This window comes from Beta vulgaris, chromosome 5, assembly GCF_026745355.1.
Source record: "Beta vulgaris subsp. vulgaris cultivar EL10 chromosome 5, EL10.2, whole genome shotgun sequence".
NCBI classification, from domain to species: domain Eukaryota; kingdom Viridiplantae; phylum Streptophyta; class Magnoliopsida; order Caryophyllales; family Amaranthaceae; genus Beta; species Beta vulgaris.
The window spans coordinates 9,884,516-10,024,774 of record NC_079206.1 but is presented as its reverse complement, the minus strand read 5'-3'; the positions used below and the strand labels follow the sequence as shown (position 1 = coordinate 10,024,774).

Below are 140,259 nucleotides of genomic sequence, written 5' to 3'. Positions count from 1 at the left end.
GGCAATGTTGGAGTTAAGGCTTGGAAAAGCCTTGGCTCATTTTGTTGTTTGTCCCACATTGCTTGTGGGAGGGAATCTCTTCATGCTTTTATATTCCCTCCCTCCTTCCATCTATTGAGTTGTTCTAAAGATGCTTTGTGGTTGGATGATATGTTTGGTTTGGGCTTGCTATCACACACGCGCGTCGCCCGCCCGGACCGGGCCACGGGCCTTGGGCTTTGGGGAATTGACTTAACTACAGTTGTGGACCCGGGAGCTATGCGTGTGTGGCTGTTGGAATTCTGTAACGTTTTTAGCGTTACAGTATTCATGGCAATCCCTAATTATCCGCCCATTGATTTTTGTCTTGATTGTTGCCCGTTTTTGGCTTGATTTTTCCCTATAAAATCAGTGCCTTCTGTTCAGTCAAAGATACACAAAAACAAACACTCTCTTCTTCCTTCTCTTCTCTTCTCTCTTCCTGGGTTTTCGTGCTTATCTCAAAGCTCAGTTTGCTAGTGGTGGCATACTTAGCTCTGTGTTAACCTTGGGAGCATTCCGGCCAGTTCGATAACCACCAGTGTCGGGCCATAATTGCTTTCAAGTAAGTCAGTGGTCTCCTACCACGGCACAGTTTTGAAAGCTCTATTTCTGCCTTTGCGAATCTCTTGTTCTAACAATTTGAAAGCAATTACTATTATTTGCAATGGCAGAATGTTCAACCAAATCAATGGCTCATCTGTCCAAACTTGAGTCCCTTGATGGAAATAACTACAAACGCTGGGCTCAGAAACTTCTTATGTTTTTCGAGCAATTGGATGTTGACTACGTCCTGTTCAATGATTGTCCCACTGCCATTACGGCTTCTGCTGATTCATCTTCTCCTTTTGCTGCTGTTATTAAGCAGAATGAGGATCAGATTTTAAAATATGAAAGAGAATAATAAAACAGTTCGTTTCCATCTCCTTAATCTGATGACTAATAATTTGTTTGATTTTTTATGGTTCATAAGTCATCTAAACTATTTGGGAGGCCCTTGAGAAAAAATATGGGGCTGATGATGCTGGGAAACAGAAATATGTTGTAGGAAAGTGGCTGTCTTTCCAAATGGTTGATGACAACCTGTCATGGACCAAGTTCATGTCTACGAGAATTTATGTGCTGATGTTCTAAATGAGGACATGAAAATCTGTGAGGTTTTCCAGGCTAATGTTCTGCTGGAAAATTTCCTCCTTCCTGGAGGGATTCCGTAACAATCTGAAGCATAGGAAAGAGTTCTTTCTTCTTAGGAACTGATCAGCCATATGAGGATTGAAGAGGCCAACCGATCAAAGATAATCAGGACTCGGCTCTTGTCAATGTTTCCAAAGCTAATCTGGTGGAATCTGTTGCTGGCCAAGTTCTGATAAGTTCAAGGGTAAGGGCAAGAAGGTATTCAACAAGGGTAAGAAGCAAGGAAAAGTGAACAAACCAAGTGGTAAGATTAAAGAAGACCTTTGTGTGCTATGTGTGTGGAAAGCCTGATCATAAGGCTTACCAATGTCCTCAACGCCAAGGTTCTGTCCAAAAAGAAACTCCTCAAGCTAACCTTGCTGTTTCGGATGATGTTATTGCTGCTGTGGTTGTTGAAGCAAATCTGGTCGAAAATCGTTCTGACTGGATTCTGGACACCGGGGCTTCAAGGCATTTCTGTTCGAACAAGGAGCTGCTCCATGACTTCCAGGATGCAACAGAAGGTGAGTGCGTCTACATGGGGAATGAGCAACTGCTGGAGTGCTTGGCATGGAAAGGTCACTCTAAAACTTACCTCTGGAAAAACCTCTCCCTTTCAAATGTCTTGTATGTTCTATATGCGTCGTAACCTAGTGTCTGGTGCCTTGTTAAACAAAGCTGGTTTGAAAATTGTTTTTGAGGCTGACAAGGTTGTAATGACTCGTGGTGGGGAATTTGTGGGGAAAGGGTATCTGAGTGGGGGTTTGTTTATTTTAAATGTTGCTTCTTCTGTATCTGCTATTAATAAAACTGTTTGTGGTTCTGCTTATATTGCTGAGTCTTTAAATTTATGGCATGGTAGATTAGGACATGTGAATGTTGCTTCTATTAAGAGACTAAGGACCTTAGAATTGATTCCTAATCTGTCCTCAACCGAGTTTTCTAAGTGTCCTGTTTGTGTTGAAGCAAAATTTACCAAGAAACCTTGCAAAATCGTGACTCAAAGGACCACCCAACTTCTAGAATTGGTTCATACAGACTTAGCTGACTTTCAGAACACTAGAAGTAGAGGAGGAAAATTCTGGTATATTTCCTTTGTTGATGATTACTCGAGGTTCACTAAGTTATACCTTCTTAAGACCAAAAGTGAGGCAGGGGAAGCTTTTTGAAGTATAAGGCCGAGGTAGAAAACCAACTTGATAGGAAAATCAAGAGGGTTAGGTCTGATAGGGGTAGAGAATATGAGAACTTCTCTTGGAATGACCATTGTGAGAAATTGGGAATCATTCATGAACTTAGTGCTCCTTATGTACCCCAACAAAATGGTATAGCTGAAAGGAAAAATAGGTCCTTGAAAAATATGATGAATGCTATGCTTGTAAGTTCTGGGTTGCCTGATGAAATGTGGGGGGAAGCTGTTTCTTCAGCTTGTCATGTTCTTAACCGAGTTCCTCACAAAAGTTAGATAAGACCCCTTATGAGCTATGGAAGGGTTATCCTCCAAACTTGAGTTTTCTGAGGTGTGGGGGTGTCTAGCCAAAGTTGGGCTTCCTGACTATAAAAAGTCAAACATGGACCTAAGACTTTTGATGCTGTTTATTGGTTATGCTCATGCTGCTATAGATTCATGTCTTTGAGTGATAGGTCTATTGTGAGTACAGAGATGCTGAGTTTTTTGAACATGTTTTTCCTTTGAAAAAAGGTGATGTTGCATCTGTGCCTTCTTGTTCTTCTCCTGCTGTTGATTTATCTACTTGTTCTACGCATGATGTTGTTCTACCTACTAGTGATACTCTGTGATTTGACTTTGAGTAGTAGTTCAGTTGACATGCATGCTAGTAGTTCTTCTGTCGTAGATGAGCCTAGGAGAAGTAAGAGACCTAGAGTAGCAAAAGACTTTCGGTTCTGATTTTGTTACTGCTTTTCTATCTTGAAAGTTCTTGTGTTGACTTGTTGAGTGATGAACTAGTTTATGCTTTCATGATAGAAGAGGACCCAAAGACCTTTGATGAGGCAATGAGATCTGTGGATGCCAGTTTTTGGAAAGAGGCCATTAAGAGCGAGTTAGATTCCATATGTCTAACTCTACTTGGGAGTTAACTGACTTACCTAAGGGATCAAAGACCATAGATAGTAAATGGATCTTTAAAAAGAAGTTAGACCTGATGGAACTATTGAGAGGTTTAAAGCTAGGCTTGTCATCAGGGGCTTCACTCAGAGGAAAGGACTAGATTACTTGACACTTATTCTCCTGTGACTAAGATAGACCATTAGGACCCTGCTTGCTCTTGCTGCTATTCATGACTTAGTTATACATCAGATGGATGTTAAGACTGCTTTCCTGAATGGTGACTTAGAGGAGGAGATTTACATGTCTCAACCTGAGGGTTTCGTGGTGCTGGTCAAGAAGATAAAGTGTGCAATTGAGGAAGTCCTTATATGGTCTCAAACAAGCACCAAAACAATGGTATGAAAAATTTGATAGTACTGTTGTGTCAAATGGTTTCATTGTAAACAACTCTGATTCTTGTGTTTATTCAAAATTGATAGGATCAGATTGTGTGATTATATGTCTTTATGTGGATGACATGCTGATTTTTGGTAACAACTTAAAGGTGGTTAATGATACTAAACTTTTCTGTCTTCAAAATTTGAGATGAAAGATTTGGGGAAGCTGATGTGATTTTAGGAGTCAGACTTAAGAGAGTCTCCGGTCGCATTTCCCTTAGCCAGTCTCATTATGTGGAAAAGGTGCTTAAAAAGTTTAATTCCTTTGATGTTGTTCCAGTGAGTTCTCCCTATGATTCTAGTATTCATTTGACCAAGAATTTAGGTGAAAGTGTCTCTCAAGGTGAATATGCGAAAATCATAGGTAGTTTGATTACCTCATGAACTGTACTCGACCTGACATAGCTTATGCAGTGAGTAGACTTAGTAGATATACACATAACCCTAGTAATGAACACTGGAGTGCTCTTCATCGTCTTCTCAGATACCTAAAAGGAACTGTTGATTTTTGTTTGCACTATTCTAAATTTCCTGCTGTTCTTGAAGGATTTTGTGGCGCAAACTGGGTATCTGGTAATGATGAGATTAGTTCAACTAGTGGCTATGTGTTTACCCTTGGTGGTGGTGCTATATCGTGGAAGTCTTCGAAACAGACGTTCCACCATGGAGTCTGAGTTCATTGCCCTCGAGTTGGCAGGGCAAGAAGCTGAATGGTTGAGAAACTTGCTGTCTGATGTTCCTTTAGGGGGAGGACAGGGTGCACCTGTCTCTCTTCATGTGATTCTCAAGCAGCCATTGGTGTTGCTAAGAACAGTGTCTACAATGGTAAGAAGAGACACATACGGATCAGACATGGAGTCGTCAAACAACTCCTGAAAAATGGGGTGATTTCTTTGGACTATGTGAGGTCCGAAAGAAATCTTGCAGACCCTTTACTAAGGGGTTATCTAGGGGAGTTGTCCTAGAGTCGTCGAGGGGGATGGGGTAAAGCCCATTGGTTGAGATTTTAAGATGGATACCGTTTGAGGTCAAACGAAGCCATAAATCTTAACTTGCACTACATTTCCCATCCCTATGACACATGGTAGTGCTTTTATCCATAGCCTATTGGTGGTGCTTCTGAGACGCACTTGATGGATATACATTGAGAGGTTGAGCATTTTGCTCTTAATAGTTCCTATCCCTCCGGGGTGGTGTTATTGAGAAACACTTGATGGACTACCTACGTAAGTGTGGAGGTTAAGCCGCCTTCTATGAAAGACTGGGCTGTCTTTCTAGAGCACTTATTAGACCCAAGGATGCGCATGGCTATAAAGCGCTTGTGATGTATCGCGAGATTGCACGATCTTAAGGTAGGTATGTGTTGTGGGGTCTCAACGGAACTCTGGTGAGTTCAAGAGTAATTCACTCACTAGATAGTAAGTTTTGCCTCATTTCACTATGCATCAATTCAAATCGAAAGATATTGGTGCTTAAGTACTTTCCTTTCCTTACACAGGAATTTCTTTTGCTTTTCTGAGCCTTTGTGGGGGATTGTTGGAGTTAAGGCTTGGAAAAGCCTTGGCTCATTTTGTTGTTTGTCCCACATTGCTTTGGGAGGGAATCTCTTCATGTTTTTATATTCCCTCCCTCCTTCCATCTATTGAGTTGTTCTAGAGATGCTTTTGTGGTTGGATGATATGTTTGGTTTGGGCTTGCTATCACACGCGCGCGCGCCGCCCGCCCGGACCGGGCCATGGGCCTTGGGCCTCGGGCCTTGGGCTTTGGGCTTTGGGGAATTGACTTAACTAAAGTTGTGGACCCGGGAGCTACGCGTGTGTGGCTGTTGGAATTCTGTAACGTTTTTACCGTTACAGTATTCATGGCAATCCCTAATTATCCGCCCATTGATTTCTGTCTTGATTGTTGCCCGTTTTTGGCTTGATTTTTCCCTGTAAAATCAGTGCCTTCTGTTCAGTCAAAGATACACAAAAACAAACACTCTCTTCTTCCTTCTCTTCTTTTCTCTCTTCCTGGGTTTTCGTGCTTATCTCCAAAGCTCAGTTTGCTAGTGGTGGCATACTTAGCTACTGTGTTAACCTTGGGGAGCATTCCGACCACGTTCGATAACCACCAGTGTCGGGCCATAATTGCTTTCAAGTCAGTGGTCTCCTACCACGGCACAGTTTTGAAAGCTCTATTTCTGCCTTTGCGAATCTCTTGTTCTAACAGGCAACATTTTTTTTTGGAAAAATCGATAGAAACAGTCCCAATTCCATCATTGTCTATGATTTATTGTCGTAGCAAGGATGTTACAAGAGCGAGGTTGCCTAAACTAAGGGCTTAAGTAATGTACCTAAGGGGAATTATTAATCATATATATGCTTGATGTTGTATGAATGAATGTCACTAAGAAGGATGGTTGACGATAAAATTGTGGTTGGAATCCCTACAAGTAGTGAACAATGGGGGGAGTGTGGGACTTTATCTACACTATGCAGGCATACTGTGACAACAGTTGCGTCCTTATAAATTTTGATAACTCAAGTAGTCGGAAGATTTCGTACGATCTGGGGGTTATATATGCATACTAAGATGATGGGTGTGAAGCAGAACGAAACCGCATATATATTCCATCTAATAAACTAAGTTGTCTATTGAGGATTAAGTAGCCCGGATGATTTTAGAAATATGACAGTGCCCGTTCATTGTCAATTGAATTATAAAAGTAATGAATAATACTCTCGTAGTATCATGTCTAGGAATGGTTCTTATTATTTGATTATCCTTAGTGTATTATTTAACGGTTTAAGTACGTACTCAGCATAACGGATTGTTTGTTTTTGTGTTTGCTTGTTGACCTGTGATGAACCATTGATATTTCAATGGGGAGCAAATTAGGTATGTTGATGATGCTGCATGAGTTCGGGCATACATGGGATACTCTTTGGTTTATAAATCTTTAAAGTGTCTTGGTTGAACCTTCTAGAGTTTGTTTATGATTTACTTAGTTATTAATTATTTTAAATGAAAAGGAGTCAATGGTGATTCCCGAGATATAGTTAAGTTAACATTTTATTTCCGCTGCAATTTCGTTTTCATAATCAAGAGTAAAGTAATGTTTTATTTTCAATAAGCCTTGCGTTTCACCGTTGCGGTAAGACACCCAAAGTCAATGCAACGTAGTTAGACTTGTATGGATTTGGGGGGTGTTAAAAACTTTTGCCATCTCAATTAAATTCAGGATAGAATTCGACAAATTGCGAGGATTATTCAATTCAAGCAAGGAGCATCAAAGTGGTTTCGAGGGTGGTGAGAATGGCGGGGTTGGTGGTTTGGGTGGGTTTTTGGGTGTTTTGAGGGAGAGCTTTGGATGGAATAGTTGATGGGTAAGGTTTTTCAGGAGGTGTGGGTGCCAGCGGCAGGTTGGTGGTGCTTCTGGAGTGTCATGGTGGTTTTATGGGTGGCAAGAATTTTGGGTCAATGGTGGATGTGGTTTTACCTGCTGCAGCAGGTCATTAACCTGTTGGGACCGTTTTTATAAAATTTGATGCATAGTTTGGACTGCTCATAAATAATCTTTTCTTGCGAGTAAAAATGGTAAAACGTCCATAGTTGGAATTGTTCTTGTCAATTTTTTCTTTAGGAAGTACATTACTATGTGCAAATTGTGTATGTCATACACCCTCCATCAGACAATAATAGTCATTAATCATGCACATTCTCTGTTCTTTTTAGTTGTACCATATTGACTTTTTGTAGATTTTATTTTAACTTTGTCCTATTATCTATAACACATAAAGAAAAATAGAGTTATTTCTGATCTTGTTATATTCATTCCAATATATAGTTTTATAATATCAACTTTTTATAATTTAATCCTACACAGGTAGAGAATACTGACGTTAAAAATTATGTATTTGTACTTTTGTAAAACGTGAATATATTAGTGGTTGTTTGGTATACAAGAAATTAAGTAGGCAATAGATATTCTCATAATTCTTTAATTTGGGTACTTGTTTGGTTGACACTTGACATGATGTGAATAAAAATTACTTGAGAAATTGAAATTCCATAAAATAAACGTGGGAATTTCTTCACCCATCCCCCCTTGATCATTCACAATACCCACATCAATTCATGGAAAATGCAAATTCTTTGATGTCAACCAAACATATTTCAGGCTATTTCACATAAGGAACATAAATTCTTAAGAAATGATTATTTCCATGGAAATCAAATTCTCATATATATAACCACTTAATATTTGATTTTCAGGCGTACTTTATGTATAGTGAGAATTAGAGCGAAAATATATATATATATATATATATATTATATTATATATATATATATTATATATATATATATATATATATATACAAATATATTAAAAGGCATGCTTGACAATCTTTACACTCTATGTGACACATCTGTTACTCAACTAGAATTGTCCAATATATACATATACTAAAGTCTTAACCACTAGACTAAGTTGTATTTGGTGTTATTATCATAAAGTATTATATTAATAAATAATTTTTTTTCTTACCTGGAGCATAACCCGGACCCAATAACTAGTTTTAATGAACAAAGCAAGAGAAAGAAAAAGCTTTAAGCTAAAATATATTGGACCTTCTTGGTCTAAAGACGTAATGACACGGCCCACCCTATCAGGAAAAAAAAAGAGACACGGCCCACATAACACCTAGGGGGCTAGGCCCCTCTTCTTTGGACATGATAGGGTCAGGCTTGCAAGAGGGCCTTACTAATTATTCAATAATTATTTTTTAAAAGAAAAACAAGGTATTCAATTATTGATTACCAAATTTCATCATTATGCTGTCCATTATAAGAACGCATTATGATTTATGGGTCTTAATCAATAATCTTCTAAGAGTATGATTCAATTTGAATTATTTAGATGTTCAACCTAAAGGTGTTCAAACTTAAAACATTCCTTATTTAAAGAAGGATTTTTTTTTTTTTTTAGAATGTTCTTAAATCTTAATTTTGTGTGTAATTGAAGGTTCACCAACTATGTGCTATCCTAAATGCTCACCAAATAAGCATAATCAAGAGCTTCTACATGAGAGGATATCTCTTTTTTTATATTGGTGAAAACAGTCCATGGGCTTGATAAATTTGCAAATATAAGTGACAATACTATTTGTCCCAACAACTTATAATGTCTTTACAACTAGTTTAAATTTTGAGATATATAAGGATTTCACACATGGACAAAATTTTCTAAAATAACGAATATATAATATGTTTGTAATGAGAAAATTGTAAAACAAACAGACTTTGGATATAGTCATTATACTATTTTAGAACTTTTAGAATCTATTCTTTTCATCTTTTTAAAATTTTTCTTATTTTTTCTGAACTTTTCTTATTTTTTTCTAAACCTTTGGAACTCTTTTTATGTTTTTGAACTTTTCTTAATTTGACTAAACTATTTTTCTAAGCTAATCTTATTTTTCATGAACTTCTCTTAATTTTTCTTAAAATATTAAATTTAAGGTAAATAAAACACAAATTTATTAAAAGAGACGGTCTAATTTTAATATAAAAATAAACCTGGTAACTAAATGGATTAAACTATAAAACAAGCCTCGCCATTAGAATTGCAACAACTACCATCTCGGCACTCAAAAAAATATCCCCTACAATCATTGTAAAAGTTCTCATACTTCTCCACGCACTCCCGTTTACTTGCAACACTTCTAGTTTTGACACTATTTACAATCACTCACATAATTAGCTTTTGAATCATGTGAGATCTTGAGTATCCGCTTCAATGTGTACTTTATTAATATCTAATTTCTACACAAATTTTACTAAAACATAACTAAAGATATTAAATTATTAATAGTGTAAATTGTACACTGGTAGAGGTGAAACTGAAAGTATTGCAATTAGATACTGGCGTAGGAAGTATTACTTTTTCACTCCTAGACAACCCAGCTAGGCTGTGAAAGCAATCTGTGAACTAAGGGTGCAAGGCAGCAAGCCCAAACATCTTTAGTGCAGAATACCATTGCCCATTCTATTTAGTTGGGTTCAATATTGGCCCACTTTCCTTGTTAATATACCTTTTACGCCTGGGCTGCAGCCCACTAATTGGTAGATTTTTGTTCAAGAAAAAAATAGAAAGATTGCTGCTAAGAATCTAGTATATATTTAGATATAGATTAATGAGAATTAACAGTCAAATTGATAAAAGATTAAAGATTCTCGACGGCCTTTAACTACAAAAGTGTAATCACTTAAGAAAGGGAAGTAGTTTATGGCTATATCATATGATAGTCACTGTACATGTTAATTAGGTGATGTTGTGGAAACTAATATTGAAAATATTAGAATCAATAAAAAAAATAGTATGTGTATCTTTCAATTGATATATATTCAATATATATTATTTTATAATTTAAATTATCTCATTTCATACATGATTGTGATCACAAGAGGTTATAGAGTATTTCGTTGAATTTTTTTTTGCTAATGCACATTGCATTCATAAATGATTGAATAACATTTTGTTCTATATATCTCTGTTTCTCGATTAATTTACAATGAAAAAACCTTTTTTCTAATCTCAATATATAGGTTTGATCCTCCTTTTCTCTTTTTGCGGGATAACCTTTTTAAATATTCTTTTGAGATAAGTATTATGTTGAATCCATTATATACTAAGAAAATATATAAGGATGATAATAGCTTCCTCTCACTTGAAAGATCTAAATATTAGTTTTTTAAGAGCATAATATATGAAAGATAAATGGCTATCAATGTAAAACAAACAAGCACCCTCTTCATCTATAAATACATAAGTACAATTTAATTTAGTGGTAAAGATTTCTACACTTGAATTACGTAATTATACATGCATGTACCTCACTCACATGACAGGTGTATTAATTTGTGTGTTGCATGTTATCCCGTACCATTTAAAAGTCATCGAAACTCATTGCTTTAGATACACTCGAATGACGAGTACACATATATAGTACGATAAATTATGCAACGTGGGATTTATGTGTTAATAAAAAGTCGAGATCTGAGTATTAGAGGTTTAGAGTCCAAACAATTTTCAAGAAAAAATTATAGAGACAGATGAGTATGTTTCTCATTGCTATTCTCATGTGCTATAAGCCTAAAACTAAAAGTGAAATATTTTCCAGAAAAAAAATTAGTTGTCTCTCTGATAGGTCACTGTTCATCACTATTTCTCTCTCCTCCCTCCATAATAATAATGCATGGGTATACACTAGAAATGATGAACCACGCCTATTGCTAAAATATGATCATATAGGGTAAATTGCAGCTATAGTCTTCTTCTTCTTCCTTAGCTTTCTTGTTAAAAGTACTGTAGCAATATGCAGGTAAGTTTTTCCACTTCTATACTATGGTGGAATTTTCCATTAACTATAACCCAAAACTTGATTGTTTCACCATTTAACTGATATAAATGATGATGATACTTCTTTTTTTTGTCTTACTGTTACAAGGAATATATTATAGTACTGTATTATAATAATTATAACTCCCTCGTCGCAAAATCTTTGCTTAATTCATTTAATTTGTGTATTGAAGGTAAACTAGTTGTTGTCCCGGGAAAAGCCTTAAATCATTGCGTAGAATTCATTTACTACTTTTTTATGAAATTAATTGAATTATATATGCTCTTATATCAACGTATATATTTAGATGACACGTGACAAACTCTAATGTTATAACTTTCAATTATTATTGAGTCTCGAGTGAACAATAAATTTATTGTGATATCATTCACTTTTCACACAATGGGTCATTCTTTTAAGTTAGAATGAGTCATTTTTAAATAAAAAATAGTTGTTTTACCTTAAATGAATCACTTGTATACAAGTAAAAGTGATCCATTTAGGACAACAGGTTACTCAGGTCTAAACGGTAATTTTTTATCTTAAATAGATCACTCTTATATAAGTTTATATGTGTCTGTTTATGGCAAACAGTTACCAGCACACAAATTCATATCATACAATAGATCGATCCTTAAATTAGTTGATTCGATACGACAAAGTTTGTAATATCATTTTTCGGGTCATGAAGGCACGTTCCATTTTCGTTCCTACCTATAATTGATTGAAATTAACTACTTTATCAAATTTCTCCTTCATATAGGTAATACTTTATTTTTGTATCTTGTAAAAGACAAAGCATAAATTAAAGTTTGGTGGCTCCATTAGAAATTTTTGTAATGCGGCAAAGTTGATTTGATGTTTTATTATCACTATTATGATAAACTGAAACTTGATAGGTAATATAATTTGTAACACGGAGATATATTAGTATATTACTCATTTACTTGATAGATCAATTAATGTAGGAGCCGAATGTGTGTCAACTTAAAAGCATAATTACTTTTACTTAAAATAAAAAATCAATATAAGCTTTAGTTGGTTAGTGTATTTGTATCTCAAAGTAGAGGTTGTGGGTTCGAGTCTTAACACACGCATTTTTATTGTTTAATTTGTATCAATGCTTGAGAGGGGGGAACATGTGACAGCATAACAATTGTTAGGGGTGTAAGTGGACTATTAAAGATTAAGAGTTCAATACAACCCAGTTACATTTGTCGAACTAGATAGAACTGAAAAATGTTTAGGCTGGACTTGTACTCAAATTTTCAAGTCCAAATATTTTCATATAGGATTTTGACTCATACTTTTGAAGTCCAATGAGTCCAATCCAGGCAAAAAAATATTTTAGCGTACAATATATAATATACCCAATCCAAAAAAGTGGACTCAAAATATATTTCTTAACATTTTTTTTAAAAAAAAAATTAGACTTTTTAACATTCGCGCTTTAAATTTTTTTACCTGGTGTCAGAATTTGCACTTATCCTCCAAAATACAAAGGGACAAGTGAAAACTCAAAAGGAAAAAAGTTACTTTAACCCGTTGGCGCGTTTTGTATTATGCAATTTGCATTTTATTAGACATTAAAAATGTACTTCCTCCGTTTCTTTTTATTTGCAACGGTTTGACTTTTACACTATTCACCAACTCTACTTAGTTTATGTTTGGTGATTTATAGTTAAGGAAAAACATATTCATGTGGGATCTTGTTAGACTCGTCTGAATGTATATTTTTCGAATATATACTTTTTATAATTTTTATTTATCGGTAATTAAACTTATTGATGGTTGAAATTATGCATTGGCAAGCGTGAAAGTCAAACTGTTGCAAATAAAAAGAAACAGAGGAAGAATATAACTTAGTTTATGGAATGATGTAATGAGTTCAATTTTTCAAATTTTAATGATTATATCATGAGAAAACATTGTGAATCGGCAAAAAAAAAAAAATATATTATACAATAATCGTACTAAACTGGATTTGGACTCAAGAAAAAAATTCAAGAATGAACTGGACTGGACTCACAAAAAGTTTGGATTGGATTTGGACTCAAATCCAAAAAACTTTGAAATGCATTTGAATTTGGCAAAGTTTATTCCAGTTTAATTCACTTATACCTGTAAATATGCTTATAAAAAGTAACATTATTATCAAATGATATTTTATTTAATTTTCATACAATATTTAAATCATTAACATGTAGGTAAATATATTAATAATTAAAGATATGTTGTAAGACAGTAAAAGGCAGTAAGACAAAAAATCAAAGATTATTAGTATTACGTGCCATGGATTATTGCAACGTAACATTATTCTACACCATTAGTGGCGATTTGTTTTATTATTATTAACTATAGGTGTTGCCTCGAATGAAGTCCCAAATCATGGTATATAATTCGTTTATTATTTTTTAATAAAATTAATTGAATTATATGTCCCATATCAGCGTATACATTTAGATTTCACACGTGACGAGTTGACGACCTCCTATACTTCATAACTTTTAATTAGTATTGAGTACCGGATTCATAATAAATTAAATATTATAATTCACTTTTCACAAAATGTGTCACTCTTTTAAGTCAAGATGAGTCATTTTCAAACAAATAATAATTGGTTACCTCAAATGAGTTAATTGTATATATGTAAAAGTAACCTATTTAGGACAAAAGGTTACTCATGTCTAAATGGTAATTTTTTGTATTAAATAAATCACTCCTATATAAGTTTATAAGTGTTTATATATTTAAGAAAAATAGTTATCCGTTGCATAAACTCGTAATATACAACGGATCGGTCCTTTAAATACTTGATTCGACACAATAAAGTTTGTCATACTTCCTCCGTTTTTTTTAGATGTTACACTTTCTATTTTAGGAAATTTTAAATTAGATGTTACACTTTTATTTTGGGTAATAACTTCTCTCTATCTCTCTCTTATTACATGTTCACATGGGGCCCTTTTGTTTTTCATTCTCTCTATCTCTCTCCACTCCAAAAATTACCTAGGAGCCCGTGATTTGAAAAGTGTTACATCTAATAAAAAACGGAGGAAGTATTATTTTTCAAATCATAAAGACACGTACGTAATTTGCATTCCTACCTGTAATTGATTGAAATTAACTACAATATACTTTTCTCAAATTCCTCCTTCAGATTGGTAATATTGTATCTTTTATTTTGTACAGAGCTAAGCATAAATTAAGGTTTGGTGGGCCCATTAGAAATTTTCATAATGCAATTACAAAGTTGATTTGATATTTTATTATCACAATTATGGTAAACGGAAACTTAATAGGTAATGTAACTTGTAATACGAATATATTAATATATTAGTCATATACTTGATAGGTCAATTAATGTAGGAGTGCAATTTTTGTGTCAACTTAAGAAGCATGATTACTTCTACTTTCAATTAAAAAAAATCAATATGAGCTTGTAAAATTAGTTGGTTAGTGTATTTATACCTCAAAGGAGAGGTTGTGGGTTTGAGTCTTAACCCACATATTTTAATTATTTAATTTGTCTCAATTGCTTGAGGAGGGAGAGAAAACATGTGGCAGCATATCATTTGTTTGCTTTGGATTTTAAATATATAAATATATATATATATATATATATATATATATATATATATATATATATATATAATATATATATATATATATAATATAATATATATATATATTAATATATAATATATATATATATATATAATATATATATATATAAATTTATTACTTATCGTGCATGAATTTAGCTAGCTTAATTAACAGGAGTACAATGATTAGCTTTTGGTCCCCAAAGTGCTGGCAAGTCTTAAATTTGCTTGTTGCTGGTTGCAAATATGTCAATTTTTATCAAGACGAATGAGCCATCAATCAACATCAGATATTGAGCACTAATCGATAAGACCATAGAATAATCTCAATCAGAGTTTAGTTTGATTTTCTTGTTCTAGTAAAAACAACAATTGGTGTGTAAAACTCTAAGGATGTCTATATATATAACACCTTAGGTTTAAAGTAAAATCTGAAAGAATGATTTCCCTTGATCATTTCCATAATGAAATTGTCAACATATACAAGCTATAGCTACAGAATAGGAAACAGCTAACTAATAGCCTAAATACAAGCCTAATTACACGAGATATGCTACAAGCTAAGTATAACAAACGTTGACTTAATTTACAGTAAAGAATATTATTAAATATTCTTTATTATTCTAACACACCCCCGCAATCGAATCGGGAGGTCGTCGAATGCTGAGATTGTCACGGAAATCTTCAAAAAGAACCAAGGGAAGGCCCTTTGTGAATATATCTGCAAGCTGGTGACGGGAAGGCACATGTAAGACCCGGACCTGACCACGGGTAACTTTTTCGCGAACAAAATGGATATCTAGCTCAATGTGCTTAGTGCGCTGATGGTTGACAGGATTACCAGAAAGATATATAGCACTCACATTATCGCAATAAACCAAAGTTGCCTTCTGAATCGGACAATGGAGCTCAAGTAAAAGATTACGTAACCAACATGATTCAGAAACCACATTGGCTACACCACGGTACTCGGCCTCTGTACTAGAACGGGACAAAGTAGGTTGCCTTTTAGCAGACCAAGAGACCAAGTTATCCCCAAGGAACACACAGTAGCCGGATGTGGAACGACGAGTGTCAGGACAACCATCCCAATCAGCATCTGTGTAAGAAATACGGGATGATGTCGAGGACGGATACAAATGTAGACCATGATCAAGTGTCCCATGAATGTAGCGCACAATGCGCTTAAGAGCATGCATATGTTCCTCCCGGGGATCATGCATAAACAAGCAAACCTGCTGGACTGCATAATAAATATCAGGTCTAGTGAAGGTGAGGTACTGAAGAGCCCCTGCAAGGCTACGATAATGAGAAGGATCCTCATAAGGTGTGCTCGCATGAGCACTCGTCTTGGGCTTGGTATCCACAGGAGTAGGAGATGGTTTACAAGAGGCCATACCAGCACGTTCAATAATCTCAAGAGCATACTTTCTTTGAGACAGAAACAAACCACCTGCATGACGTGTCACAGCAATGCCTAAAAAATAACTCAAGGACCCAAAATCCTTCATGGCAAACTCAGTGCTAAGACTTGTCATGATAGACTGACGTAATGCATCAGAGGAAGCAGTTAAAATAATGTCGTCAACATAAAGCAGAAGATAAGCCAGATCAGAACCATTCTGATAGATAAACAAGGAATGATCAGACTTACTATGAGTAAACCCAAGTGTGGCGACAAATCAATACGAAATGAATGTGCAAAGCACAAAATTCGTAATACAAACTCTTTCCCTTATTTCCAAACGTTACCCATGACATCATAATTCATACCCCTAGAATTGAGGCGTAGTTTCTTTAGAATTAAAATTCATGATCAATATTGGAGGAGCAAATTAGTTAATTTGTTGAATTCCCTCAAAAAATAGTTAATAATTTCAATAAACTATCAATAAAATAATGCTTGAATTCATATTACAATCCAAAGGAGACATAGGAGTAGTCGAGTAGTGGCACTCCCGAGTCCTCGTCTCCTAGGAACTTGTCTCTAGATCAAATGCTCATGTTAGCACGAAAATTAGGCTACTTATAAAGTTCATTGTTAGGTTTGCTTAAACATCAAAAAAAAAGGTTTGACATTTAGGACTACTAAAGATTGAAAAAAAGGTGACTATTTTTTTGACATCAAGAGAAACGTACAATCTAAATATTAATAGAAACACTACCTTTGAACCGACTCCACTGTGCTAGGTCACGAGCATTTTTTACTGTAGCTTTGGATACTTTGACCACAGGGAGTTATTATAGTCGGCGTCCCAAAGTTTGATTTGACTTACCGTCCAGTGGATTGAGATATCCAACCTTTTGTGAGATCAGAGAGACTGAACCAATAATGCTGAATCTGTGTTGATATGAAAATGTGTGTATCATTTGGAGGTGGCCCATACTAGCGCCCTAAGCACCGCCTTAGCCTCAGTCTAAAGGGTAGAGTTGGCCATCGCAAATTCCTTCCCCTTCCATAGGTTGGCTCCCATCCTTGTCACGGACCCAAGCATATCCACTTTGTTGGGTCATATGGTCCCAAGAGCCATCAATGAGCAGTGGGATTGCTGGAACCCCATAGGTTAGGATCCCTAGAGTTACAATCAGAAAATCCGGGGGGAGAAGAATAAGGGTGGGCGAGGTTCTCATTAGATCGAAGTTTCCCTCAAAGTGTTGCTATTGTCGGAAGGATTCAGTTATGGTTTCAGATATAGTGATAAGATTGGCTGATTGTTGCCTTAAAACGACATGATTTCGAGTAAGCCAGATACTCCATAGTGTGGCAATGAAGGTGGGAAGGCGAGTGCTACCCTGTTTATTTACTCTGCCGAATTTGTTTAGCCAGGATATTAGTCATTGTTGTATAGGAACATGAGGTTCCAATCTATAATCCAAGGTAAACTGGCTAGAAGACCAAGCTGGTAGTGTGCTAGGGCAAGATTGAGTGCAGTGTTCGATGTCCTCAACAGGAGAGATACAAAGTGGGCATGCAGTTGTTGACCCTAGATTTCTTCTGGCCAAATTAGCTTTCACTGCAACGTTGTTGTGCCACAACTTCCATATGAAGAATTTCCATTTGGGCATGCTGCGCGAACTCCACATGTATTTGAAAAAAACTGAATCTTGTAGAGCATTCATGCTGCTGATATCCTGTTCCTTCAAGAGGATAAGTAAGCTAACTTGGTACTAATGTTCGCTGAACGAGCGAGTATGAGGCCAGTAGAGGGAATCGGGTGGTTTTTCGGTCTGGAGAAGGTCAGACCCTAGAATACTTCTGGCATTGTTGGTGGTAAAGAGTTTATTGAAGTGGTTGATAGTGAATCAGGTGGCTTACACGGAGTGTTGCAGTTTGAGATAGGGTAACTTCATCGCGAAAGGCACGAGTGTGACCATGAACCCTTTTGTGCATTGAGGCTAAAATGTGTTGACGATTCCCCACATGCCAAGCGCTGTGGGTATGTAACATTCACTTTGCATTCCACAACCCTTGAAATCCCTAAGACAGATGAGCCTTTCTAGTATGCAATTTGTAACTCTGGTTTGGTACACCAAAGACCTTGGCTACTAAGAGGTGGGACTTGTTGTAAATCCTATCCATTTTTTCCATGAGGAGAACGTTACTGAAAATACCCACGTTGCGTATGCCGAGACCGCCATCTCCTTTTGGGATTTGGAGAATTTCGTTTTTTTTTTCTCCATGCTATCCCCTTACCCCCAAGTACAGACCTGTGTGCAGTACAGACCTGTGTGCAGTACATACCATAAATGGAGTCGGTGCTCAGAATTCTCACTGGATTCTCCGTCCTTTCTTATTTTCTTCTTTTTTAACCCTATTTTTTTACTAAAACAAAAAGGGACGCATGTCTTCATTTTCTCCTTGCTTCCTCAACTGAACCCAAAGCTTTTCTTCGCCAAATTCCCTCTTAGGGCCTGTTCTCCCCAGCTTATTTTCAGTTCAGTTCAGTTCAGTTCAGTTCAGTTCAGCTCTAATAAGTTCAGTTCAGTTCAGTTCAGCTCCAATAAGTTCAGTTCAGTTCAGTTCAGCTCCAATAAGTTCAGTTCAGATCAGTTCAGTTCAGATCAGTTCAGTTCAGCTCTATTCTTTTATAACCATTTTGTTAAATATTATTATTATTATGTTGGTATAATTTATTTTACTAATTACTATTATTATTATTTAAATATATATCATTACTATTAAGTATTATTATTATTATTATTATTATTGTTGTTTCTATATATTTTTTTTATTGTAGCTTTACTAATTATTATTACTATTATTATTAGGAGGAACATGGTTTAGGTCAAAGCACAAATAAACCCACTTTTTTTAGCCCATAAACCAATCAAATCGCGTCAAGACGGTTTATGATGTAATTTTCGCGGTCCAACCCAATCATTATTTTTATTACTAAATATTTTTAAATTATTAAATCTAATTATGAAAATAGTAATATTAATTTACTTCTTTGATATTATTGTTATTATATATCATCGTCAAGTATTAATATATTAATACAAATAATATAAAATAATTATTATTAATTAATTACTATCATTAATTATTATTATTATTATTAATTTATGATTATTAATATTATTTATTTATAACAGTCATTTAAAAATATTCAAAATACTACTATTATTATTATTCATTATTATTACTTATCATTATAATTATTATTTAATATTCATATTATTATTGTTTAAAATATTATTTATATATTTATTACATTCAATTTATTTCAATGTAATATAATTCAATTCAATTTAATTCAATTCAATTCAGTTCAGTTCAATTCAGTTCAGTTCAGTTCAGTTCAGTTCAGCTCAGCTCTGATAAGTTCAGTTCAGTTCAGTTCAGCTCCGATAAGTTCAGTTCAGTTCAGTTCAGCTTTGATAAGTTCAGTTCAGTTCAGTTCAGTTCAGCTGTTTTATGCCGAAGAGAACAGGCCCTTACTTCCCCAAATCCCCTCTTTCTTCCCAAATGAATCCTAAATTCTGAAAGAGGGAAATCCACATAACAACCATGAGCTCAGCTTCATTTTCAAATTTCAAGAAAAAATTAAATACCAGTGTAATTGATTGCCTATTGTAGTCCAAACTACTTGAAAGTTCAACCACAATCAAGGAAAATGCTTCTATGACTGTCCAATATCTAACAATCGACTTATAGCCCGTGAGAATTTTGATCATCAACGTCATTATGGTACGGATTGCACTTAGGTCCGTACTTTGTGGTGTTTAAGCTATAAGTCGTAGTTGAAGTTGTTTGGTGCACCAACGCTATAGTTTAGCGTTTTGAGGCCAATTTTGCCTTTTATATATGTAGTTTTTTTTTTTAATTTACATTTAAAGTTACATAAGTGAATAAATACAAAAATAAATATAAACTCGGGTAAGTTTTTTCATGGTGCGCATGAAGGAGAACAGATGGAACAAAAAGACAAGGAGGAGGAGTAAGTATTAATATGTTGACGTGAAGTGAGTGTGTAATTTGAAGCAGACAAACAGTATGTGGTAACTACATGTGGACTTAACGGGGGACGATATGCACAAGATTAAGATAGGGTGATCTGAGTGAGTGATAGAGGTAAGAAGAAGAAGGAAGGGGGGTTCACGAGAATAGGATGGGCGCAATAACAATGACTATTATCAACGTGGTCCATGCAATGCAACATTTTGTAAGTATAAAGTTAGCTCTCTAGGGGAATGGAGTGAATTTCACGCGTCCTTTCGCTTTTTAAAATTTTCCACACTTTGAATTTTAGGTACACCCCTATATTACAGTACACAAGACGAAAAGCTATTAATATAGAGAAAAAAAATAATTTACAACTCTTTGAAAATTACGTATCAGTTTCCCCCATTTCTTCTTCTGATAATTTTTTACTATGTATTTATGGTCGTCATTAATTACGCATATATATATTTGCTTATTTTTACATAAACACATGATACAAATTTTCTTTTGAAAACACTACTTTAAAACCCTGCCTAAGGAAGTACACCTTTATAAAGTGGGGGACTACTCTACTCATTTTTTTTTTTTGTACAACAATAATATAATTGACAAATAGTAACGAGCCAACCAGCTAGTTTATTTTGGCTAACTTATAGTATTAGTTTGGTTATTCATACTATTTCATAATGTACGTCCCTTTAATTTATTGGCTTTGCCCTATGTTGCCAACACATCTCGTTCGCAAATCTGTACTAGGAACTATGATTGAGCACAAGACAACTGGGTATCCGGTCGAAATTCCGGGAATTAGACCTAGACCCAGTTAGAATCGATTTCTAAAATTTGAAATTGGAATTGGTTGGACCAGAGAGTCATTTTCTGAAACTGGTCTTGGAACCAGTTGGGACTAGTTCCAATACCGATGAGTACCCGATTCTCTGAAAGTATGATGTAATGTCGATTTTGACTAGAGGTGACTTTCTAAAATTGGTATTGGAATCGGTAGGAACCGATTTTAGTAATGGGTCTCCGGTACCCAATGGCATTCAAAAGCTAAATTGTTTTATTTTTATGCTTAATAAAGACTAAAATAAGAACCATAACATATATCTATAAGTATCCATTGATATAATTTCGGCCAAATTTCTATTGACGAGCTAATAAGTATTAAGACTAAATTATTTATCATATATGAAAAAATCCCACTAGGTTCTTAGTCCGAGACCTGGTTTCGTCAACTATCTAGATTTACTAGAAATCTAATGGGGTACCAGATCCAAAATTGGAAGCACTTGCAACCTGATACTTAGATTTGGACCCAAACCCGATCGCAGCAGGACGAGTTCCAGTTCCGGATCCACCAGGTCCAGCCGATTCTGGGTTTGGAAACGGGTACCCAGTTTTTCTGCTTACCCCTACTATCCAAAATTGGAACCACTAATACATTGCCCAAGATCAAGCGAACTTGGACTACTCAAGTGATTGGTGTCTAACCTTTATGTAGTCTTTAAATGAATCAATTACATTCTATATTGCATTTTGTTTCTTCAGGTTTTCATGTTTGGACTGATGGACGATAAATTTATTAGGGACCAATTGTTAGATTAGTCTTTTATTCAAAGAAAATCTAATTTTTTTGTTGTCTTTTCCTTTACTTATTAGAGAGAAGTTTTCCACATTAAATTTGTATTTGTTCTTGCTTTGATTTTTCTCCGTTTAGATTTGTTTGTATTGTTTTCTTGCTACAATTGTACAACACTTGCGCATTCGTCCTTACATATATCCATATTTGTGTGCTCCCTCTAGTCTCTATCCCCCAAAACAAATACTTTACATCTTTTCTTCTATCATTTCCTCCATATATTATTACTATACAAGTCGTTCTCCCCAATATATTTGATCCGTCCATCAAGCCTACTTGCTTTGTTCAGCCGAAGTACTAAATACTAATGCCAAATTTGAAGGTTCGTGAGAATTGATCGAGGTGTACAATGCATTCACACAAATTGCCTTAAAATTTATGCTCAATTTGATTACCTAATTAGCGTGTTTTATGAACTTGGGCAACTTATTACAACTTTATTACTTACCTTCTTAGTTCTATTCGGTGATTCGGTCTATGTATATCAGAAGTTGCAAAAGATAAGCTTCATCCGAAGACCCTAAAAATGAACGACATTATTAGTTAAGATTTAAGAATAGCTGACATCTCGAACAATTTAATATTCTGATTCGTAACAAATCACAATACACCAATTGTTAATTAATAATCCGATTAGCGCGTCTAATCTCAGACTCTAAAGACTATTAAGAACCTGAAACTCCAAATGTATAGGGAGATTGCAAAAATTCAAAACTGGTGATGATAAATCAAATATTATTTGACATTGTAAATGCATGAGAATTTACCCATATAGGTAACATACTCATATCTTTCTTTAAGTTCAGCCGATGAGCGTATCACAAAGTTTCCGGGTAAGTACAATAACTGTCCTTGTTCAATTGTTTCACAAAAACTTCCCTGGTTCAATTATTTATTTCACAAATCTCCTTCATTGAAAATTTTACGAGATTTTAGAAGGTGAGCATGTGTTATGTAAAATTTTGGGAAATTCTACACGATAGCCTCCAACTTTTAGGTTTTGTATATGATAGTATTTTTAAATTTTTTTATACTTGGTAACCCATAACTTTTAAGTTTTCTACAAGTTAGCACTTTTTGAGTGAATTTCGTTAAGTTGGCGTTAGTTTTGACATTTATTAGTTTGGTACGCAAATCGAGATTTTTTCGACATCGAAAACAAGTATTTCTGATCATTTTTTGACAATTTTGACATTTAATCGAGTCTTCAAGGACATAATTGTCCACCTAATATCTAGAATGAAATTTTTTTCTAGCCATAAAATTGAGAAGTTTTCTGAAATTAACAAAAATTACCTTGATTTACGTATGTGTATGGAAATATCTCAATTCAAATGCCTAGAAAAACTACTCACGTTAGGTTTAGGGGGGCAATTTGGCCCTTAAGGACCCGATTTAAGGCCAAAATTATCAAAAAAAAATGATCAAAAATACTCGTTTCGGTTGTCGAAAAAGTCTCGATTTGCGTGTTAGCTTAATTAATGTTTAAACTAATGACAACTTAACGTAATTCACTTAACATGTGCTACCATGTAGAAAACTAAAAGTTCGGGGCTACCAAGTAAAAAAAAAATTTTAAGAAGTACTACCATGTAAAAAACCTAAAAGTTAGGGGATAACATGTAGAATTTCCCTAAAATTTTAGATGGTGATATTTTGTAATCTTGATAGTAACCCTAAACTTTGTATCACTAGGGGGAAAAAACATAAAGGGCTGCGCAGGAAGGGCTGCGCTTTTCGTAAAAGCGCAGCCCTACTAGTGAAGGGTTGCGCTTATTTAAAAAAGCGCAGCCCTACTAAGTAGAAGGGCTGCGCATTTTAAAAAAAGTGTAGCCCTTCACTAGTAGGGTTGCGCTTTTTTAAAAAAGCGCAGCCCTTCTGTAGGTAAGAAGGGCTGCGCTTTTAAAAAAGCGCAGCCCTACTAAGTGAAGGGCTGCGCTTTTTAAAAAAGCGCAGCCCTTCTGCTTAGTAGGGCTGCGCTTTTTTAAAAAAGCGCAGCCCTTCCTGAAAAAATTTGAAATTTCGGAATCGCGGGCTTTGAAATATTGAGCGGGGATTCGTCAAATATATTATCCCTCATTCTCTCTCCTCTCTCACGTCCCTCATTATTCCTTTCCTCCTTCTCTCTCATCCTCTCTTCTCTCTTCTCTCTCATCCTCTCTTCTCTCTTCTCTCTAAAAACTCCCATAAACATTTGCGACAAAAACCGTGAAATGATTTGCACTAAACATGGCGACGGAGTCCGATTGCCTATTGTGATACATTTTCGGAAGCGGAACGAGCCAACGAGTCAAACTCACCGCTACGCCGTAACGTTTAGGCTTTTTAAGCCATCCGAGTTCGTTTAAGCCTCCAAATAGCCATTTTAAGTTTTTCCGAAATTTTTTTTTCCCCTTAAATTATGTATTTGGGTTTTGTTTTATGTATTTAAACATTATTAGGTTGTAGTTCTTGTATTTTCAGATCTATAATGTTCTTGTATACTTCTCTTTGTTTATATGTTTTGATTAATGTTCTTGTATATTTCTCTTTGTTTATATGTTTTGATTAATGTTCTTGTATACTTCTCTTTGTTTTGATTAATGTTCTTGTATACTTCTCTTTGTTTTGATTAATGTTCTTGTATACTTCTCTTTGTTTATTTTGATTAATGTTCTTGTATACTTCTCTTTGTTATTTTGATTAATGTTATTCTTGTATGCTTCTCTTTGTTTATTTTGATTAATGTTCTTGTATACTTCTCTTTGTATATAATTTCTTGTATTTTCATCTTTGTTTTGATTAATGTTCTTGTATACTTATTGATACTTCTCTTTGTATATTAGTTTTTGTTCCTTTTTTTCATTTTCGTTTCATTCTTTTTATTGTTTTGGGTTTAGTATTTTCGTTTCGTTTCTCTTCTCTTCTGTTTAATTTCAGAAAATGTGAGATTATGAGTAAAAAAATGACAAAAAAAAAAATTTTTTTTTTATTTTTTTTTTAGTAGGAAGGGTTGCGCTAGTTAGGAAAAAGCGCAGCCCTTCTAGCCCAGAAGGGCTGCGCTTTTTCTTAACTAGCGCAGCCCTTCTGGGCTAGAAGGGCTGCGCTTTTTCCTAACTAGCGCACCCCTTCTAGCTTAAGGGCTGCGCTTTTCTAGCGCAGCCCTACTTAAAAAGTGAAGGGCTGCTACTTAAAGGGTTGCTGTCAAAAAGCGCAGCCCTACATGCCTTTTTTAGCGCAACCCTTCTTCATTTTTCCACTAGTGTATAAAGTAACTTTTGTGACCCTTTTTTAAGTTCTATTTACAAGCCGTTATCTAATAAAAAAAGTTATTCCAAAATAAAATATATGTTTCCCTTTCTCAATAAATTTTCAATGCGGTGGGATCTTTTCCCTAAATTCTAATTGTATGTTGGGGTATATCCCAAGATGCACATTGGAGAGATAAGAAAGATCGATTTGCCTAGTTTACAAGAGTTTACCTACTCCATTAGACCTTTTAAGAAGGAGTTCAAAAACAAATTTGTGCGCCTTAGCTTGGACCAAATAAGTGGACAATATCATATTAACTGTAGAGCAATAGGTGAACTCGTGGGCCTAACAAATGTTATCAGAGGCGACGGTTCGGCTGTGAGAACGTGAATGCGTTAGTAGACCCATGGCTGGCTTGCTGGAGTACGTATGGTGCATGAGATCTAAGAAGACGGGGGAGGCTCTCACTGATAATGTTACAAAAGTTACTTGATGCACTTTATTAATGTAATTTGGATACTTATTTTCTTAAACTTCGATTAAGCCTTTTTCTCTATTAAATAATAATTTATTAACAAACTTTAGAGAATAGAGTAATGGAAGTTACTTTATGCAAAGCTAAGAAGGGTCACCATCTAGAATTAAAAAAAATATTCACCATATAGAATTTCGCAAAACACAGAGTCACCATCCATAATTTCTTTTAAGTTTTTTTTAAAAAAAATATCGAGTTCATTGAATTAATTAGGGTTAGCAGATGGAGTTGTTACATTTTATAAGATATGAAAAAGGGTTATTAGCGTAATAATCCAAGAAAGAGGAAGTAAGTTCAAACCAATTACAAGTTAATTACAAGTATTCGAAAAGAGATTTAATTCCAAAATCAATTGATAATAGGAGGAATGATTTCTCAAATAAGTGGATAATTTAAATCCAAGAAATTAAAGAGGAAGAGAGTTCGAGCCATGATACTTAAAAAGAGTTTTAATCCCAAAACTAATTGATAATAGGATGATTATTGATTCCTCGAGCTTATAAAGTGGGTAATTTCTCATTTGTAATGTAGGACAAATTTTTATGTGCACAATAACGAACAATTCAACACTTGCTAGCATAGGTAAGGGTCCTTAGAGTTAGAGCAAACTAGCAAGTTACACAATAATCATCCTCATTTGGGAAGTAACATCCAAGAGACTAAGAGAGGTCCTTAAAAATTTCGTGTTCCTGTTATGTCAGTTTCAGCCTTATTGGTGGTTCGTGTTAATAATTGTCACCTCTAAGTTTTGCATAGGCAACTACTTACATAAAAACTTGTCTTCTACTCATTGTATCCATATAAAGAGATTCCTGCAAAATCTAAGACATTTGGATCACCTAATTCATCCAATCCAATGGGAGAGGTTCTGAGGCTGAATCATTGAATTACTTTCATCCTTTTAGTTTTGTAGACGTTTAAATCGCTTACTCAAGAAGCAATAGATCTGGCTGAGAATGTATATTGTGAGAAAGTGGTCCAAGAGAAGGTGGATGGCATGCATGCATATAATAAACCAACGTATTAGTAGTACGATGCTTATGCAAGTACTTGGAAGACTGATATACAAGTGCACATAAATTAGCTTGGACACCACAATTTGAACCGTAAAGCCAAATGTATAAAAACAAAAACTCTATTTGTACTTGCAGCCAGAGAGAATGAGAGGGATAAGACCATAATATGTGTTATAACTTTCTCTGAGGAGTACTTCATAAGTGTCCTACCTAGTTGACATTTGACAATATATGTATAAAAGCTAAAAGAGCCAACCAAATAAACAGCAATATGTAGCAGTAATTGCTTTTTAGACATATGGGAATTGGGAAATGCATGCACAAAGTGATCATAAATTATTGGAGCCATTATTTTAAAACCAATAAAGATCCTGAGTTTTTTGTGCTTTTTTAAATATTACTATTATAATTAATGACACTGTTTTTACTTCTCGTATTTATATGTTTTAGGAATGTTGGTCCATTAGCATCTTAATGATGGGTACGTATGGTATATGATCATGACCGTAATGCCTTTGTTTAAAAGTTGACAATGTCAAGTTATATGTAGTGTTATACTTACAAGTATATATATTGGGTGATCAAGTTTAATTTAATAGATTATGACATTCTTACAGGGCCGGTTCTGAGGGTAGGCAAGGAGTGTCACCGCCCAGGGCCCACGATCGTGTGGGGCCCAAAAAAAGAAATTAACTATGACCAGTTAAATAAAAATTGATACACTTTTTGAATATTTAGTGAAATTTGTGCTATTTTGTACAATTTTTAATAATATTATGTGCTTATTTTTTTATTGGTATCATTAGTAAAATATAGATTATAGTTTTAGGTACGAAGGTTTTAATTATATGGCCTATAAAATATTAGGATCGACTCATATAGGGACCTATGTTTTTAGGTCCGGCTAGGACCCAAAAATTATCAGGAACGGCCCTGCATTCTTATTCTCGATCTAATCCTTTCTTTCTTATATTGAGATGACCACGTATGATTTATTCGTTTTTCAATGTGTTGATACTTTACAATGGCTCTACTTTGTAAATAGAGAATTGGGTTTATATTAGAGGATTTGATCGTAGGATTGACAAGTTAAAAATCCTTTGATGTTGGTGTTTGGTAATTGGTAGATATATAGTAAATGAAAGAGCAGTTTAGACCTAATATGCTAATTTTGAAAATGCTTTTGGGAGGAGATTTTTTTTGGTGAGAGAGGATTAAACATGTTGAGGTGAAATGACATTTAGGTTAAAATACAATCAACTATCACTTATGACTTATCCATCAAACATCATACAACCACTTGATACATTTATCTATTTAAAATAATCAATGTAATTAGCTATCAACTAACAACTATTACAAGATTGTCACGATAAAAATCCTACATTGAATCGATAAAGGGGACAAAGTTAGATCAATAGAATATTGTCATAAGATCCTACTAAGTGTATATTCTCTTCACTTTATTCTAGAAACGTATGACTTATTCTTGTCAAAACCATATCATATATACCAGACCGGATGAGAATATATTTTATTTCTCTACACTTAAAATCAAATATCTTCATTTTTATCTTAGTTATTATGAAAATTAAATATTTGAAAAGTACATGACGAGACGGTTCCAACAAAATCTCACATGAATATGCTTTTCTTATTAATTAACTAGATCAAGACTATATCTTAATAGATTCATACCAATCACCTATTTCAGATCAAGAAAACATAGCTTAAATGGAGAAAAAAAGGGTAATAGTAATGTAACAATATTATTAAAACTGTATCTTTGAGGTAACCGAAATGCTAATAAGCATCTTTATTTTCACGTCTACAAGTAATTATCACAAATACACTAGACTAGATACTCTAGTTGATATATTATGTACAAGGCTCTCAATTAGGATATAAAGAATGCTAATAAGACTTAATTGATATAATTATATGAATTTCTTTGATATATAGATAGATTGTAACAATTCTGCAACCATTATCAAGTACTAATAGCATGCATATGCATAAAAGAGGTAAGTAGTAATGAGAAACTTAAAGTCTAATATATCATATAACTCCAAAGCTTATAAAGTTAGGGGTTGGACATCTTATCGAGCAACCCGGGCTTTGTTACCATGTCAATTTTAAGATTATCTGAAATAGGCAATAAAGAGGAGGAGAGTTTAGCCTACTTACAAGCACAAGGAGGTTCCATCTTAAAACCAATTGGTGATATGAGGAGTAACTCCAAAGCTTGTAAAGTGGTTTAGTCTCTCCTCTTTCTCCAGTAGTGTGGGACACTCACATGTAATTATCAATGAGATTCAACACTAATATGAGCAGTTCCTATAAATTATAAGATAAACAGTATTTTCTGTCTGTTTTTTTTTTTAATTTGAGACAACTCACATGTATACCCGAGTTAGTTTTAAAAATATTGTGGTCCTAAAATGGACAATAATTGTTAAAATTCGGTAGACGACATTTGTGTTTGATTTGGGATATAGATAGGACGACGATAGATGATGATGCGTGTAGCAACATAAGGCATCAGCTATCACTAAGTAAGGGACGAGGAAGAGGGGGTACTTGTTCCAAATCAAGAAGCTTAAAAAAGTGAGAGACTGTTTAGTGTAGTTACTGGATTTGATGAGTCATTAATGAATATGACGATAGCCTACAACCTATAAATGGACAAGAGATGCGTGTTGCTACTCTTCTAAGATGGTTTCTAAGGTTGTTTGTACTTAGTACTCCTCCGATCTTTTAATCAATAATAATGTAATATTCGTATTTTTTGACGGTTTTAATATATACAACTTTAAAGATTAATATACGAATTAATTATTTTTTAAAATTGTTTTTATTTTTTTAAGGTAAGATGAAGTCCCTTGCAAGGAAGGGGGGAAATTAGGGATCCTTCCTTGCAAGGGGCCGGGTGAGACTCGGCCCTATGACCTCTGAGATCGAAGGTGATGCCGATACCACTAGGCTATCACTTGCTGTTCTTTTAAAATTGTATTAATAATATAAATATATGGTTAGATAAACTCATTGTAGTTAGATACACAAACAACCCAAGTGGATAGAGCTCTATAGACTATAATTAAGCACATGTAACAGTATAACCACAATTATCTCACTTTAAGGAGTACTTAGCTTGCTAATGATGATAACCATAAACTAAAATTAAGGTTAGACTTGGACTAGACTAGAATGCTTGGATTGGGTTGGTTGTTTTAATAAAGTTTGATATGCAAAACTAAAATAAAGCCACCATAATTTCTCTTTACACAAAGAAGTGGGTGCCTATATAAAGCCTACACATATAGCTAGGTGAGGTATGGGGGGGCAAAGTATTATCTAGTGTGGAGTAAGATGCTTGATAATTAGGTTATACTATATGGGCTACTTACAATTAGTAGCTAAAACCTATGTCTTAGCTTGTAGACTTGTAGTAGTAGGATTACTAGTAGAATATATGAAATTAATACTATGGGATAAAATAGGAACATTATGCATGCATGTCATTTGTGCGTCAAAAGTTGTGATTCTTAATTCTGTTTATCAAAAGTTTTTTCTCAGTGTATATATATGACTGGTGGGCTGTTTGTCCTTCTAAAGCATGACACTCCTGCGACAACCTTGCTACCCAGACCAATGCCTTCATTTAACTCTTTTACTACACTAATTTGTCAGTGTCTCCAATAAATTCCTCGTCTTTTTTTAAGCCTTACAAACTTTATTTGCCACATTTCCAGCCGTCATTTATGCCCAGGTTAATCTGGAGTGCAAAGGTGTCATAATGAACAACTAATGTGCTTCATACTTTACTTTCACTTATTTCAGCAAAATTAAGTTCAAAGAGGTAGTATTTATCTATGTTGAAAATTCAGTTCAAGGTTGTTAATAAGTTTCAAGAATTTAAGTACAAGATTAATAAGTTAGTAAGCTACACTTAAAATAATATAAAAGTTGATCAAGTTCAATATTTTTTTAAAAATCCATATGAGCCACGAAGGCGGTACAAAGTACAAAGAAGGGGAGGGGGGATTCGAACCTGTGACCTTTCATTCACAACACCTCAATCTTAATCACTATGCCAAGACATCATTGGTTGCTCAAGTTCAATATACAAGTATTGTATTAAGTGTTGATTAGTTTTTTCTTGAAAGGAAGTGTTGATTAGTTAAGAGGGCTATAGCATAGATAATTAGTTAGTTTCAATGTTGTAAGTTAAGTGAAAATCAAATTAGGTAAAGATAATGCATCTTAAAGTATACATTACACCTAATAGATCCTTATACATCCAGAGATTTTGCACGGTGACAGATTATTTGAAAATTTTGAGAGTCTTCTTTCGTGTAACGGGTTGGATCAACCAATATGACACACATAAAATAATGGAAAAAAAGTCTCCAGCTGAAATTTGGTAGGTATTCTTGAAAGATTGGATTTATATTTTGGCTCCATTTGACAATACTAGTTTAAAATAAATTGAAATTGATAAGTTAATTGAAACTTATAAGATAAAGTTGAAGCTAATAAGGTATCTTATTAGCTTAACTGTTTGTAAAATTAGTTGTTTAAGTTGGTAAATTATTTTGGCAAATTAGTTGTTATCAAATTTAAAAAAGATTTTTCAAAATTTCGGTTTGACCACCTGAAATTTTATTTTAGATAATCCCCAAACACTACTAATTATTTTAGCACTTAAAATATATTATCACCTTATCATTTAATTCTAAAATGCTTCCTCAAACATAACCTTTATACTAGTTTGCAAAAAGTCTTAATGAAATTCATTTTTACCCCCGAATTAAAATGACTACTATTTCTTACCGTGATAAAAAAATCTAATAGAATTAATCATAGGCATGTTTCCATGTCCACCTCCTCTACATTCTCCAAAAACATATTTCAATCAAATGAATTAGTTTAATTAACATTGACACTTTTTTGTGCGCGTCTCCTAGTGTACGCACCTCTTTGAAATTAAATATCTTTCACTATATATTAGTAAAAAAAAACATAATAAGAATATTAATAAAGTACTAATTAATTGAGACGAATCAAACAAAAAAACTCAAATGACTATGTATTTTTCTTAAAAATTGAGAAAATTTTAAAAAATTATCTCTAAATATGAATGAATAGTATCAAAATTACAAGTGAAAAAGATTTAAAAAAGAGAGAGAGGGGGAATATTTTCTTTCTCCTTATCTAACAGATATACTATACATATATATATTCTCCCTACATAAGTTCCTTTCTCATGTAATTTGTACATTAATCTACTTAGATTTGTAGTTTATACAACTGATACAATAATAAAAAAGCGAACAAAAGCTTTTACTAGTTAGAGGAACATTATCCTATGATCCAAACCACATAATATGATATACTTAATCTTGTTATCTAAGTATTAAATCGAAGTAGGCTAACCCCTAGAAATTGTCTAGAAAAAAGAGGAATTCTAACAACATAATAGAGCTTGTTTATTTAGTAAAGAGGATGAATATTTGGCTAATAGTTATTGAATTTTTTTTTGTTCCATGACCTTAGTGGAAGCATTCTCATATATCTTTCACTTTGTGTAGAACTCACAACTTTCATGATATTCTTTTTCTCTAGATTATCAAAAATGTTACCAAATAGAGTTTGTTTATAATATCGTTTTTTGACAGTTTTTTCCGTGCTTCATTTATTCATTTATTACAAAGAAAAATAAATAAAACCCTAATTTATCTAAAATCTTGACTCTTTATTTTGGCCTGGCATTCCATGTATACATAAATAAAAGGAAGGATTCAATAGATGATCTAATAATTGTTTCATATTGTGCACATTAATTGAACTTGGAGGGAAGTATTAATCAAAAATTTGTGCCTGATCAGAGTTTCCTTGTTATAAAAATTTTGGGTCCATGACAAACAAATTTGAGTTATTGTATTATTTGCTAGCCTTTTTTTTCTTTATAAGAGTTCTTGTACTTCCTGATTAATCATCACTTCAAATTTTAGATAAGTGGTCCAAAATTTTGGTTTCTTAAATTTGGACAGTTCACCATATTATATATGTCAAGTCACAATTGGTAAAAGAGTAAATTTTACTGTTTTTTAAAAGGTCCAACAATTTTTTTTTAACCATGCATGACATGTGGTATAGTGATTGTGCTAGTAGTCTTGGGGCAGTGTTAAATATTCCTACTCTTTTTTTTCCAAATTCTAGACATAGGTATGTGATCTTCATATGTATATATTATTGTAAGGTGAGAAAGCTTTTTCTTATCTATATATTATGATATACATATATATGCTAGCATTTAGGAATCCTGGGGGCTAGATGAGTAGATGCCTAGTCCCTTTTTTAATTTGACTATTATATTTACTTAATTTTTAATAATCTAAATTATAAACTTTCAATATTTTATGATAAAAACTACTCTCCTTTTTTTTTCCCAAAAGGACATTCATAATTGGCTATATACAAACTTCAAGATGCATATATTTACTTGTGCTTTCTCCCAAAACGATTCTATTTTTGAATTGATGTAAATTGTGACTTCTATTTTATTTTCAAAGTTATTCTACCAAGTGAAAGTTAATGAAATTATTGTGTTTCGGAGTACATCCGGATCGAGGCCAAGTTTGGGGTGGTCAAATTTCATTTCTCTCCCAAGGGTGTTGCAGGAATTCGAACACAGGTCCGTGCTACCAAAGCCAGTCCCCATCATCACTGGATCAATACTTACTTGGTGTATAACAATTGCTTTTGAGTTAATAAAACCTAATTATCATGCTCGATATTTTGAGTACTGATTAGGCACGTCTAAGAAAATACTTAAAAGAAGTAACCCTTGATGTGTTTTTCTTTTCGACAGTACATCGCGTTGCATGCTTCCCAAACGCACAAAGTTATTCATCGTATGCCTGTCTTTACTCTTTAGGGTTCTTTGTAATGATATCTATCTCTAAACAAACATTACATTACATCTAATTCTCAATAAGTGATGGAATAACTGGCAATTCATGGCCCTACTACTCTAGCTAGGACCTGGAGAACTTAGACTAGGACCAATCATTTTCTTAACCCTTAACCAACTTGTAGATCTTAACTAGTTATCAGGTTCGGATTATGCTCTGGGTGAGGAAAATTTTCTTTTATTAATATTGTACTTTAAAATGTTAACACTAAATACAACTTGATCTAGTGGTTAAAACTTTAGTATATGAATTTGAGGTAATATATTTATATAGATATTTCCTTCATCACATAATAAATATAACAATTTGATTTTTGCGCCTATTTACATGTCCTAGTTTAACCACAATTTTTTTTTACTGATATATAAAAATAAGTACTTCTTTCATTCTGTTTTGAATAAAACATAGGGAATTGGAGAGATTGAGAGAAAGAAAAAAAAAAAAAGGTATCCATGTGATGAGTAGAGAGAGATGGAGAGAAGTACGTATAACGTTATGTTTATTTTGAAACGACCTTAAATGGTCATTAATGCTTCATTTATTTTAGAACGAAAAAAGTATTAGTTTATAAATGTTAGATTTTCTCAAGGTTGATTATTAAATCAAAATTCACATGCCATACTTCCACTTTGATAGAATACTAGCCTGAATTTTTGTCTTCTCACTTAATAGAAAGAATCTTACTCTTAAGAAACTAAAACCAATGACAAGGAGGAGAGGCACGCCTAGCCAGAAGAACCCACAAAGACAAGCATTGTGCTAAGTTCATAGTTCAATACCTGTCCACATTCATCCTCAGATCAAATTTATCTTCTTTGATACTACTGTTTGAAAATCCAAAGTAAATTGATATGCAAAGTATATAGAAGTAATGTAGAGCATATATTATTTAGGCTACTGTATATCTTTAGCTTACTATATTTGTTAGGGTTTCCTAAACTGTGTATTATATATATTGTGGCAATCATTAATGAGAAGGCAAGCACATTAACCTAATTCTACATGGTATCGGAGCCTCTCTAATTTTTTTTCTCTCAACCTTTTTCGGCTGCCATGGGGGACGACGCTTCTAACCCGTCGCCACCACCACCTCAGCCCACCATTAATATCAACTCTCCGTTTTTCCTTGGCACCGGAGATCGTCCTGGGGACTTTATCACCCCTACTCGGTTAACTCACGACAATTATGATGCGTGGGCTTCTGACATCCAGATGGCGCTTGAAGCGCGTCGCAAATTCGGATTTCTCGATGGCTCGATCACCGCTCCTACTCCACCTTACACCATGGCCGACTGGACCACGATTCAAGCCATGCTGATTTCTTGGCTAATGAACACTATTGACCCTGAGGTAAAAACCACTCTCTCTAAATTTCGCGATGTTTCTCAACTGTGGCTGCATCTCCAAACTAGGTTTGCATTAGTTAACGGTCCTCGCATTCATCAATTGAAATCTTCTCTTGCTCGTATTGAACAAACCAAATCCATGTCGGTTTCCACGTACTATGGCAAACTTAACTGCTTATGGGAAGAATTAAACAAACATGAACCATTAATATCATGTTCATGTTGTTCGGGTTGTACGGCTCACCTTCTACATACTCAACGTCGGGATGCCCAACGTTTGCACGAATTTTTAATGGGCCTCTATCCAGATTTTTACAGCTCTCTTCGCACCAATATTTTGTCCATGGACCCATTACCGTCCTTGGATCGTGCGTTTCAGCTCGTGTCTCAGGACGAGCGGGTTCGCTTGTCGCGTGTTAGTGTCTCGGATAAACCACCCGATGTGGTGGGATTTGCTGTCAATACGGGTCGCGGTCGTGGCAAACCTGATCGTCCCTTATGTACGCACTGTCACAAGGTCGGGCATGATGTGACCAAGTGCTGGTCCTTAGTGCCGTGTTCTAAGTGCAAGAAGCATGGTCACGCCGTGGAAAATTGTTATGAAATTGTTGGTTATCCTGCGACTTCGGACTCCACCAAAGGGGGCTCTCGGCCTTTGGGTCGTGGCCGTGGGTCTGTCAAGGCCAATGTTGCTCCTTCTTCGGCGCCTGTGACTCCTCCTTCTACTTCTTCTCTCTTCACTCCTGATCAATGGAAGGCTCTTGCAGGTCTTTTTGGTAACTCTCCTCTTCCTGAGGATCGTCTCAATGGTATGTTTTCTTCTGATTCTTGGATTATTGATACTGGTGCCTCTCATCATGTTACTGGTGAGAAATCTTGGTTGTTTGATTTGGTTGATATTCCTGCTTGTCCCGTGGGTTTACCTAATGGTGACACTGTTATTGCTACTCAGACTGGTTCTGTTCGTCTTTCTTCCACTATTACGCTTCATCATGTGTTATATGTTCCCACCTTTAGTTGCCATTTACTTTCGGTTTCACAATTATCTCATGATATGAATTGCATTGTTCAATTTAACTCCTCTATGTGTGCTATACAGGACCATCTGAAGGAGCTGATTGGAACGGGACGTAGGCAAGATGGACTATACTATTTCTGTGCGAGCCCTGTTCCTCCTCCTATTGCTATTCATGCCGTTTCTGCCGACTTGGAGTTGTGGCATCAACGGTTGGGTCATCCATCTGAGCGTGTAGTGAAGTTGCTTCCTTTTCTTTGTGATCATAAGGGTAGTTTGAATAAAGCATGTGAAATCTGTTTTCGTGCTAAACATCATAGGGACAAATTTTCTGTGAGTGATAAAAAGGCCAGTCGTGTATTTGAGAAAATTCATTGTGATTTATGGGGTCCTTATCGTCACCCTTCTTCTTGTGGTGCACGATATTTTTTGACTATTGTTGATGATTTTTCCCGTGCTGTTTGGGTTTATTTAATGGATGACAAAACTGAGGTGTTTCGTATGTTCATGCTTTTTGTTGCTATGGTTGAGCGTCAATTTTCCCAACACATTAATATTGTTCAAAGTGACAATGGCACTGAATTTAATTGCTTACTTGACTATTTTGCTGCTTCTGGTATTCTCTTTCAAACCTCTTGTGTTGCTACTCCACAACAAAATGGGAGGGTAGAGCGTAAACATCAACACATTCTCAATGTCGGGCGGGCATTGCGTTTTCAGGCTCATCTGCCTATCTATTTTTGGGGTGAGAGTATTCTTGCAGCTGCTCATCTTATTAATCGTACTCCCTCTCCTTTGTTAGGCAACAAATCTCCTTTTGAAATGCTTCACCACTATACACCTGCCTATGACGCTCTCCGTGTTTTTGGTTGTCTTTGTTTCGCTCATAATCACAAAACTAAAGGGGATAAGTTTGCTAGTAGGAGTCGTAAATGTATGTTTGTTGGGTATCCATTTGGGAAAAAGGGTTGGAAGTTATTTGATCTTGACACCAAGGAGTTTTTTGTCTCACGTGATGTGAAGTTTTTTGAGGAAGTTTTTCCATTTCTTACCCCTACCGATGTTAATATTGTCCCTAATGATCTTGTTTCCACCCCCCTTGATCCCACTATCTTTGATCTTGATGACTCTCTTCCATTCTCCTCTCATTCTCTTCCCAGCCCACCCCCGTCTCCTCGGCCCATCTCCCCCGCTTCTCGGCCCACTTCTCCACAAATTGAGCCTCCTAGCTCGCCTCCACAAACAGCGCCTTCACAAAACGAGCCCAGCTCGCCCATCTCACCAAATTCCTTCTCGCCTGTGTCCGTGCCCACGCCCTCTACTGGGCCTGGCCCAATGCCGCCCCCGCCTTCTATTTCTCCCACGCCTGCTGCTGGGCCCTCGACCTCTCCCCAGCCCGCATCCGACTCTCTCTCGACCACGCCCGAAATGGGTCGTGGCCATCGCACAAAAATTCCCTCCGTCAAGTTGAAGGACTTTGTGACTCACACGGTTGTAGCTAATGGTCCATCTTCGCCTGCTTCGTCTCCATCTCCTTCTTCAGGTACTCCTTATCCTATAGCTCATTATGTTAATTGTTCAAGCTTTTCTGTGAATTATCGAAAGTTTCTTGCTGCTATTGTGTCTGGAACTGACCCTAGGTCTTTCAAGGAAGCTATGAAAGATCCAGGTTGGAAAGCGTCTATGCAGGATGAGATTAGTGCATTGGAGTCCAATGGCACTTGGACATTACAGGAATTGCCTCCTGGCAAGCGTGCTTTGGGTAGTCAGTGGGTGTATCGCACGAAGTATCTGTCTAATGGTCAAGTTGAGCGGTTGAAATCTCGTCTGGTTGTTTTGGGGAATCATCAGGAGGCTGGCATTGATTATACCGAGACCTTTGCTCCTGTTGCAAAAATGACTACTGTTCGTGCCTTTCTTGCCATTGCTGCCTCCAAAAATTGGGAACTTCATCAAATGGATGTTCATAATGCCTTTCTGCATGGTGATCTGCATGAAGAGGTATACATGAAACTTCCTCCTGGTTTTACTTGTTCGAATCCTCGTCTGGTATGTCGTCTGCGAAAATCATTGTATGGACTTAAGCAAGCTCCCCGCTGTTGGTTTGCTAAACTTGTTTCTGCATTGACGGATTATGGTTTTCTGCAATCTTATGCTGATTACTCCCTCTTCACTTATACTCATGGCTCTGTTCAGATCAATGTCCTGGTGTATGTTGACGATTTGATTATTTCTGGTAATGATTCCGCTGCTCTTTCTACTTTCAAGGCCTACTTAAGTGATTGTTTCAAAATGAAGGACTTAGGTCCTCTGAAGTATTTTCTTGGGATTGAGGTGGCCCGTAGTTCTACTGGCTTGTTTCTGTGTCAACGCAAGTACACTCTGGATATCATTTCTGAGGCCGGCCTCTTAGGCGCGAAGCCTAGCAGTTTTCCCATTGAAACGAATCACCGGCTTGCTCACGCCTCTGGCCCTCCCTTGCCCGACGCTGCTGCATATCGTCGACTAGTTGGCCGCTTGATTTATTTGGCCGTCACTCGACCGGATCTTGCTTATTCCGTTCATGTTTTGTCTCAGTTTATGCAGGCTCCTCTTCAGGAGCATTGGGATGCTGCTTTGCGGGTTGTTCGTTATTTGAAGGGCTCTCCCGGTCAGGGCCTTCTTTTACGCGCTGACAGTGAGCTCTCTCTTCAGGGCTGGTGTGACTCTGATTGGGCTGCGTGCCCCCTTACTCGTCGCTCACTGACTGGTTGGATCGTTTTCTTGGGTAATTCTCCTCTCTCTTGGAAAACCAAAAAGCAGCACACAGTTTCTCGCTCTTCTACGGAGGCTGAATATCGTTCTATGGCGGCTATTACATGTGAGCTAAAGTGGTTAAAAGGTTTGCTTTTGAGCTTGGGTGTTCATCATCCCAAGGCGATTCCTTTGTTTTGTGATAATCAATCTGCTCTTTACTTGGCTCAAAATCCGGTGTTTCATGAACGCACCAAACATATTGAGGTGGATTGTCATTTTGTGCGGGATGCTATTCTCGATGGTTTGATTGCCCCTACGTATGTCTCTACCAAAGATCAATTGGCTGACATTTTCACTAAAGCTCTTGGCAAGACACAGTTTGATTTTCTTTTGTCCAAGTTGGGCATTTTCGATCCCTCCCCTGCTCCAACTTGAGGGAGGGTGTAGAGCATATATTATTTAGGCTACTGTATATCTTTAGCTTACTATATTTGTTAGGGTTTCCTAAACTGTGTATTATATATATTGTGGCAATCATTAATGAGAAGGCAAGCACATTAACCTAATTCTACAAGTAATGAAGTTACAGCAACCACACTTTCTTAAGCACTGATTAATTAGTTAGAAATTCAAAGTGTTATTTTCTCAGGACCTGTAATATGACTGTAAATATGATCCCTTTGCTTGTAGAAGAAGACAGTACTCCCCAATAAGGGACAAAATAAGATGCATAATTACCTAAGTAATTCAGAACTGAATGTAACTTCTATCACACCAGTAGCATTATATTCTCTTTTTTCCTATGTAGATAGGAGTATCTATGTATATATAGAGGTTCTCTAAGGATACTATAACTATATAAGAGTGTGATGTTGTATAATAAAAGTAACATATCCACATGATGTCAAAGATAGATCATTGCACATCTATGAGTATATATTAGCAACCCAATTTTTCCCAAAAACATAACTATAAGAATCAAAATATATATTATCATAATTTCGAACTTAATACCATCTTAGAAACTATGTTAATTCTCTGGTTAGCAAAACTCTATGCCTTTTTTATGCGAGGTGTGCATGTTTGTCTTCATCAGATACTCACATACTAATGAAACATGGAAATGCAATTCAAACATAGACCTAAATACCTAATGTCCCTAGATTTTAACTGACTTTTGGCTAAAAAAATTCATCTAGTTTTCAGAGATGCAATTAGATAGGGTAGGTGATGGCTGGCATGCAATCTAAGCAATATTATCGTCATTCTTTCATATAAATAAAACACTATCAAAAGCTCCACCATAGTACCATTTTCAGTCCTGCGGATAGTGTCTCCTGTTATCAATCTTTTCTTAGATAAATGGATTCATAAGTACATAGATGTGATCTCGCTCTAACGAGATATTACCTTCGTTTTTAAATACATGCATCATTTCTATATGGCATGTAAACCAAGGATGAGGAGAGAGAGGGTTGTGATTGCATTTTAGAAACCCATGTGATTATGTTTTAAAGGAGGGGATGTATTGTGAAATAATCCAAAAGAGGAAATGGCGCATATATTGTGAAACATCTAAAAAGTTAAAATGGTGCATGTATTGCAAGACTGAGATATAATATATGTTAAACAATCAAATGACGCGGAGCATGTAGTGTAATTCACAACTACAATATATAAATTTAGATAAGTTCAAAGGCTAATAAGTTCAAAAATACCTTCTTAAGTATGGATTAAATTAGAAATGTGAAAATCAGGTTAAATAAAGCACACATTATTATTATTGAGTCTAATAGTGCTTAATTTTCTCAAATAATACTATACATGACTGCTTAGCTAGGTAGTAACACTTGCAACCCTGCTAAAATCTTCTAGTGCATCATACGGAAATCATACATACATACATACATACATACATACATATCAATTATTACTAATAAAAAAACCTACCTAACTATATGAAGAAAAGTGATATACATGAAATGATCATCTTAAAACCACATATAAAGTGTAACCTACAACCTTGAAACTAAGGCCAGAAAAATCACAAAGTGATACTAGTTACTGACAAAACAAAGAAGATTTATGAAAAAAAATTAAGCAATAGAAGTAAGTGAGAAAAGAAGAAAGACAGTACCTTTATAAAGAGTTGTGCAGAAGATAATCTAATTCAAGATGAAATAGCTGTTGCAGCACCTGCATCCCAACGAAGCAGCACAGCAGCAACAACAGCAGCAAAGAGCTAGCGCTATAAAACTTTTGTCATAGTGTAATAATAATACAAATTCATAATTACAGGACTCACTTAATTCCCTGATCACCCACATAAATATTTATTGAAACTATATATATAATATACTCCAATTTAATGGGGAGTGAGAAATAACATTGTACCTACGATGATGAGAACAGATATATATACCTTCATCTTACACAACTTTCTTCTCTAGTCAGAAAGTCGTTAAGAATTTAATAGTAGGTCACAGCAGGAGAAAAAGATAGAGAGAGAAAAAAAGAAATACAATATTACTGTAGTTTCTGAAACATTGAACTTGATCAATTGGGTGTTGAGCATATTAAGATACATAGATGCAAAAGAAATTATTGAACATTAGCTAATAAAATGACAGATCAAGGTGTAAAAAGCAGTGTCATATTTTTAAATACTTCTATATAATATGAATCTAATAACATATTATAGCAGGAAGTCAACAGAAGTAATATAATATAAGATCAGATGTAATAATTAATTTACATGAATCAAATTTTAGATGAACTTATGACTAAAAGTAGTTGTAGTAGTAGTACTTCTACTGATGAGGAGTATGAGAGCTGGCTTTCATCTTTGTTCTTCCAAATCCATCTTTGTTCTTGGCTTCTAAATTCGAACCGAGCGCGGCGCTAGCTTTAATTTTGCAACTCATGAGAGATCAAGTAAGTAAATGCTTGATAATAGTACCATTGATTTGAGAGGTTGAGAAAGATCCAATATTTTTTGGGGTGGTTAAATGGTAGTATTCAATTTTTCAGCCCTATTTAATCTACTAGTACAACAATTGATACATCTGATGAGTGATGACCTTATAATAATCTGATACCACTTGTTTTTTCTTGGATTATGAAAATAATTAAAATAAAAGAAAGAGCTCTTTTGTTCACTGCATCTTAGTTTATCTCTATTGTTAAAAAAAACAAGAGTCTTCATACCATTCTAGATGTCCAAATCTAAAGACATGGATGGTGATGATGTGGATGATGACTTGCCTTTCTCAGGATGAGTAGTACCATTGTAGAATGACCTTAGAGAGTGTTGATGACTAGTTGGAGTAGAGAAGGAAGAAGAAGTAGAAGAAGGGGGGCCCATTGAAATTGATCCGCCAGTAGTATGGTGTTGTTGTTGTTGTTCATGTTGATGATGTTGATGATGATGATGATGATGATGGTAGTTGGGGGTAGAAGAGGATGCCAAAGAGGAAGACAAAATGTCAAAATCATGAGTTTGATGGGAGATGGGGCAGTCCATATTCACGCCAAATAGCCTGAGCCTCTTAGCTGCAGCTTTGCCTTGGACCACCGGCACCGATTCGTATACCATAGGCATGGGCTCAACCCCACCTTCCCCTCTCTGTACCTGCATCATTGACGATGGTCCTTGATCTTCTACTATTTGTTGTGTTAAGCTTGTTGTTCCTCCTCCTCCTACTGAAGTCGGTGTTGGTACTGAAGAAGATCTAAGAAAAATCAACGATCCTGTCATTGGATACGGATTCACAACATTTCCGTACCCATATCCATAACTACCACCTCCACCACCACCACCCAAACCCATACCCCTCCGAAGCGGAGGGGTATGTGATTGAGAAGGAAGTACATTCATAAGAGATAAATGAGTAGTAGTAGTATTCCCTTGGTGGTCCCACACTCCTCCACCCCCACCCCCTCCGCCTTGCAGGAGAGGGTAAGGGTAAGGTTGAGAATAAGGATGAGGATGAGATCTCAACAAAAAAGTCGGACCAGTATTACTAGTCCAGCATCCCCCCGCTGCAGCAGCAGCTGCAGCGGGGAGAGCTGTACGATTATGACTATGATGATGATGATACTGCAAATGCTGGTGTAAACCCGAAGCATCAGGTCTTCGCCTCCAATCAATAAACAACTTATCTTTACCAACCTCACCAACACCTCTTTGAAAAGACACAACATCACCAGCATCCAACTTCTTCTCTTTAACAAATCGACTCCAACCTTTTGTCATTACATAACTTTGACTACTATTCCAATACGAATATCGAAACCTCCATGGCTTCCCCGCCCGATCTTCAAAATTAAGAAGCAAACCTTTCTCATTATTACTCGAATCCAAAGGAAAATACTTCTCCGCATGCTGCTTTGGTATAACCAATCGATTCAACTTCCCTACGTCACTTGGAGTCACCACTTTATCAAACATATGCTCTCTTTCTATTACAATTTTATCGTCCTCTTCATCATCCACATGAACCTGCATCTTTGTCGCCGTCGTCGTCGTTGTCGCCGATGAATGATTCGATAACATCCACCCTTTGTATGGATAATCCATTTTCTTTTCTTTTCTTTTTGAGAAGAGAAGATAAGCTCTATACTATACTAAGGTATGGAGTAAAAAAGTAAAATTAACACAAGAGAAATTGAAGCATTTAAGAAGAGAGAAGAATAATGGAAAAGAGTAATACTTATAAGGAACTTAGGTTAGCTAGCTAGGGTTTTCAGATATTTGTGTTAAACTTACCTAACACAAAACTTGAGCCTTTTTATTGCTAAAAACTTTCATGAAAATAGATGGTACTAGTACTCAGAACACAGAAATGGACAATTTACATAGATTGATGATCAAAACTAATTAAAACTAGCTGCTACTCTAGTAATAGCAATATATAGGGTATAGTATAGTATAGGGGATTTTGTCAAAAAAAAAAAAAAAAAAAAAAAGTTAGGCTAATAATTTAGATTGATTGTATGAGAAAAAAGAGAGGTAGTTGTAAAATAAGTAGTATTTAGAGGGAAAGAGGTGGCCTCTCTCTGCTGGCTGCTGGAAGGTTCTTTAGTTAGGCAAAAGAAAGAAAGAAAGGCCATTTCTGAATTCTGATAGAATTCATCCCTGAATAAATTCTGAATTGATAGAGAGGGAAGACTTTATACGTAGAGTGGGGGACCCTCATCAAGTATCTGGTTGGGCTCATGTGACCATGTCTTTGTCATCCGTTTCGGACTGGGTGCTATTTACAAACATTTTCTCTTCTGATAAGGCCCAAAAGCCAGCTGTTTCTTTTTCTTTTTTTACTCCTTTATTTTATTTTATATTGTGTATTGTATTTTTTTAAAAAAAATGTATGAGATTGAGGAATAACTCGGTTAGTACGTATTTAGTAGTAGTTCTATTTTGTTTGTCATTTGTAATGTTATGGAATAGTGGTGGAGTGAGGATTTTGAAAATGTGAGTTTGGAGAATTAGATATTTATAGTTTTATATGTATGTAATGCGTGTAAAAATAGTTGATAATGAGATAAGGGTAGAGACCGCGTCATAATAATAGGGTTTTTCTTATTTGTAAAAAAAATAAAGGTGGTAAGTTGAGTTTAATAGTTAATAGCGGAAATACAGTTAGAGATCATGGTGCAATAACTTAGGATGGATGATAAGTTAAAGGATAAACTTTTACAAGTTGGGGGAATAAAGGGGATCTCAACTTGTCAAGGGTGAGAATCGATCCCATGACCTCCTAAAACCGAAAGAAAAGCTCTAACCACTAGGCTATTCGCCTATCCCTCACCCTCACACAAAATAGAAATACTCTGATGATGTAATACACAAATACTCCATATAATTTTAAGGGCATTTTTCAAACTTAAAAGTTTGTGAAGAAAAAGTATCCAATTTGGGGTATACGTAGTTGTATGTCTACCCATCAAGTTCCTTATTGGCTCGACCATTGTTACAAAATCAAATCTCATATTATGGGAGTTTGTGTGTTTGGGATAGGTTCCACTGCTTTTGTTTTTCAACCACTTAAGAAAATTCTTCCTTTAATAGAGATTGAAAATTATTAAAGACATTGTTTACAAAAAAAACTATTATATATTTCATCCACTTCTCTAAAAAAGCTCTCACATAAAAGAGAGAAGTGTTTCACTTATTATGAAATGGATGAAGTATATAACTTCATGATTTATTGTATAATGTTGTCTTCTTACCATAAACATTTTAAATCTAATAACATTACTTAATTTTTCGAACAATTTGATATAATCCCTAGTAATACTAATACCCCTCAATAATTAAGGACTTCAGCAAAGATAAACTTGTGTCAGGATTGAAACATATAGTAAAAGTAATTAGTATATAGTGAAGATAGTTATAGTATACTGAATTATTCAAAACGACCCTTAATCAATTTAATACATAGATTACTGTTAAAACTACTAGTATTTTATTAATTATAATCCATGATATACTAAACTATTGTAGTTTACATTATTGGTTGCATTGTACTTTTTGTCCCTGTAAAGTGATTATCAGATAGTAATAAACAAATTTGCTTCTGCAACTTGTAGTTGTACTGATGTTTATCTTTTTCTATACTTCATATTCTAAGAGCATAAATCTTGAATAATATTGAAGAAAAGACATAGATACACCTACACATCAACATTTATATACTTGGGAATTGGGATTAATAATAAATTAATAATGCAGAGATGATTTTATAGGAAAAACTTCATCTCTCCATCGGGTAATCTATCCACTAGAGATATACATTAATAATTAGTATAGTCCAACTCAACATAATTAATTACATTTTAATTCTTTATTTCTAATGGATAGTCTTTTTTAAAAAGATAGGATAGAGGGGAAATTGGGAATCCCTTCTTACAAGGGTGAGACTCGATCCTAGAATTTTTGGGATCGGAGATGATACCAACATTACTAGACTATCACCTTCTGCTCTTTCTAATGAGTAGTGTACCCCAATGAATAGATGTAGCAATCTCCTATTTTAAAGTATAAAATAAATTAAATTATCTGCCAAATACTACTAATGAAATAAAACTATAGTATAGTGGGAATATTATATAAATACTAGTATAATGTATGGGCTCACCAACCATGCTTAACCCTTTGACTTCATGCCCATAAATTTCGTACGGACCACACTACTGTATTGCTACTTGAGGCAAGGGGTTAGGAGGGGCCCAGGCCAATACTATTTTCAAGATCAAATTCATACTATAAATTTTATTTTATTTTATTTTATTTGTTTTTCCAAAATAAAACAATTTATCAACTGTAGCAGTTGAAATTCAGCTTTTGATGATTTGCAAAATTTCTGCCGTTCCCTTTCGGTCCGACCGTCCACTAGAAGAGTACAATTTCGTTAGCGCTTCGTTCCTATACAACAACTCATTTATTGCTCACTAAAAACACAACCAAACATATATTAATATTAAATGAATTAGTATTTCCCTTCAAAAAAAAAAAAAAGTATTTGAAAGCTTTCGTAATGCTCTTAATGACTTGAGATATTTTATAAACTAAAGTAAGAATACTAGGAATGTTTGTAGCCAAAATAAATAAAAAAAAACACATGTTCGCATACCGCAAATAATTATATCATCACAAATGTTAATCTTGTCTAACTATAAATTTTTAGCATATTTTTACAAAATAAATAATGTTTTATCACAATTTTTCTCATACACACGAGTGTACCGTGAGTATGGTATACCCAAAGCTATTTTTATACTCATTGCTCATTTGAAATCTTTTAAATAAGCAAAATATACTAAAAAAGGAGTTTCAAATGTTGGAATTTAGAAACAAGTGTGAACTAGTTTGTGCAATAATCAACAATAACCAAGAAGAAACATAAAATTGAAACAACAACCAAGTAATGCAAAGAGGAAATAAAATAAGAAAGAGCACACCAAAAAAATTAACGTGGGAAACCCCGAGCTCCGGGAGAAAAACGCACAAACTTGCACTATGGAATCAATGGAGAATCAAAGATGAACATACAATCTCTCACAAACTCACTGTCTCTCCTAAAACCCTAGAAAAGATTAGGCTCCAAGTTTGAACTTTGAGATACGTGTGTTACACTCTCTAAAACCAGATTAATAAGTTATTTATACTAAAGGAATAAAAGCAATCCAACGACCACGGTTGAAACTTAAATCATAAAAAACACATGCAGACTAGGCTGCCCGAGCGGGAGCGAAGAATCGTCCGTCCGGGCTCACCTTTCACCTGCCCGGTGCAGGGTGCGAGGAAGCATTATGCCTTCGAGGCAAAATGTAGGAGTAATGCAGCACCCGCCCGAGCTCACCACTGCCCGCCCGCCCGTGTGCAACTCTTCTTGAGCCTCCTTCTCCTCGCTTGGGCTTGCTTGCTTGTTCATCTCCACCAAACCCAATATCAAATGATGTCTTTAGTGTACTACATAGTATATCCAGGTGTATGATGAATGAACTCCTTTGTCAAGTATAGATGCAGCACAAGTCTCGAGCATAACTGGCTTTAGATATTTCACTTAGGTGGATAAGATTTGATTATGTAACATTTATGTCATCCTAGCTCAAATAACATGATCAACTCAACCAAAAGTTTAAGATGATGATTGGACCCCTTAAAATAGTCTTATACTCTATCAATATGAATGTCTCTCATTTATTTACGAGAGTGTAATTAGGAAAAGATCAATCAATAATATATTTTTTTCGTTCTTTGTATAAGAGTTATTATTAATTTCTAAGAAGTTACCCCCATAACAGTGAAAAAAAAGAAGAATATTTTGAACGCGAAATATAGTTAAGGAGTTAGTCTAGATAAGGCAATGCTTGTTAAGTTGTTATTTAAATGTTTAAATTAACTCTATTTGTAAGCATACGTGATTTCTGAGTCTAAATTACACTGCTACATATTGAAGCAATTGCAACGGTTATCCATAAAGCAATGGTCTAATGCAACTGTTGATCGCAATTCAACGGGCTATTGCAATGAAGCATGCTAATATAACGGCTTACTGCAACGGTTATACTAAAGTGTTGCATTAGATAGTCAAGTGCAACCACCGTTAAATCTATTACAACGCTTTTTAAATGATCCTTGCAATAGGGTGTATGACATTAATGCAACGGGTGATGTAATTCATTCATGTAAGCGCGCTACAGCCAATTATTTCCCTCTATATTTTTCTCAAAAAGTTTTGAAATCCTAAATGTTCATACCTCAAACTCGTCTTCAACCAACCCCATTTCCTCCATCGGATTTACCTGCTTGTTTTCTCCTGAATTTGTGATAGTGTTTCTATTTGTTATAATGTATTTATTTGTGATACAGTGTATTTCTCTCTTATATAATATATATTTTTGTGATATAATGGATTTCTATGTATTATATTAATGTGTGTCTCAATTCATGTGTGTGAGTCGGGTGCACAATAATTTTATTGTAAACCAATTTCCACGCATGTCAAATTGATGATATTGAGTGGTAACTAGTAAGAAAAAGTTATAAAGAGAAATGTATGTCTAGATATAGCGTTCCATTACTATAAATATAGACATATTACTTTCTTTACATCTACATTATTTACTTACCATCACTACCAATAATCTACCATTATAGGAGTATTATTTAGCATATGCATTTTGATTCTTCTTAATCATCACACTTCCTTCCGTGTGAAACCACTTTCACAAGATACACATAGGATCTCAACATTAATGTCAAACTAGGTTTTGGACCCGTGCATAATGCACGGGAACTTACATACAATAAAAATGTTTATATATCTGCTACATTGAAAACATATAAACGATTATTTACGTCTACTTGATCAAAAACTTTGTGTTTAAGAGAAATACACATTTATATTACGGTTATTTCACCAAATACCCCTGACAAATCAAAAAATTCACAATATACCCTCAATGTTTCAACAATTCACTATATACCCCTGACATTTCATTTTTGCGCACCAAATACCCTTTTTTTAACGTCCGTTATTTCTCCGTTAGCTTTATTTACGATTTTGCCATTGTTAACCCTAAACCCTAATTCTAATCTAACCCTAACCCTAATCTAACCCTAACCCTAATCTAACCCTTACCCTTACCCCAAACCCTAACCCTAACCCAGCCTAACACCCCTCCACCCTAGGCCCAACCCCCCACCCTGACCCCTAGCCCCACCCCTTCCCCCTCCACCGCCGCATCCCCCTCCCTCCCACCGTCGGCCCCTCCCCTCACGCCGCCTTTCCGGCTTGCCCCCTCCCCTCCCCCTCCCTCCTTCCTTCGCGGTTCTCTTTCCGGCAGCGAATTCAACAGCAGCGAAAACAAACAGGGCGGCGGCGGCCGGCGAGAGTGAGGGAGGGGAAGGGAGGCGCGACGAAGGGGAGGGGAGGCGCGACGAAGGGGAGGGAGGCGGCGCGACGAAGGGGAGGGAGGCGCGCGCGACGAGCGACGAGAGTGAGCGAGGGAGGGGAGGGGGCTGCCGGAAAGAGGAGCGCGAAGGAAGGAGGGGAGGGGAGGCGCGAAGAGAGTGAGGGAGGGGGGCTGCCGGAAAACTTGGCGCGAAGGGGAGGGGGTTGCCGGCGAGGGGGAGGGGGCTGGGTAGGGGGTTGCCGGCGTGGGGGAGGCTGGGTGGGGTGGGTGGGTTGGTGGGGTGGTTTAGGGGTTAGATTATGATTAGGGATTAGGGTTTAGATTAGGGTTAGGAATTAGGTTTAGAAGTTAGGGTTAGGAGTTAATAATGGCAAAATCGTGAATAAAGCTAACAGTGACTTAACGGCGGTTAAAAAAAGGGTATTTGGTGCACAAAAATGAAAAGTCAAGGGTATATGGTGAATTGTTGAAACATTGAGGGTATATTGTGAATTTTTTGATTTGTCGGGGGTATTTGGTGAAAAAACCGTTTATATTAATTATAAAGTTGTTTAACAGATACATGATATTCATATATTTTGGAAGACTTCTTTTTAGAGCAAAACAAAATGTTTTAAGAAGCTACTTCATCCGTTCGTAGTCTAATATAACAATGAGATTTTTACACTATTCATTCACTATCATACCCTTTCACTATATATTGTTATTTTTATGTAAAGACAAATATAGTCATGTGGGGTATTGTTAGATTCGTCTTGATATATACTTTCAAAATATCAAATTTGTATAATTTTACTAAATAGTAAATAAAGATATTAATAGTAAAAATTGAGCATTGGCAAGCGTGAAAACCCAATTGCTGCAGTAGAAAAAGAACGGAGGAAGTATAATATAGTCAGAAGCAATTATATCATCATAAGTAAAGCCAACAACACCTTAGGAGGAAGATTGGAATTCCAGATTTTCTTCCACATTCCGATACAATAGAATCGCCAACAACTGTATGGGAATTCTTAAAAAAATTAATAAAGTGATGGTCTTATTTAGTAGAACATACCAATTTTGGTGTAGCCCCATAGAAACCATCATCTAAGGGTTGAGATGGTAAAGGTTAAGGATCTCAACCGCCTCAACAGGGAGAAAATTTGCACGAACTTGGTTTTCATCCCAGTAACCAGTGGGGGGGTCAATCGTCTCAGAAACTCTCTCTACATTACATCTTCATTTTTTCCTCGAAATGGCCTTAAAGTATTAGACTTCCCATTATCTTTCTGATATAGGAGTACTATTAGGCAATTTTTACCAATGACTGAGAAATGGCTACATAAAATTGGCCATGACTGAGAACTGGTATCGGGAGAGATTACAAACCCACCATGCGATAGGGATTGTCCTTGACTTTTGACACACAACCAACTAAAATTGCCTTTTTTGAAACCTCAGAGGAAATTTGTTCCATCTGACGGAATGAGTACCATACGGGGTATAAATACCTTATTCCACGTTGCTACCTAAAATGACCACAATTTCGATGATATATTGTATCATACTTTATTCCCCATTTCATCTGGTGGAATGAGTATCATACAGGGTTTCCCCACTCTACTTTTTTCCTAAATACCTTATTCCCCGTTGCTACTTGAAATGATCACAATTTCGATGATATATTGTATCATACCTTATTTCCCATTCCATCTGACGGAATGAGTATAATACAGGGTTTCTCAATTTACTTTTCACCTCCCAAAGACTACCTCAAGTGACTTCAATGGTCCAAATTAACCCTTATTCATTAATTTCTTCCTAAAACCAATTTTCGAATATATTAAGCGAACTAAAGTTTTAATATTCATTAAGACTAATTTAGAAAATGTAAACAAATATAAATACGCACGCACTACTTGTATAATATATGTGTGTTTTATAGGTTCTTTATAAGATGTACATTTCAATATTATCTTCTACATCAAAGAAAAAAAAACCAAAACAAAGTTAAATAAATTAACAACTTTTCCAATTCAATAACTTTATTTGATCTTTTCAAAACAGTTTCACTCTATTATAAACCAATTAAACTTGAATACTTATAAACCCCCTTTTTTTTTACATATAAGCTTGACAATTAACTCTCTTGTTGATTCACCTTCTAAATTAGTGTCGCAATGCTCATTAGATATCTCTCTTTCCAGTCTAATATCGTCCACACGATTTATGGTTTAAAAATTGTAACATTACTTTTATATAAAATTATAAGATAATTATTTTACTTGTAGTTCCCTAAAATGACCACAATTTTGATGATATATTTTATCTTACATCATTCCCCATTTCATCTAACTGAATGAGTTTCATACAATATTAATTATATAAGAAAGTCATGGCGCTGCTTAACTTTAATGATGAATAAGTGAGAAATATCTATTTTAGCAAGGAAACTATATTTAATCATGCATATAAGAAATAATTATTGATATCCTATAATGTCAACTACTTCATGATTCACTCATACTTTCTATATAATTTGAGTTTAGGATGTTAAATTTATGAACAGTTATATTAGTTTTTTTTTTGCAAGAATAATTAGTTAAAGAATATTGGATTATATTGAAGAAAAATAATTACTATTCTTAGTTTCTTAATACACGCAACATATTTTTTTGGGATATTTCATAAAACTTGCAAAATAATTCGCAAACTATTATAAAAATTAAAGAAAGCTTTATTTTATAATTTAAGCACATGTGTCATGTTTTCACTCTCTCTCCTACTCTTTTATTTTATAATTTTTATAGAATGGGCCAAATTCAAAGTGTGTGAATTTTCTTTAAAAATGATATTAGTATCAAGCGTAAGTTCATAAGTGTATGTACTTATATCGTTTGTTTCATTTGAATGTAAGAATGTGGGAAAATATTTGAGTGACCCTAGTCCCTAAGCCTAAGGTTGTCAACCTTCTTAGTCGCAATAATAGAATAATATATTAATATATATCCAATAAATTGGAGAGAGAATTGCCATATAAATGTTTTAATGTACTCTTGACCTTAACTTTTTAGTAGTGAGAAAAATATCCTTTTTATCTTTAAACAACTTATCTTGTCTGACATTTTCTTAATTCTCCCTTAAGTTGTCTGAAAAACACTTAATTATTATATCTAAATTTGTTTAATCTTATCTAAATTTTCCAAACTTATATTATCATAGTTATGTCAAAATTAATTAGTTAAAGTAGACAGATGCTTATATATTGATTTTCATTTTTTTTTTACCTAATTCAATTTCTTGAACATATATATAGATGAACTCTTATTTTACCTCTCTCACTTTAACTTTGTTTTTTTAAAAAAAATACTTTTAGTATGTATTGGTCATGGATATGATTTTTTTATGATTATCATATTAGCTTACCTAAACCACTTTGGGACTAAAAATTGAATATTTGAGTTTTTATTGTTTTTGTTATATGTAATCTCTAGTCATAATCATGGTGTGTTATATTTTTTTCAACAAAATCATCTTTTTATTTCTTGTTTGGTAATAAAATAAACTTGCATTACTATTATTATACATTTGCATATTTTCTTGAAGGGCTAGCATCTCATGATAATGTTGTGGTATTCATTGCCAAAAGTGAATAATATTAAAAAAAAAAGCTTATTAGACCAATGTACCCATTGGCTTGAAATTAGGTAATTTTTAAATTAATTATATTATATAAGTTTGATAGGTGTGATGAAAACTTAAAGTTGTTATACCAATGCACCCATTGGCTTGTACTTAGCTAATATTTGTTTTATATTTGAAATTTCATATTTTGACTTTTTGAGTATCTTGTATTAGTGAAAAACTTAAAGTTGTTATATCAATTCATCTTTTTCATTGTATTTTTCTCTCTCCTCTAAATTGGTATTTAGCTTGAAAATAATTCCATAACTGGTTTTTGTGAAAATAATAAGAATGACCGCTAAGATAATATATGATTTTCGTTTTAAAAAAAAAGATAATATTTGATTTGTTTCTTAATTGATAATTGGTTGATTGATTTCCTTTAGTTATTGTAGTTGATATTATTTCCTTCATTGTTACACAATCGGAGGAATTAATTGATTATTGTTAAAATTATTTTTAGCAATGCCACGTGGCATAAGCAAGCATTAGGTCGAAAAGTTGAGGGTGAAGGAGAATAGAGGAAGGTTGAGGTCTTGCCACGTAGGACAATTTTTTCTTGCTTTAATATTATATATATGATTAAGTGTCACTATTACCCATGTATATCTATATATCATGTTTCGTTCATGTACCTATCAATTGTTTACACCATATGCCGGGTCGCAATTGAACTATTCCACAACTAGTCCATCTAGCTTTTAACTTATGACCTGGTCAGCAGTCACTCAGTCAGGTCAAGCATATACAAGCATCCACATTTTCGTAGTTCGAACAATTATTAGCCAACTTTTTTTTTTTTGGGGTATACAGTAAGCCTCCACCTCATCTCCTATTTCAATAAGAATGTCTGGTGGAGTGTTAATTCGGGGGGGTCAAGTAAGATTCGAACTTAGGTGGAGGGCATGAGAAGTAGTCGGAGATTGATTGAGTAATTTTAAGGTGTTGTCAACCCTTTTGAGTTTTGATATTGAATTTTCATTGTTAGGAATACATCAAAACATTATTTTTATATCATTTCTCTCCTCATATATTACATACATATCAATATTATATTTTAATGTGTTTAATAGGATTGTACTCAAATATTTTTCGATATAATCTCCTTATAGGATCTAACTACATCAATCCATCCAGTATGTAACTCAGTATTAATAGACTATCAAAAAATATCCTTTTCAAAAAAAGTAGACTACCAAAAAATAACATTAAATGTTGAATTGAATTTTACTACTAGTGGGTAAACTACAAACTGGGTAATTAAATTGAGTTTTAATGCTCCTTACCATATCAAATTGTTAAGATATTCTAGGAATATTTGAGATATTGTTGTAAATATGGTTCCTTATCTTCTTAGGCAACATATTATTCTCCTAGATTTCTATCTCCTTAAGGACTCTTGTAATATATATTCTTGAGATTAATGAGAAAACCCTAAGACTTGTTTTGTGCCTTTTATCTCACTTTGTCATGGTATCAAGAGCAGGTTAACAAACTCTAAAAAACACCTCATTTTTCCGGCCATGGCAGGCAATGACCTGCCGCCTTCCTCAAAACTTGATCCTTCCTCTGATCTCATTTCTTTCTTGGACCAGAAGATCGTCCCGGTGATTTCATAACACCAGCTTGCGCCAATGTTGATGCCAGCAGCATCAGTGGCTCAGACTCATCTTCCGCGGCGACGGGGAGCAACAATTCCCCCTAATCACTCTTCAGTTCCGTGCAATGGAAAGCCTTAACGGGCATGTTTGGTTATGCACAGGTTCCTGTAAATCGTTTGAATGGTAAGTTTGATAATATTTTGTGGATCATTGACACAAGTGCCTCTCATCATGTTACGGATATTCAATCTTGGTTATTTGACACCAAACCTCTTGATTCCCTGTTGGTTTTCTCAATGGTGCAACAGTTTTATCTATGATGGTTGGATCGGTTTGTTTGACATCTAAAGTTATTCTTAAGAACGTCCTTTTTTTTTCTAATTTGAGCTGCAATTTACTTTCAGTTTCTCAACTTTGTGATGATTTGCAGTGTGTTGTCCAATTTAATAATTCTATTTATGTTATACAGCGTCGCATGAAGGAGCATATTGGAATGGGGAGTAGGAAGGACGGACTTTACTACTTTGTGGGCAATAATTCTATACAACATGTTTCTGTCTCCTCTGATTCTTCTCTTTTTGACTTGTGGCATCAACATCTTGGACATCCTTCTGAGAACATTGTAAAAATTACTTCCTCCTCTTTGCAATCATAATATAAGGGTCGTTTGCACCCCAATTGTGAGATTTGTTTTCGTTCTAAACATTGTAGAACTAAATTTCCTTCTAGTGATAATAAAGCTTCAAGAGTTTTTGAGAAAATTCATCGTGACTTATGGGGGCCTTATCGTCATCTTTCCTCTAGTGTTGCACGTTACTTGATCTTAACTATTGTGGATAATTATTATATTCTAGAGTTGTATGGACATACCTTTTGATTGATAAAATGGAAGTTTTTTTATATGTTCATGTCTTTTATGGCTATGGTTGAACGCCAATTTTCTCAAACTATAAAAATTGTTCAAAGTGATCATGGCACTGAATTCCGTTGTTTACTTGATTATTTTTCTTCCTCTGGCATCTTGTTTCAAACCTCTTGTATGGGTACTCCAAAAAAAAATGGGAGGGTAGATTGTAAACATCAACACGTTCTAAATGTAGCTCGTGCCCTTCGTTTTCAAGCCCATTTACCTATTTGCTTTTTTGGGGGAATAATGTGTTTTAGCCACTGCACATTTAATAAATCGCACTCCTTCTTTGTTGCTTAAAGGCAAATTTCCTTTTGAATGTTTGTTTGGTTGTCTTCCCTCTTATGATCCTATTCGTGTTCTTGGATGCCTTGCTTTTGCTCATAATCAAAAAACTAAGGGTGACAAGTTTGCGAGTCGTACTCGCAAATGTGTGTTTGTAATTGGGTATCATGGTCAAAAGGGGTGGAAATTATATGATCTTAAGGCTAAAAAGTTTTTTGTTTCTCGTGATGTCAAATTTGAGGAACATACCTTCCCTTTTCTTAATTCTATTGATCACCACTTATCTTCTGAGATTTTGTTTTCCACTCCCTCTGACATTCAGATTGATTTTGATGAATATTCTCCATCATCACCCAATTCCTCCATATCTTCCTCTGTTTTATCTTCACCCACTTCAAAAAATAACCCTTCTTCCACTCTCCAACCCATCGTTCCCACTACCACTCCGAATCCAGCCCAAACACCTTCCCATCTATCCCCTATCTCTCCTCCGTCTGGGCCATCCCCAACGCCAGGCCTATTCCCCTCATCCTTACAAAACAGCCTGCCACTCTCCCTCCATGTTAGCCCCTTCCAGGCCCTCCTCACCCACTACCTCTTCTGGCCCAGATATCGGCCCTCCTTCACCCACTACTGCTTCTGGCCCAAATTTAGGCCCACCTTCCCTTTCCTCTTCACCTGACCCGGTCTCTCACCCAAATCATGGCCCAGATCCACTAAATGCCTCGCTCCTTCTCATTTCCGCTCTTTCTCAGTCCAATTCGAGTTCTGGTCCCATTTCAGACCCTTCCTTGATCCATTCTCCTTCAGACCCCTCATCTCATTCTCCTATGGGTCGTGGTCACCGTCCCAAAGTTCCTTTACTCGTCTCAAAGACTATGTCACTCATCCTATTATTGCTCTAGGTGATCGTTCATCCATTCATGCCTCCGGTTCCTCTACTTCTTCAGTTACTCCTTATCCCTTGGCACACTATATTAATTGTGACAATTTTTCTGCAAATTATCAAAAGTTTCTTGCAGCTCTTATTTCTCAACAGGAACCCCGCTCTTTTAAGGAGGCTTAAAATATGATGGTTGGCGAGCCTCCATGTAGACAGAATTTCAGGCTCTTGAGGATAATGACACTTGGACTTTGGAACCTCTTAATCTAGGGAAACATGGTTGTATCAAGTATCATTCTGATGGTCGTATTGAGCGTCTCAAATCTAGATTGGTTATCTTTGGTAATCATCAGCAGGCAAGCCTTGACGATAATGTGACTTTTGCTCCAGTTGCCAAAATGACCACTGTTTGTGTGTTTCTTGCCATTGCTGCTTCCAAGCATTGGGAGCTTCATCAGATGGATGTTTACATTGCCTTCAAAGATGGTGATCTTGAGGAAGAAGTTTATATGAAGCTTCCTCCTAGTTTTGCTCGGTCTAATTCCAACCTTGTTTATAGTTTATATAAATCTTTGTATGGCCTCAAGCAGGCTCCTCGGTGTTGGTTTGCAAAGCTTGTCACAGCTTTGAAAGGGTATGGCTTCTCTCAATCATACTCTGATTATTCCTTGTTCACCTTCAATCATGGCACTATTCAGCTCAATGTTTTGGTCTATGTCGATGATCTCATCATCTCAGGCAATAACTCTGCTCCTATTTCATTGTTCAAAGCTTATCTCAGTGACTGTTTCAAATTGAATAGGATTTAGGTTCCTTTAAATTTTTCTTGGGCATTGAGGTCACTCGCAATACTTTTAGTTTGTTTCCGTGTCAACGGAAGAACACACTTGATATTATTTCTGAGATAGGTTGTTGGGCGCAAAGCCGTGTGGTTATCCTATGGAGCAAAATCACCACCTCGGTCATGACACTAGTGCTTTGTTTGAAGACCCGAAACGGTATTGTCGTCTAGTTGGCGACTTATATATCTTGCCGTCACTTGTCCTGACCTCGCTTATTCGGTCTATATTCTTTCTTAGTTTCTTCAGGCTCCTTGTGTGGCTCACCGAGAGGTTGCGGTTCGGGTTGTCCGGTACCTCAAAGGTACACGCGGGCATGACATCTTACTCTATGCCGACAACGATCTTACTCTTCAGGGTTGTGTGACTCCGATTGGACATCTTGTCCTATCACTCGCTGTTCTTTGTCTGGTTATTAGCTGGTTTTCTTGGGTTACACTAGTAGAATAAATGCTATTTGCTGTGGTGATATTGCTGCGGTTTTACCCATACGCAGCAATATATCACGTAACAAGAAAAAATAAAAAATAAAAAAAAGATAATGCTGCGGTTTTTGCTTAAAACCGCAGCAATATATTAAAAAAAAAAATTAATATATTGCTGCGGTTCTTGTCACAAACTGCAGTAGTATCCCTTAAAAGTTCAATTACAACTTTAGGGTATTTAGCGCTCACTCCTCTCACCTTATTCATTCTCTCTCACGCCTCTCCTCACTCAAACTCTCTCACGCCCCTCTCTCTCAGTTTCAGACTTTCTCAGTTTCTTTCTCCTGCTTCGACTCTCTCATTCTTCGACCATCTGGTTCTTCGATCTGTCATTTCTTTCGTCGCTCACAAAGTCTCGATATCAAGATCTCTTTCGTCAGTTTCAGACTTTCTCTTTCGTCGGTCATCTCTTTCGTTAGTTTCAGACTTTTGTTTCAAGATATTGGTAATCAAGATCTGCTCTTCGACCCTCTCATTCTCTTTCGTCGTTCGTCTCACCAAGACGCCAACATTCGCCGTCGTTCGATTACCAAGTACAGCTGCCCATTTTATGTCGGTCGGTGGCAGTAAGTATATCTGCTCGCAAATCGTGGTCGCCGTCACTCTTCGCACGTCGTGGTCGCCGTTTATCTGCTCGAAAACCTCACATGTCGCCGTCGCCGTCACCCTTCGCACGTCGTCCGTTCTCAATTTTTTTTTGTATTTTTTCATTTTGTATTTAGATCTGATGTTTAGATCTTGCGTTTTTTTCTTTTTTATTTTATTTTTACAAATTATGTTAAAGATTTCATATTTTAGTTTAATATTCAGTTAAATTTTTGTTTTTGATGTTAGTTTCATTTTCCAAATCTGGTTTGTTTGTTTGTTCTTTTTTGTGTTTTTCTTCACTGGAACGAAATTCCAGAGAAATTTCATGTTTGTTTCATCAATGTTTACCGTTACTTTTCTCTGTTTTTTTTTTTTTTGATTTTTTTTACTCGCCCATGCCATATTGCTGCGGGCTATACACTAAATCGCAGCAATATTCTTGTTCTTTTAATCATGAAATAAAGTATATTGCTGCGGTTTGTCTTATAAACCGCAACAATATGTTCAGATATTGCTGCGGTTTGAAACCGCAGCAATATAATTAATATCTATTGCTGCCCCCTTAATTGTTGCGCGTCCAAAACCGCAGCAATAGGAAACTTTTTAACTGCAGCAAATAGCATTTATTCTGCTAGTGTCATTCTCCCATTTCATGGAAGACGAAGAAGCAACATACCGTTTCTTTGTCTTTAGTGGAGGTTGAGTATCGTTGATGACGGCTATTACATGTGAGCTTAAGTGGCTCAAGGGTTTGTTGAGTCTTGGAGTTCATCATCCTAAGGTTATCCATTTTATCTGTGACAGTCAGTCTGCTCTCCATATTGCCCAAAATCTAGTGATTCATGAGCGCACCAAGCATATTGAGGTTGACTGTCATTTTGTTCGTGATGCCATCAAGGATAGATTATTTGTTCCTTCTTATGGTCCTACTACGGCTCAATTGGCCGATATTTTCACAAAGGCACTTGGAAAGTCTCAGTTCGATCTTCTCATGTCCAAGTTGGGCATTTGTGCTCCTTATGCTCCAACTTGAGGAGGGTGTTAAGATATTCTAGGAATGTTTGAGATATTCTTGTATATATGTTTCCTTATCTTCTTAGGCAACATATTATTCTCCTAGATTTCTATCTCCTTAAGGACTCTTGTAATATATATTCTTGAGATTAATGAGAAAATCATAAGACTTGTTTTGTGCCTCTTATCAGTTTGTCACAAAGCAAGTCTAATTATAAAAATTTTGGTTGAGGGGATAGCCTGAATATTAAGGTAAATTTTAAGTACTGAAAGAATGAGCCTACTGATAGATATTGATAACTGAGAGAGAGAGAGAGATAGAGAGAGAGAAATGAGCTCAAAGTGCATCAACATAATTGAAGTTACTAATGGAGTATTCAATTTGACAAATGCTTTCGAACTTTAAATATTTAAATGTAATTCCTAAAATAATTTTAAGTTGAGAATTTATAACAAAATTATTTACTAATTTAGGTGTTTAAATGGTCATAGAAAGTAGTTAGAGATGACCTTCACTTTACTCAAAATATTACTGTAAGTTTGAATCTTGACATGTATTACTTGATCTTTATCAATTATAACCATTATTTTTACTAATAATATTAAAGGAATATCCCACATGAAATTATCCTTCAAAAGAGGCATCACATAAGAAAGTTTCATAATTTAGAGACAAAGACTTTTAACAGGACATTGTAAAGTACTAATAATGAAGATTGTAACAACTATCACATGAATTAAGTGTCTACTAGATCATATTTAACAACAATACTCACCAAGTGTTAGAAAAATAATTCCTTCACATGTATGATATTTTGATGTTAAAATAAAGACAAGTGATGGTTAAACTACAAGATTAGAGATTCTTCATCCTTTTCATGGAGGTAATTGAAGATATTATTTTGCTTAGCTTGTTTTAAAAAAATTAATTAACGAGCAAAATACCCCCTCGCCCACCTATTTTGCAAAAAAAAAATTAAATCCAATACTTGAGATGAGAGACCTCCTAGAAAGAATTTACATAGTTTTCCATAATTATTACTTACACTCAATATAAGGAATACCCTTAAAGATGAAACAAGAATCGATTATGTGTAACAAAACCTATTATAAGAAAGATCTGTCCTATCGAATCGCCACCTAATACAACTGAACTCATTTTAGTTAAGTTGGTCAAATTCTTTTAGATTGGAAGGGTCGGATAAAGAATTCCCACCTTAAAGTACTTTTAGTGGTGTTTCATCAATACCCTTTACCACATAATATATCATACTCTTATCGGAGGCCAATATTATCTATAAGGAAACTATCTAATTGCATATGTATTTTTCATCATGTCTAACCTTGAACTCGCTTTTGAGATGCCTATCTCTTACCATAATTAATGTAGTAGATACAATAATTATGGAAATTTTGATTGGACGGTCCCAACTATAGCCTCACTTTCATAAAAGGTCCCAACTTTCGATTATCCCACAGCAATCCTAACTTTTAGGGGGTGATTTACAAAAATGGTCCAAGTGGACGGGGTATCGATTTAAGCGATAAATGTTTTTTTAATTCTTTTACAAGTTTTAGGGGGGTTTTCAAGGCGGGGGAGAAGTTTTCTAGGGCAAGGGAGGGGGTGGAGAGGAAGGGGAGGGAAGGGATTTCAAGGGCGGGGGAGAGGGTGGCGGGGAAGGGTGATATGGGATGATGGAGGGTTTTATGGGGGGACATGAGATCGAGGGAATCTCATAAGTAGGGGAGAGGGTTTCAGAGGCGGGGGAAGGTTTTTCTAGGGCGGGGGAGGGGGTTCTGGTAGTGGTGTGGGGCAGCCGTGGTTTCATGGTGGTTGTGTAGCAGCGAACCAGGGGGAGGGGAAGAAAGAAATCGAGAGTTGCGTGGGGAGAGGGAGAAGGATGGACGCGTGAGAGGGAGGAGGTAGGGGACGGTGTTGTTGTGGCCGACGAGAGGGCGGTCAGGTTATGGCGAGCCGGCGGCAGGAAGGCAGAAAGTTGCAGTTTAGGATCGAGGTAAGGGGTGGCGAGGCACAAAAGTTTTGAGGGCAGAGGACGGGGTAGCAGTGGTGGCAAGGGTAATGGTTGCAAAGGTTCCACTGTTGTCGCAAGTTAGGTGACCTGCTAGGACCATATTTGTAAAACGCCCCCAAAGTTGGGACTACTGTGAGATAAATGAAAGTTGGACCTTTTATGGAAGGGGAGCAATAGTCAAACATTGCTTGCCAATTTTCTAAAGCTATTAGAACTTCGTAAAGTAGTTAAGTACTCATTTAGCAAACACTTCATGTTAGGAACCTACTATTAATTGCTAATCAAATCTACCAGTCCACATACTACAAAATTATGTTCATTGCATTTTCTCAAACAACATCAAAACACGGAGTAGCTACGACCAACTAATATTTCAACAATTATGATCGGCTCATGTTAAGCATTAAATAATAATGTCTCTTGTTTCAACGAGTAAACCCGTATTCAATTATTCTTAGTTCATGTAGTGAGGTTCATTCTACATTCTACACTAGTTATAGACTTAGAGTATATAATACTTAGTTTTAATACTATTTAATTTTTTGTGGATCAGGATACATTTCTTTTTACCCTTAATTTTTGTTTAGTTCTTGCTAGGAGAAAGCTAAGCCGACCACGTAACAAGCTTAGGACATGGCGTTCGTCATCCCTCATGTTCCGGCTGACGAATTTGTTCTATTGAAGAAATCTATATATATAAATGTAGATTACTTCTTTTGATCTAAATTTTAACTACTACTAGTAATATATTACATTTCATCAGGGAGTGGTAATCTAGGATTAATACGTATTAATTTATTTTCTTTCATTTTTTTTATTCTTGACTACGGAAGCGAGGCAAACTCTTGTTCTTCTTGGTCATCAGACAAATTGCTCTTCCCCCTTCTCAAAACTACAATAAGTGAATCACCATTTATTCTATTAAAGTATATTAATAACAAATATAATTGTCTGTAACTTCAGGGTTGATGAGCGAGTTTGAATGTGATTTCAAATCAATATTGGATTTTAGTCAAAACATACACTATATAAAAAAAATGGTTTTAAAAAAGGCAAATTATTATTCTATCTCGGAGATATATAGAGCTCATTTTATGCGTGTTAAAATTGTACATAGGAATGCTTAAGATTAGAGTTGTATATGGCCCGATCTAGCACAAGTTTGGTCCGACATGTCATAACCGAGACTAGCTGAACACGGCAAGTTGGGTTGTGACATATGGAGTGTGCCTAGGCCTCCTTTTTTTAAAATTCAGCATAATCACAAGTTAGCCCTCATGTTTGCCTGGTAATTATCAACCCAATATAAAACTTGAATCTTAAGGTGGCACACCAGTGTAATCTATGGGCCAAGTGGTGCATGTACCCCTCAATATGACACATGGGCCGAGTGGTGCATGAGCATCTCTTTTAAAAATTGGCACGATTTCTACATGATATAATATATTCCTTAATTTGTTCTAGACTCATGCCAATAAAGCAAGAGGCACATGTGCGTTTCAAAACTGTTTTTGTGAATGCTTAAGATCAAAATTGGACATGGATCAACCTAGCACAAGTTTAGCCCGACATGTCGTAACCCAGACTAGCTTAACACAACGAGTTGGGTTGTGGTGTGTGGAGTGTACTCATACATCAATATCGAAATTCAGCATGAGCATTACGAGTTGGACATCATGTTTTCTTGTTAATTATCAACACAAAATAAAACTAAAATCTTGAGGTGTCCCACCAATGCAATCTATGGGCCAAGTGGTGCATGTTCCCCTTAGGCCTCAGCATAACACATGGACCTAGTGGTGCATTATTTTTGATTTTTTTTCCTTTAAAAATTGGCACGAATTCAACAGGACATGATTTTTTCCTTCATCTATTCTAAACCCATACCAACAAAGCATGAGGTATATGGGCTGGCACGACACGACACGACATATATATACCGGTAGTAGAAGAAATTAATAATAAACCCAAAAGAAACCATAAGTAACTAGGCCCTAATAGCCGAAGAAAGCCCACAGCCCATATAGATACTGATTATCGAAAGAGCCGAAAGAAATCAGAAGGTTTTAGCTAGGGTTTATCAGCTAGCTGAGACGAGAGAAAAATACACAAGTTTCATCGTCTGTGAATCAAAGAAGAATCGAAGAAAGAGAAAATGGATTCATTTGGATCGTCGTCGACAAGTGGATCATCTTCTTCGCAGCCTAATCCAGAAGCAATCATGCATCAACTCAAAAATCAACTCGCTCAAGCTTACGCTGAAGAATTCCTCGAGGTATTTTCTATAATCTTCTGATAAAAATCTTCGATTTCTGAGATTACTTTAATATTTAGGTTAGACATTCTTACTTGTAGCTAATTGAAGTCGGTGAAATTAGTTTTATCAACTATAATGCGAATTGATTTAGCGTTGTTGTTGTGCAAGCTTTTCAATTGAATGTATTACGAAATGAATTGAATGATGCATTGGTATTTATAGTGCAAATTAAGGAACTTCAAGGCTGTGTTTGATTCAGAGGGAAATATAATGAATTGAATTTCATATTTGGAAATTGCTCACTCTGTCCGGAAATTATAGTAATGTATACTAGTTTCAAATGTCTGGAAAATGTCTTCATTTTTACTGAATTAGTAATGGTTGGCGATTGATTTGATTTCGTATGAAGATTGTATTGAGTTATGTGGAGAGTATGAAAATAGTCCAATTATCTCAAGGATCTTTTGATACGATTCTGTTATGTTTCTGGAACGAAACAATGTGGTTATAAATTTTTGGGGAAATGATAATATTCAATAGAAATCAGAGATTAAACTAACTTAGGAAGGATGAGGGGATTTGGATGGGAGGATTGTAGGATTATAAGTACTATAAGCGGAATTTCATGAATTATATTCATAAGCACTCAAAACAGGATCTCATGCATATACATTAAAGTATCACATAATAGTTAAGAATTAACCTTTGATGTGTGATTTCCACAAAGCTCTTCGAGATTCGGAGATAGAACTGCAATTGAGATTCCTCTACTAGGTCCACCACTCCAGATCAACGCTCCACCCATGCTAGTTAGAAGGAAGAGGAACTCTTCTATTTCTTGGAGTAGTATTATGTAGCTTTTGAAAAGCAAGAGGAGAGAGAAAATAATGAGAGAAACTGACTATTTTTTTTTTCTAATTCTCCCACCCAATTATAGGAATAAATTAGGTTAGGAATCCTCTTCTTTTCTTTCTCTTTGGTCGGCCACCCTTAGAGTCCTCCATGGGCTTTAGGTCTCTCTTTTGGTGTGTAAGTGTGACTTTGTAGGATCCATCTATTTGGGTTTCGGGTTTATTATTTACCAAACTTGAAGTTTTATAGCATTCTCTAACATGATGTATAGACGACCTAATTTAATGAAGGTAATGAAGTAATTACTTTGTGCTCGTAGGACCACAAACATCTGTATGGATGAGGCATAAGAGATCGCTGGCCTTTTCACCCTTTCCAGTAAACGCTGACTTTATCATCTTACCCATTAAGCATGACTCACATACATCAAATGATTCGAAATCACATGATGGAAGAATACCATCTTATTGTAACTTTAGGATACGCTTTTGGTTTATATGACACATTCGACAATGCCAAATGTAAGGTAGGTTTGAATCATTTGATTTTTGTTTCTTGCTATCTATGTTATAGACTTGTACTGACCTATCAAGCACATATAAGCCATTTATCAATTTAGCATTGGCATAGAACACATTATTGAAGGAAATGGAACAACACTTGTTCTTAATTTCAAAACAAAACCCTTCTGAATCCAAAACAGAAACAAAAATTACGTTCTTAGTTATCGAAGAAACAAAATAACAATTACTGAGTTCTTAAACAGAAATTATGTTCTTAGAACTCAATAATTGTTATTTTGTTCCTTTGATAACCAAGAACGTAATTTTTGTTTTTGTTTTGGATTTTGAAAGGTTTTGTTTTGAGATTAAGAACAAGTGTTGTCTCATTTCCTATAATAATATGTTTGATGCCATTGATAAATTATTTATATGTGCTTTGATAAATCACTACAAGTCTATAACATAGATAGCAAGAAAAAAATCAAATGATTCAAACCTAACTTATATTTGGCATTGTCGAATGAATCATATAAACCAAAAGCGTATCCAAAAGTTACTACATGATTGTATTCTTCCATCATTTGATTTTGAATCATTTGATGTATGTGAATCATGCTTAATGGGTAAGATGACAAAGTCACTATTTAATAGAAAGGGTGAAAAGACCAGCGATCTCTTGGGCCCCATACATACAAATATTTGTGGTCCTATGAGCACAAAGGCAAGGGGAGGGTTTAATTACTTCACTAAATTGGGTCGTCTATACGTTTTGCTAGACAAAACTTCAGGTTTAGTAAATAATAAACCCGAAGCCCAATTAGATGGATCATACAAGGTCCACTTACACAATCTGGAATAACAAAAGAAAAACTTAGAGCCCATGAAGGACTCTAAGGGTGGCCGACCAAAGAGAAAGGAGATGATTCTTAACCTAATTTATTTCTATAATTAGGTGGGGGATTAGAAAATAAAGCAGTTAGTTTCTCTCTTTTCAAAAGCTACGTAATATCGTTCCAAGAAAATAGAAGAGGTCATCTTCCTTCCAACTAGCATTGGTGGAGCGTTGATCTTGATTGGTGGATCTAGTAGAGGAATCTAAATTGCGGTTCTATCTCGAAGAGCTTTGTGAAAATCACGCGTCAATTCTTAACTATTATGTGATCCTTGAATGTATATGCATGAGATCCTGTTTTAAGTGCTTATGAATATCATGAATTTTCGCTTATAGTACTTATAATCCTATAGTGGTATTAAGGATATGTAGGGATTAGGGAAGTATTGAAGAAGAAATATATGATGTGGGATGAACACTATGGCGTTTCTTTGCATTATGACTCGTATCATAGAAGTATAACACGCTTCCCTCGTAATCACATGCTTTACTTACATTCTGAAATTCAACCATTACATCTACTAGAGCGCAGTGTTAGAGGAATTCTAATTACGATTAGTATAAGAGAAGTTGTGTTGATAGACGCCCACATTTCTGAACACCTAGAGAGAGAAACTAGTTGTCATTGGATTTTCAATGTGGCTAATTCAAGTTAAGGGGTCGCCATTCGCCTGGATTAAGGGAAATCGGAGGTGAAAGATTGATGGGGTATGGATTTTTTGAAGGTTTGGTACGAGAGTGAAGATTACATGGAGTAATTCATTACTCCAAAAATGAGGATAACAATTACCCACCACCCGTGGGTAACTTTTGCCTCCGTTTATGCGTTGGGAAGATATGGAGGTAGGAGATGTAGAAGAAGGAAAACAGAGCATGATGACGGGGAAAAAATATGCCCTTTTTAATACCAAACTTACCAATTAGTAAAATCTACTCCCTTAAAAGATCATCTTGAATTAATTTTCTCTTCAATTTTTACCCCTTAATGATTCCTATAATTCTAGGCATATCTTAATTGTGAAAGAAAGGAGGGGGCGTAGGGGTATATTTGTACCGGCGGTGTTTGGCAATTAGAATTTTGGAGTAAAAAGAGAGTTTTGGACCACTTTTAGAGTTTTGATTAGTCAAAAATTCTAAAAGGGGTGTTTGGTAAAAGAGAGTTTTGGAATAAAAACTCTCAGAATGAAGAAGCTTCTAATAGGAGCCTTTTCTTTAGAGGAATAGGTAGAAGTACATTCAATGAATTTTTTCTCTAATAATAATACTACAAATATGTATAGAAATGTCTATAAATATCATTTCACATAAATAAATGACAATAAGCTTTTAGCAATCAGTTAATTGTTATCAAACACATTTATAAAAAGAAGTTGTCAAATCAGCAGTCAAATTTTAACAAAAAAATTAAAACTCTAACAGCAAACACTAAATTCTGACGGCTAAATTCTAAACTCTATTTACCAAACAGGACCATAATGTGGCTATTATTTTCAGTGGAATGGTATACATATATGCAAGCAAATTGTTGTGTCTAATTAGCTCACACTAAAATATTCAAGACGATTACATATGTCATTGGTTGCTGATGTGGTATTGTGAAGTGGTGCTTATTTACTTTGAATTTCATCCAAAGAAGATTGTATAATCAACACTCAAGACGATTACATATGTCATTAGAATTAATAAGCTTGATATAGCTGGATATTCACATGGACTGCAAGTCAAAAAGATTATCTTACCTGTGTAATGACATAAAGAAAAACGCAATAAGTTTTGGCATGCTTGTGTCATTAATTTTATCTATATACTTAAATTTTCTTGGACTTGTGACATGAGTCAGGTGGAGAAGACTTACAAAACAACCTTTATCATTCATCTATTGACTTTACATGTGTTTTTTTTATGTCTTCAGACTGTGCGAGGGAAGTGTTTCGAGAAGTGCATAACAAAACCAGGTTCAAGTCTAAGTGGAAGTGAGCAGAGCTGTATATCAAGGTGTGTGGAACGGTACATTGAGGCTACTGGTATCGTTAGCAAGGCTCTCTTTAGCCAACAACGATAGTCTTGAATGATGTTGAGCAAAGAAAAAACTCCCATGGATTGTATACATCACTATCTGGATATGGCACTTTTGTGGTCATTGATCGACAAAGAGTTAGATTTCAGTTAAAATTTATAGTTGTTAATTTGATGATCGTCACATAACCATGCAATTTGCCATGATTGAATAACTTTGCTTTTACTTTTCTTTTTTCATGATATGTACTGAAACTTTGAGCAAGAACTTTGTGATTATTACATCAGATGAGCATGCTGATTCTGTTGGATGTTTTCCTGCAATATGAAAGAATTCCAAGTTATGATATGCTTATTCATTCCCGTTAAAGATCTCATAAGTTGGGTGAAAGGTGGGATTTTTCCAACTTGCTTTTTCTACCATGCTTCTATCAAGGACCGTGTACTCCTACTAGAATGAAATATAGGATATTTGTTGTAGTGCTTCTAAACCCTCATGGTTTAGAGATGATTTATGGCTGGAATACGAACTACACATCCAGAACAAGCTGAAGTAATATAACGATGATAACAATCTTCATCTCCTTGATCTCGCTCCAATACCTTCTCAATGCATACCTTCTCATGCTACACTGGCTTGAGTTTTCTGCTAGCTTTGGTAGGAGTGGTGCAGCCTCCTTCAATGTTCATTTCCCAGCATGCCATATACATCTAAAGTATCCAAGCCTCTGATAAGGACTGCAAACAATTTTTGCTATTTATATCCTCCACCGACGTGTGTACATACTTTGTGTCTGGATCAATGACGCCGTCAATTATCATGATTATCTATGTGATTGATATATGTGTCTTCTCGAGTATCGACCAATTTATATAGGTGTCACCGAGCTCCTACTTAGATCCACCCTTGTGGCCTTGTATATAAATGATTCATGAGTTTTTATTTTCATGTAGTCATTTATGAATCTAAGTGCAACAATAGACTCTGATTTTGGGTTGGCAAATGGAGGTGAATGGAAGGGTAGTTTAAACAAAGGATTTTTCCACTTTGGTGTCTTGTGAATTTACTAAATTCGTTTTGGCTCTAAGGTTTACACTTTATTTTCACTTTGATACCTAGTGGTTTAATAATTCTATTTTAGCGCACTGAAGTGATTATGTGAAATCTGAATACAATAAGATGGAAATTTTCCTTGCAACAAAGTTGTAGGGGAGGAGAGGGAATTTTAGTGATGATCTTGTGGAATGGAGCAACTTCCCCCCCCCCCCCTTTTTCCCAATTTTAAGAACTCGATGCCCTAGGCTTGTGTGGTATGTGACTATGTGGTCCATCGGTATCAAATTATTCACCCTAATGGTGGTTACCAAATACTAACCCTACCCTTTGTAAGATGGAGGAAGAGAAACAAAATTTTAATAAATTTTTATAGAATTGTTAATGTCAGTTCCACATTATGCCTGTTGTAAATCGTTCGAATTAATGTACCAATTATCGATTAGCAGTGGATAATTGGCTCTGCCACATTTAGTTTATTATAAGTTTTCTTTTTCTTTTTCGGCTTTTCCATCTTTTGTAACAAGAAAAAAAAAATCAAGCTAAAAGGCAGAAAACATTCAATATACACATATATTATGTACAATCCTACTAGTTCATTGCCTTTTGTCAATCTATGTAGCATGAATAATTCTACAAAGCAGTTTATTTTAAATATTCAAGCATGGACGCATTATAATATCCACATCGTTCATACTTAAATCTATAATAATTTTCCATATCTACAAATACTCCCACAAGTCCATATCTACAATTACTCCCACATGCCACAAGTCATACTTATGTCCATGATAATTTTTTCAAAATATTAATACGGTAAGATTTTGGATAATGGGCCGAACACTCTCTCCTTATTTAAAGTAAATGGCCAATCCTCGCCTTGGTTCAAACCATCAAAGGGACTGAGGTAGGGTGACCCCCTATCACACTACCTCTTCATCCTGTGTATGGAAGTGTTCATTCGACAACTCACTTTCGCTAGTCAATATCGGGTTCAAGAATAGGGTTCAAATTATCCCCCAAAACTCCAAACATTCCCTGTTTACTTTTTGCATATGACAATCTTCTCTTTTGTAAAGCAACGCCTACTGTGTGCCAGAATATTAAAAACGCAATAGACAAGTTCTGTGAACTTTCAAGCCAGTTAGTTAACTTCCACAAATCATCGATAATCTTCTCCAAGAAGATCCCTCATTAAAAGAAACACCACTTGGCAAGCCAATTTAATATGCTTCGAAATTCCTCCTTGGGACGTTATCTGGGAGTTTTCTTTAGTAATTATCATCCGGCTACAGAAGATTATAAACGTATTTTACAGAAATCACAGCAAATAATCAACCACTGGGAAGGAAACTTCTTGTCAAAAGCAGGACGACTCACCCTCATCGAGAGTAACCTCGAAGCCCTTCCATCGTATGTCTGTGATTCTTCAATGCTCCCCGCGGATATAGCTCATAATATTGACAAAATTCATCAAAACTTCTTCTGGAAACAAAATAAAGATAAAAATAGTATCCCCATGATCGTTTGGGACACAATTTGCCAACCTAAAGCATTGGGTGGACTAGGCTTGCGGAAAACTCTTCCAATGAACAAAGCTTTCCTGGCTAAGCTAAGATGGAAAATTGCTACAGACCATAAAAGTTTATGGGAACTAATGAAAGCAAAATATCTACGGCAAGCATCACTGTTCACTTACACTCCAAAGCCTCAAGACTTCCCTATCTGGAAAAAAAGTCTCCTTTAGAGAGACTTCTTGCACAAAGGTACGCGTTGGCAAATTGAAAATGGAAAAAACATTCTTTTCTGGTTGCACAACTGTTGTCATAGTGAAAATCTTATCTCCTTGCTCAACACTCCCATGCATCAAATAGACCCAAATCTTACTCTCGACAATTTTATTCTGCCTAACTGCACTAAGGATCCAACCAAATTACGTCAAATTGTTCCTTCACATCTTCTTAATACAATCAAAGGAATACCAATCCCTCAAAATGACTTTTATGATACTCCAGTTTGGGAGCTTCACCCTTCAGGGGAGTTCACAATTAAGACCACAACATGGCTAGCCCATAATTTGGACCCCAATAGGGGAAAATGGCCTTTTTAGATGGATTCGGAAAATTGACATCCCCCCCCCAAAAGTTTCCTATGGCAAATCTGTCACAATAGTCTAGGGACTCGCTCCACCCTGTTCAATAACATATTATCGACACAAACTCTTGCAGGATTTGTAACTGCAATGGAGAAACTATTGATCACCTATTCGGAACATGCCCACACCTTCTTTCCTTTTGGCGCCTCCATGATTTAACAAAATGGTTCCCTTTTAAACGTAATCTCACCAACATACGGACAATGCTTCATTCGCTTAAATGCAAACATTCCTTATTGGCCAAATACATTTTTCTGATATGGAGTATATGGAGGAAAGGAATGAAATCATCTTCGGAAACAACAAATTAAATATTCACAGAATTCTACATAAGGCCAAATTTATGCACTCTGAATGGACCCTCAGAAATAAGATTGGCGAATGCCACGTAAGTGGCATCCCCCTACATTTTCACTCTTTCTCCTTTCCCCATCCGCCTAACAACTCACTCCTCCTCGTCGCTTGGGAGTCGCCTCCCTCCTCTCATTTCAAGCTCAACTTTGATGGCTCGGTTCGACTACAGTCTGCCGCTGCGGGAGTCATCATTAGAGACCATAATGGTAAGGTCTGCAAAGCTGCTGCCTTCAATCTAGGTAACACGCAAGTCTTCATTGCGGAAGCCATGGACCTTCACCAAGAGATTCTCCTGTCACTTAAAGAGAACATCAACAATCTCCAAATTGAAGGCGACAACTTACTCATCAACGTTGTCAAAGGTCTTTGCCCCCCCCCCCCCATGGCAAATAGCCCATATCGTCCAAGATATCAAATTCCTTCTTCAGCAATTCAACAATTGGAGCATCATGCACATCTTTCGAAAACCAAACAAAGTCGTGAGTTGGATAGCTAATGTTGGTCACCTAATAGAATCAGTTTTTGTATTGATGATTGTAATAGATCAGCTCTTCATGATATCCTTGTAAACGATGAATTAAGAGTTCCCCTCGTGCGGAGGGTCTCCTAATTTATTCTTCTTACCTTTTAAAAAAATTATCCTATATTGTCCTACACTTTTTGTTATACATACCAATTACCGAAAAGTGCATATATCATATACTTGGGTATACCAATTTTTTTTTTGCTCATTTGTTCATTTGGAGCTCTATCTATTATGTGATTATGCTCATTTAGAGGTTTAATATAAGCAGTGAGAAAAAAAAAATAGCCTTGAATATACCTAAGTGTATGATAAAAAATTACATTACCAAACACTTCAAGACGTTGTTCTTTAATCCATTAAGACTTGGGGTTTATTTCTACTTTTTATCACCTTTTTGTTACGAGTTATTCTGATCACCATAGTATAACTTGTTTATAGAAAGACCTAGTTTTAGATTAGTTCATTTGACTTACATATAGGGTAGATAATTTGAGATTAGTTCATATAAGGATAATAAGATAGGCTAAGGGCTAATAAGGTCGAATAAATAAAATAATACACCCTTAGTGAGCATCCTCAAGCGGTTGAACAAACATCCGTTCATCATGACCTAAACATGTTTTGTATTTAATTAAGGTTATGTTTGGTAAATGGCTTTTTTATTTGCTTTTAGCTTTTGAATTTGGTCAAACAACCAAAAAAAAGTGTTTGGTTATTGGCTTTTTGGTTGGCTGAAAAGCTGGCTTTTGAGTCAAAATGAAAGGTTGTCTGGAGTAGCTTTTTGGATTGACTTTTGGCTTGTTGGTCCACAAACTCTCTAATAAACAGCCAACAACCACAACTAATTTTACCAAATACTTTTGCAAACAACTGGCTTGAACAACCAACTCAAAAAGCCAATACATACAGTCAATACTTCCAGCCAGTCAAACAAACCAACTAAAACAGCCAACAACCAACAATCAATTGTCAAACAACCCCTATGTCTAACCCATAATACAAGGAAAAGAAAACATTTGCTTCACCCATATAAGGCTTGTGAAGTTTACAATACTTACGTCTAAGGGTGTTCGTAAGCATCCAATTCGTGATCCGATTTTTTGGATATCAGATCCGCTTTTTTAGTTTCCAGATATTTTAGATCGGATATCCGAAATTTTTTTGAAATAAGTAGGGATCAGAATTTTTCATTTTCAGATATCCGAAACATGGAAGATTTTCGGATATTTTCGGATATCCAATCTGAAATATCCGTTTTCAAGACCGGATATCCCGAAATATCCGACGATCCGATCCGAAATTTTTTTTATGAACTTTTCCTTTGAAAATTTCAATTTTTTAGTTTTCGAAAATCCGCAGATCCGATCTGAAATTTTCGAATATTCAATACGATACAAAATCTTTCGGATCTAATTCGGATCACTTTTTTCCCGATCCTTTCGGATCGGATATTCGAAATGAACACCCCTACGCTAACTCAATGCCCAACGACTCAGCCACAAACGTCACAGCAATACATCATGAAAACAAAGCTTCACTACAGTTTCATCAGCAGTTTATCAACTTCAACTGCTCAAGACAGGATTATAACAAAAATAATGTATATTTTATAGATAAAAGAAAAGGACAATTGACAGTCGAATGAATGACAATTACAATAGCCTCCTAAACCAAACATGATACAGGAAACTCAACTTCAAAGTTCATGAAGATTGTTTTAGCTTTACTACAATACATAAAATTTTCGACAAGAAGATTCAGAAAAGGAACAGGGAAAATCTCCTTTTCTTTCTTTTGGGATTTCCAACATCGACTCTTAAATAGGTAGCACCAAAAATAAGATGTAACAATGTGACCAAAAGCCTTCAATATTACTTCAGGATATGAATGACAATAATTGAAAGTGCCATTCATCATCTCCTCAATGTCTGTAGGATGTATTCCGCATAGAGATCCCTAAAATTTCCGAGCACAAAAACAAAAGAGATGGAAATTAGTTCAGAAACCTACAGAAGTTGGCTTCATGACCCTTGAAGAACATTTTGCAATACTACTTCATACTTACATAGAGTGCTGGATGGCATCATGAGCAATTTGAGCTGGCAAAAATTCATTCACTGCAACCTCTTTGTTCTCATTTTTCTTGTCTAAAAGTTTGTTAAGAAAAAGAAATAATGTTCCTTTCACAAAAATGTATCAGTTATATAAGTTTAATTCTACGGATAAATTACTTATCAGTTTACACAAATAATTGAAGGATACAGTCCTCAAAAAAGCGTCTGATCTCAGCCAAACGATGAGGAGGAAGCTGGTTGATATCAGTGTAATGGCGAACTTCAGGATCATCGGCACAAACTGCAATTATCTTATCGTCTTTCTCCCCCTGATTACGGATAAAACAAAGAGGTTATCATCAGTTAACTAATTGTCAAGAAATGATTTTGGACTACAATAACCCTTTTACAAAGTAGAACCTGATCAATCATAGGCATTAAACCAATTGCCCGGGCTCGAAGAAAGCAACCTGGGACGACTGGTTCCTGCAGAAGACAGAAAACATGACAAAAATTCTAAGCCTCAAATTCTGCATATTTTTATACGTATAGCAGTCCTTCGGACAAACCATTTCCTGCATAGAATAGTGATTACAGCTAGGGAAGATGCAGTTATTATAATTGATCATCTTCAAGAGCATTACCTGCATGAGCACTAAAACATCCATGGGGTCACCATCTTCGCACAATGTTCTTGGAATAAAACCATAGTTGTGAGGATAGACCACAGATGAGTATAATATTCGATCAACCTGAAGAAGGATAAGACATTAGGCAATGTATGGAATAAGACAATAAGTATACCCTTTTCTTTTCTCAATCTACACAGTTTGACGTTGAAGTATGTGAGTAGTACAAAATGAGTATGAATATGATTAATAACAATGAAGGGAGTATAAAATAATTGAATACGACAGACAAGTATGAAAGACTTGAAACAGATATTCCAGGTAAAAAGTTTGAGGCATTGATCTTTGCCGTGGCATAATGAGTAGGTGAGTACATTCTGAACTCACCATAATAAGTCCAGTTTTCTTGTCAAGCTCATACTTGACCTTGCTCCCTTTAGGTATCTCAACAACCTGGAGTAGAATGATAGCAAGTAATGTTCAAGGTTTCAGGTGTTATTAGTTACAAGCAAGTCAGTCAAATGTAATAAAAAACTGGGGCTTAGCAAGCTGAAGCAGATGACCACTTACACAGTTACAGATTTCAGGGGCATTAGGTCCTGTAAACAGAATATGGAAAACCACTTAGATTCATTCGAAAATAACATACCGAAGATCAAAAAAAAAAAGTTTGAAATTTACCAATCTCGAGATCATGCCAAGGATGGGCCGCAACAGATCTCCTTGACATTGACGAAATGATCCTTTGGTTCAACTTCGGAGCTCGGCGATACTCTTCTTTTACTTTAGAAGCAACAGCATTCATCTCCGCAACAGCATTCATCTCCTCATCCATGTTTCTAAAAATTAGAAACAAACTGCGTAAGCGCATCTTCAATTTATCGTAACACATCAGCTATGATTTTGTTTATTGATCACACTCTCCCGAAGACAAACATTTGGTGTTATAAATTCTAGTACAACTGGTGGACCACTCTCAAAACTCATCACAAAAGGGTGGTCTTGATGGGTTTATCAGAACAAGATGTATTTTATGATTGTTTGAGTTAGGTTTAATTGTACCACGCAATGACACAATTTTGAAAGGAGTGCACCATGTATTTTGAAGATAATACAGTAGCAGAAAGGCATCACACACTAGCTTAAAAACGTCAAGAAAAGAAAATTTAGAACATCCAACACCATCTAGTAATCTATACGGAAAAAACAGTCTATGAATAAACCTTTTATGCAATTGTTTTCCGAAAAACATAATAAAATAAAATCCAAAATTCCCAATGCGTAGGCAGTTTGGATATCAAGTAATCTATACGGAAAAAACAGTCTATGAATAAACCTTTTATGCAATTGTTTTCCGAAAAAATAATAAAATAAAATCCAAAATTCCCAATGTGTAGGCAGTTTGGATATCTAAGTGATTTAGGAACCAATGAGTTTAGCAATCAATTTATTTTTACATCTTTTTTTGAGAAGGTAGAAATAAATGTTTAGGTGACCCTCTCTTAAGGGAAACAACCTATCATTATCTTCATAAATGAAATTGACAAGAGGCTCTTTGGTGGGAGCACATAGTTTGCAGCAGTTTTACGTAAATCAGCACACATGAATGTGTGCAGGAAGTCAAGAACACAATTCGCTAGCTAGTTCCATCATGTTAGCCCAAAAAATATACCACTTGCATGTACAAAATCGACATTTTCAAATCCCACTTTACAAGGGGTTAAAAAAAATTAGGTAAAACTGGGGCTAGTTTAGCACGACTTGGTAACATTTGAGTTTTCCTCTCATTTTAACACTCAATTTATCAAAAGTAACTTTAAAGTAGCAATGTGAGGTTGGACCTGTTCAAATTCACCCCTACAAATAGAACCGGCAATTATCAATGGATGAATGAATTATCCACCCACCCGTCCCAGATAAATAGGTGAAAACCCGCAATGAGACGGATGACGGAGGGTGGCGGGTGGAGTAGATGGCGGGGCAGGTCAGAGATGGGTGGGAATTTTTTCACTCAATATACTAATAAATTCTTTTATATATATATATAGAGAGAGAGAGAATTGAGTTCATATGAGAATGCATACTTACATGAGAAATGATAATGAATTTTACGCGCAATAAGTTTTGCGAAATTTTTTTTTCTTTGGGATCAAAATTATTTAAGGGATGTAACTCTAATGAACAAGTGTTATAACTCTAATCCAATCGTGTGGTTGAGATTCATTCTCATTTCTCATGTAAAGATCATTTCGCAAGTGATCTTGCCCCTATATAAATATATATATAAATATTACCATTAGTACTAAATTTTGGCATGTATTAAGAATTGACAATTAAAATTTAGTCGCTTTGCGGTTCATCGATGGCTAAATTTTTATTTATTAATTTTTTAAAGTTGTTAATATACAAATAACTTTTTCTAGTTTTATACATTTCCCACCCGCCCCACCCGGTCCATCGGTTGACGGATGGGGCAGATATGGATGGAACTTTTGGCGGGTGATGGATGGTATGGATGGAGATTTGGTACGCAGGTGATGGGGCGGGTTGAGGTCTATTCGACCCATCTCCGACCCATTGCCAGCCCTATCTATAAATACTATCATCGCATCATCTTTGTAGTTTTTAATTGTCATTTGTACTATATACAATAACAGAAATTCGAGGTCAAAGTTCTAAATAGATCAAATGTGGCACATTTTTAAAAATGGTGGAGAAAATTATCTCATATATATAATTTCGTAAGTAATTAGTGTTGGCAATCGCTTCGGCAGTTCGGCTGCCAGATTAGTTAGGATTATCCTGAACCCATACTAAACTATATAGACAATTATACAATTTATAGATCATTACTTTTCAGTGATAATCTATTTTGATGTAAAAGAAAATAAGCTAAAAACATTGAACAACAGTTGCTAGGTACGATGTATCACATGTATGACCCCACTAATCAGCAGATTCAGCACGCAGTTAAACATCGTACTAATGACAATGATCTGAATCTTAATCAACACAAAAGCAAGCAATCTAAAAATCAAAATCAATAAAAAGTACAAAAAATAAAAATAGAAAAAATACGAGTTGATGATAGATATACATGTATAAAAGCAGAATGAAATTGCAAATACTATGTAAAATATACAAAGTGAAATTAAAAAAAAAAAAAGGAAAGAGTACAGTAAATTGAAAAAACATACCAGAAAAATTAGCGAAGAGCGTAAAATCGAAAGCTTTTAGAATGAACGAATACAGAAGAATCGGAGATCTACAAATTCCTTAAACTTCTCCTGATTTTGAGGGGTTTTTATAATAGAAGTAGCACAGTACTTGCGCAAGCGCAATATCTTCTACTTATACCTAATTGACTTTCACGTTTATCAATGCTTAATTTTAAGTCTTTTAAACATTAATATTTTTAATTATAAAAAATTAAAAATTATAAAAAGTATATATTCGAAAAATATATATTAAAATGAATCAAACATCGTTTACATGTACTCCTTCCGTTTTATAATACTCGCTATACTTTTTATTATGGGAAGTTTCATATTACTTGCTACACTTTCTATTTGGACAATAAACTCTCTTTTATTTCTCTCCTCTTACCTGAGTTCCTTTTCCTTTTACTATCTACTTCTATCTTTTCCTTCATTATAATCACCGAAGATCACCTGAGATAGATTTTGTAAATAGTGTAAAAGTTAAACCGTCGCAAATAAAAAAAATGAGAATATGCATTTTAATTCTAAATTTTTTGGGTAAGAGCCTAGATTATAGTGTGGAAATATGGGATGATTGGAAATGAGGGTCAACGTTTGAGATGGCAGTGACAAGGCACAACGCGTTCGCTCGTCTTGTTGAGTTGCTGTCCCACCTTCTCCAACTCCAATCCTAGGTCAATACTTAAGATTGTGGTGAGTTTGTGTTGGTCGTGAATTAATATTTTAAGGAACCTTCTTTCTGCAATTGGATTTGAGAATTAACTATTCTTTAATTTTGAGAAAATTATGGGTTTTTGATTTTGGGTACATGTACAGAATTCCGCTTTTTGTGTCAATAATCAATAATGGCATATTCCCGAAATGATTTCATTCTCATTTCTGTGTTTTTTTGATCCATAACTAAATCCTACCCTTTTTCGACTTTTTGGTGAGATAAGAGGATAATTCTATAACGATATGGTACTATAAGTAATTTCATAAAAGTATATGTTTATCAATACTAACAATTATAACTCATATATATGTTATTGCTAATCGGTAACTCACGTCGTACCATTAACTACTTAACAATGTGATATGTAGGCAGCTTCTTGTATACTTAAATAATATTAAAAGGATGTTTGGTTCATATAACAGTATGGTTTTGAAATCAGGAATTAAATCAAGATAATATAGGTTTGGAACTTGATATCTAATAGGTTTCGATCCCATGAATAAAAAAAATTAGAAATTGCATAGCATAGGTTTTGATCCCATGACCTCAAGTTCATATACTAAAGTTTTAACTACTATATAAAATTGTATTTTGTGTTATCATCTTAAAGTCCAATATTGATAAATGAAAATTTTCTTACCCGAAACATAACCCGTGCCTAATAACTAGTATGTTATCAAAAAATGACGCGTTGTAGAAATATGTTTTCCCACATCTGACATTTATGGTTATAGTAGAGGTGATCATGGGTCGGGCAGCGGCCAAAAAATTTTGCCCATTGGTCGGGCCGGGCCGGGCCTAAATTTGGGCCGATTTTTTTTGTCCAGAGCCCGCTATTTCGGGCCGGGCTTTTGCGGGCCAAAACGGGTCGGGCCAAAAAAATAAACTAAAAAGTCGTTTTTAGCTTGCCCAAAGCCCGCCCAAAGACCAAAAAAAAACGACCGGGCCCGCGGGCCGAAAAATTCTGCCCAAAACCCGACCCAAAAACGGGCCGGGCCGGGCCAGCAGGCCGGGCCAAAATGATCACCTCTAGGTTATAGTGTTAATGACATTACAGTTTGATGTGTTCCACCAAATCATATGGTTTGGCATTTCGTGCTTTTCCTGATTCTTTAACAAACTATTCTGAACAAATGAAAAGATCTTTTGAATTTGACAATTGACATTGTGTTAAGATTAGGGCCGTCTTGGAGATTTTGGTGCCCCGGTTCTAATATGAAAATTGGGCCCCTAAATTTATTGAAAATAAAGATAGAAGGTTAGAGTTCTAAAGATAGGAAGTTGAAAATCTAAAGATAAATCATTGACAAATTTATTAAAGGTGGGAAACAAGGGTGATTTCTTCAAATATGAAGTAAAATTTTCAAAATAATATATTTTGGGGCCTTTATAATTTTAGGGGCCCTGTGCTGTTGGGCTCCTTGCACACCCTCATCTACCCCACATAGATGATCTTTCGTATAAAACTAGTACTAAACCTGTGCAATGATCATCAAAACAAGAATGAACGGCCGTTGCTCAACGTATAAAAATTACTCTAGGGTAACAGGTTGATCTTCCCCATCATTTCAAAAAGATGTATAAGTGTCTTTATGTACTATTTACTAGGCAATGAGCACTATTTCCCTTCATAAAAAAAAGGCAATGAGCATTATTGAAACTGAGGTCCCATGGATGATATTGGATCATCAATGTTGCCTCTGCATTCGCCTTTCTAAAAGCTTGTTGTATCAAATCCGATCCTAAGAAAACAATAATCATCCCAACAGCAGCAAGAGGTGAATAATGGGATCCCAACTTCCTAAAGGTGAGAATCGATCTCAATACCTCTTGGAACCGGGAGACATGTTCTAAGCAATTCCTCACTCTCATGAGCAAACTCAAATGGATGACTACGATTCATCTTTTTTTCAATATACATTAGATATACGGATAAAAGACTAATTAAAAAACATCCATGTATCCAGCACAATAAGAGAATCAATCAATCAAGGGGAACATTTAAGCAGCCTACAAAAACTGACTATGATAGATAAAATTAAAAGATGACTGCTTTCTTCTTAGGTTCAAGAACAGGTGGGTCAATGTCAATTCCCATGTTGGCAGCAGTTCCAGCTATAATTCTCATTGCAGATTCAATCGTTGAGCAATTCAAGTCAGGCAACTTTTCGGTGGCAATTTGTCGCACTTGTTCAATCGTGATCTTTCCCACTTTCTCGCTCTTTGGGTCCTTCGATCCCTTTTCCGCACCTGCATTTACGATCAACATGATTAAACAGCAATTTATCCAAGTAAATGCCAATTGCCAATGAATATTACATATCAAACAAATGATGAAATCGAAGTCATATCAAACAGGAACTTTGACTAATTGTGTCCAACCAAAACAAGATCACATCAATGCGAACATTCTACCAATCTGCTGATTTCATATGAAAGTAGCAACACTGTGAACAGCAAAGTAGGAGGTCGTTGAACATGATAATGAAAGACGAGTGACATAGTTGTTTAGTGCTCAATTCGAGTTAACACTCAAAACATATCCCTAGACTTCTACTGAGAGGCTAATATTGCATTACCAACATACTCCCTCTTAGTAAGAGACATGAGGCCCTTGCCTCACCTCGGACACTACAACTACACATGAAAAAACTAATTCGGATACTAAGCCATATTTGTTCGGTGAAAAGATTACACCTTGGAGTTAGAACTGAAAACTTGTTAGAATTTACAACACAAATGATGTTCCTACCCTAGAACTACCCAACAATGGCCTTCACATACGTCCTAGGTTCCTAATTCTAAGCAAGTCTTATAGCATAAAAGGTTGTAAAAGTGAGACAATCGATTTCAATACTCTGTCATCCCTGCAATCCTTTTTATTTGTCATTTTAAATACCTTACATTTTATTTTATCTTTTGGTTTCATAATACTTATCATTTTATAACAACAATGTGATAATGAACCAACCTTAATCTCCACATACTTCACTTCAAAATACTTATGTGACAGTAAACCAACATCAGAATATTAGTGTGTCAATACACCAACCTCAATTTGCACAAAATCACTAATTATGTATACTTTTCGCTTCAAAATAATAATGTTACAATAAACCAACTTCAATATACTAATGTGACAATAAACCAACCTTGATGGGGAACAAATTACTAACACAATTCACTCGTCACTTCAAATTACAAATGCGACAATAAACCAACCTTAATCTCCACAAATTCATGTAAAAAGAACCAAACAGACTACCAAACTCGAGAACGTATCATCTTGCATAGTATAAGAGGGTAAACTGAAAGTCTGAAACCACTACAAAAAATATATACCTGCAGCCTTCAGAAGAAGCACCGAAGCAGGCGGAGTCTTCAAAACGAAAGTAAAACTCTTATCCTGTAATCCACCCAAATTCACAAAACCCAATTCAGATATAATCCAATCCTACCAAAAAAAAACAAACTCAGACAGCATGAAATCAAAAGGAAACGGATAGAGGACTGACATCATAAACAGTGATCTCAACAGGAATAACAAATCCAGGTTTATCAGCAGTTCTGGCATTATAATCCTTGCAAAATGCCATAATATTCACACCCTTTGAACCTAAAGCGGGTCCCACTGGTGGCGCTGGTGTCGCCTTACCAGCTTCTAACGCAAGCTTAATCATTCCAATCACTATTCAACATTCAGAAAAAAAAAACAAACAATACCCAGAATTATTATTACATAGAGCAATATACACTAATGTTGAATTTCTTTAAGTTATCTCAATGTATACTTCATTTACAAGATTTCAACTTTTTACAATTTTTCCATACTAAAATTACAATTAGAGATATCAATGGCCAAAGTTGTATATCGGCAAATATGAAAGTAAGTCAAAATGTTGCGAGTATTATAAAACGGAGGAAGTATATAACATTATGCAATGGTGAATTATGAACTTACCTTTTTTAGCTTTGCCCCCGGGTTTGGGAGCCATGGCAACAACAGATAGGCGTTTGGGAGAAGAAGAAGGTGAGGATAAGAAGAGTTTGTTGTTGGTGAGAAATTGGAGGGAAGAATTGGGGTTAGAGGATAAGGTGACTGATGAAGGAGTTAAGAAAGATGAAGAAAGTTTTCTGGGTTTAGGTGATGTAATGGAGGAAGAAGAAGGTGATGTTGCAGCATGGTGGTAGTGGTAGGCGGATAAAGGGTGCGCCATTTTTGGTATTTGGGTGTTTGATAATGGTGCTCAAAGGAGTGAGGAGAGGGAGAGTTTGAGAGATGGATGATGAATTTGAAGGTTTATCCTCAATTTTGTTCAGCAATTTTAGATGATGAGAATTTTTGGACTTGTCTAGACGACGTCGTATTATTCAATTTCTCTCACTTTTTTCTCCTCTTATTATTGTTTAAAAATAAGGTAAGAAAAAAGAATTAATTACGGTCCTCCGTACAAGAAAAACCCCTAATTGGTCATTTATAAGAATATGGTGTAAAGCAGAACTATTACAAACTTCAATCTAGAAAGGAGAGTTAACTAAGTGTCTGATGTTGGCGATTCAATATACTACCTTGTTGGCTTCCCGATAGATATGTTTGATGTTCCTGGAGATGAACTGTTGAATAAGTGTTTGAAAGTCTTTGATGATGTATTCAATAACCTAAGGAGAGTCCTAAACACTTTTTATCGCATTGATAACTAGAAGGTTGTCGTCTTCTATTTGTAGATGTTGAATAGTTTCGTTAATTACTTTTTTCCTTTCCTTTTTTTTAGGGGAAAAGAGGGGCCATTTTATTACGTAATATCCATCTCCGCCAAGGTTAAAATACCTTGTGAAACATCATCCATAAACACTTGCTCTACTCAATTAACAGGTTGGAGTCTAGCAATCACATGTGCAACTGTATTTCCTCCCCGCTTAACCTGAGAAAGAAAAAAAGAATTGAAACTAGAGCCTATAGAACAGACATCTTCTATGACAAGAACTACTGGGGAACGTCCCATAACATTCAGAGAAATAGCTTTCTAGAGATTATATGCATCATCCTCCCACTCCACATCTTCATAGCCGAACCTGCGAGCCAACTCCATCCCGAACTTTGTTGCCCTTGTCTCCACCAACCACCTAGCTTTGAACCTCCGCACACCTGCTAGCAAAACCACTCTGTGGGCATCTCGAATAACAGCACCCACCCCCACTACTCCATCCCCTAACATTGTTGCATCCGAGTTCACCTTCACCCTCCCCCCTTGGCACAAACCAACTAGACCAAGAGCTAATATGCATCATAGTAGGTGCTTGATGAACGTTCGAGACATATCCAGCATAGTCATTAACCAATTATATAAAACCCACCACGCTCCTCAACATTGCTCCAAGGTTCATTGTGGATCACTGAGTTTCGGAAAGACCACGTTTCCCATGCGAGTGCTAAGCACAATAACAAACCTGTCACATCTAGCTTTGATTTCAGCCACATAAGTAAATCAATAAAAGAGGATGTAGGTCCATCGACTATAATTGGACGTCGTAAGGTGATCGCTCCAAAATTCCCGATCAATCGAATAGTGAAAAGGGCATGGATGATAGTTACACAACTTCCTTGACAAAAAGAGTAATTTGCTTCCCTTTGTGGCAAGCGAACCCGTACAAGCTCGCACCACAAAGTGGCTAAGCTTGGCGACCCACCCAGTCCCCACACTGTTCTCCAGACCTCACTCCTATCTCCTCCTAATCTGTCCAACCAGCCACGAAGATGACCAAGCTTCCCAAGCCAATAGCAAGACTTGGTAAAAAAAAACCATTCGATGTAGGCCACCAATATTGAATGTCGGGAGGTTTTCGAGAGCTAAGAGGAATCTCCTTGATCAACCGTATGTCTGCAGCAATAAAATGTGTGGCAAGGGCTTCATCATCCCTCTCATTCTCCTCATTAACAAATTTGAATCACGAAGATCTACAGGGCTCTCAATATTCGGTAGTATAGGTACCACCGTGGATGAATCTCCTGGTAACCAAGCCTCCTCCGACACTCCTATCTGTACCATTCCCAACTCGCCACTTCAATCCTTCTAGGAGAAGATCTTTTTCTCCCCAAATACTTCATCAAACAAAGCTTGGGTCAGAACCCTTCCTAGACTCCAAAAAAGTGAAACGGGGATAATACCTCACATTCATGACTTGGTGAACCAAAGGCCCCGTATCACAAACAAGCCGAGATCCTTGTTTAGCAAGTGACGCCTAGTTAAAGACCCTTAAATCTCGAAAGCCCATCCGACCATAGGATTTAGGGAGACACAACTTTTTCCAACTAATCCAATGCCTTTTTCTTTTAGTACCACGGACACCCCACCAAAATTTTGCACACATAGAATTAATTTCATCCGAAATTCCTTCCGAAATCGCAAACAAACTCATCATATATGTGGGAATAGATTGAATGACCGCTTTCAATAGGACTTCCTTGCCAGCTCTAGATATCAATTTCTCTTTCCAACTCTGTAACTTCTTCCATACTCGCTCTTTTAACACTGAAAAAATATCTTTTTTATCTTCCAATTACCTTCGGGATCCCTAAATATATTTCATGTCGATTCACCTCTTTAAAGCCAAACATCATACTAATCTCTGCTCTCTTGTTACTCTCCACATTTTTACTAAAAAACACTTTAGATTTACCAAAATTAATTTTCTGTCCAGATGCTCTTTCATATGTACTGAGAATATCATCCACTACAAAGCATTCCTGAAGTGTAGCTCTAGTAAACAATATACTGTCATGCGCAAAAAATAAGTGAGAGATACGTGGAGCAGTACGACTTACCTTGGCGTCATGAATAAGACCTTCATTTGTTGCTTTAGTCAGTAATGTCGAAAAAGCTTCCGCACAAAGGAGAAATAAATATGGGGACAACAGATCTCCATGTTGAAGTCCCCTATATGGTATAATATGACCCTATATGCGCCCATTCAGCTTATAAGCATAAGAAACACGAGAGAGACAAATCATAATCTTGTTAATCCATTCATTGCATAAACCCATCTTGAACATCACCTTCTCCAAAAAAGACCATTCCACCTTGTGATATGCCTTACTCATATCCAATTTTGAAAACCATCGATTCTACCTTCCCATCACCCCTTCTTTTTATGTTATGAAATATTTCAAAAGCAACCATAACATTGTTTGTAATGAGACGTCCGGGAACAAACGCGCTTTGGTGCTTTCAAATAAGATCAAGGAGAAAAAATTTAAGTCTATTTGCCATCATTTTGGATATTATCTTATACAATATCGAACAAAGGCTAGCTAATTGGTCTTAATTCACTCATCTTCAAAGTATTAGCACATTTCGGAATCAAAACAATACAAGTCTTATTCAAGCCATCTATATCAACGTCACCCTTCCACCAAGATTTGATAAAACCAACGATATCAACCCAAACAATATGCTAAAATTTCTAATAAAATAAAGTATGCATAACGTCAACATCAGGGGCCTTATTTGGGTGCATCTGAAACAACGCCTCCTTGATCTTCATCATTGTAGGTTCGGCCATTAGCTCCACATTTGCGGTGCTTGGAACCACCACATCAATACCAGCACATGCAACATCGAAAGTCGAGGGAAGAGATGTAGAAAAAATCTTGGTAAAATAAGAGGAAATAATCTTACCGATTTCTAATTCATTAGAGCTCCACCCCCCTTCACTATCTGGAAGTTTCACAATGGTGTTACGACGTTTCCTTTGGCTTGCCTTATGATTAAAATAAGTAGTGTCCTTGTCTCCATCACACATTTCTCTTGATCTCACTTGGGGGTGCTAATAAGATTCCTGTAATCGATACAAGTCATCCAACTCCATCACGATGCTCTTGCACTTTTCTAACATCACACCATTCGGAGCCTTGTTTTGCCATAACTAAAGCTCCTCTTCTTTCACCTTGATTTTCCTTTTAACATCACCAGAGGTGGTAGCATCCCACCCACTCAAAGCTACCGCACAAATTTCCACCTTCCTCACGACATCAGTACCCCTCGTCGGGTCCTAAGCTTACTCCAGCCAACCATAAATGCCAACTGCAGTCTACAATCTCACATTATGTTCACCATGAATCTCAACTGTAACATGGTGTGTCGAATAGGAAATCACATGGGCATTAACATCCTGCCACCAAAAACCTATCCCATCAGACAAACCTGCGCTACTTAAACACAACCCTTCAGATAAACCACACTTCTCTCTAACTACTTGAAGCTTTTTTGAGTCAACCATAATTTCCATAAGGAAAACTATGTTAGGCATATTCCTCCAACACCATGTTTGGAGAGTTTTTACTGTCCTAGGGTTGCCCAATCCCTGGCGGTTCCAACTATATATTTTTATTGTACTTCGTGGGGTTGGTCACCACAACCTCCGGTACTGTCAAGGGACAAAAATCCCCATCAAAAGTGTCACTAACCTTGAATTTCTTCCCCGCATCATAGACGTCTCGCATGGTGATATCTTCACCATCCATTTCCGAGTCGGCATCCATCATTGTGTTTCATTTCTCTCCCTTGGACTCACCTCCTCCCCCTCCTCCTTTCACACTCTTGCTGCCACCAAGTTGCGCACGTTTAACGTGCTTCTTTGGCATACGAGTAGGCGGGCCACTACACCTCATAGAAAATAAGGCACTGTCCATAGAAGTCAACAATAACCCCTCCCCCTGCATTTGTAATCCTCCAGGTTCCTCCTTACCTATCTTTATACCAACCTCCTCCCCCTCCCCCTCCCCCTCCCCCTCCCCTTGTAATGTTTCCTTATTTTATTCCTTCCCTCCTATACCACATCGACATTCTTATCCCCCTCCTTTTCATCAAGCTCCCTAATGTTAATAGAAGAGACCTCAGGGGAGGACTCGATTAACACCCTACTTGCTTCCTCCACTACACTACTACATCCCTTCTCATTAACCCCATCCCTACTTACGTTCCCCCTATTGGTCTTTCTTATCACCCTGCTTCTTGCCTCCCTCTTTCACATCACAAGCACCTACACTTATTCCTTGGCTAAGAGAAGAAAAAGCTAATACTCGAGAACATGATAGAAATCGTTTTGCCTCCTCCACCCGTTAAATTTCCCCTTCTTGGTGACGTTTTGAGCCACAATCCCCATTGTTAAACTACTTCGAATTTTACAGATAAGACGTAGGGGATTTGTAATAATCACCATGATCCTGACCCTCGCCGACTTATCCCACATGATGCCATCGGATTCAACCTCCAACATAGTCCCAATGTTGCTTCCAATCATTTGAATATGGCTTTCCAATCTTGAGTCATGGGTAGATTATATAGCCTCACCCAAAACGGACTCCAGTCTAGGGATATCTCCAATGGCCGCAAGCCACCGTTAATCTCATCCATCGTAATTAAATTTTGGTAAAACATCCATGGACGTCCCTCCAAACTTTGGCAATATCCCTCTTTGTGGCAAATAGTATCACAAACAATCCATTTTCGATCGAACGAAATAACGCATCTTTGGAAATCGCCCAGATCTGGTTCATTGTACGCTTAAAAGCTTCGAAATTATAGGTTCTCCTTGGCATTACTTTCCCAAACACCGATAATTCCATGCTAGGGTTAATGTCGTCAGTCCAAATATCATCCACGCTAACTACATTTTCTTCATCCTCAGTGATTTTCAAAGCCGAACATCTAACTAGTATATCATCATCCATTGTGAATTTTAGTAACAGATCCCTCATGAGGGACCAATCACTCACCAAAAGAGATCCCTACTCGCAAAACAAGACTGACATACCCAAACCCTAAAAATCTCCTAGGGGAGAGACTTAGTCATCTAAATTGTTGTAACCTCTAACCTCTAAAACGGACAATCAAATTGGCTTTACTTTTTTCCTTCCCTTATTACTAGGCACTAGCCTCTTTTAAGCTTCAAGTATATTTCTTGCAATACCATCCCTGAGATAAAGGAACATTAGCTCTATATTTCAAAGTTTTAGTGAATAGTATAGTGGTTACTGATTGATAATGTTTAGAAGTAACTTAAATGAAATTTTATGTCCACATCAACATCATTCAGTTTAAATGCTATGATGATTAAAGATGTGTAATCTACTTAATAATTATAAACATAATATCTAATAGGTTTTTCTCCATATAACCCAAGATACCTTATACTCTAAACAACTTATTCCATTCTATGTTTCCTCTTAAGTATAAATATAACAATACTATATGTTTTAAAAATTGTGGAGTAATAAGGCCAAATCTCTAAATTCTTATAAAGTATTTGGATCAATATCCAATGTGGTCATATTCTAATATATAATAATATAGTTTATATTAATTAGGGTTTATAATACTTCAAAACATAATAAGTTTAAAAAATAATCTTGACACTGTCACATTTATAGTATTATGTAATTCCTATTTATTTTGTCTATTATAAGTTTTGTTGTAATAGAAGCTTATATTCTCATTTTTTTAGTGGATTTTTTCATTTCCACTTTGTTTCTCATGTCTTCACATAACTAACAATTTAGACATATAGAGCTAAAGTAAGATCGATGAATTGAAATAATAATAATAATAATAATAATAATAATAATAATAATAATAATAATAATAATAATAATAATAATAATAATAATAGAGTTGGAACTAAACTAAATACTCCCTCCGTTTTATTTTAATGGTTACACTTTCATATTTTACACTATTCACAAAATTCGCGTTGACCATTATTTATGATTTATACACAGATGAAAATATAGTCATGTGGGATCTTGTTAGATTTATCATAACATGTATTTTATTCATATGTACCTTTTATAATTTTTACAAATACAAAACTAAAGATATATATCTTCAAAGTTTTGCATTGGCATGCGTGAAAAGTGTAAGTGTGTAGATTAAAATGAAACGGAGGGAGTAAAATTTAAATAAATTGAGCAGAACAAAAATAAGTTGAGCTAAAATGAAGCAAAATAGAGCCAAACTGGGTCACTGGGTGAGTTTGGGTTGACCCAACCTAGATCGGAACGATTTGGATCAGAATAATTTGAGTGAGAGTGTGCCATGGGTCGGAATTGGGTGGGATGACTTTGGTCGGGTTCAATTGGGTGAGGGAGCTCTCGGAACTGGGTCGACTGGGGTCTATGTTGGGTGAATTTGAGTCAGAATGGATTAAGTGAAGTAGGCCCAAATCGACTTTCAGAATAACTTGGGTCGGAATAAATTGGCTTTTGGAATAACCTGGATTGAATAAATCAACTCAGGAAATGACTTGGGTAGGAAGAAATCGGCTTTCAGAATGACTTGTGTAGGAAGAAATCGGCTTTCGAAGTGACTTGGGTCGGAAGAATTCGGTATCAGAATGACTTGGGTCAAAATTAATCGGCTCTCAAAAGGACTTGGGTCGGAATAAGTCGGCTCTCAGAAGGACTTGGGTCGGCTACCAATAATATCCTTCCTCATGTATGTTAGTGGAGGATCAAGATCATTGATGTTTCGGTTGTTGATCTTAACTTAACTCAACTTATATTGTTGGCTAATGCCTAATGGCTATTGGATTATTTTCTTTATTGCATAATTCATATTTGCATTAATGCATATACATTCAAGACTTGAACTTTACAGTGATTAATCATTAATGAATAATTATCAATAATCAATTTATCAAATTAGGATAATATTTTTGATTTTGGACATTCGATAATCGAGATAAAACACTTTTATTCTTCACTTCTTTGTGAACACGGAATACCTAACAATTAACAACTATAATCTATAAGTTCATACTCCATACTGATTAATAATTAGATTATTATTTGAATCGGGTAGTGATTGGGTCGTGTTGAAATTGGATGGGTCTAATTAGGCCATTTGTGGGTGAAGTTGGGTGCGAGTTAGTTGTGGGTTGGAAACAATTCAGATCTAGATCATACTTGACGGGTCCCAACTGGGCACATGTATAACTTGGGTCAGCCCAAATGAGTTTGAGTTTCCATTTTCACTTGTACAATTGAGCACGAGTAGACATTGGGTCAGCTTTTCAACCTTTACTCTCACTTTGAAACAAGTGGGTCTAAAGCAAATACGGATTCACTTGTGGATCGGTCCAGTTTTTAACTCTAATAAATAGAGGTCAAGAGACGTAACATTATATGTCCACGACCTAAAAGAAAATGGGCTTAAAAGAAAGACACATGGGCAGGCATCTCATCAAGATTCGTTGTCTGCTCTCCACCAAAAAATTCAAAACTCAGCAAATTGTACGACATCATACAACTGGTACCCAACTCTGCTTTTGATACAACACTGACAAAAAAGTAGGACTCAAGAAACTGCCTTTTCAGTCGTGAATACATGGAGCAATGTACTAATTCTTGGGAGCATACTCATTATTCAAACTTTACAAACTTCTAGTAGATCAACAATCCCTCATTTTGATGAACTGGACAAAATCTAGAATAACAGAAAAATTATTGAAGTTTCAGTAATGGCGGAAATGTGTTGAAGAATTCCGAATTAAGCATTTCTAGGTTAAAATAATATGGGAGGCGTTAAACAGCACAAGCTTGGCAATGGAGTTTCTACTCGATGTGTCACCTTCCTCTGCTTCGCTAGCTTTTTCTGTGGCTTTTTAGTCGTCAAAAGGTTTCTCTCTCATCTCATCTTTCTTTTTATTTTTTTTATATATATATATTTTCTCGTTTATTAGATGTATTTTTAGTTTTTGATCTCATTCACAATTATTGTTATTGTACATAAAATGTGATGCTAAATGATGTTTTATCTATGAACCTGCCTCGCATCGTAGAGAGTGTTTGGTTGAGCGGAAAACATATGTAGGAAATAGGGAATTTCTCTTTTCCTTTGTTTGGTTTGTAAAAGAGGGAGAATAGTTCTTCCAATAAACTTGGTTAAGGAAGGAATGCTACATTTTCCTCATTGTTTCTTTCCTGCATGTTTCCCTCCTCGCACCCATCATCAATTATAGTTTTCTATGTTTCATGCAAGAAACCAAACGAAGGAAAACTAATCAACAATTGTGTTTTCCCTAGAAAATGTTTTTTTCATGGCAAATAATAGTGCATTGCAAATGTATTTGGTCTAACTAAACGGAGCTCTATAGTAGAGGGGTGAAATTGTTGTAAGCTAATAACCATTAACAAAGAATTGCATTATCCAAAGGTTCCGGGTTGGATTTGAATCCATGCCTGAAAAACGGATCTGGACCCTGTCCAGATCCTACCCATTGACATCCCTAATCAGGATAATGAAATTGAAAACATATCTGAAATTAGACCTTGTACTTTTCGCGTTAGTCTCATATTCAGTTTAAAATATGTTCAAATAGGAGCTAACAAGTCTCATAAGTCATATTCACAGGCAATAACAACTAATTTATAAGTTTGATAACTTGACGTAGAGTCTAAAAGGCTCATTTGAGTTCAGGGTTTACTGGTGAAAAGAAGGTACCCTTATAACTGTCTATTATACCCTTAGCATACTAAGTAACCCTCTTAAAATGACTATATGACCTGTTTATGTTCCTCAAAATGAAAGTGGATGTGTTGATAGAAATTCTAAGGCTGAAAAAAGAGTCGAATATGTGTATTCACACTACGAACTTTTGTGAAGACTTTAGATAGTTATTCTTGATGGTGAACATGACGAGGCTTAAGGTCACCAATTTGAATGTTTCTCACACACACACATGTTTTATGCGCTCTTACGGTAGAGTGTGCATACAATGCTATTTTGTCATCACGCACCTTGACAGTAAAGAGATACGACTTTGTATACAGCTTCTGCCGTTGATCAAGCACCTACTTGTTGCCTTTTAGATTTCCGAGTTATAGGAAAGTGGCCAAATAAGATGAAAAGCCTGTAGTTGATTATTGGAAATTGGATAGCCTGCCATTTACTGTCACATTAAGCAGCTAATTGAGGACCAGAGTTGCTTACCATCTAGATTCCATGTATAGATGCCGTGACAACATATTTGAGAACTCATTTTCTGCTTGCAAGTGTACTATGGTAGGATGTTGCATGAGGCTGAGCATGTGCACAGTAAATGATGTCAGGTCTGGCAGTGATTAAGTTTGCTAGCTTGATAGTGAACCTCTATAAGCTGTACCTTCAGGTAAAAGATCTCTTGTTTACGCTGTCAGCTAAGTGTGAGGATCCATGGGGAAATTCAACGGCTTCGTTTTTATCATGCAGAGTTCATGTAAGGGTTCAAAGCATATATCATTTGAGATATGAAAACCCCTTAAGATGATCTCTCTGTTTCAAGACTCAAGTAGTTTTTGAGATGGCCCTTGCTTGTTGACAAGAAGGTTTTAAAGTGTGAGTGATTTTGTCACAATTGTTTGAGCTGTCAAAAGATCATCTGCATAAATCAGCACCACCGGAATGATAATTCCCTTCCATTTACAATTCGCAGGGAGGAAAGAATTCTACTGATTATAAGGATGCAGATGCTTTTGCAAACCATTGCAAACCATTGACTGGGAGTACTAAAATCATATATATTTTTACATTTTAGATCTCCAAATTTTTGTGGTTGAAGATAGAGGGTATGCTTGAGATCCCTAAACACCATGTTCCTAGACCAAGGTACCAGTACCCCTGGAGAAGTTTCATGTATGCATCTTCTACTAAACCCTATTTAAAAAATGACATGATTCTTATCCATTTGATGGGTTAACCAGTTTTGTGCGGCTGGTCAATTATAGTCTTTTATCCACAGGAGCAAAGTGTCCTGGTAGTCCATGCTGAAGTTTTTGAGAAATGATTCCCTGAAAAGACAAGTTTGTTTATTTTTCTCATTGAGCAAGAAAAATGACATTTCTAGATGCGACTGAACTAGTCATGGTTAATCAGTCCACCATTGTGTTAGCTCACCTTTTTTTTGGGGGTGATATTTTTTTTTGACCTTGGGCCTGTCCAGGTCAATGGGGTTATTTGAGTCAGCGTATTGGTCAGGTCCTAGGTCATTGGCCAAGGTGTTCTTCGACTACATCTAGATTTGTTCAGACTCGTCTGTAGCTCTTTTCTTCTAAGGTAGATGTTAAATGCAGCCCTAAGGGCTATGGTAAGATGGTATAAGTAAAAATCTGAGCACCAATAACACCAAACAGTGTTTGATTTTGTCACAAACCGAACTTGATACCATTTTAGGATATGTATTTAATGTTAATTCGTAGGTTTAAATGGTATGTTTAGGGAAATCCTTTTTCTAATGCACTTTTACTTGTCCGTAGGTTTCAGGTAGTTCCTGAACCAGTTATGGAGGGCAGGTCTTTGCATTTGCAAAATCCGAATGAGATTCAAATTCAACCACTAATAAAATGTGACAGCAGGGCAAGTTGAATTGATGACATTAACACTGCATTTCCTCCAACCAAGTTTATATTTACATTTTTACGTTGTATCGTACAGGAAGTGTCTTTCCAAGCTAACGACGTCTTTTCTCAAGTCTCCCAAACGCACAATGTTATCATGTAACTTTCTATAGCATTTGTGGCGCCTTCGTAGACTTTTCTTAATGAAGAAAAACAATCTCCTTTTTATTTACCAAACATATCAAATGGTGCCTACTCTAATGCATTGTTGACAACATTGCCACGCATTCAGGAAATTGGATAAAAGCATTTCCTCTTTAGAAATGCAGCTAGCTGCAACAAGAGCATCCAAAGTTCATGGTGAAGCGTCATCTCCAACTACTATGGTAGAAGGAGTTGAAATCCGTCCCAAGGTTTTCTTTGTTATGGGAATCATGACTGCATTCAGTAGCAGAAAACGCAGGGATTCAATTAGAGAAACCTGGATGCCGAAAGGTTCACTTTGATTCTTAACTATGACAGTTCCCAAAACCTTCAGTAATGTTACATGTCAGAAAAAGTTTTATGCTGTGTAATTTGTTGGTTTCTCCACAGGTGAGCAGTTGAAAAGGTTGGAGGAAGAGAAAGGAATTATTGTGCAATTTGTTATAGGACACAGGTAATGTTATTATTGTAATTTACTTGTGGAGGTTGCATGCTCCAGGATCAATGCCTGAACTAATGTTACTTTAAACGTTGTTTTAGTGCTAGTCCCGGGGGAATCTTAGATCGGGTTATTGAAGCAGAAGAAGCTCAACATAAAGATTTTCTTCGGCTGGTATGTGATGTTAATGGATAAGCTATGCAATTTAAGTCGATGCGATGTACTGAATCCATTGTTGGTCCCGAGGGATGGAGGAGGCTCAGTCTATTCTTTGAAGAACAATTGGTCTTCCCTGTCTCATTATAAGGTTTTTATGAGGAGTGTTGGAGTACAAGGGGAAACTCAAGAAGGATGGTTGAATTGAGTGACAAAATCTAATCGATTTTCGCAAAAACACATCTAAATGTTCCAACAATGGAGTAGCGGGAAGTGGAGAATTGAGTACTTTACTACTTTTTCATCCATAGAATTTTTGGCTTTCACCCCTTTGACTGGAAATCCTATTGCAATACTCATGATAACACTCATCCTTGCGTGCAAGCATTTGCAATAGTGGCTTTGCTAGTATGTAATGTGACAATTTAGACCGCAACTAAGATGAATCATGTCCACACTCCACATACAGTCTCTTAATTGATGCATGTAGGTACCAAGCACAATATCCTTGTGTGTGATTATGTCGCTAGTGGAGAAAAGTAGTGGTTATAAATTCTTTAATTTCATCATTTTGATACTTTTATACATTATGAACTCAATTGGTATTCCTAGTTTGGTTACTCTGCTGTTCAGCATTTGCTAATTAAGTTTAGAAAATAGCAAAAATATACGTTCTGTTACTGTAGTGGTGGCAGCAATGTTCCTTCTATTTTATCGCTGTTTGAAAGAGCTTTTCTGAATGAAATTGTTCTATATTGCAGGACCATGTGGAAGGATATCATGAATTGTCCTTAAAAACTAAGCTTTACTTTTCAACAGCCGTTGCAAAGTGGGATGCTGACTTCTACATCAAAGTTGATGATGATGTGCATGTAAATCTTGGTTAGTGTCTCCATATCCTTACTAAATGTTAACTGTAGAAGTATTTGTGTAAATAACTTATCAATGCTATGTCAGGTATGGTGGTGTCTGCACTGGCACGCCATAGGTCAAAGCCCCATGTCTACATAGGTTGTATGAAGTCTGGACTTGTCCTGTCACAAAAGTGAGAAAAATTAAGCTTTTCATCTCCCTCTAGTTGCTTGAAGGACGCGAGCTGAGGTTTTCCTGCTATCATATGCAGGGGAAACAAGTATCGTGAACCAGAATTCTGGAAGTTTGGTGAGGAAGGGAACAAATATTTCAGACATGCCACAGGTCAAATATATGCTATTTCAAAAGACTTAGCCACCTATATTTCAGTAAATAAGTGAGCACTTGACTTTCTCCCCTTTGTGTATAATATAGATGGTAGAATTGTTGGTTAACTTTGCCGTGCTGTAGGCATGTACTTCACAGATTTGCAAATGAAGATGTATCACTCGGTTCATGGTTGATTGGTCTTGATGTCAGTCATATTGATGACAGAAGCCTCTGCTGTGGAACCCCTCTTGGTGAGATGCTTGTCAATGCTTTCATGTACAGGTTTGAGTATTCATTGTATTGACATTGCTCTGTCTCGAATGATCCCTATTTGAGTTAGACAATGATTTAGTTTCTGCAATTGATAGGTTCTTGTGGTCTTGGGTAGAGAACCATTTTGTCCAAGTGTATTGCAATCAATTTCTTAGGTTACCCTTCTGATGAAGTATTTAAGCACACTCATATATGAGTACCTCTGATCTGTTGGCAAGTTCCAAAATGGGACTAACAATTAGTAGGCATAGTTAATCATTGGTCATTGGCTTGGTTTTTCATATATGAAAGAGTTCTGTTACATCTTTTCTGTTTTTATTTGAGGCTAAATGTGTAGAAAGTTTATTCAGAAGGGAACAAAAATGCTTTGATCTGTTGGCTAGTTCTGAAATGGGATTAGAAATTAGCAGGCGAAGTTACTCATCGTGCTTCTTTGTTTTTATCTTATCTGAAAGAGTTCTGTTATATCTTCTCATTATTAATTATTGAGCTTTACCTAGTATGTTAATAAGGGGACAATTGTAATAGGGGTATTTGGTAGCAAGATCTATGTTACTTAGACTCGAGTATTTGTGTGAGACCAATGTACAACTCCAAGTGCCTTTTTGGTTAGTTTGTATAGATTTGTCCATGATTTTGGCTCAATGTGAAGTACTGAAGTGTTCATTCCCTTGTTAGAGTCTGGAGGATCCAACACGAGTACTTGAGGTTAAAATGTTTTCGTAACATAGGGCAAGACATCAGCTTTCAGTTTACTCGATATATTCTGCTTTGAACCTCCCAGTTTCTCAGACAGGTCCTTGTTTTGAACGGGTTCATCTGTCGCAAGTAACTTCTGAAGGTGGAATAATATCTTCAGTGGCTGTTTCATGTTTTTTTCTGTAATCACATCCTCGATCCCTGGTCTTACCATTGAAAATTCAATGTTAGATGCTTATATTGAACAAAATTGATTAAAGAAAGATCTTCTCTTGGTCTGAAGTCTGAACTACTATGAAAAAATTAGGTCAGCTGGATCTAATTTGTAGCACAATTATGTGAAGTCTTCCTAGACCGAATCCAAGTACCGATGTTTGTGTCTGATACTTTCCAAGACTGAAGTTACTGCTTTTTGTGTCTGATTTTGTTGATTGTGTAGATTGTGAGTGGAAGACTCAAGCAGGAAATCCATGTGCAGCATCATTTGACTGGAGCTGCAGTGGTGTATGTAAATCAGTTGAGAGAATGGACGAGGTGCACAAACGGTGTGGAGAAGGTGATGGAGCTATTTGGCACACTCGTTTCTAAAGCTTTCACACAAGTTTTTTTTTTTGGTACTGAAGGAAGTTCTTTCTTTGGATTTATATGCTATGCAACACTGCAAACTGTCATTTGCCCAATTCTTTATAGTTGATTGGGATCATTTGTCTTGAGAATTAGTGTAAATTATTGAAATTAGTTGGCTGTTATTGGCTATTGCATTAGGTAGGTCAATGCGTTGTACATATCTATACTAATATCAATCAATACCTCTATTATAGGAACTATTGATGCCATATTGCCATGTGTCAGACCTTTGTTAATTTTTGTTGTTTTCTTTGCTAGTTATTTTTTGTTAGTTGGCTGATGTAATAAAGGTATGTTCTCCCCACCTTATTTTCAGTTCAGTTCAATTCAGTTCAGTTCAGATCAGTTCAGTTTAATTCAGTTCAGATCAGTTCAGTTCAGCTCTTGACAATACTTTTACTCTCACATATCACTATTCATTTCAGTTCAGTTCAATTCAGTTCAATTCAATTCAGTTCAGTTCAGTTCAATTCAATTCAGTTCAGTTCAGTTCAGTTCAGTTATTTTATGCCGAAGAGAACAACCCTAATTATTTCCCCTATCATTAGGAAGAACACCTCTTGGAATGTCAATCACTTGAAAGTTCATATGACTAATGTTTACCAAGTTAAGCTTACTAATCAATTACACCCATTTATAAACTTCTTCTATTTTTTTCCTCTAAAACTCTAGCCTCCCCTACTTCATCAATTAGGGGTTGTCATCTATGATTTCACCCATGATAAGTTCCTTTTTCCTTTTTATTTTCAGTTTTTAGTTCATTTTCTTATTTTGTTAAATAAATTAATATCTTTTTATGAGATTTCTTCAAATCCTATTATGGGATTTTAGTCTCTGTTGTGGAGATCTCCTTTTCCCCATAAGAGTTGTGAGTACGTTTTTTTTTTTATTTTTTGTTATGAGAAATTGTTCTCATTGGTTGAATTTCGAGACTTAACATGAAGGTATTGGAATCTCAGATGCAGTTAATATAGCTCGATCAAGAATGATCTTCCCAAATTATGTCAAAATGATAGACTTATCATCAATAGTTTGATTCAGCAAATATAAAAAGGATTGCGCTCTATTGCTCGATCTGATTTTTTAATATCTATTGTAGATATTATTTGACCTTTAATCAATGAATTTCTCTTAAAAAAAATCAATTACACCCATCTTGCACCTTGCCACCTTATATGTTTTTTCATTGTATTTTACCACATTATGTAAACTAACTCGATATTGCTAATACTTGAAGAATCTGGTAATAATCTATATTTTAAATTTATTTATATTTATATTTTTATAAAGTTTTAGTTACTAAAAAGGCTTTTAGAAGTGACTTTTATAAAAATTTTTTTTGAGAATTCAAAATAAATTCTAGCCCAAATAGATTTTGGGTTTGAATTTACTAACTTTAAGAACCAATGTTTTGCTCTACTGAAGTTTGCATATTTCAGAATGGTACACTCATAATTGGTCACAAATTGTTGGACCACCAATAAGTACAAGAAATGATCGCTTCATATCGACCTTTGAACCATTATTATGAATCCACGCCCAGTTCTGAGACATTCAATATTCAGAACAACCCATCAAGCCCAAAGTGTTCAAATATCAAACTTTTGATGATGAAAAAGATACGTCTGACTCCCACTATGACCAATCTGTAGATGTAAAGGTCATTTGTGAAGTACGAAACGGTTGCTAACCAAATCCCTTTATGATAAAGGTCCTCCCAGTCAGGTCTTCCATCTAATTAATTCATTTCATTATAGTATTTACAAAATAATTTATGGTAAGCTTGGATACATGATAAGTGTTTTACGAGTAGCAAGTTTTTGGTATGTGATATTTGAATTTCGCATAGTCTTGCTCTACTACAAAGTTTGCGTATCTCAAAACGGTATACTCATAATTGGTCACAGATTATGATGCATGCATGCTTGGATATCTTCTTTCTTTCAATAATTTATCTCAAATCGGTCTTTATTATCTTTTTTTCTTTCAATAATTTATCTTCTTTTTTGTTTCAAGCTTCTAAAATTATGTTTTATGAGAAAAATCATATATTTTCCTAATTTTAATTGGATATCATCTAGTATTAACTATATTATCTTTTTCTTAAACCCATCATTTAGTTTCCTAATATTAGTTATTACGATTCCCATTATCCACTAGTATAATTCATAAACTCGTTCCGAATTTGCAAACCCCTACATTTGACTATGTTTTCCTCGTTCACAAATAATACAAATCGTTTAAGTAGAATTTGTAAATGTTACTTCCTCCGTTTTATAATACTCGCTACACTTTTCATTGTGGATAGTTACACATTACTTAGTTACACTTCTTCTTTGGGCAATATACTCTCTCTATCTCTCTCCTCTCACATGAGTCTCTTATCTTTTTATTTTCTACCTCTCTCTTTTTTAAAAATTACCTAGAAGTATTTGGATCAAAAAATATAGCGAGTAATATGAAACGGAGGAAGTATTAAAATGAAATGGTAGAACTAAAGTATAAAAAAGAGAGGAAGTACTTCATAGAATCATAGTATAAAAGAAGAGATGTCCTACAAGAAATCGGAAATCTCCCGGTCTAAAATGCAACCACTAACTACAGCTGACGCTTATCTCTGAATCCTTATCCACATTTACTCAACTATTCTGCGTTTTCTGACTTTACCCTTTTGTCTTCTTCTTCCCCGTCAATTTCCTCCATATCTAAATCTCATCAATCCTACAATTTATTCCTTTTCAATTATTTTCCACCCCTTATGTTTTTTTTGAAGTTAACATTTACTTTCATACATCAAATATGAATTAGATGTGCTTCACCCATTTTGACTAACCCAAATGTTTTGGGTTTTATCCTGATTTTCTCCCCTTCCCAAGAATCAGAAACCCTCGATTCTACCCAGATCAATTTTGAATCGAGGGTTTTTAATTTAGATTATTTTGGGGAAGAAATTGTTTATAAAAATGGCTTTAATTGCTTTATTCTTTGAGGTTTTACAGAGACCTAGTATCTGGGATATGTTGTTGGATTTGATGTTGTTGACTGTGCCACTTTGGATTGCTATTTTTGTGGGTGTTGTTCTGGGCTGGGCTTGGAGGCCCAATTGGGCCCACTTTGGTGGTGGTAATGGTGGAGAAAAAGGAGAGTCTCAGGGATTCTTGATTTCAAAGAACAAATCTTGTTTTTCTGGAAGTGTTAAGGGTTTTAATTCAATTCCTAGTTTAACATCTTTGAAATCACTGTTACCCAGTTTAACTTGGAATCTTTCTGATAGTTGCTTGGAAGATGCTAACTTTAATGAGCAACCTGGTGTTTCACAATCTAATTCCAGGTTTGTTAAGTTCCTTTGTTCATTTATATAATTATAATCATGTATTGAATATGTATTTTCTTGTAATTCTTGATTATATGGTACCTCAGTTGTAATTTGTGAATTCATGTTGTAATTCTTGTGTATTGATGAATTATATTGTTGAGTTTTGGTTTGGTGGTTTGATTTCTCATTAGCTAATTGTGTGTGTGCTTACTTTTTACATTGAAGTAATTTGAATTGTTTATGATTGTGTTGTGGTTGGAGACTGGTGGAGAATCAAAGAAAATTGAACTTATTTAGAATGAAACACGTCGAGACAATTAAAGCAATTGAGAAGAAACATTGGCATTAAAGGAACTTGTACACTCAGTGAATGATGCTGTATGAGATTGAGTAAAATGTGCAATGGCATGTTTAATTTCGTTCTGTGTCCAAAACAGAATTTATTTGGGTTTCCGTTGAATTATTTGTGCAATAAACTCATCTTACATTTGGTTGGAGGTTATATCAAAAATGTTATCGTAATCAAATTTAAGCATGGTGGACACTGGTTGGAAGTTTGAACTTTGAAATTAATGGTGCCCAAGTGAGTTCAACTATTTCCTCCCTCTTACACCTATTGACAAATTCAAATCCGTCAGATTCTGTAAGAGTATTGGATGTGCAAAGCACATGTGGTGTTAAGCACAGTAACAATTGATGTCTTAGAGAAATTGATGTACCAAATTGTTACTGTTTTTACTTTTTATCAGTACCCACCATATGCCTTAGAGAGGTATATTAATTTTAAACTTGTTTGGAATCTTGTCTATCGTTTGTACGTTGAAATTCACCTATGTGAATGAGAGCAGGCATTTGTAATTTTAGATAATAATAACTATGATAAACTACTGACAACTCTTATGCCTCCCATCTCCTTTTAACTTGTCAGTAGCACAAATTTGCCTCACATTTTTCCTGAACTTGTTGGAAAATGGGCTATTGTTTGCACATTGAAATCCACCTATATGAATGAGGTTAGGCATATGTTCTTTTAGATGGTAATAGACGATGATAAACTACTAGCAACTGTTATGCTTTCCCTTCTCCATTTAACTTGCCAATAGCAGTTTAGCACCAATTTGCTTCACATGTGTGTGTGCGCGCGCGTGCACGCGTGTTTTTCTGCTTCCCTGTACCCCTAAGCGTGTGTTTTTCTGCTTCCCTGTTCCGTAAAATTCAGGTGCTTATGCATCTTATAAACGTGTTATATAGAAATGAGGTGAGAATGTTTTGGGAGAAGGGGCTTTGAATATGCTTTAGAAGGAACTAGATAAAAAGGTTGACTTTTGCCTCTCTTTGTGTCATACTTTTCTTTCTTATATCTTTTTTTTATGTAGTTTGTATTGAGAATGCTTATATATTCCCATGTAAGTGATGAATCTTGTTCTTAAAAATATTGGAAAAGAATATGACATAAGATAAAATTTGGCAATTAGCTGATAAGTAAAGATTCAAAAAGAAAAAGTGGAAGAGGGAGAGGGGAAGTAGTTGTAGTAAGAGCCTAGAAGGAGGAATATATTGATCTGGTTGTTAACAAATACTACCTCTATTTTTTTTTAAGTTGACCTTTGGACACATACCAATGCACTATTTAAAACCTTTATATCTCTAATTATCAATAAGCTTAAAAGTACAAAAAGTTATATTATGAAAATATACATTGAGATGAATCTAAAAACATCCCACATGACTATTTAGTCAAAGTCACACATGTGGATAGTGTCAAAAGTCAAAACGGGTCATCTAAAAAAAACGGAGGAAGTATAACACTGAAGGAGTCCATTATGTTTAAACTTGATTGAGGTTGGGCTGTTGCGGCCCATCAGAGTCATGCTTATTTATCACAAAGAGAAATTTGTATGTTGAGTTAGGTTTTTCTTTTTTTTGTTTTGGGGGGGGGGGGGAGGAACATCTTTGCAAACTAGGTAAGGTAGCCTATGAAAGTTGTTGAAAAGCTAAACGTTAGCTTAGTATGTTTACATAGATGAGAATGTTTGTGAATTTGGAGTCCATTAATTTCAAATGACATTTAAGAAAAATATAGCCTGTCCGAGAAAGGTGTCTTTTACCAAGATAGCTCCCAGTCCAAAGATAGAGGCTGACTGTCATCTGTGCAAACTGTTTTTGGAAGCACATCATATGATGGAGTTTGTTGGAAGATTGTCACCCAGAATTGATATATTTAGATGTGTTTAGTCAGTTCTTTTCTTCAATCATTTCTTACAAGTGCTAATTGCATTTTCTCCGTTCTGAACTGCCAATTATTCTTCAGTTTGTCAAACTATGAGAGAAATATTCCCTCTGCTGTCAATGAAGCTGACTTAAGGCATTTGTATCAATTGGTTGAAGTGCAAGATGGAGGGCCAGCTTGGATTCATATGATGGATCGTTCTCTTGCAAATATGACCTACCAAGCTTGGCGAAGAGATCCCCCGGTTGGTTTCGTTTTCTTTTTTTGAATTTTTTCTTTATTCTTTTCATGTCATTCAAATCCAACCATTTGAAACATACTTGTATTCATTCATTTCCAATTTGGAATCCCAGTCTGTCTCTCTGTGTATCTGAAAGTATTCACAATAATTGTATGGTTCACATGTTAGACTGGTCCTCCCCAATATCGTAGTAGAACTGTCTTTGAAGATGCTACCCCAGAAATGGTGAGAGATTTTTTCTGGGATGACGACTTTCGTTTCAAATGGGATGATATGCTCATACATCATGCTACATTGGAGGAGTCGCAGGCTACCGGAACTATGATACTGCAGTGGGTACGCAAGGTATATAATGACGTCATCATGCTATTCTTATTCTTTTCTCACACTTCTTTCCTAGATTAGGTTTTTGTGGCTCGTTCATTGCTCATTATTCATGTTTGTTATATATGCTCCGTACAGTTTCCATTCTTCTGCAGTGACAGAGAATATGTGATTGGTCGTCGGATCTGGGAATCTGAAGGTTCTTATTATTGTGTCACAAAGGTAGCATCTGCTTCTCTTGACTATATCTATCTGGTTATTTCCACATATTCGTGTTATCATGCTTTATATTGCAACATATGAGGATTATATATATGCTCAGAAGTTCAACTCTTTCGATAATCTAGAAGCTTCTAATTATACAGATAAAGAAGAATAAGCTTGATGCATCCTAGAGCTAAAGCTCAGATTTTTTAGGATCTAGAAGTCATCTCACCTAGAGCTGAAGTTCATAACATCCTTGTAGAGGCAGCTCAATATAATCCTAAAGTAAGTGTAGATGAATTGACCAATTAGCTGAAAGTCAAACGTAAGTCAAAGCAGTTTGAATACATGAGCTGCCTCTATAAGGAGAAAAGACCCTCTTGCGGTGTCCTTTAAAAGTGTTAACTGCACTAAACTCTAGATTCCAAGACCTTCTCTAGAATTAATGGCATCAATGGAAATCCTTACACTCTACCTGCGACATACAAAGAGCTCTGACCTGTATCCATCTTCACATTAGCACTTCTTTGTAGAAGTTTCAACTTATAGATGTCAAAATCCCGAAGTATTGGAATCTGATTATACCCCCTTGTGTCTTTAACAAAACAATGGCAAGTTGGCAACTGTAAAAAAAATTGCATATCGGTTGGGGTTCAAGTGATATGGATGTGTAGTTTTCTTATATGTTCTACTGCTTTTAATATACTCACTCCATCCAGAATCAGTGTGTTTGGTTGACAAAAAGTTAATGGAAAGTGGAATTTCCTAGAAAGTAGGATAACGTGTGGTTGTTTGGTAGCAATAGGGATTAGGAAGTTCTACCTCAAACAAAATGTGCAAGTAGAACTTCCCATGCAAAGCTCTCCCCAGCCTCCATGATCAACAAACAATTTTTGCCACTTACTAGGAAATAGAACTGCAATGGAAATACAAATTCCTTGGGAGCACAACTTTCCATGCTCAACCGAACACCACTTCATCTATGCTCCTTTTAGTATGTTCCGAAGTAGCTGTCTTGTATCCCAGATTTTTAATGGATTATGATTGGAATTTATATAAGTGATGATAAATTTATACGACTCTCACATATTTACATTCGTAGGGAATGATGAACATTGTGCTATCATGTTAGGTTTCTGCACTGAAATAACGTTGTGTGATATACTGTTTCCAAATTAAGTACACGTCAAATTTGTTTTTAGAACCTGAATGATTAGCTCCATTTCTGCTCTTACAGGGTGTGCCTTTTACCTCTCTTCCTAGACGAGACAAACCAAGGCGTGTTGATCTCTATTACTCTAGTTGGTGCATTCGTGCAGGTACTAGTTAACCGCTGAATATTTTCGGAGACTTGGGATAAAATTCTAATCTATTAGTTGTAGTAGAAGTAGTTTATATGGAGTCCTTTAAGGGGAAATACTGATTTATAAATCTATGAAATATGAACCAGTTGAATCTCAGAAAAAGGTTGGCCAGATGACATCATGCGAGGTAATACTTTTCCATCATGAGGATATGGGTATACCTTGGGAGATTGCAAAGCTTGGAGTTAGGCAGGGTATGTGGAAAGCAGTTAAGAAGATAGAGCCGGGCTTGCGTGTGTACCAAAGAGAGAGATCATCTGGAGCTCCACTTTCTCATTATGCTTTGATGGCTCAAACAAAGACCAGAGTGAATACCGATTACCTGAAAGCTCAGGAGGCTTCAAGCGATGATCTGCCTATAGAAAATCAAGACGTAGATGCAAACTCTTTGGAGTCCAGGAAGCCAGGAATGCCCATACCTAGAGCTCTCATAGTAGGTGGGGCCATTGTAGTTGCTTGTACTATTGACAGAGGGCTATTGACTAAGGCAGTAATCTTTGGAGTGGCCAGAAAATTTGCAAGAATGGGAAGGAAGACGTGACTTTGGAGGCTTGTGGTAAGACTTCACTCGTGAAGTTGTGAGAACCATTCTCTTCATACGGAGCTTCCTCGCTCCCCCTCGGGTCCCTTCACAGGAAAGGAAGAAAGGTCGATGGCCATGGCTTTGCATTTCGAGAAGGTTTGTTTTTGGAACGGAGAGTGAGCTTTTTTTCTTCTCTGGGTGGCTTTTGGGGGGATGGGTCATTATTTTTCATTTGTTAAATATTTAGTCAAAAATATTTGTATCAAACATCTTCATATACTCAATACTGTTATTATATAATTATCTATATGTCTAAATCTCATCCCATCTTTTTCGAACATTAGCAATGGGATTTAGTTACAAATGAGCTAACAGAATTTGCTGAATGATCGATATTGTGCAAGGGAAAAGAAGAAAGAGCAGCATGAAAGAGGTTTCTATAAGAAAAAGGGATGCCTAATTACTAATTGTTGGGCACATATTTTTGTTCGCAATGTGTATATTTAGTTGCAAATGTTGTATACTAGAATTTAGAACAATAATGTTATACTTCATATTGAAGCAAAAATATTACTAGTAAAAGACTATCTATCTCATATAAGCTCATTGATGATGAATGCTACGAATGAATATGAATGTAATATTTGTAGTTTACCATATGAATGAATATGAATGAACGAATAAAAAATGGTTGCTAAGAAATCTCCCTAAGCTATAAGAAACATGTGTTAAATCTATAATAATGGACTTTTATATTTGAACTCCAACAAAGTTCACGCATCATCTAACAACTCTTTGGAAATTTGGGGTGGACAGCAAGGGTCTTCTTCTTATTTTACCATTCATATTTGAAGTCTGAGTTAATTGGAGATTTGGAGTTGGTGAAATAAGTTCTCTTATTTTAAGTTGACAGTGCATTAATCTCAAGTTGTTTTATGATAGTGAGCTGTACTGAGGTAGTCGCTATAAAGATGGCAATTGAGAATGTTAATTGTCACAAATTATTGGAGTAGGTTATCTAATTTTAATATAAACAAATATAAGTTTACATTTTCCTAATAAGATAATTTCATCTCATCTAACTCAACACTATTCCTAAACACCTCGTATCGACCTAGTCGTTCTTACTTTTATCCTTCCTTTGTTTCCTTTTGAATCTCGAACTACAAATAACTAGACAGTCTTACATAACGGAGTAAACTAGTTACTAAAGAATTAAACTATTCACTAAATGAATTCTGTGATGTGATTACTAAGTTGATTAAATTGATTTCTGAATAGATTAAACTAAGCAACATATTTAGAAACTGTTTACTTTTTATGTTGGGCTTAGGTCATTTTCTAATTTTAAAATGAAATTGAAAGAAGGGCGTGCTAATCTAGGTGGTGTTGCCTATCTGTTGACGGTGAACAACTATATTAATTTCCACCTTCATTGGGAAGGCATTGTTCCAAATTAAATTAGAATCTTGCATTATTCTCGTGCTAATCCACCGACGTTGGGTATACAGGTGACTCGGTGAGTCATCAAATGTTTCAGCTTATATGGAGCATTTTTAGTTTTGTGAAAGTATTGGGTCAGACCGTCTGATGTATTGTTCACTGTCAGACGGGCTGAGCCCAATACATCTTTCTTCTTCTTCTCTAGATTTACATCTACAAACCCCCACAACAATGGCGTGCACAATCGATTTCCGGTGCCTCGATGAAGGGTTTAGCGGCAAAACATACAAACGCAAGCGCGAAGCTCAAGCTACATTTTCAGAATCTGCTCAAGACGATGCATCAATGGAGGTCGACAATCAAAACGACAATCCACCAGCCAAAAGAGCCGCCGTTTCATCTTCTGACGATCCAAACAAGCCAGTTTTGTGCCCAAAACTGTTGGATATACCCTGCAATTTTCACAACCATCAGCTACAAGTAAAACATACTCCAACACGACTAACTGAATAAACAATATCCATTACTTACCATTCCCCCAAGAAATTGTCAAAAACCTTAACTCCAATGGACAATGTTGAATCATCACAGTCCCCGATAAAATACTAAAAACAACCCCATCAAAAGAAACACAAATTTCAGTACAAATTTAAACAAAAGGCACTTTTTTTCCTATAAAAGGGATTTTTAATCTTCCGACGATCTAAAAGAGCCACCTGAAAGTCGTCCGACCAAAGGTTAGTGTTTTGTTTTCTTTTCAGTTGGACTTTGTTTTCTTTCAGGTGGACTTTCTTTTCTTTCAGTTAGACTTTCTTTTCTTTCAGTTAGACTTTGTTTTCTTTCAGTTGGACTTTCTTTTCTTTCAGTTGGACTTTCTTTTCTTTCAGTTAGTCTTTCTTTTATTTCAGTTAGACTTTCTTTTCTTTCAGTTGGACTTTCTTTTCTTTCAGTTGGACCAACTGAAAGAAATAATGGGTCAACTGAAAGAAATAATGGACTAACTGAAACAAAATGAAGACTACCTGAAGAAAAATGTAGACTATCTAAAAAGAATAAAGACCAACTGAAACCCAAGTAAGTCTAACTGAAGCACAAAAACCCACTGAAAAACAAAGAAGACTAACTGAAAACAAAATGAAGACTACCTGAAAAAAAATTGGAACCACCTGAAAAAAAATGAAGACTACCTGAAAAAAATTGGAACCACCTGAAAGTCGTCCGACCAAGATTATGGTCGGACGAGTCCGACACAATACGTTCTCTTTAGTTTTTTACTCTATAGTTGCTTGTTTGAAATTCTTTAAAGAGCATATAGATTAGTTTTTTATGTACAACGGGAATTTACAATAAAGATAGCACTAAGTCTATATATCTACAATTTTTATTGGCGACGAAGTTATAATAGAGTAATTTTAATTGTATGTTGTATATGCATTATGTTATGGGTTTTTTCACCAAATACCCTTGACAAATTAACAAATTCACAATATATCCTCAAGGTTTTAATACTTCACCATATACTCCTGAGTTTTCATTTTTGTGCACCAAATATACTTTTTGTAACTGCCGCTATCTCACTGTTTGCATTATTTACAATTTTACCAATATTAAGCCATAACCCTAAAATTTAAACCCTAATCCTTAACCCTAATCTAAACCCTAATCTAACCCATCCACCCCAACCCCAACCCAACCCCTCCTTCCCCACTCCATCCACCCCAGCCCAGCCCAGTCCAGCCCCCCACCCCCACCATCGAATTCTGCCAGTCACCACCCCCACCCTCGAATTTTGCCAGTCACCACCCTACCCTCGAATCCTGCCAGTCCCCACCCCCACCCTCTCGCTTCTTTTCGCGACAGTCCCCCAACCCTCGAATTCCGGGCCAGTCCCTACCCCGACCCCATCCCACCCCTGCCACCGCAGCCCCCATCCCCCTCCCCTCTAACCTAGCGCAGCCCCCACCCTCTCCCGCTGCCACCGCAACCCCACCGCATCCCCCTCCCTTCCCTTTATATTTCCGCCTTTAATCCTCTCCCCTCTCTCGTCCTCGTGTTTCAATTTGCGCAACCCTCAATTCTCGTCCTCATCTTGCAATTTGCACTTCAGATCTTGCCGGAAATTTGAGGAGGGGGTAATTCGATGGGGGGTTTGCGAAGATTTGTCAATTTCCGGCGGTTGGGGACTCAAATTCCGCCGCGAAAACTCGTGTGTGCTTTCCGGCGGTTGCAGAATCAATTTTCGGCAACGAATTTCGAATTTGAAGGGGAGGACTCGAATTCGACCGCGAATACTCGAATCCGAAGGCGGGTGTTGCATCGGTGGAGAGGAGGGGGGCAGTTGGATGGGGAGGGGGACCGGTGGAGGGGTGGGGGAGGGTGGTGAGGGGTGGGGCTAGTGGGGTGGGGGAAGGGTGGGGAAGGGTGGGTTAGGGTTTAGATTTTTGGGTTAGATTAGGATTAAGGTTAGAGTTAGATTAGAGTTAGGGTTCAGGGTTAATAATGGCAAAATGGTAAATAAAGTTAACGACAGTTAGAAAAAGGGTATATAATGCACGTTTCAAATAGTCAGGGGTATACGGTGCAATTCTGAAACATTGAGGGTATATTGTGAATTTTGTAATTTGTCGGGGGTATTTGGTGAAAAAACCCTTATGTTATTTATATTAGTTAGGATTAGGTAGGTAAAAAATACAATCGTGATTTGTATGCTAGTTCTATGATTTGTCTTGGGATTTAGAGAAAGATGGGCGTTATTCGGTGCAGTCGACTTATAAGGCAATTAGTAATGATGCATGGCAACTAAGTGAGGAAGCCTCGTCTTCGGTTAACGACGTGTGGAGGATAATTTGGAGTGCCTCGGTATTGTCTCGTGTTAAATTATTTGCGTGGAGGGCATGCATTGATGCTCTTCCTACACGCCTTGGATTGAGTAAACGAGTGAGGATAGTAGTGCTGCCTGTAGCATGTGTGGAGCGATGGAGGAAACTGCATTCCACGCCATTTATGAATGTGGATTGGCGCAAAGTGTGTGGGAGGTGTGCTCGTTAGACAGTCTTCTACCTCGTACTGCAATAACATTGTCGAGTGGTGGATGGCTTGCTTTCATGAGCATGGGGATGATGAAAGTGCGTTTTGTTAACGTTATGTTGGGCTATTTGGAGTTCGATTTGCAAAGTGGCAATGGAGGGAGAGTATAGCAGTCCGTTATCGACTTGGGAGTGTGCTGTGAGGGTGTGCAAGGAAGTCCAGGAGGCGGAGCTCGGGAAGAGGAGATCGAGTGTGCCTGGGGGTTCAGCTTTTGAGGTGCTATGGAGAAAATCAGGTGAGGGTTGGGCTAAAATAAACATCGATGAGGGCAAAATGGGTGTGGATGGTTCGGGGCTGATGTTATTTGCAGGGACAGTGAAGGAGAGCTACTGTATTGTGCGTCGATACAATCGACGACAGATTGAGAGCCAAGGGTGGCTGAGGCGTTAGCAATAAGAGGAGTGAAGGTTGTTGTGCGTCAAAGGTGGTCGAAGGTGGTGATCTAGAGCGACTATCTGCAGGTGGTTCATGCTTTGCAACGTCAAGCTACATGCAGTGGCAAAGCCACCTTAGACCAAGTGGGGTCAAGTGACCCCACTTGAATATGAAAAAATTAAAATTTTTTCTTTATAAAATTTTGCAATTTTCAATTTGCTCTTAAAAATATACCATTTTACTGGAGTAATATTTATCAAATTGTCTTTGAACCCACTAATATTATTCTAGATCCACTATTGGCTACAAGTTCTAGTGAGTTTAATTTGTTAGTAGAGGATATTTTAATTTTGAGTAGTAGTTTAGAGGATATTAAGTGGACTTTGTTAAACGCTCAGGTAACCATGTATCACATAGTCGCCGTAGTTGGGAGTATGATTTTCCGAAGAACATTGTTCATCTTGTTTCCGATGATCTATTGAATAAGTTTCCTCTTTAGGATTCCTTTAAAAATAAAATAAAAAATAAACACATGTTAAAAACTATCCTAACCCCACTTATTTAACAAGTTACCCATTTAAATTAGAGTTCGTATTGTGTCGGACGAGTCCGACACAATATTCTCGTCGGACCACTTCACTTGAGTTTCAGGTAGTCTTCAGTTTTTTTCAGGTAGTCTTCATTTTTTTCAGGTAGTCTTCATTTTTTTTCAGTTAGTCTTAATTTTTTTCAGATAGTCCATTATTTCTTTCAGTTGGCCCATTATTTCTTTCAGTTGGCCCATTATTTGTTTCAGTTGGTATACATATTACGAAACAAAGTCCAAGTGAAACAAAACAAAGTTCAACTGAAACAAAACAAAGTTCAACTGAAACAAAACAAAGTCCAACTGAAACAAAACAAAGTCCAACTGAAAATGGAAAATAGGAAAAGAATATAATAAAAAAGGTAAAAATAGAAAACCTTTATTGAGGAGAGTTGAGACAGTATCGAGATGGCCAATGCTGGAAGCAGAATGAAGTGGGGCCCAACCTTCTTCATCCTTACTATTAATCACAATGCACATAGCGTTCTTGCTCAGGGATAAACTAAGAACAATGACCATTTTGGATCTCCCAGGTGATCTCAGACATTTCGTATTACTTTGGAGCATGATCATCCACGATTAATGATAGTATTAATTCTGCTCTACATTGATCATGCTCCATGAGATAGAAATCACGATCCATTTCTTATTTTCTTTGAACGGGAAAAGCGTTACAGAATTCTAAAAGAGAAAAAATAGAAAGAAGATAGACATGACGAAAGTGATGACAAAGATAAATAAAGAGGTGGGCCCACCGGGCCAGTCCCTACCCCGACCCCATCCCACCCCTGCCACCGCAGCCCCCATCCCCCTCCCCTCTAACCTAGCGCAGCCCCCACCCTCTCCCGCTGCCACCGCAACCCCACCGCATCCCCCTCCCTTCCCTTTATATTTCCGCCTTTAATCCTCTCCCCTCTCTCGTCCTCGTGTTTCAATTTGCGCAACCCTCAATTCTCGTCCTCATCTTGCAATTTGCGCTTCAGATCTTGCCGGAAATTTGAGGAGGGGGTAATTCGATGGGGGGTTTGCGAAGATTTGTCAATTTCCGGCGGTTGGGGACTCAAATTCCGCCGCGAAAACTCGTGTGTGCTTTCCGGCGTTGCAGAATCAATTTTCGGCAACGAATTTCGAATTTGAAGGGGAGGACTCGAATTCGCCGCGAATACTCGAATCCGAAGGCGGGTGTTGCATCGGTGGAGAGAGAGGGGGCAGTTGGATGGGGAGGGGGACCGGTGGAGGGGTGGGGGAGGGGTGGGGTGAGGGGTGGGGGCTAGTGGGGGTGGGGGAAGGGTGGGGGAAGGGTGGGTTAGGGTTTAGATTTTTGGGTTAGATTAGGATTAAGGTTAGAGTTAGATTAGAGTTAGGGTTCAGGGTTAATAATGGCAAAATGGTAAATAAAGTTAACGACAGTTAGAAAAAGGGTATATAATGCACGTTTTCAAATAGTCAGGGTATACGGTGCAATTCTGAAACATTGAGGGTATATTGTGAATTTTGTAATTTGTCGGGGGTATTTGGTGAAAAAAACCTTATGTTATTATTTAGTTAGGATTAGGTAGAAAATACATCGTGATTTGTATGCTAGTTCTATGATTTGTCTTGGGATTTAGAGAAAGATGGGCGTTATTCGGTGCAGTCGACTTATAAGGCAATTAGTAATGATGCATGGCAACTAAGTGAGGAAGCCTCGTCTTCGGTTAACGACGTGTGGAGGATAATTTGGAGTGCCTCGGTATCGTCTCGTGTTAAATTATTTGCGTGGAGGGCATGCATTGATGCTCTTCCTACACGCCTTGGATTGAGTAAACGAGTGAGGAGTATGAGTGCTGCCTGTAGCATGTGTGGAGCGATGGAGGAAACTGCATTCCACGCCATTTATGAATGTGGATTGGCGCAAAGTGTGTGGGAGGTGTGCTCGTTAGACAGTCTTCTACCTCGTACTGCAATAACATTGTCGAGTGGTGGATGGCTTGCTTTCATGAGCATGGGGATGATGAAAGTGCGTTTTGTTAACGTTATGTTGGGCTATTTGGAGTTCGATTTGCAAAGTGGCAATGGAGGGAGATATAGCAGTCCGTTATCGACTTGGGAGTGTGCTGTGAGGGTGTGCAAGGAAGTCCAGGAGGCGGAGCTCGGGAAGAGGAGATCGAGTGTGCCTGGGGGTTCAGCTTTTGAGGTGCTATGGAGAAAATCAGGTGAGGGTTGGGCTAAAATAAATATCGATGAGGGCAAAATGGGTGTGGATGGTTCGGGGCTGGTGTTATTTGCAGGGACAGTGAAGGAGAGCTACTGTATTGTGCGTCGATACAATCGACGACAGATTGAGAGCCAAGGGTGGCTGAGGCGTTAGCAATAAGAGGAGTGAAGGTTGTTGTGCGTCAAAGGTGGTCGAAGGTGGTGATCTAGAGCGACTATCTGCAGGTGGTTCATGCTTTGCAACGTCAAGCTACATGCAGTGGCAAAGCCACCTTAGACCAAGTGGGGTCAAGTGACCCTACTTGAATATGAAAAAATTAAAATTTTTTCTTTATAAAATTTTGCAATTTTCAATTTGCTCTTAAAAATATACCATTTTACTGGAGTAAAATTTATCAAATTGTCTTTGAACCCACTAATATTATTCTAGATCCACTATTGGCTACAAGTTCTAGTGAGTTTAATTTGTTAGTAGAGGATATTTTAATTTTGAGTAGTAGTTTAGAGGATATTAAGTGGACTTTTGTTAAACGCTCAGGTAACCATGTATCACATAGTCGCCGTAGTTGGGAGTATGATTTTCCGAAGAACATTGTTCATCTTGTTTCCGATGATCTATTGAATAAGTTTCCTCTTTAGGATTCCTTTAAAAATAAAATAAAAAATAAACACATGTTAAAAACTATCCTAACCCCACTTATTTAACAAGTTACCCATTTAAATTAGAGTTCGTATTGTGTCGGACGAGTCCGACACAATATTCTCGTCGGACCACTTCACTTGAGTTTCAGGTAGTCTTCAGTTTTTTTAAGGTAGTCTTCATTTTTTTCAGGTAGTCTTCATTTTTTTTCAGTTAGTCTTAATTTTTTTCAGATAGTCCATTATTTCTTTCAGTTGGCCCATTATTTCTTTCAGTTGGCCCATTATTTGTTTCAGTTGGTATACATATTACGAAACAAAGTCCAAGTGAAACAAAACAAAGTTCAACTGAAACAAAACAAAGTCCAACTGAAACAAAACAAAGTCCAACTGAAACAAAACAAAGTCCAACTGAAAATGGAAAATAGGAAAAGAATATAATAAAAAAAGGTAAAAATAGAAAACCTTTATTGAGGAGAGTTGAGACAGTATCGAGATGGCCAATGCTGGAAGCAGAATGAAGTGGGGCCCAACCTTCTTCATCCTTACTATTAATCACAATGCACATAGCGTTCTTGCTCAGGGATAAACTAAGAACAATGACCATTTTGGATCTCCCAGGTGATCTCAGACATTTCGTATTACTTCGGAGCATGATCATCCACGATTAATGATAGTATTAATTCTGCTCTACATTGATCATGCTACATGAGATAGAAATCACGATCCATTTCTTATTTTCTTTGAACGGGAAAAGCGTTACAGAATTCTAAAAGAGAAAAAATAGAAAGAAGATAGACATGACGAAAGTGATGACAAAGATAAATAAAGAGGTGGGCCCACCGGGCCAGTCCCTACCCCGACCCCATCCCACCCCTGCCACCGCAGCCCCATCCCCCTCCCTCTAACCTAGCGCAGCCCCCACCCTCTCCCGCTGCCACCGCAACCCCACCGCATCCCCCTCCCTTCCCTTTATATTTCCGCCTTTAATCCTCTCCCCTCTCTCGTCCTCGTGTTTCAATTTGCGCAACCTCATTCTCGTCTCATCTTGCAATTTTGCACTTCAGATCTTCCGAAATTTGAGGAGGGGGTAATTCGATGGGGGGTTTGCGAAGATTTGTCAATTTCCGGCGTTGGGGACTCAAATTCCGCCGCGAAAACTCGTGTGTGCTTTCCGGCGTTGCAGAATCAATTTTCGGCAACGAATTTCGAATTTGAAGGGGAGGACTCGAATTCGACCGCGAATACTCGAATCCGAAGCGGGTGTTGCATCGGTGGAGAGGAGGGGGGCAGTTGGATGGGGAGGGGGACCGGTGGAGGGGTGGGGGAGGGGTGGGGTGAGGGGTGGGGGCTAGTGGGGGTGGGGGAAGGTGGGGAAGGTGGGTTAGGGTTTAGATTTTTGGGTTAGATTAGGATTAAGGTTAGAGTTAGATTAGAGTTAGGGTTCAGGGTTAATAATGGCAAAATGGTAAATAAAGTTAACGACAGTTAGAAAAAGGGTATATAATGCACGTTTTCAAATAGTCAGGGGTATACGGTGCAATTCTGAAACATTGAGGGTATATTGTGAATTTTGTAATTTGTCGGGGGTATTTGGTGAAAAAACCCTTATGTTATTTATATTAGTTAGGATTAGGTAGGTAAAAAATACAATCGTGATTTGTATGCTAGTTCTATGATTTGTCTTGGATTTAGAGAAAGATGGGCGTTATTCGGTGCAGTCGACTTATAAGGCAATTAGTAATGATGCATGGCAACTAAGTGAGGAAGCCTCGTCTTCGGTTAACGACGTGTGGAGGATAATTTGGAGTGCCTCGGTATTGTCTCGTGTTAAATTATTTGCGTGGAGGGCATGCATTGATGCTCTTCCTACACGCCTTGGATTGAGTAAACGAGTGAGGAGTATGAGTGCTGCCTGTAGCATGTGTGGAGCGATGGAGGAACTGCATTCCACGCCATTTATGAATGTGGATTGGCGCAAAGTGTGTGGGAGGTGTGCTCGTTAGACAGTCTTCTACCTCGTACTGCAATAACATTGTCGAGTGGTGGATGGCTTGCTTTCATGAGCATGGGGATGATGAAAGTGCGTTTTGTTAACGTTATGTTGGGCTATTTGGAGTTCGATTTGCAAAGTGGCAATGGAGGGAGAGTATAACAGTCCGTTATCGACTTGGAGTGTGCTGCTGAGGGTGTGCAAGGAAGTCCAGGAGGCGGAGCTCGGGAAGAGGAGATCGAGTGTGCCTGGGGGTTCAGCTTTTGAGGTGCTATGGAGAAAATCAGGTGAGGGTTGGGCTAAATAACATCGATGAGGGCAAAATGGGTGGATGGTTCGGGGCTGGTGTTATTTGCAGGGACAGTGGAGGAGAGCTACTGTATTGTGCGTCGATACAATCGACGACAGATTGAGAGCCAAGGGTGCGCTGAGGCGTTAGCAATAAGAGGAGTGAAGGTTGTTTGCGTCAAAGGTGGTCGAAGGTGGTGATCTAGAGCGACATCTGCAGTGGTGGTTCATGCTTTGCAACGTCAAGCTACATGCAGTGGCAAAGCCACCTTAGACCAAGTGGGGTCAAGTGACCCTCTTGAATATGAAAAAATTAAAATTTTTTCTTTATAAAATTTTGCAATTTTCGTTTGCTCTTAAAAAATACCATTTTACTGGAGTAAAATTTATCAAATTGTCTTTGAACCCACAATATTATTCTAGATCCACTATTGGCTACAAGTTCTAGTGAGTTTAATTTGTTAGTAAGGATATTTTAATTTGAGTAGTATTTGAGGATATTAAGTGGACTTTTGTTAAACGCTCAGGTAACCATGTATCACATAGTCGCCGTAGTTGGGAGTATGATTTTCCGAAGAACATTGTTCATCTTGTTTCCGATGATTATTGAATAAGTTTCCTCTTTAGGATTCCTTTAAAAATAAAATAAAAAATAAACACATGTTAAAAAACTATCTTAACCCACTTATTTAACAAGTTACCCATTTAAATTAGAGTTCGTATTGTGTCGGACGAGTCCGACACAATATTCTCGTCGGACCACTTCACTTGAGTTTCAGGTAGTCTTCAGTTTTTTCAGGTAGTCTTCATTTTTTTCAGGTAGTCTTCATTTTTTTTCAGTTAGTCTTAATTTTTTTCAGATAGTCCATTATTTCTTTCAGTTGGCCCATTATTTCTTTCAGTTGGCCCATTATTTGTTTCAGTTGGTATACATATTACGAAACAAAGTCCAACTGAAACAAAACAAAGTCCAACTGAAACAAAACAAAGTCCAACTGAAAATGGAAAATAGGAAAAGAATATAATAAAAAAAGGTAAAAATAAAAAACCTTTATTGAGGAGAGTTGAGACAGTATCGAGATGGCCAATGCTGGAAGCAGAATGAAGTGGGGCCCAACCTTCTTCATCCTTACTATTAATCACAATGCACATAGCGTTCTTGCTCAGGGATAAACTAAGAACAATGACCATTTTGGATCTCCCAGGTGATCTCAGACATTTCGTATTACTTTGGAGCATGATCATCCACGATTAATGATAGTATTATTCTGCTCTATTGATCATGCTCCATGAGATAGAAATCACGATCCATTTCTTATTTTCTTTGAACGGGAAAAGCGTTACAGAATTCTAAAAGAGAAAAAATAGAAAGAAGATAGACATGACGAAAGTGATGACAAAGATAAATAAAGAGGTGGGCCCACCGGCGGCGAGTCTCCGGCGTCGGTGAGGGTGGGTTTTTTGCTACGTTTTTTGAGTCCCATTTTTTTGGTTGTTATGGAGGAGAGAGAATGTGGGAAAGTTAGGGGGTTTGAGGAGGTGAAAAGTGTTGGGAAAATGGTGATGATTGAGCTTTGTGAAGGGCCAAAGGAGAGGGTGTTTTGAGGTCACTGGGTCAGCCCGTCTGACAGTAAGTATTTGGTCAGACGGTCTGACCCAATACTTTCACTCTAAATTACTTTCAATCGAAGAAATTTATTTTTTCTCTTTAAAAAAATACTAACCCTAACATACTTATTTCAAGTTAGAATCGAGTCGAATAATCAAACTAAAAATCCTTTTTTATTAACCTCACAATTTCCATTCTTACTTTTTTTTTTTTGCTATGACCTATGAGTAATTGAGTAGTCACACACACTCTCTCAAAGTAGTAACAAAACCAACATATTGAAACTTGAAACCCACGAACCCCCCCAAAAAAAGCCAGAATTAGAAATCCGATAAAAAGCAAAAGAGAAAAACGGAAGCGTGAAGTTTACGCATTTAAACCAATCTTTCTGGCAACAACACATATGACATAACACAGCAAAACTCAAACATACTCCAGTCCACCCATTACACATATTCAAATCAAATTATATTCAGAGACGTGTTTCATTTTGGTCGAGATCCGGCGCTCTTCATCTCCGCCGGATTTCGTCCATTTTTCTTCAATCTCCAATAATAAATCAACTCATTTCAATTCAATTGAAAAGAAATTTAATTTTTTGAAGAGAGAAAAAAAATGAAAAGATCTAGCGGTGTTCTTGCTTCTTTTTTAGCCGCTACTACTTTTCCTCTTTTCTCATACTCTTCTCAATTTCAGGTTAATTTCTTCTTTCCCCAATTTTATTATAATCTCTGATTTTTATTTAATTTTGTTTTTTCATTTGTAATGATTGTTGGGGTTTAAATTAATTGCAGGTAAAACCGTCTTATGGAAAACAATCATCGTCAATTGGAAAGGAGAAATTTTCTCCGAGATTTGACGGGTTAAGGTTTATTGAAACCTTAATTACTGCTCATCGATGAAAACCCTAGTTTTCGATTTGATTTTGGTGTTGAGGTTCGATGAAATTAACCTATTTGTTTGAGTAATTGATGTCATTTTTGTCCGATGATGTTTTGAGTAGTACTAAAATTGGGGTTTTTTTTGGCGGCTTTTTAAGATGATGTAATGTGATGCCCTAATGGGCTTCTCTTTTGATTATTAATCATTAAAGAGTATTAAGGGCTTGCCCTTTTTATGTAATTGTAATTTGTACCATACTATTTTATATCATATTGGTTTGATTGAAAGTTTTGTTGGTGATATCTTCAATTATCTTTTGTTATAATGGTTGCAATTCAAGCAGCTCATTGTCTTGATCTAGGTTGCATGTAGACGGATACGGGTACAAGGACAGAAAACGACAAGATATTGAAATTTTAGGAAAGGGTACATACATGATACTCGGGTACAGGTGCGGGTACGTGACCTAGAAGAAGTACCCATGCTACATAGGTCTTGATGATGAGTAGTTCAGATTTGTGCGAGTTTTTTGGGTATAAATGTAGCTTTGGTTGCTGAGATAGCTGAAGTTTGTTATTGTGGTTCAAAGTAGCTTTATATGTGCATATGGGGTACGTAGCTGATTGAAGGTTATGCTGTTGCTTGTGATCAAAACCATTACAGAACGTCCATTGTGTGATGCAGACTTGTTATCCTGCACGCTGCTGTGTTTACCTTCATTGATAGAATTTGCACTTAGGATAGTAGAGCTTTGGATGAACAATGAAGATCGTGTCTCCATAAGTGCTCAACTCTTTCTATTCCGTCATATAAGTGTTTTGTGTTATTCATTTCGGGTGATGCTATAAGATTTGGATCCCTTGATCATTGTCTCTGTTGAGGATAGGGGGAAGGTGATGTTATGTTGAGAAGATTAGAAATAGATAGATGTAGATATCTTGAATTTAAAGTAAGGCCTGCAAAGGGTGAAGGGTCTAGATAAGTGTTGCTTGTTCTTGATGGCATGGCCAGGGTTAGTATCAAAACAGTTGTGTAGTGTTTAGTTTGACATAGATGCATTATTAGCTGTTGCAAATGTGGGCTACACAGTGGAGACCTTTTCTCTGAGCAGGTGTTTCTGTTAATCTGAATTTCAATGTGGTCTTAGCAGGAACTATAGAAGATGAAGGCTAAAGAGAGAAATTGTTCGGTTGTTCCTTACTAGATAGAGAAGAGGAGTTGGTGCGGGAACAACACCAAGTGAACTACCATGTTCTCCAAATGGCTGGACTCTTAGTGGTTGTTTTGTCTATATGGAAAGTCGAAATCTCATGAAATCCCATTTTTATAGGAAGTGAATTCATGGGAATTTGCTAAAAAAATGTGTAGTTGACAATGGGGGAGGTAAGTTCCTAAGGGAATCTATCTACCTGGGGGATTTTAGGTAAGCTACTTGCTCTATTTTGCGGGAAGTTGAAATTCCTAGGAAGTTCCATTTTCCTATTTGCGATTTCGTTTTTGTTAACAAAACAACTCACCCATTTTTCATTCCCTTTGAAATTCTACTTCCTATGTTTTCTCATGTTAACAATCACTTATTGAAAGAAATTGGCTATTTCCTCAAAAATCTGAGGGACACTCGGGTGGTTCCGCGAGGACATACATTTGTAACTAGTGTAGTGTATTGTTTTGTATGAAATAGGCGTAGATTTTTTGTTGCTGGGTCGAATCCCATATAGCCATTAGTTATTTGTGGTGGATTGAGACTTGAGCATTGTGCATATGGTGAAAGAGTGCAATGCAGAAGTCTATTGCTTATGTGCAGCCAAACCATCAGCATTGGTTGAGAACAGTGGGATATTCTCACATTCATAGCATATGATAAATGAAGTCCAAGAGAGTGAAGACTGGAGCCCTTCAAATTAAGGGGAGTAGCAAAAGCTTGTGAAATGTTAACCTAAAATGTGGAATATTCCAGATTTGTAGTACTATTGAAAAAGATTCTACTGGACTAAATACCTAATGTAGATCGATCTCGTTCAAAGTTATAGTCAGTGAGTGGAGAAAGAATAATGAAAATTTTCAGCCTCAAGAAATATAAGTATCTAGTACTAGTAGGGATTGAAACCGCTGCTAACTACCAATTAGTAGATGTTGGTATGAGGTGTAGGATGAGCATCCTACACTAGCTCCAAAACGCAAGAAGAATGAAATGCACCATTCAACATGTAAAAAGTAATTGATTTGATAGCCAATGTACATTCTCATTACATCCAGTGTACATGTCGAAAGTTCAAAAAGTAACTGATTTGACAGCACCTGTTCACCATTTAATAGCTGATTTGATGTCAACCGCCATCATTTTCCCCCCATTACTTTTCACCACTTCTCTCTTTTGCACACTCAACCTTCTTGTACATTCTTGGCTTTGTGGTTGTTCATTAACAAAATCAAAATGTAGAATGACAGCCCCCCAGCTAAAAGTAATCCAATTCCTGAAGCTGATGTCAAGTGAGTAATTTGCAATCTTTGTACACAGATGTGTTGATGTTTGTTCACTAATGAAATTCAATATGTACAGTTACAGTCCCATACCTCATAGTGCTCCAGGTGCCACAATTCAAAGTGATGAAATTCAATATGTTCACTGGATACTAGTCAATGTACAATATTGTTTTATTGAATATTCACTGGTTATGACTCAATGTAAAATGTTATAGCAAGATTAAATAAGGATAAATCACAATGTACACTGATGGTCATTACTTTGATCACTGAAAATCCCCAAATGTACACTTGTATATTATTGTACACCAAATCATATGCATTCATACATTAAAAAAATTGTTTCAGCAAATAAATGAGAGAGAAAGAGAGTGAATGAGAGAGAAAGAGCTAACCCACTTTCAAAAATATTGGAATTTTTTCCTTAGATAATGCAAAAGTGGGTTTTAATTCCCAAAATATGCCCAAAAAAATTACAATTCCCTGCGTACCGTCCACGTAGGACGGCACGCGAGAAAATTATTTTTTTTTGTTTTAACCCAAGGAAACCGCTACTCAAAGTAGCGATTTAATTTTAAAATAAACCGCTACTCTGAGTAGCGGTTTTTAAATATAAACCGCTACTCTGAGTAGCGGTTTTTAAATATAAACCGCTACTCTGAGTAGCGGTTTATAAATATAAACCGCTACTCGGAGTAGCGGTTTACCCTGGGCAAAATATGGTAAGCAGATATCAGTTGTCATAATAAACCGCTACTCGGAGTAGCGGTTTTACCTAAGTTGAAAAAAAAAAAATTCTCGGCACTTGTAAACCGCTACTGCAAGTAGCGGTTTTACTAAAAAAAAATTCTCGCGTGCCGTCCTACGTGGACGGTACGGAGGGAATTTTAGTTTTTTTGGGCATATTTTGGGAATTAAAACCCAATTTTGCATTATCCAAGGAAAAAATTCAAAAATATTGCCAAAAGCCAGCCAAATTTTGGCTCCTCTAAAACCATCAAACGACATCGTTTTGGGCAAGGTGTAGGATGCTCATCGTACACCTCGGTGCAGGATCTAATTTGCGGCTAACTACACCAAATAGAACTTGGTGAGAGGGACCATAGATAGTAGCCGAGTAGGGATCTTTCAGTTTTCTCGTTAGACGGTAGAGAAGCTCAATTTTTTTTATTCAATTATGTGTATTATTATTAAAATAGAATATATTTATGAGGTACACGAGCTTTGTATCTAGCCACTTTATATCTGCGATTTGGTGGTTGTTTGGTATACATGAGAAAAAATTTCATAGGAAATTTCATTTTCTAGATAGTTATATCTCTTATGTAATTTCTAGGAAATTGACTACTTAATGCGTTTTAAAATCAAGGAATTTGTATTTTCCATAAATCGATGTGAAAATTTTGAATGACCAAAGGGGTGGGTGAATAGATTCCCACAGTTTCCTATGAACTTTCATTGCCTACATTTTCATCACTTCCTGTCAGAGATGGCAATGGGTCCCGGACCCGACCCATTTATAAGGATATGTTTCCATTTATTTTAGACCCAATGGGTCCGGATTGGGTCTAGATCCCGGAGAGTATGGGTGGGGTTCGGGTCCACATATGCTAGACATAGACCCGATTCGCATACCCATTTACATATATTAGGAATTTTTTAACCTAATTTCTAATATTTTTGTGAGTTTGATTGTATGAATTCATTAGTGTTGTAACTCCATCCAAGACTTATAACTTTATAAGTTGTAACATTTTAAGATTTCATGAGTCAGTTTTTAAAATTTTGTTTTAATAATGCCTTAACCATGGATGCAGGACCTATATATATCAGGGCGGAAATTTTTAATTACATATATTCAAAAATATGATGAAAACTTAAAACTAAGAAGGACCCATTTAGGACTCGTGGATCGCTAGACCCAGCGGATCTGGGTCTAGGTTTGAACAATCTAGACCCAATGAATCTGGAGCGAGTTTGGGTCTGTAAAAAAAATATATGGGTCTAGGTCTAGGTGGACCCAACCCAGATCCGTCTCATTGTCATCCTTACTTCATGTCAACCAAACAACTACCAAAATCAGAAAATCATGGGAATTTTTATTGCCTACGTAATTTCTTGTATACCAAACAAACATCAAGTTTATCAGGCCCGCCTATTTAGATATGTTCCCAATAAAATCCTATTTTCTTGGACTGAATTTGATGAGTTGATCATAAGTAAACTAAACTTATTAGGTTTGATTTGAGCTTAATTGCTTCAATTTTTTTTTTCTTCCTCCTTTGACTTCTATAGTCAAGATTGGGTTCAAATTAGATTTGAGTCATTAATATTCTGGTGGGTTTCAGTTTCGTTTTTTTATGAGAATTGGTCAAGTCAATAAAAGCATCGGGTCAATATCAAGTCGAGCTATTTTAAGTTGAGTTCAGCTTGGTTCGATTTATTTATCTTACATCTTGAATCGAGTTTGAATAGTTGTTTTTAGGTCTTGAATCAGGTTAGGATTGAATTAAATGTACTAGATCTAATCTGTTACAGTGCAAAAAAATAGACATCAACGGTTTTTTTGGGTTAGGAGTTCTCCCCGAGGAGTGAGAACCGCCCAATACTGAGTGAATGGGCCCGTTGATTTCATTTGATTTTGGATGGAGGCCTGGAAGAACGTCCGTTTCTGCAATTTGATGAAAGCCCTCTGAAATGATTACACAACATGCTTAGATGACCGATGGCACACATGTCTAAATGTATAATTACAATGTGAAAACGCCAACTTGGACCAATAACCAATGTGGCAATGTCCAATTGCTACTGATTTTTTTTATCAACCACAAAATAAGTTCACCCCTCCATGCTTTTGAAGTTTTTTTTTTTTTTTTTTTTCAAAAGGAATGTTTTGTCTGGTAAGAGATTGCCTATCTTTAAATTAAAATTAGGTAATGATAAACCCAATATTAAAAATAGAATAGTCCAATAATGACTAGCTTAATTTCTTTCAGTGACTAGTTTAATCTATTTAGTGATTAGGTCTATTTTTTTATTAAAATTAGACCGTCTCCTTTTAATAATTTTTGTTACAAGAATTACATATCTTTAATTATTTACTCTTATTAACATATAACTAGTAGTATATCTTTTTTTAAAACTAATTTTTCTTAGAACTAAATTTTATAGGACTATATGAGCACATGATACTCTTATTTTTATATAATTAATGACAGTTCACCAGTTCACCTTAATACTCCCTCCGTTTCCTAAAGATCTTCCCTCTTTCCATTTAAGGGTGTTTCCAAAAGATCTTCCCTCTTTTGCTTTATTCCTTATTTGGCAAAACAAATTTCCCTATTTACCCTTTCATGTCACTATCATATGGTCCACCATTACATTATTAATTCAATTTTACTCCCTTTCTCTCTCCTACTTTACCCCTTTTTATTTGTTTATTTATCTTAACCCCTTTCTCTCTCTACTTTACTCACACCATGCCCCACACAACTTGATTTTCCTTGGTATCTGTAGGAACAGTAAGTGGGAAGATCTTTAGGAAACGGAGGGAGTATGTGACAAAGTGAGAACTATTTTAATATTAATACTTAGAGCTATGATTAGAATAAGCCATATGACAATAATAGTCAAAAGTTATTTATAAATTTGTAAAATTATTTTAGGAGACATAGAATAGTATTTTTTTTTGTTATTATGTACTATATGCTATCTTATTTGTTGTTAGCTTTTAATTATTGGGAGTTACAAATATCAAGTACTATAGTCACTTCTTTTCTTATATGATTCTTATAACGTGTGGCATGACTCATGATATAATTGTTCTCTTTATATAAATAGTTTTGCTTTCTAAATTTCACCCTCAATTAATTTCAACTCTTGCCATAGCCTTGACATAAGCCCTAACTTTCATCACTCATATCGCTAACTCATTCCCAATAAGTGATGTGTTAACTCCTTACTTCGTAGATTAAAATTAATATCGACTACTTTTAACTATGAACTTTTGTCGGCTTTTAAAAGTTGCACAATTAATATATGTATAAATGATATGATTATGCTACTTATGTTCTAAAAAAAAATAGATTCGAAAACTAATAAATTGACTATGTTACCAAAATAATCCTTTAAAAGACATGTTCTTTTCAATTTATTTTTGCTTATTTGAACTTCTCAAAACGTATTAGATCCTATTCATTCCTGTTAGACCTTATTTGTACTTATTAAACCTTATCTATAAATATATCTAATCTTATTTTCATTGAATTGAACCTTTTTTTTTTCCTTATAAGAATTCAAAAATAAGGCGAACTAAACTAACTCAAATTCCTTAAAATTACAATCACAACTCTCTTCTTTAATCCTGATAACACAACTCTATTGACATAGGACGATATCTTCTAATTTCTTGAGGTCACATTATTTTCCATGCATAAGAAAAATGAAATATTGAGGCAAACATAGCTTGACCGTTGAAATGATGACACGTCTATAAACACGTGCGAAGGAGCTTGGTTCTCCTACAAATAACTGAAGGTTGAGCGTAGCATTTAGTATTAGTATCAGTATCAGTATCAGTGTCCAAGCCTGAGAGTGAGACCACCACTGATAGAGAAAGCACTCAGCTTTCTTCTTTGAGATTTCTCACTAAGTCTCAGGTAAACTTATAATCATCCTAATTAACCATAATTTTTTTTTAAAAAAAGTTTCAGTTTATGGTAATCCTGTTTTTTGCTGTGTAATTACTGATTATTCTTGTATTTGATCACTTGCTAATTACTATATGGTTTAATCTAAATTTCCTGCTTGTTTTAGTTAACATTGTGCAATTTCAAAAAGTTATGACTAATACTACATGATTATTGGAATAAAGACCCATAAATTAGTTGGCTTTTGTGAATGTGTAAAGTTGCTTAACTATGAAAAATTCTGCTTTTTTTTTCTTCATCTTTTTTTCTTTGTTGGGTCTTTTTTTTCAAGGGAAAAAGAAGATGGAAAGTTAGTTGATTTTGATGTTGATAATTTGGGTTCTTTTCTTTGTTTCTGTTTGACAGTTGGAGAATATAATTGCTCTTATTGTAATGCTACAATTGAAGGATCTTTCTTTTTTATGTTTATGAGATAAGTTGAGGCAAATGGGTTCCCACCATAATGGGTTCTTTTCTTCTTTTTTGTGTTGGGAAGAAAAATAAAAGGTGAGATTCGATTCTAAAACATGGGAATTGTTTGAAGAATAAAGGAAGGAGAAGAAGGAAAGGGTACTTTTTGAAACATAAAATAAGTTTTTGGTTGATATATTAAAACATGGAAAGTGGAAGTTATTGGGAAGTAGAAAACTGAATTGAGAACTGTAGAGTTGTTTGGCTGACAAAAACACCGTGCACGATCTTGGGAAGTTCTATTTCCTACAAAATGGAGGAAGTTATCTACGTAGTATCCCTAGGTAGGTTGATCTTTGTAGGGGAAGTTGTATTTTATATGATCAGTTAAACCACTTTTAGCACTTCCTTGGTAATAAAACTACATGTGGATATCGGATAGCTACGAGGAATTAGATTGTATGAGAAAAACAAACTGTGGTCAGTAATTGAGAGTTAAGATTAGCATGGTTTAACCTTTATGGGGCATGGGGAGGGAGGAGATCAAGTAAGATGAGTGTACAAAGTTATTCACTTTTCGAGGTATTTTGGTAAGATGAGTATATGAAAATTGACATTGTTACATTAATCTTTTAAAGATTTTCTGTTAATGTTACCGAAGTGGCTTTGAGAGTGGATCATTTTACGCATCTTGGAAATTGTGAATACTTGCTCATTAGGGCGAGGGAGCAAATTGCTCCATTCTGATTTAGATGCCATATAGCTAGTTGAAGTTAAACTACATAGCAGTAATAATTATATATGGGTAAAATGGGGTACAATTTGATGACTATTTAGATCTAGAAGTCTTACTTGAATCTACAAGATGGGTGGATTATTTGGCAAGCATGTTTAACAATTTGTTGAAAGACATCAATATTATATGTGATTTTTCTTATTAATCCTTTAAGCCCATCTCCCCTTTTATAATAATGGCGTCCTCTTGCTAATGCTTTAGCCTTATCTTTTATGAATGCATGTTTCTCTATGCTTATCTTTAAGAAAAAGAATGATGTGATCTTAATTCTTATTCATCAATATACATTGGTATCAGGCTAAGGCGCTAAGCAATGGCATCTGTTGCCTCCTCCCACTTTGTGTCAAGAAGTGTGCACATCAATTGTGCAGCTCCAGAAAGTAGAGCTACTTTGGCACAGATTGACCTTAAAACTCGACCCATCACTCACAATGGGTTAAGATCATTGAGCAAGGGAGACATGCTACAGATGAAATCAAATGCAAAAGCATTGACTAAGCTTGTAAGGAGCAAAGGGTGCCGAACCCAGAATGATGTGCCACCAAGAGCTATAATCCGAGGAATGAACATAGCATTTGTAGCAACTGAATGTGACAAGTGGTGCAAAACTGGTGGTCTTGGTGATGTTGTTGGTGGTCTCCCACCAGCCTTGGCTGTGAGTCTTGTGATTTCTCTTTTGGTTTAAATGGTTAAATCGAGTAATGAGTCATGAGTATGCAACTTCACTTTTGTTCTTTTTTTTATCCCAATCTTTAGAAAAGAGGACATAGGGTCATGACAATAGTCCCTCGCTACGACCAATACAAAGAGGCATGGGATACCAGTGCGACTGTTGAGGTAATCTATTATACTTTCGTGCTATGTGTCTTGGACTACGCTATTTTGTGTATAATTTCCTTATTTGGTCCATTATGAAGTGTCAAGGTGTCCATAGCTGTGGCGAAGTGTCACGTAAAAAGAACAGTATGGGTCATAGGTTTCGTGTAATGCTGCTCTACACCCTCTGTATGATAAATGTATTGATTTGGCATTTGACAAACTGCTTATTAACTGTTGCAGTTGAAAGTCGGGGACATGCTTCTCACTGTTCGCTTCTTCCATTGTTATAAAAGGGGAGTAGACCATGTTTTTGTGGACCATCCAATATTCCTTGAAAAGGTTTGCACCAACTTTATCATTGAAAGCAAGATTTCCGGGTTCCACTGTCCCAAATGCTGCAGCGTATAACTCTTGATAGATGTCTTAACTCGTGAGCTTTTCAGGTATGGGGAAAAACCGGTTCCAAGCTTTATGGTCCTATAGCTGGAACAGATTATGATAACAACCAGCTTCGTTTCAGTTTGCTTTGCCAGGTAATTCTTGGAGTGAGATTTGATGTTGAAGTCTTTCTTATAGTATAGAGAGATTAGGTGCTACTAATTGAGCTAGAACATCTATCTGAGTGATATATTTGTGGGATTGAGCTGTAACATGTTATAATCTTTGCGCATTGCTGTATTTGAATGATTTTGCCTTCACAAAGTTCTGGCAAGTGTTTACCATTCCAAACTAGTCACTGGTTTATCTAGTTAGCAGGCATTTTAACGCGGGGTGTATACCTCTTCTGCAGGCTGCTTTGGAGGCCCCTAGAGTTTTGAATCTGAGCAACAATCCAAACTTCTCTGGCCCCTATGGTAGTGAATTTTTCCCCTTCGAATTTGACTATATATGGTTCTCTCAGATGCACCGTGATGTAAAAATTTTATAATGTCCCTGCAGGGGAGGATATTGTCTTTGTTGCCAATGACTGGCACACTGGTATTCTTCCATGTTACCTGAAGTCCATGTACCAATCTAGGGGAATCTACCAAAATGCCAAGGTCTGCCTCCTTTTATTACTTTTATACTCAAATTTCTCTTGAGCAAATTGTGAAAATACTAACCTGGAGTTTCTGAAATGTATAATGCTGGCAGGTTGTCTTCTGTATTCACAACATAGCTTACCAAGGGAGATTTGCATTTTCAGATTTCTCGATGCTCAACCTTCCTGAAGAATTCAAGGAATCCCTTGGTTTCATAGATGGGTAGAGTCATTAATATTCTGATCTTCAAAATTTCCCATTATTTGTTAGCCGAGAAATTTATTAAGGAACATTTCTCCTCTTCCTGATTTTGGAATTCCTTTGGATTTGCAGGCTTGTTAAACCTGTTAAAGGAAGAAAAATTAATTGGATGAAGGCTGGGATCTTGGAGTCTGACAGGGTAGTGACTGTCAGTCCCCATTACGCCCAAGAAATCCTCTCCGGTCCTGCAAAAGGTGTTGAGTTGGACAGCGCCTGTCGTGTGGCTACTCTGACAGGTATCACCAATGGCACGGATATCCAGGACTGGAACCCGGTGACTGATGAATACATTGGTGTCAACTATGACAGCACAACAGTAAGTTCATCCCCCAATTTTCAGTTAATCTTTTTATTGATTACAAAGTATTTTCTATACTTTAAATCACCCATATGCTACTTAGCTTAATTGTTAGTACACAATCTTGGGGTTGTCTAACACAACCTTAGTATATTTCACTCATCTCCTTGTAAGAAAAAAAAAAAACTTATAATCATGTGGGAGTTACAGGTAATGGATGCAAAACCACTCTTGAAGGAAGCCCTTCAAGCAGAAGTTGGGTTACCAGTTGACCCAAACATCCCACTTATAGGGTTCATTGGTAGACTTGAGGAGCAGAAAGGTTCTGATATACTTGCAGCAGCTATTCCACAGTTTATTGGAGAGAATGTCCAGATAGTTGTCCTGGTAAATATGCTTTTCAGTAGTATCTTTTCTCTGATACGTGCAATGGATTGTTGTTCAAGGAAAACAAGTTGATATTCTTGATGTATCGTCTTCTCCTCAGGGAACTGGCAAAAAAGTCATGGAGAAGCAGATTGAAGAACTTGAGATCAAATATCCTGACAAAGCCAGAGGAGTGGCGAAGTTTAACGTCCCTTTGGCCCATATGATAATTGCTGGAGCTGATTACATGTTAATTCCGAGCAGATTCGAGCCCTGCGGTCTTGTTCAGTTGCATGCCATGAACTATGGAACTGTATTGCCTTAAATCCTTTCTCAACTTCTCTTATTAACTGATTTTTGTGTTTTCAATCATCCCCTTTTAACAAAATGCTTATTTGGCAGGTGCCAATTGTTGCTTCAACTGGTGGATTAGTTGACACCGTCAAGGAAGGTTTTACTGGATTCCAGATGGGAGCATTTAGTGTTGAAGTAAGTTTTACATATATGCATGTGTTGGGAGTCTTGGGACTATTTTATTGGTGCACCTAAATCTAATGATCTTATGGGATAGCCCGTCTCATAGGTGGTAATTTAAAGGAACATTCTATGATAAGTTTATGGCAATGCTTTTTCATCCCCCAAATGTCCTTTTTTCATATATATGGAATACCACTCAGTATCATCTCTGCAGTGGTAAATGGTAATGGAAGAGTATGAAGGTGAACGCAAATTTGTGGATGAACTTGCGTGACCAATAACCTTGAGATATGAAATACTGAAATATATCTTACAAATAAACTTATCTCCGTTGCCATTACCACCACTTGTTATTGTCTATCAAACAAGTCATGGGAGTATTGAACACAATGATTGTCGATTGTTTTTAGACAGTTACATGCCTGATAAGTTTTGTGTCGCTGAATATAAATACTGAAATGCCGCCTGTCTGTTAACTTTAGTGTGAGGCTGTGGACCCAAGTGATGTTGCTGCTCTGGCCACAACTGTGAAGACAGCCCTAAAAACCTACGGAACCTCTGCCATGAAGGAGATGATCCAGAACTGCATGGCTCAGGATGTTTCTTGGAAGGTCTGCTTTTTCTTCCTTTTCCTAATCTGAATATTGACTCTTAATTCTTAAACTTCCTAGACTGTAGTCTGTATTAATGCCATCGACTGCAAATTACAGGAACCTGCTAAGCTGTGGGAAAAACTGTTTTTGAGCTTAGATGTTCCTGGAAGTGAACCTGGTGTTGATGCAGAGGAAGTTGCTGCACCTGCCAAGGAGAAGGTTGCGACTGTATGAAACTATCGAAGCTATATCGAGTGGGAGCCACTAACAGCAGTACATAATATTATGCGTGCTAACATCCATATTAGTATTGAGAATTGTCGGGTTCAATTTCTTTTCATACCACTTACGTGGGTGCTATTGGTCTTTCTGAATCCTACAATGTATAGTATGTTCGTGCATCAATTTGTGTAAGATTAAGAATATGTTGTTTCGTTTGGCATTAGGTGCAGCTTTTTCGGCATCGTGAGCTTGGTGTATTGTTGAGCCAGTAATCGGGACGCTAAACCTCAAGTATGAAAGAAAGAGATCATGCCATTACTCCACTATACCATTGTTGCTTTTTCAATCGAAATTAATGATGATATATGAATGGAAAACTTTTGAAATCCATATAATGAATGAGTTGACTTTTTGAAATGAGTATGAGATGACTTACTTAAGTACTACTACTAAATTGTAGTATAGAGAAAACTTGGAGCATTGTCCGGACTAAAATACTAGTTAGATATCTAACAAGAGAGAAAAAATGTGGGCTCCAAAAACAATGAAGTTACTAAAATACTCTCTTTTTTCTCGATGTTTTTAGAAACAATGCATCTCATCTTACTAATATGCACCTTACCTCTATTTCACACTAATAAGGCTGCTAGCCACCTAACATATCCAAGTGAAGGAACTCTAAATTAAGACAAGATTGAATGTGGCATTAAAAATGTGAAACAAATACAATGCACAAATTTGTGAGAGCTACCTAAATTATAGATTTGTGTAAAGTTGTGTGGCCGAAAAATCTTATTAGATGCACATAACTTAAGTTAAAATGGGTTGAATAAAACCCATACCTAATGCATGTGCGACTAATTTGAGACAAGGTGGAAAAGCATAATAAGACAATAGTGTCGACTCCTCATAGCATGATTACAGATCAGATGATCAATCATGACCTTCAAGTTAAGGTACATTACATACCCTTAAAAAAGTCATACCTAAATACTTATAGGATCTTCTAAATTCCTTTTTTCAGGGGTAAAATCTTCTCAATTCTAATGCATTGACAATCTTGTGGAGTTGTGGGTGCTTTGACATCACTCGTTTTACATTGTGAGGATAAGGGTCTTTATACTCGGTTTAAATGAGCTTTTCAAATATTACTATCTTTGTATTTTTTCAGTTATTACATTTACTTTAGCATATAGAACAAGAAAACATGTGTAGATCATTGAAAAGTAGAACAATAAAATAAAATATAGTTGTCTTTTTGTGTGACAAAAAATATGGTGTAAAGGTAAATAATATGTAGGTACCACATACTAAAAGTAAAAATATTTTACAAATGTGGCAACTAAAATGACACATGTCTAAATTGTAAATTGTAGCAACTAAAAAAAGACGGAGGAGTATCAAAGTAACCTCTTCATGTGGTATCTAAAGAACTCGATGAAATGGTAGATATCTACTAAAAAGGCGTCATTATGTTTTTACCCATTCAAAGTCAAGTCTATCGTCATCAGTGCCCATCCAGGACAACAATTGTCCTCAATAACCAACACTGAATAACTAAGGAAATGAGCTCCCTAAAAGAAAGATGTATCTTGTTGAAATGAGTAGCCTGCAAAATCCTTTTAAAGCAATCATTAGGTGAGGGGTATTACATTCACCCCCAGTTGAGGACAACAACATCCTCGTTGTGCCTGAGGACTCCAGATTTTTGGTGTACGACCTGTGGGTCGCCCCAACCTATAAACTAATCACATATTCGACACGCAGCCGGTGATATAACCCCATATTCCTTGGATTAATTATCCACACGATTAGCAGGCGGTCGCAGAATTGCTCTGATAACATTTGTAACACCCGACCCATCCGGAGTCGAATCTATTGTCACCAATGCGCATCCAAGGCCAACACAAGTTCTTACGGCATATTTTGTCCTCAATCATGCGCTCACTGAGAAACTTCCCAGGAGGTCAGGCATACCTAGACTAGTCCCAGCCAAGCACGCTTAACTGTGGAGTAACTAAGGAAATGAGTTTCATAAAAGAAAGATGCATCTTGTTAAATGAGTAGTCCGCGAAATCCTTTTTAAAGCAATCATGAGAGGTATTACATTACTGTTAGCTCGACCTGATATTAGATAGTTTTGTGTTAGGAAATATTGTGTATAATATTGTGTAATATTTGTTTCCTTATGTATAGGGTTTCTTGTTGATATAGTTTCCTATGTTTACTGTACTATATATACATATTTGAGATGAATAGAGAGGCAACTCATTAAACCCTAAACCCTTCTTTACATAGTATCAGAGCCATAATTTTATTTTCTCTCTTTTCCTCATGGCCGGCGACAATAATGAAAAGCCGCCGGAATCTTCTGTTTCCCGTCTTGATATCTCAAACCCTTTTTTTCTCGGTACTGGTGATCGCGCAGGAGACTTCATCACGCCGACTCGTCTTCGATCGGACAACTATGACGATTGGTCGTCCGATGTTCAACTCGCCCTCGAGGCTCGCCGGAAATTTTGTTTCGTCGACGGCAATTTAACCGGTCCAATCTCTCCATTCACCGAAGCCGATTGGGTTACTGTGAATGATATGGTGGTCTCGTGGCTTCTCAACACGATTGATGTTGAGGTTAAAGGTACGTTAAGTAAGTTTCGTGAAGCACATCAATTATGGAGTCATTTAAGGACTCGTTTTGCCACCATTAACGGACCTAGAATTCATCAATTAAAATCTGCTATTGCTAAGTGTGAATAAACCAAAACCATGAGTGTCTCAACCTATTATGGCACATTAAATGTTTTATGGCATGAACTCTTCAAACATGAACCTTTAATTTCTTGCACATGTGCTTCTCCTTGTTCGGCTGGTTCCTTACATGCTCCTCGGCGTGAAAACCAACGCCTTCATGATTTTTTGATGGGACTCTATTCTAATTTCTATGGCCGTATCCGTACCCAATTATTGTCCACCGACCCTTTACCCTCACTTGACCGTGCGTATCAGCTTGTGGTTCAAGAAGAGCGCGTACGCACGGCCAAATCCACCCCTGATGACAAACCCCCTGATGTGCTTGGGTTCGCTGTGCGCGGCCCGTCTTCTTCTGCCGGCCCAGCAGGCCGTGGCCGAGGCTCGAATGACCGCCCAACGTGTGCCCACTGTCATAAGGTGGGGCACGATATTTCTCGTTGTTGGACTCTCCATGTATGTACTCATTGTAAAAAGCCTGGTCACGATGTTTCTAAGTACTATGAATTGGTTGGGTATCCCGAGGGCTTGGATGTCAAGCCTCGTTCCACCAAACCGCCAGCGAGCCGTGGTCGTGGTTCCGTGGCTGCTCATGCCACTGCTGTTGTCGGGGTTGCCGTCTCCCCGAGTGCTTCCCCTTCGCCATCTTCTAGTGCTCTTTTCACTCCCCAGCAATGGAAGGCTATTGCTGGTATTTTTGGTTCCACTAAGGTTGCGGATGACAGGTTAAGTGGTATGTTTTCTTCTTCATCTTGGATTATTGATAGTGGAGCCACTCACCATGTCACGGGTGAGAGTTCTTTTATGTTTGATATGGTTTCTATTCCTTCCTGCTCAGTTGGTCTTCCTAATGGAAGTAATACGGCGGTCGCCACTAAAAAGGGTTCAGTTCGTTTGTCTCCTTCTATCACTTTGACTAATGTTCTTTTAGTTCCTCAATTCAGTTGTAGTTTACTTTCTGTTGCACAACTGACTAATAATTTGCAGTGTTTTGTTCAATTTAACTCTTCTATGTGTGCTATACAGGACCGCATGAGGGAGCTGATTGGAACGGGTCGTAGAGAAGATGGACTTTACTACTTCAACAGTGGTGCTACTGATCCTTCGATTTTCGTTCATAATGTCACTACTGACTTTGAGTTGTGGCATCGTCGTATGGGTCATCCTTCTGAGAAAGTGGTGAAGTTACTTCCTCCTTTGTGTGGTCATAAGGGTAGTTTACATAAAGCATGTGAAATTTGTTTCCGTGCTAAACATTCTCGAGATAGGTTTCCTTTGAGTGACAATAAAGCCAGTCGAATTTTTGAAAAGGTTCATTGTGATTGGTGGGGTCCCTACAGACATGTTTCTTCTTGCGGGGCCCGATATTTTTTTACTATTGTTGATGATTTTTCTAGGGGTGTTTGGGTTTATTTGATGAAGATAAGACTGAGGTTTTTACTATGTTTATGAACTTTGTTGCTATGGTTGACCGGCAATTTTCTCAAACCATTAAAGTTGTTCAAAGTGACAATGGCACGAAATTCAATTGTTTGCTTGATTTTTTTTTCCTTATCTGGCATCATTTTCCAAACTTCATGTACTGCTACTCCACAACAAAATGGTAGGGTTGAACGAAAACATCAACATATTCTTAATGTTGGTCGTGCTTTACACTTTCAAGCTCATCTTCCTATTTATTTTTGGGGAAAGTAATCCTTGCTGCTGCCACTTAATAAATCGCACTCCCTTGTTATTCTCCACAAACAAATCTCCTTTGAGTGTTTGTTTCTCCTGCTATATGCCATCGACCTTTGGTGCCTTTTTTGCCCATAATCATAAAACTAAGGGGGATAAGTTTGCTAGCCGGAGTCGGAAATGTGTGTTTGTGGGTTACCCGTTTGGTAAGAAAGGATGGAGGTTGTTTGATCTTGATACTAAGGAATTTTTTGATTCCCGTGATGTTAAATTTTTTGAAGATGTGTATCCTTTTCTCTCTCCCGATGATGTCAACATTGACTCTTCTACTTTGGTTCCATGTGTCGGTCCTATTCACCCGGATTTTGACGATGACTCTCACCTTTCCCTTCCTTCTACAAATCTACCCTCCACAAATTTGCCAAATGCTCCCACTCAACCCACCACGATTTCGCCTGTCCAGCCCCCTACAAAAAATTCTTTACTCTCTCCTTCTTCTCTCACTCAGCCCATCTCCACAAATTCTCCAACTCAGCCCACTTCACCCGCGGCCTCATCTCTCTCTCAGCCCGCTCCACAAAATCATCTCCCTTCCCCTACTTGGCCTACCCAGCAGCCTTCCCCAGTACCCTCTCCGCTTTCTCAGCCCGTTTCTCCTCTGCCTTCCCCATCTACACCTGGGCCCCGTCTTCCTACTACTGGCCCAGCGGATCCGCCCAGCTCCTCTCCTCTCGCTGGTGCGCGGTTCGCCTCTCCTCTCTGCCCATCTCCCATTTCTTCTACTGATATTTATTTCGGACCCTCCTGCTTTGGGCCGTGGTCTACGGTCCAAGTTACCCTTGGTTCTGTTAAAGGATTTCGTTACTAATGTTGTTGTTTCGGATTGTCCATCTTCTTCTACTCCTGCTTCGTCATCTTCCTCAGGTACTCCTTATCCTCTAGCTCACTATATAAATTGTTCAAATTTTTCTACAAATTATTTGAAGTTTGTTGCAGCTCTTGTATCTACTACTGAGCCGAGGTCCTATAAGGAAGCTTTGTGGAGTGAGGAATGGAAACAGTCTATGCAGGCCGAGATTCAGGCTTTGGAGGATAATTGAACTTGGTCCTTGGAGGAGTTGCCTCTCGGGATACGGGAGTTGGGTTGTCAGTGGGTTTATCGTACCAAGTATTTGTCAAATGGTGCTGTTGAGCAGCTTAAGTCTCGTCTGGTTGTTTTAGGGAATCATCAGGAGGCTGGTATTGATTACACGGATACATTTGCTCCTGTTGCCAAAATGACCACCGTCCGTACTTTTCTTGCTATTGCTGCCTCCAAAAATTGGGAACTTCATCAGATGGATGTTCATAACGCCTTTCTTCATGGTGACTTGGATGAGGAGGTTTATATGAAGCTTCCTCCTGGTTTTGCCTCGTCTAATCCGAATCTTGTTTGTCGTCTCCGCAAATCTCTTTATGGTCTCAAATAGGCACCTCGATGTTGGTTTGCTAAATTGGTTACTGCCTTGAAGGATTTTGGTTTTCTCCAGTCATACTCGGACTACTCTCTCTTCACCTATACTCATCACTCTGTTTAGCTTAATGTTCTGGTGTATATTGACGATCTTATTATTTCTGGTAATGATTCTGCTGCACTTTCTACCTTCAAGGCATATTTGAGTGATTGTTTTAAAATGAAGGATCTGGGGGTTCTGAAGTACTTTCTTGGTCTTGAGGTGGCTAAAAGTTCCACAGGTATCTTTCTTTGTCAGCGTAAGTATACTCTGGATATTATATCTGAGGCTGGTTTACTGGGTTCTAAGCCTTCTGGTACTCCTATTGAGCAAAATCACCATCTTGCGCAGGCTCGTGGTCCTTTGCTCTCGGATGCTGCGGCATATCGCAGGCTAGTGGGTCGTCTGATTTATTTGGCTGTCACTCGTCCTGATCTAGCATATTCCGTCTATGTGCTTTCTCAGTTCATGCAGGAACCTCGCCAGGAACATTGGGAGGCTGTCTTGCGTGTTGTTCGGTATTTGAAGGGTACTCCTGGGCAGGGCATTCTTCTTTGTTCTGACATCGATCTTTCTCTTCAGGGTTGGTGTGACTTTGATTGGGCGGCTTGTCCACTCACTCGTCGTTCTTTATCTGGCTAGCTTGTCTTCCTGGGTCATTCTCCTATTTCTTGGAAGACGAAGAAGCAACATACTGTTTCCCGCTCTTCTGCTGAGGCCGAATATCGCTCCATGGCCGCTGTTACTTGAGAGTTAAAGTGGTTGAAGGCCTTATTGTTAAGCTTAGGGGTTCATCATCCCAAGGCTATTCCCCTCTTCTGTGATAGCCAGTCCGCTCTCCATATTGCAAACAATCCTGTTTTCCATGAAAAAACAAAACATATTGAGGTTGATTGCCACTTTGTTCGTGATGCCATTCGGGATGAGCTTATTCTTCCTTCCTATGTACCAACCTCGACCCAACTTGCGGATATTTTCACCAAGGCTCTTGGACACTCTCAGTTTGATCTATTATTGTCCAAGTTGGGCATTTTCGATCCCTCCCCTGCTCAACTTGAGGGGGGTGTTAGGAAATATTGTGTATAATATTGTGAATATTTGGTTCCTTATGTATAGGGTTTCTTGTTGATATAGTTTCCTATCTTTACTGTACTATATATACATATTTGAGATGAATAGAAAGGCAACTCATTAAACCCTAAACACTTCTTTACATTTTGTTATTCAGTTAGGTGTATATGAAAAAAATCTCTATATTATATAAGGGAAGGACGGAGGAAGATGATGTCCTCTTTAAAAATACTAAATTACCCCTAATAATCTAATAGAATAAGAAAAAATACAAAATAAAAAAAATTTAAGAACCCTTTCGTTTCAACTTTTCATTCTAAGTGGATATAAGACACTATTCTAAAATTATTGCACGCAATTGTGTACATATAAGTCTAGTTTCATCTATTTCAAAGTACTTGCTATACTTTTTTTTATATACAATTGTCACGATACTTGCTACATATCATAAATGGACTTGTTCTAACATCTCTAAGCTTTTAGAATACTCTCAAAAAGTTTGTAATAGTATCCAATTTTTTCCCTTAAAACACCTATACTTTTTCTTGATAAAGGTATTCCATCCGGAAAAATGATTTTCGTTCCTTAGCAAAGGTTTTACACAATATAAAAAAAATGATTTTCTACATTTCTCTAAAAACCCCTCACGTTGTCTCTGTAGCAAGCATTGTAAAACTGAGTACATAAAATTCAAAATTGTAGGCGTGAAATGAGCCTGGGCTGAAATGTTTGAAAAAGAAAGTCGGCTAATTAAGGTAAAGAAAAAAAAGGTCACTTTGCAGGTACGTTACGTCTCTGCCTACTGCTAAATTGCTAATGTGAACGTTACTGCCCCCAAACCCAATCAAACAGAGTGAACCAATGAAAAATATTATCATGAAAATGAAAACAACTCCTTTTAGAGTTTGTCTAGGCAACCAACCGTTTGAGTCTCTTAGGGGATTCAAACGGGGGCAATTTGGTCATTTTAAGCCTTGGAAATTTCACGCGCGTGTTGTTTGGTACCAATGCTAGGTTAGATTGGTACCATTGTCCGAAAATTTTGATACCAAAGTAAGGTTGCTTGGTACCAATCCTGATAACAATGTGATACCAATACTAGGTTATAATGGTACCATTGTGTAACTTTTTGAGTGTTTGAGTCTTTTTTGGACTCAAACGGTTGGTTACCAAGACTTTCTCCTCCTTTTAGGCTATTATTGAATAAAATGAAAAGAATACAAAAGAGCAAGACATAACTCGAAAGTCGAAACGGGTGCAGGTGTAGTCCATGTGAAAGCTGTCGGATAAACATTTTACACTTGTTCGATGTTCATGACTCATGAGCTCATCCTTTCTAGCTTTCAACAAGAACATGGGACCCCCACGAACTTAGCACTCGCACCATCATAATCGTTGGATCAGACTTGTCTTTGTTTAAACATCGCATAGAAACATCAACGTACTACCTACATCAGACTGTTAGATCAAGGACCACGATATCTCCATATGCAAGATATGTACATTGGTTATAAGTGTGTAGAATGATTCATTGATCTCCAATTAGCTCTTTGCTTTTTCTCATTTATTTTCTATCTTGAAACTACTCTTAAGAAATGTTCCCTTCGGTCTTTATTAGTTTACTCGTATTTTTTTTGGATGTTTCTTATTAGTTTACCCTTTTCTTTTGTTTGTATTTTTAGAGTGTGACCACTAACTTTTCATCACACATATATTCAACTCTAATATAAAATACTTCCTCCGTTTCTAAATAAGTACAACATAGAGAAGTGGCACACAGACCAATGTTCCTAGAGAGAAAGTTGGGGACCACACTAAAAAAGAGTTTAGGCCACTTAATTGAATAAAATATCTACCCTAATTATCCAATAATTTTATATACCAACACCTTTCACTTGCCATACACCACAACAACCACATGACCATCGCCACCGCCACCACCACCACCAGCAGATATTTTCTTTCCCTCTCTGCCACCTCTGCCCACCGGAAAACACCC

At 36.5% G+C, this 140,259-nt stretch overlaps 8 protein-coding genes and 1 long non-coding RNA gene across 10 annotated transcripts; 5 read left to right on the top strand and 4 right to left on the bottom strand.

Annotated features, from left to right (window-relative positions):
* Nucleotides 1-15,312: 15,312 nt before the first annotated feature.
* Nucleotides 15,313-19,876, bottom strand: LOC109134859 (uncharacterized mitochondrial protein AtMg00810-like). Its single transcript, XM_048645644.1, has 2 exons — nt 19,745-19,876; nt 15,313-16,311 (listed from the first exon to the last, which is right to left on the bottom strand). The coding sequence occupies exons 1-2, from the start codon at nt 19,874-19,876 to the stop codon at nt 15,313-15,315; spliced, it is 1,131 nt and encodes a 376-aa protein (XP_048501601.1).
* A 21,465-nt stretch (nt 19,877-41,341) lies between these two features.
* On the bottom strand, nt 41,342-43,787 carry LOC104892653 (hypothetical protein). The gene has a single exon (XM_010678637.4). It carries the CDS (start codon nt 43,210-43,212, stop codon nt 41,845-41,847), a length of 1,368 nt encoding a protein of 455 aa, XP_010676939.2. The 5' UTR covers nt 43,213-43,787; the 3' UTR covers nt 41,342-41,844.
* Nucleotides 43,788-63,379: 19,592 nt separating this feature from the next.
* On the top strand, nt 63,380-68,225 carry LOC104892652 (mitochondrial import inner membrane translocase subunit Tim13). Its single transcript, XM_010678635.4, has 2 exons — nt 63,380-63,631; nt 67,773-68,225. Exons 1-2 carry the CDS (start codon nt 63,512-63,514, stop codon nt 67,920-67,922), a joined length of 270 nt encoding a protein of 89 aa, XP_010676937.1. The 5' UTR covers nt 63,380-63,511; the 3' UTR covers nt 67,923-68,225.
* A 5,324-nt stretch (nt 68,226-73,549) lies between these two features.
* On the bottom strand, nt 73,550-77,998 carry LOC104892651 (soluble inorganic pyrophosphatase 1). Its single transcript, XM_010678634.3, has 9 exons — nt 77,846-77,998; nt 75,330-75,487; nt 75,219-75,247; nt 75,036-75,101; nt 74,664-74,771; nt 74,440-74,505; nt 74,228-74,348; nt 74,031-74,112; nt 73,550-73,921 (listed from the first exon to the last, which is right to left on the bottom strand). The coding sequence occupies exons 2-9, from the start codon at nt 75,481-75,483 to the stop codon at nt 73,879-73,881; spliced, it is 669 nt and encodes a 222-aa protein (XP_010676936.1). The 5' UTR covers nt 75,484-75,487; nt 77,846-77,998; the 3' UTR covers nt 73,550-73,878.
* Nucleotides 77,999-80,455: 2,457 nt separating this feature from the next.
* LOC104892650 (50S ribosomal protein L11, chloroplastic) lies at nt 80,456-82,897 on the bottom strand. The gene is made up of 4 exons (XM_010678633.3): nt 82,546-82,897; nt 82,100-82,272; nt 81,927-81,990; nt 80,456-80,834 (listed from the first exon to the last, which is right to left on the bottom strand). The coding sequence occupies exons 1-4, from the start codon at nt 82,799-82,801 to the stop codon at nt 80,623-80,625; spliced, it is 705 nt and encodes a 234-aa protein (XP_010676935.2). The 5' UTR covers nt 82,802-82,897; the 3' UTR covers nt 80,456-80,622.
* Nucleotides 82,898-90,838: 7,941 nt separating this feature from the next.
* LOC104892648 (beta-1,6-galactosyltransferase GALT31A) lies at nt 90,839-97,743 on the top strand. The gene is made up of 11 exons (XM_010678632.4): nt 90,839-91,258; nt 93,874-93,973; nt 94,052-94,113; nt 94,247-94,449; nt 94,549-94,612; nt 94,699-94,771; nt 95,515-95,635; nt 95,711-95,798; nt 95,877-96,002; nt 96,077-96,186; nt 97,347-97,743. The coding sequence occupies exons 1-11, from the start codon at nt 91,155-91,157 to the stop codon at nt 97,493-97,495; spliced, it is 1,200 nt and encodes a 399-aa protein (XP_010676934.2). The 5' UTR covers nt 90,839-91,154; the 3' UTR covers nt 97,496-97,743.
* A 2,365-nt stretch (nt 97,744-100,108) lies between these two features.
* On the top strand, nt 100,109-106,058 carry LOC104892647 (hypothetical protein). The gene is made up of 6 exons (XM_010678630.4): nt 100,109-100,865; nt 103,162-103,324; nt 103,490-103,666; nt 103,784-103,867; nt 105,087-105,168; nt 105,300-106,058. Exons 1-6 carry the CDS (start codon nt 100,498-100,500, stop codon nt 105,752-105,754), a joined length of 1,329 nt encoding a protein of 442 aa, XP_010676932.2. The 5' UTR covers nt 100,109-100,497; the 3' UTR covers nt 105,755-106,058.
* Nucleotides 106,059-117,766: 11,708 nt separating this feature from the next.
* Nucleotides 117,767-119,121, top strand: LOC104892646 (uncharacterized). The gene is made up of 2 exons (XR_789968.4): nt 117,767-118,648; nt 118,747-119,121. It is a non-coding gene; the product is annotated as an uncharacterized LOC104892646 (long non-coding RNA).
* Nucleotides 119,122-125,831: 6,710 nt separating this feature from the next.
* Nucleotides 125,832-131,597, top strand: LOC104892645 (granule-bound starch synthase 1, chloroplastic/amyloplastic). Of its 2 annotated transcripts, none has more exons than XM_010678629.4 (14): nt 125,832-125,976; nt 127,511-127,868; nt 127,970-128,050; nt 128,273-128,371; nt 128,476-128,565; nt 128,823-128,886; nt 128,972-129,072; nt 129,167-129,276; nt 129,388-129,631; nt 129,824-130,000; nt 130,101-130,292; nt 130,382-130,468; nt 130,939-131,067; nt 131,167-131,597. In XM_010678629.4, exons 2-14 carry the CDS (start codon nt 127,527-127,529, stop codon nt 131,281-131,283), a joined length of 1,833 nt encoding a protein of 610 aa, XP_010676931.2. In that variant the 5' UTR covers nt 125,832-125,976; nt 127,511-127,526; the 3' UTR covers nt 131,284-131,597. The 2 variants fall into 2 exon arrangements, with proteins under 2 accessions (XP_010676931.2, XP_048500926.1); XM_048644969.2 differs by lacking the exon at nt 125,832-125,976 and adding an exon at nt 126,642-126,761.
* Nucleotides 131,598-140,259: the final 8,662 nt, after the last annotated feature.

Excerpts from the sequence above, each read along its gene's own strand:
- LOC104892648 (XM_010678632.4), top strand. The coding sequence starts at position 91,155 with ATGGGAGGCGTTAAACAGCACAAGCTTGGCAATGGAGTTTCTACTCGA. Across the intron at positions 95,799-95,876 it reads GGACTTGTCCTGTCACAAAA|GGGAAACAAGTATCGTGAAC; the intron begins GTGAGAAAAATT and ends TATCATATGCAG. Across the intron at positions 96,003-96,076 it reads ACCTATATTTCAGTAAATAA|GCATGTACTTCACAGATTTG; the intron begins GTGAGCACTTGA and ends GCCGTGCTGTAG.
- LOC104892652 (XM_010678635.4), top strand. The coding sequence starts at position 63,512 with ATGGATTCATTTGGATCGTCGTCGACAAGTGGATCATCTTCTTCGCAG. Across the intron at positions 63,632-67,772 it reads ACGCTGAAGAATTCCTCGAG|ACTGTGCGAGGGAAGTGTTT; the intron begins GTATTTTCTATA and ends TTATGTCTTCAG.
- LOC109134859 (XM_048645644.1), bottom strand. The coding sequence starts at position 19,876 with ATGACGTTGATGATCAAAATTCTCACGGGCTATAAGTCGATTGTTAGA. Across the intron at positions 16,312-19,744 it reads ATAGGCAATCAATTACACTG|AATGGTTCTGATCTGGCTTA; the intron begins GTATTTAATTTT and ends TTTATCTATCAG.
- LOC104892647 (XM_010678630.4), top strand. The coding sequence starts at position 100,498 with ATGGCTTTAATTGCTTTATTCTTTGAGGTTTTACAGAGACCTAGTATC. Across the intron at positions 100,866-103,161 it reads GTTTCACAATCTAATTCCAG|TTTGTCAAACTATGAGAGAA; the intron begins GTTTGTTAAGTT and ends ATTATTCTTCAG. Across the intron at positions 105,169-105,299 it reads TAGTTGGTGCATTCGTGCAG|TTGAATCTCAGAAAAAGGTT; the intron begins GTACTAGTTAAC and ends AATATGAACCAG.
- LOC104892651 (XM_010678634.3), bottom strand. The coding sequence starts at position 75,483 with ATGGATGAGGAGATGAATGCTGTTGCGGAGATGAATGCTGTTGCTTCT. Across the intron at positions 75,102-75,218 it reads CCCCTGAAATCTGTAACTGT|GTTGTTGAGATACCTAAAGG; the intron begins GTAAGTGGTCAT and ends ATTCTACTCCAG. Across the intron at positions 73,922-74,030 it reads GATGCCATCCAGCACTCTAT|GGATCTCTATGCGGAATACA; the intron begins GTAAGTATGAAG and ends CGGAAATTTTAG.
- LOC104892653 (XM_010678637.4), bottom strand. The coding sequence starts at position 43,212 with ATGGATTATCCATACAAAGGGTGGATGTTATCGAATCATTCATCGGCG.
- LOC104892645 (XM_010678629.4), top strand. The coding sequence starts at position 127,527 with ATGGCATCTGTTGCCTCCTCCCACTTTGTGTCAAGAAGTGTGCACATC. Across the intron at positions 129,632-129,823 it reads TCAACTATGACAGCACAACA|GTAATGGATGCAAAACCACT; the intron begins GTAAGTTCATCC and ends TGGGAGTTACAG. Across the intron at positions 130,001-130,100 it reads ATGTCCAGATAGTTGTCCTG|GGAACTGGCAAAAAAGTCAT; the intron begins GTAAATATGCTT and ends TCTTCTCCTCAG.
- LOC104892650 (XM_010678633.3), bottom strand. The coding sequence starts at position 82,801 with ATGGCGCACCCTTTATCCGCCTACCACTACCACCATGCTGCAACATCA. Across the intron at positions 81,991-82,099 it reads TTGAGATCACTGTTTATGAT|GATAAGAGTTTTACTTTCGT; the intron begins GTCAGTCCTCTA and ends GGTGGATTACAG. Across the intron at positions 80,835-81,926 it reads GCTTCTTCTGAAGGCTGCAG|GTGCGGAAAAGGGATCGAAG; the intron begins GTATATATTTTT and ends TCGTAAATGCAG.